Source organism: Myxine glutinosa, chromosome 7, assembly GCF_964187855.1.
Source record: "Myxine glutinosa chromosome 7, kmMyxGlut1.1, whole genome shotgun sequence".
NCBI classification, from domain to species: domain Eukaryota; kingdom Metazoa; phylum Chordata; class Myxini; order Myxiniformes; family Myxinidae; genus Myxine; species Myxine glutinosa.
The window spans coordinates 167,420,172-167,564,331 of record NC_136267.1 but is presented as its reverse complement, the minus strand read 5'-3'; the positions used below and the strand labels follow the sequence as shown (position 1 = coordinate 167,564,331).

The window sequence follows — 144,160 nt, the reverse complement described above, 5'->3', positions numbered from 1 at the left end:
CTTGACATATCACTTGCCTTCGATACGGTCTGGCACCCAGCTCTGCTCACCAAACTCACCTCCTATGGTATTCAGGGAAATCTCCACTCATGGCTTGTGGATTTCCTCTCTGGTCATAGGCAACGTGTGGCCCTGAATGGATTTCTCTCATCTTCCCTTCCTGTTCTGGCTGGAGTTCCCCAAGGTAGTGTTCTGGGCCCTGTGCTATTTCTGGTCTTCATCAATGACCTCTCCGACTCTCTGGAAAATCCTCTCTATCTCTTTGCTGATGACTCCACTATCTGCCACTCCATTCCTCATCCCTCAGATCGGCAGACTGCAGCCTCCTCACTCTCTGCAGACCTGGACAAAATCACAGACTGGTCAAACAAGTGGAACATGTCTTTCAATCCTGACAAATCTCACACTCTTACAATGTCTCTCCGAAAGGACCGACTGGACAACCCTCCCATCTACTTTCTCAACAATCCTCTCCAAGAAGTTCTGTCGCTCAAGCTTTTGGGTCTCACTATCTGCCATGATTTTTCTTGGGAAAACCACATTTCCAAGCTGGCCTCCAAAGCCAGTCGCCGACTGGGCATCCTCCGTTGTGCGAAGTCCTTCCTTGGCACACCTGAGCTCCTCACCACATACAAGGCTTTCATCCGCAGCTCAATAGAATACTGTTCCCCCCTCCGGGCTGGTGCTCCTGCCTCACACCTTGCTCGGCTTCACGCTGTTGAGGCCAAAGCTTTCAGAATCATTGGAATCTCCTGCGATGTAGTCAACTCCGAGGGCCTTTCACTCACTCACCGCAGGCAGGTTGGTGGTCTTTCTGTCTTCTACCGACTCCTCTCCGGCCTTGCTCCCCCAGCTCTCTCTGTGCTGTCCCCCCAATATTCCTTCAGGTCGCACAAGATCTGCCTGCAACCCTCTTATGGTTAAACTGCCAAAGTCTAGGCTCTCTGCTCACCTTCACTCTTTCATTCCCCTTTTCTCCCGCCTCTGGAACAAACTCCCCCACTCCCTTCAATCCCACTCCTCCCTCCAGGTCTTTAAAACAGCTGTTCACCACCATCTCTTATCTTCCCCCATCGAAAACCTTGATCTTTTCTACCCCCGGTAATTCACCCCAGAGTCCTTGCAGTGTTCATATGTTTTATTCCTCTCCAACCTCCCCCCAAGTCCTCCCGATGTCCCTGCTCTCAAATGTTGTTTGTGTCCTTCCCCCTCTCTCCCCATCTTGTCTGCCGCTCCCCTTGTTTTTTGTGTTTTGTGTGTCGGTTTTTTTTTTGTGTGATTAATGTTAGCTCTTTCACGAGCCTCGATCTTGTATACAAAAAAAAACAAAAAAAAAACCGACAATGTATTTTCCACACGGACAATTTATACTTGTTTCTTAATCCAATGTCATCCACTCACGTGAACTGCTTTTGTGTGTCCTAACGTTAGGCCCTGTATGTACATGGTTTGGTGATGCCCATGCATGTTTGAATTGCTTTCACGCACACGTGGATATATTCTTCATATTAATGTTGTTGGTCTTTGCTCACCTGTATTTGCTTGAGACCACCTGTGTTGAGGTACCTGCTTGCATTAATTCAGCTTTGGTATCTTTCAGATGTGACAACATGACAACGAATTCCTTGTCACTTGTGAAATTCCTTGTATCACCTCCAACTAAACAACCATAAAAATATTCCAAGTTCATTAAGGTGTCTAATAGTTGGTTCAAGTGGATGTGGGAAACCCTGTTTGCTTTTAAAGATGCTCCTTACTCCCAACTTTTTAGATTATGATAATTTAATAATTTTCACAAAGTCAAGTCTTCAACCCGAGTATCATTTACTCTCACAAGGTTTTAATGCGGGTCTTCAAAAAGAAGACATTATTGGTTTATTTAAACTTCAAAACAAACTAAATGATTATAACATTGAGGATATAATACAACTATTTTGTGATACACAGAAATCAAAACCGAAACCAAAACCCACATCAAAATCCACATCATACGGATGATATACCTTCACCCCAAGATTTAGACAAATCAAAAAAGAACCTCGTTATCTTTGATGATTGTGTTGATGAGAGAAACCAAATGGTTATGGAGAGCGACTGTACAAGAGGGAGACATTCTTCTTGTAATTGTATTTATCTCAGTCAATCATACTTTCAACTCCCTCGTCGCTCAACAAGAAACAATGCCAATACCTTTATTTTGTTCGTCAAATTCAATGGATATAAATAATTTTTGGAGAGACAATTGCTCTATGTTATGTAGTAAAAAAGAATTTGAGGAGAATATGAAACACACGATTGGAAAATAGAAATATATTGTTGTGAAGCAAGATCATATTTTAAATGATGTATTCTAATAAATAAATGAACACGCAAAAAAGAGCAAGAAGATTTAAGGCACATCAAGAGTTGGTTTCAAAAGTTGTGAAACAACAGGAAGAGATAATAAGAAACTGTGGCAGAAACTAACTGGTGAAGTAGCCTTTGAAAGAAAACAAGAGATTTCGATTGATTCGATTTTCGAAAACCAAAAATGATTTTGTCTGCAGTTCCTGCAATGGAATATACTCCAAAAAAACTCCAAATGTTAGATGATTTTAGTCAAATGACAGAGCAAGAACTTGGAGAATTAGAACATGATGACAAGTCAGGAGACGACGATGGTTCACGAGCGAGCGGTATTCAATGACAAAGGACAGACTATAACCGAAACAGGCCCGGACAGGCCAGGCCCAGAAATGTCAAAATGAAGGTTACTGACCTTGAAATGAGATAGAAAATAATGTATAAGCAGTTATGAGGTTAGTTAGCTACACAATACCGAAAATTCGGTTCGATTCCGACAACTTTGAAACTTTGACCTTTGTGACCTTCAAATGTCAAAGATTCTGAAATTTGTTGGAAAACTTGTATTTCATGTACTTACTTTCTTGTACTTACTATTTCATGAAATATTTCATGTTTCATTTTACTTACTATTTCTTACGATTTCATGTACTTACTTTTTCTTACTTACTTTCTTGTACTTACTTTTTCCACATGCGAAATTTACATTTATGTGTATTTAAATTATACAATGGACGACAAAATGTAAATGTTTCATGATATTTCTTATATTATATCACCTTTATCTATCAATATTGTTGAAATGAAGATCAAATAGCTGTATGTTGAAATATGTTGAAAAAGTCAAAACTACATGGGGTGTACTTACTTTTTCACGTGACTGTAGGTGTGAGGCAGGAACACCGTCCCAGAGGGGTGAACAGTATTCCATTGAGCTGCGGATGAAAACCTTGTATGTGGTGAAGAGCTCAGGTGTGCCAAGGAAGGACTTCGCACGACGGAGGATGCCCAGTCGGCGACTGGCTTTGGAGGCCAGCTTGGAAATGTGGTTTTCCCAAGAAAGATCATGGCAGATAGTGAGACCCACAAGCTTGAGTGACAGAACTTCTTGGAGAGGATTATTCAGAAAGTAGATGGGAGGGTTTTTCAGTCGGTCTTTTCGGAGAGACATAGTAAGAGTGTGAGATTTGTCAGGATTGAAAGACATGTTCCACTTGTTTGACCAGTCTTTGATTTTGTCCAGGTCTACAGAGAGTGAGGAGGCTGCAGACTGCCGATCTGAGGGATGAGGAATGGAGAGGCAGAGAGTGGTGTCATCAGCAAAGAGATAGAGAGGATTTTCCAGAGAGTCGGAGAGATCATTGATGAAGACCAGAAAAAGCAAAGGGCCCAGAACACTACCTTGGGGGACTCCAGCCAGAACAGGAAGGGGAGATGAGAGAAATCCATTCAGGGCCATACGTTGACTTCGACCAGAGAGGAAGTCCGCAAGCCATGCGTGGAGATTTCCATGGATACCATCGGAGGAGAGTTTGGTGAGCAGAGCGGGGTGCCAGACCGTATCGAAGGCACGTGATATGTTAAGGGAGACAGCTCTGATTTCCTGTTTCGCATTGAGGACCTCCAACCATTGTTGAGACAGCAGAAGCAACATGTCCAGAGTAGAATGAGCTGGTCTGAATCCAAATTGATGATCGGAGATCAAGCCATAGGAGAAGAGGAAGGATTTGATATCCGAAGCAATGATTGATTCCATGACTTTGCTGATAATTGGGAGAAGGCTGATTGGTCTGTAGTTGCAAGGATCTGTTTTTGTGCATTTTTTGTGTAAAGCGGTGATGTTTGCTGAATTCGAAGATGCTGGCAGATGACCTTGAGCAAAAGAGAGGGAGAAGAGAACGGAGAGAGGGTGAGATATAGCGGCAGAGCAGGATTTTAGGACCCGTGAGCTGATGCCGTCTGGTCCAGTTGCAGAATCAGAGTCGAGGTTTGACAGAAACTTCTCCACTTTGTCAGGAGAGAAGGACACAGATTCCATGGGTTTGGGACACAAGATTTTGAGGCAAACACAGAGTTGAGGCATTCAGCTTTGTCACGTGTGGTGTCAACTGTGTAGCCATTTGAGGTAAGGGAGGGGATGGAGGGGGAACAAAATTGAAAGAAACAAGAATACCAGAAACAGATTTGACCAGACGCTACCAGGATTTGGTGGAGGGAGACAGGTTTGACCTTCTTCCATGAATTTGATGATGATGAGCAATGCCATTCATATCGTTGCTTGGGCGTTGTTTTCACTGTGCTAAAATGGCAGCAGCCGCTGTTAGTCTTAGTTTGACTAAGATCTGTTCAGCCATCTGAGAAAAATGGCGACACAGACAAACATCCCTCTCATCGTATAGATGCGAGATTCGGACCGTCACCTAAAATGGCTCAAAGCTTCTAAAGGAAGCTGAAAATACTTGGAAACATACCTTAGAGAAAGGGATGTGCCTCTGCACAAGAGTTGGAGAACTTTCTGAACTCGTCCAAAAAGTTGATAGCTTGCAGATTTTAATCCCACAAACCGCCATGGCTGCGGACCAGTGGAAGGCCGGTGAACGTTGCGGGTAAATAACCTCCATGATCATCCCTGTCAATGAGGAAAGGTGATATCTGTGGCTTGTGAAAGCTTAAAATGATGATATTTACTATTCATCATGTTGGGAGGGGGTATAGTGGTACGGCCTGTGAATGCCTCTATGTATATATTTTTGGTTTCCAGGGCCAGGAGAAATTATACTCGATTTTTGCAAATATTGGTAAAAGGAAGTGTCCCTGTGGACATGTTATAATGTTATATGCACTGCTGCCACCAGCTTATACCAAGAAAGAAAATGATACGAACCCGACACCTCTCATCCACGTATATTCCAAAGATTCAGATTTGTATTTATGAACAACAATTCAGGTGAACCATTCTGAAATTGAAACTCTTTCTTCTAAATGCTGAAAATTGTTTAAAATACGATTTCAGTTTGATTTCACGCTGGTAACGACAGGCTGAAAGTGCCCTGAGAGCATGTCACTGAAAACCCACTGCGCATGCGTGAAAGACCTTGTTTAGTATTCATATGTCAAAAGTCCATGTTGCTTGTCATGAGGTGAGAGATATAAAATCACCCGTTCGTACAAATTCAAAGAAACAAGATTCCATTTGGTATCGCTCATCAATATTATGAGCGTGAAAGGTTGTCTGTTTGTTCTGAAACAGCGTCGCCATTTCTCAATGGATCTTCACCAAATTTGGCATGGGCGTTCCTATGAACCATAGAATCACTGATGAACCCAAAAATTCCACCGCCCAAACACTCACCCCCCCCCCCCCCCCCCGAGGACCAAATTTGACATTTCTGCACTGCCTCCAAATCAAAGCTATGTCATCCCAGGATACCCACATTCACTCAGAAACATGAGCCACTCCCCTTCCTCTCCTGCCTCCCCCCCTTCCCTCCTCCACCGCCTTCCCCCCTCCACCGCCTTCCCCCCTCTCCCTTGCCATTGTCTTCCTCCCCTCCCGCTTCCCCTTCTCTTTCGCCTTCCCCCATCCCCTCCCCCCCTTCCCTCCTCCTCCCTTCCCCCCTCACCCCTCCCCTTCTCTCCCTCCCCTCCCCCTCCCCCACCCGGCAATGCCGGGTACTTCTGCTAGTCTTATATATAACAGAGAAAATAGATCCACTCATCTTTCACCTGCCCTCCTTTTTGTCTTCACACACACACACATGGTTTATGTCCTGTTGGTCCATGAGGAGCAATTAAAGGGTGAAAGGACAGAGGTGGTGGGGATCGGGAAGCAGCCAACAGGAAAACATTTCTCTTCTTCAAAAACATATTCCACAGCATTTATTTGTGGTTACATAAAACTGTTACATCAAAATGTTGACCGTTGCCTTTTCCGACATTTCCGGAACGCTGCCCTTTCCATCCACATGTACAAACCGTGGCAGGTACACAAATCCACAGCATGTCCACAAAGAAAAAGACATTTGAAGTGAACCTACATTTGTTTATTCCAAACGAACGTGATAATCAAACAGCTTTAGCCCGTTGTCGAGCCAGAATGAGGCGTGCAGAATTGGGCCTTGTTCAGCAAAATGTGAGAAGGAAAAACAAAGATGAACGAATCAGTTCAAATGGAAGCCTTTCTCCAAGGTAGCCGCCAACAAACGTTCCCTCATAATGTCTTCAGAGGAGTAATCAGGCAGCTTGAAGTAATGACAGCACGTGGTTACAGAAGGGAAGCTTCCGTCGGAAGCATCAACCTGAACAAAAATACTAAATTATACATACATGTGCATGCACACACAAATCATGACAATAAATAAACATCGATAAACGTTTTCGCTCTGATCTGTTTTTTTGTATGCAGAATCGAGGCTCGTGGAAGAGCGAAGACATTGAACATGAAAACATGCAGACACATAAAACGTACAATGAAGGGAGCAGGAGACAAGAGGGGGAGAGAGAGGGAGGCACACAAGCACAACAACAGTGGAGAACAGGGACGTCGGGAGATCTGTGGAAGGGGAAGGCTGGCGGAGGAGGGAAGGGTACACCGTATAAAGCAAATTAACACTACTAGGAATTTCAGGAAAGAAGTTGGGGATTGAAAGAGGCGGATTATCGGGTGCTTTAACGGGGGTAGAAAAGATCAAGGTTTTGGATGGGGGAAGATAAGAGATGGTGGTGAACAGCTGTTTTGAAGACCTGGAGGGTGGAGTGGGATTGAAGAGAGTGGGGGAGTTTGTTCCAGAGGTGGGAGAAAAGAGGAATGAAGGAGTGAAGGTGAGCAGAGAGTCTTGATTTTGGCAGTTTCATCAGAAGAGGGCTGCTGGCAGATCTTGTGCGACCTGTAGGAATATTTGGGGGACAGAGCTGGGGGAGCAAGGCCGGAGAGGAGTCGGTAGAAGACAAAAAGACCAACCTGCCTGCGGTGAGTGAGTGAGAGGCCCTCGTAGTTAGCTTCATCGCGAGAGATTCCAATGATTCTGAAAGCTTTGGTTTCAACAGCGTGAAGCCGAGCTACGTGTGATGCAGGAGCACCAGCCCATAGGAGAGAACAGTATTCCATTGAGCCTCCCTGCGATTGAGCTGTTCCCCAAATTGATACAAAACTATGGCAGGTAGATCAGCTTAGGACGTATGCACACTTACCTTTGAGCCTGGGTTTGAATCCTGATCCAACTTCAAACTGCCACAATGGTGTTGGCACAGGTACAGGGCAAAACCAATGTACCTGCCATCCTTCGAGAGGACGTTAAACCGTGGGACCTCCCACCAGCGGTGAATGCTAAATATCAAACTTTGTCTTTTGCGAAGAACACGTGAGATCTCCAGCACCTTGAACAAATTCCAAATTCCTGTACCTTCAGTTACCATGATTACACATGGTTCATGAACGTTTGTCCACGGCCTAGTTCTTACACAATGGCGAGTGCAACACCATCCAAAGTAATGAACATCCCGACGTGCTGGATTCACCCAGCAAGTACAAGAGCTTGCACGTCAATTTCCAATTTAAAAAAGATAGGAAAGAAGATCCGGTGTCGCCAAAGCAGTCCCAGGACAAGGAATACACTGGGTGGTTTTCCATTGCCTTCCCAGTGGGAGACAATTTGGAATTTATTCAAGATGCTGGCACCTGATGGCCGACTCTTTTCAAAAGACACTATGGGAGTGCCCAGAACATGCAAGTGCCCAGAACAAATATACTGTTCACCTCAGGGTGACAGATCACCAAAACGAGCTTTAACTCCGAGGCGTTTACCCAATTGATGGCGGTACCTTTTGCATATCGGCCCTTATTGGCCGTCCGTGGTGCCGCCACCAAAGTGCGACCCACCACATCTCCACCTAGTGGTCTTCATGATACTCCATACCAGGCATCCATGAGTCACCACCTCGGACCCGCCAGAGGTCTCAAACCCCTCCAGGGTCCAGCGACACTGCCGGCCCGAGACACTCGCTCGGGCGGTGCCCCGATGGACCAGGGACACCACACTCCACCAGACCCCCGTGGGGCCCGAGTCATCCCACAAAACCGATGATCGGACTCCACGTCCCAATCCTGCTAGAGCAGCCCCCAGCTGGCTGGCATAAACCAATTTTGAAAGGGGCAAATTTTCCACGAGGCCGACCCCAATGACCTCTCCTGGTCCAAATTCTGCAGCCCGGGGACCAACTCCCACCAAGGCTGTTCCAAATCAAATTCCCATTTAAATTTCGCTTTAAAAATTTTGGCCTCACGTGCCCAACCGCAGATGCAGGTTAGAACCCCTTCTTCAGATCTTTCTGCCCCTCCCTGCAGCTGTTCTAAACTTGCTATGGGGATTACCTTTTCCGAGGCTCTATTTCCCGACTCCTCCATGTCCGAGTCCAGCTCGGGCCAAAACACCCCCCCCCCCCCCCCCCCAGCTGGGTATCCAATTTCAGAGCCTTCGGTGCCCAATCGTGGTTCGTGGTGAGGGCCCCATTGGTCACCATAATCTTATTCTGGGGATATTCGACGAACCATTATAGATGCCATTGTTATGTGAGCTATCGATTCCATTGCTATGTGAGTTATAGATTCCATTGTTATGTGGGTTATAGATTCCATTGCTATGTGAGTTATAGATTCCATTGTTATGTGAGTTATAGATTCCATTGTTATGTGAGTTATCAATTTCATTGTTATGTGAGTTATAGATTCCATTGTTATGTATTATATAATCCATTGTTATGTGAGTTATCGATTCCATTGTTATGTGAATTTTAGATTCCATTGTTATGTGAGTTATAGATTCCATTGTTATGTGAGTTATCAATTCCATTGTTATGTGAGTTATCGATTCCATTGTTATGTGAATTATAGATTCCATTGTTATGTGGTTTATAGATTCCATTGCTATGTGAGTTATAGATTCCATTGTTATGTGAGTTATCGATTCCATTGTTATGTGAATTATAGATTCCATTGCTATGTGAATTATAGATTCCATTGTTATGTGAGTTTTCAATTCCATTGTTGTGTGAGTTATCGATTCCATTGTTCTGTGAATTATAGATTCCATTGTTATGTAAATTGTAGATTCCATTGTTATGTGAGTTATAGATTCCATTGTTATGTAAATTGTAGATTCCATTGCTATGTGAATTATAGATTCCATTGTTATGTGAGTTTTCAATTCCATTGTTGTGTGAGTTATCGATTCCATTGTTATGTGAATTATAGATTCCATTGTTATGTGGTTTATAGATTCCATTGCTATGTGAGTTATAGATTCCATTGTTGTATGTGTTATAGATGCCTTTGTTATATGTGTTATAGATGCCTTTGTTATGTGAGTTATAGATTCCATTGTTATGTGAGTTATCGATTCCATTGTTATGTAAATTGTAGATTCCATTGTTATGTGGGTTATCGATTCCATTGCTATGTGAGTTATATATTCCATTGTTATGTGAGTTATCAATTCCATTGATATGTGAGTTATCGATTCCATTGTTATGTGAGTTATAGATTCCATTGTTTTATGTGTTATAGATGCCATTGTTATGTGAGTTATAGATTCCATTGATATGTGAGTTATAGATTCCATTGCTATGTGAGTTATAGATTCCATTGTTTTATGTGTTATAGATGCCATTGTTATGTGAGTTATATATTCCATTGTTATGTGAGTTATCAATTCCATTGTTATGTGGGTTATCAATTCCATTGTTATGTGAGTTATATATTCCATTGTTATGTGAGTTATCAATTCCATTCTTATGGGAATTGTAGATTCCATTGTTATGTGAGTTGTAGATTCCATTGCTATGTGAGTTATAGATTCCATTGTTATATGTGTTATAGATGCCATTGTTATGTGAGTTATAGATTCCATTGTTATGTGAGTTATCAATTCCATTGTTATGTGGGTTATCAATTCCATTGCTATGTGAGTTATATATTCCATTGTTATGTGAGTTATCAATTCCATTGTTATGGGGATTGTAGATTCCATTGTTATGTGAGTTATAGATTCCATTGTTATGTGAGTTATAGTTTCCATTGTTATATGTGTTATAGATGCCATTGTTATGTGAGTTATATATTCCATTGTTATGTGAGTTATCAATTCCATTGATATGTGAGTTATCGATTCCATTGTTATGTGAGTTATAGATTCCATTGCTATATGAGTTATAGATTCCATTGTTTTATGTGTTATAGATGCCATTGTTATGTGAGTTATAGGTTCCATTGTTATGTGAGTTATCAATTCCATTGTTATGTGGGTTATCAATTACATTGCTATGTGAGTTATATATTCCATTGTTATGTGAGTTATCAATTCCATTGTTATATGTGTTATAGATGCCATTGTTATGTGAGTTATAGATTCCATTGTTATGTGAGTTATAGTTTCCATTGTTATATGTGTTATAGATGCCATTGTTATGTGAGTTATCAATTCCATTGTTATGTGGGTTATCAATTCCATTGCTATGTGAGTTATATATTCCATTGTTATGTGAGTTATCAATTCCATTGTTATGGGGATTGTAGATTCCATTGTTATGTGAGTTGTAGATTCCATTGTTATGTGAGTTATAGTTTCCATTGTTATATGTGTTAGTAGTGTAATAATGTTGCTTCTGGGACACCTCCGTTTAACATGGGAAATCCCTATCTAATGTCATTTACCCCCTTGTCTTTTTCAAAAATCATAAACACCTCTATTTCTCCCACCCTCATCTTTATGAACCTTTTGTCTGTAGTACCTATCCTTAATGTTGTTCATTAGACCACTCAAACACTACAAATATTTGTTTTCTCTTATAGACCTATCATCCTTCTTCTACATATCATCTGGCAGATTAATCTTTGACCCACTCAAACATTGACCCATTCACTTCCATATTAATTCTTTCCCTCCCTCATTGCCCCTAAACACCTATATTTCTCTCACCCTGTTCTTTACGAACCTTCTAACCTTTTGACATGTTATCCTTATTCATTAGACCACTTAAACACCTGTGATCCTTCTGACCTCATGGACCTTTTAACCTTTTACTCTTAATATCATCTGGTGAATATAACCCACTCAAACAACGACCCTACAAATATTTGTTTATGCGTGGGAAATAATTTAATTCTCCTACAACTCTCTTCACCATCTAATATATTAACAAAAAATATGTTTGAGTTTGGTTCTTTATTAAGATATTTTAACTGAGCTAAGATAAAATGGTAAACCTCCCTCAATGTTCTTGCTTGAGCGCCTCCAGTGCCACATACCATTTTTTGGTAAGCTCCGCCCACTTTTTGGTAAACCACGCCCATTTTTACTAAGCCCCACCCACTTTTTGTTAAGCCACGCCCACTTTTTACTAAGCCCCGCCCACTTTTGCTAAGCTCCTCCCACTTTTGCTAAGTCCCACCCACTTTATAAACTCTTCAGCATTGTATCATTTCCAGGTAATACATTACATCATTTTCAGGGAATTTCCATCACATCATTTCCAGTTAAGACACGCCCAGGGAATTTCCACAGGAAGACACACCCAGTCCTTATAAAAGGCACCGACCACACAGGCTTTTTCAAACACGCTTTCTGCTTCACTTGAGAATGGACTACTATGCCGAAATGGAATGGGATAACTTTGCTATTCCATGGAGTCCTACTACCTGTGTAGAACTCAACCTTCAGATTGATGAACTGGACTCGAACCTCTTATCAATGGAGGTAAGTTTGTTTATTTATTTATTTATTTATTTAATTTTTTTTTTTTTTTTTTTAAGATGAGACTCGTGTAAGAGTTAACAAAGTTTATTTTAATATTCATAGAGCTTGATTTATACAAATAAAAAATATTGTATTAAATTAATACATTGTTATTTTCTTTCACAGGAAATTGTATCTGAGATACGAAATGAAAATTCTGCTTTTAACACAACTTGGGATGAAGTTATTTTTTTGTTTGAAGACATTTTGAACAACCAAGACCCCCAGAACGAGTTCTACCTTGATGACCCAGCCAAAGAGTTATACCTTGGAGATCCACAAAATCCTGAAAAAGAGTTTTACCATGATGATACTTGTTGTGAGTTATCAAAACAAAACCCACTGAACAAGTTCTACCTTGATGAGCCAGAATACAAGTCATACATTGGAGACCCACAAATTTCTGAAAATTGGGAAAGGAGAGTTCTCCCTGATGGTCCGCAGTTATACTATGTGAGACACATCATAGAAACCCTAAAAAATTGGGCAAGGAGAGTTCTCCCTGATGGTCCGCAGTTATACTATGTGAGACACATCATAGAAACCCTAAAAAATTGGGCAAGGAGAGTTCTCCCTGATGGTCCGCAGTTATACTATGTGAGACACATCATAGAAACCCTAAAAAATTGGGCAAGGAGAGTTCTCCCTGATGGTCCGCAGTTATACTATGTGAGACACATCATAGAAACCCTAAAAAATTGGGCAAGGAGAGTTCTCCCTGATGGTCCGCAGTTATACTATGTGAGACACATCATAGAAACCCTAAAAAATTGGGAAAGGGAAGTTTTCCCTGATGGTCCGCAGTTATACTATGTGAGACTTATCACGGAAACCCCCAATATTTCTGAAAATTGTGGTTTTACCTTGGGGACTTGGAAAGATGGTTATATTTTTGGAGACTCGGAATGGGGGTTTTGTTTTGATGACTCGGAATGTGATACCTATCTTGGAGGCTCAACAGGAATGTGGTTATACCTTGGGAACTTGGAAAGTTGGTTTTATTTTGGAGACTCTACCTGTGGGGTTCCTCTTGGAGACTCTTTGGATTCTAAAGCAATGAACAATGTTCTTTATTTAATGACGCTTGATTTAAGCAATATCAAGAAAGTTCGAGGAAGAAAATGCTGGAAAATTCTTTCTTCCCATTTCTACTTCTTCAAACTTAAAAGCCTTGAAAGACAGAATTGGAGGAAGAGGAAAAAAAAAAAAAGAAATACGTATTTAAAAAAGAAGAAAAGAAAGATTATGTTAGGGGTTGGGTGGGATTTTGAATGTGAGGGTTAGGGATGGGGTTGGGTTAGGGTTGGGATTTTGAATGTGAGGGTTAGGGTTGGGGTTGGGTTAGGGATGGGGTTGGGTTAGGGATGGGGTTGGGTTAGGGATGGGTTGGGTTAGGGTTGGGATTTTGAATGTGAGGGTTAGGGTTGGGGTTGGGTTAGGGATGGGATTGGGTTAGGGTTGGGATTTTGAATGTGAGGGTTAGGGATGGGTTGGGTTAGGGATGGGGTTGGGTTAGGGATGGGGTTGGGTTAGGGTTGGGGTTGGGTTAGGGATGGGGTTGGGTTAGGGATGGGGTTGGGTTATGGATGGGGTTGGGTTAGGGATGGGGTTGGGTTAGGGATGGGGTTGGGTTAGGGATGGGGTTGGGTTAGGGATGGGTTGGGTTAGGGATGGGTTTGGGTTAGGGATGGGGTTGGGTTAGGGCTTGGGTTGGGTTAGGGTTTGTATATTATTATGACTCACTCGCACATACACACACACACAAAAGTTAAGCCCCAACTAAAAAGTTGTGGGATTCTGTGTTTGGGGTTCACAGATTTAAAAACGTATCCCCATTATACACACACAAAAGTTAAGCCCCAACTAAAAAGTTGTGGGATTCTGTGTTTGGGGTTCACAGATTTAAAAACGTATCCCCATTATACACACACAAAAGTTAAGCCCCAACTAAAAAGTTGTGGGATTCTGTGTTTGGGGTTCACAGATTTAAAAACGTATCCCCATTATACACACACAAAAGTTAAGCCCCAACTAAAAAGTTGTGGGATTCTGTGTTTGGGGTTCACAGATTTAAAAACGTATCCCCATTATACACACACAAAAGTTAAGCCCCAACTAAAAAGTTGTGGGATTCTGTGTTTGGGGTTCACAGATTTAAAAACGTATCCCCATTATACACACACAAAAGTTAAGCCCCAACTAAAAAGTTGTGGGATTCTGTGTTTGGGGTTCACAGATTTAAAAACGTATCCCCATTACATTTTATTTATTTATTTATTATTTTCAAGGGTATTATCTGCTTACTTGTGTTTTTTGTAATTCTTGTGAGTAAAATGAACCCAAGATTTCTTCTCCATTTAAATCATATAATTTGTAGGTCCAAGGGACTGTATCCATTACATCAATGATTTTAAATAATTCACGAGTCCATTTTTGTGTATAACCTTTCTCAAAATGACTTTTCCATTTGTATATTCTTACAATATCACCAACTTTAAACTTGGGCTTTCTCAAATTAATCTCCTTTTCATATTCTAATTTTGTAAATGTTTCTGATGGTTTTGATTGTGTTGATGAATGAACTGTATTATTGTAATTATCTACAATATCCTGAATTAAATACACCCATTTTTGAGAACCGAGTTGTGTGAATTTTTTATATAATTTCTCTTTTAAAGTACGATTAAAACGCTCAATAACAACTGCCTTTCCTTCATTAAAGGTGCTGTATAATTTAATACCCTTCCCCTTAAGAAATTTCATGAATATTTTGTTATAGAACTCTGTTCCCTCATCAGTCCATAACTTCTTTGGTTTCCTTTTATCCCGATCAAATATTAGCTTAAAGGCTAACATTAAAGTATCACCCCTTTTATTTTTTAAAGGGACAACCCAGGCAAATCTACTCCTCAAATCAATAACGGTTAAAGCATACCTGTATCCCCTGTCATTATTCAATTCAATTAAATCAGCGGACCATATGTGGTCAGTGTATTTAGAATAAACCTTCCTTCTTTTAAACTTTGTGATTATAGGTTTGTGTAATTCTTCAGCCAAAAGCTCCTCAGTCTTGATGGCATCATTAGAGCCTAATAGTTTTTTGAGGAATAACCAAGACCAAGTTTCAATTTAGCATTTATCAAATTTCTCACAATAAACCTATCAACTTTCTCTCTCAACGTTGGATTTTGTATCAAAGACAAATTATACAACATTTCGCTGTCGGCTTTATGTTTTTCAGTCAACGTAGTGGTTTTCCCATAAGCAATATCATGCTTCATACACACTTCGTCAACCCTATTTGTAGGTTTAGACCAAGGTTTAGGATTGTCAGCCTCATCTAATCTTTTATCCAAGTTTGTTCCTGGACCACAGAAAGAATACCCTGGAAGGTGTAATTCCCCTGGAATTCCAGTTGTTGTAAATTTACTTCCTGACAGAAACTTTTGTATGTCTCCTCCTCTTTTAGGAGAGATGAATTGGCACTTTTTAGAGCCACATACTTGACATATTCCTTTTTGATAAACTCTATTATTTTTAGCTTTAACATAAGAGATATTTTTAGATTTAGTTTTCTTTTTACATTTGAGACAATAACTCATATTTATTTATCAGAAAAATTCCGACAGAGTATCAAAACCTTTTTGGTTTTCAACATATACATTTCAATCTTTATTTTTAAAACATAAAGAATCCTAAGGAATGCCTTCACTCTCTCCTCCATTTATTTACAAATAAAAACTAACTAAAGTCAATGACACCAACATCATCAATCACATAATCTTTTCCTTCTTCTTCTTCTTCTTCTTCACCACTTTCTCGTTTAAATCTCTGAAATTGAAGACATTGACGTTCTTATTTTTGAAACCATTATCTTCATAAGAGTTGTTAATTCTTTAATTTCCTCTTCGGTGCGTTGAGATTGATTTATTTGCTTTAATACACTCAATCTTTTATGAATCTCAGTGATTTCCATCTTTTTATATTTTTCCTCCCTCTCTCTTTGCTCCCTCTCCTCCTCCTCCATTTTCTCCCTCTCCTCCTTCTCCTTTTTCTCCCTTTTCTCCCTTTCCTCCTTCTCCCTTTTCTCCCTTTCCTCCTTCTCCTTTTTCTCCCTTTCCTCCTTCTCCTTTTTCTCCCTCTCCTCCTTCTCCTCCTTTTTCTCCCTCTCCTCCTTCTCCTCCCTCTCCCTTTCCTCCTTCTCCTTTTTCTCTCTTTCCTCCTTCTCTTCTTCAACTCCTTCCTCATCCCTTGCTACCCTTGAGTTTGAACCCCAAAGAATATTATACATATACTCATCTGGATTTTGAGATATTCTTGTATCTATAATTATTTTTCTCATAATAGGATACCAATAAGATTTGTTGACGATTTCTAAAAGAGTTTTATATTTCATAACTTTGAGAAGTTCATTTTTATTTAATATTTTAAACAAGTCTCTATTTGTGGGTTTAACAATATCAGTATAAGGCCAGTTTTTTATGACAAAATTCCCATGTATATGCTCCAAATCATAAGGTATGTAATACCGAGCACCCTTTTCTTGTAGGTATCCTTGAATACAAAAATTATAATTCTCTTGTAGTCTTCTTCCTGCCATTTATGTATCAGAAATATATGTGAGATTAATATTATGACAGGTAATACCACCCCATCTTCCCACTACCAAATCGGTTTGTATTCCTCGGCTTTCTATCCTTATCTCATTACCTTCCTTCTTTGTCATGCGAACCATCGCTATACTATCATATATTTTTATTTTCTTAAAATCACGTATTTGTTGTTTACTAATTGTACTTCCACATAAATCCTTATCTTCACCAAGTGGATAATATTCTTCTTTACGAGACTGATTTAAATCATGTAGGTCTTCTATGTTTATTGAAAAAGACCAATTATACCCTAAATCAGGCATATCATACCCCCATTTATTAATTCGCATATTAACTAAATGTCCTTCTTTATAAAATTTAATTGTAAGCAGGTAGTTAAATTCAATGAGGAAAGGTGTATGGTCAGTATAACCAGGTGTTGTGGTTGTAAATTTTACTTGTTTCACAAAACGTGCTGTTTTCTTTAAAGATATATATTGTGATAAATCACTGAATCTAATCAAGTCATTCGCATCTGTAGGGTTTGGATAATTGATTAATTTATAAGTATTCTTCATATTAATATTTTTACTTACACTATATTTTTGTCGTTCAGCCTGTGCCTTTGTATAATAATTTGATAAATCAATATCCTGAGAGGATTTTCCAAAGATAGAACCATCTTTTCCAACATAGGTCATTTATATTAGATAAAAAATGATATCATAAAAATTTTCATTATTGTTGAGTTGAAATAATACATATAAACATAATTGGCCACAACATTTAGAATTAATTTCTTGAACTTGGAATGTTTGATAAACACCATTCTGTAAGAATTGTATTACTTCAACAGGTGGTGGCATACCATAACTATCAAAATAATATTTATCCTGACTATTATGAATACAAACCCAATGAGAACCATTCTGTGTGTCTAAATTCATAATAATATTCTTTGTATTCTTATTTATATGTGTTAATTCATCTCTCATACAAATAACCACATTATCAATTTTTAGTGTTTTACAATACTTAGCTAGTTCTATATTTGACGTTGTATTCTTTCCAAATTGTTTAAACCATTTATCCATTTATTTATGAGAAAGATACAATCCATTACCCCGTTTAGTTAGTTTAACACCCGCTTGAGCGATAGAGGAAAGCATATCTCCAACCAACAATCTAGCTTTATCAGGTAGACTTTCAAGTTTTTGAGCAAAATCTACAATTACACCACTTCCACTAATTTGTTTCTCCAACTCCTTGTTATGTCTTTCCAATTCTTTTTGAGCTTTTAGTTGTGCCTTCCTTTCGTTAGCAGTTTTTACCGCTGCTGAAATACCACCAGTCAATGCTCCCGCCGCACTTAAACCAGCAAATAAAGGAATTAGAAACGGGAGAAATCCTCCTCTTGACTCGTCTATTGAATATTTCTTTAACATAGGTTTCGTCATTTTAATTTTAAGTGATCCAACATCATTTAGTGTTTTTACTTGTGTGTGTGTGAGTAAAACATCAATTCTTACAGCTCCTTTTCTTTGAATTGTATTAACATTAATAATACAAGGCTTTTGATTTTGAATACAAGATGTTAATTTATTAAGATTGATTTGATTAACATATACCCCAACCATTTATTTATGAGAAAAAACCTATGTGATATTAATCATAACACCATTATCTGTATTAATCTGTAATTCTGTTTCCTCCAAAAGCAAACAATATGCATTAACCTCTTCACTCTCCCCTCTTTCAATGTATAGAGAAGTATCCACTCGATTAGACTTTATAGTTTCCTTTTGAGAACTCAGGTCAATTGCGTAGATTGTATAAAGTTTTTGAAACGCAACCATATCCAAAATAGGATCATTATTACCATTACTTTCACACACCTTTTGGTAGGACTTGTAGGCTTCCGCATAATCATTTTTTTCCCAATCAATTTCCAATCTATCTCGCGGATAAAATGTGCCATCAAGAGAAACCCGAAGTTGTTTCACCTTTGCATTATCACTCAGGGCATTATTCTTATTAGTACCGTCCTCTCCATCTGGTTTTTTAAAAATGAGCCAGAGGTATCGTGGCTTTCCTTGAAGAACACCTAAATTCCAAGTGTAGGTAGTGTGTTCCAGTTTAACGTGTTGACATCTTCTTTTAAGGTATGATACATTTAGCGGTTTCTTTGAGTTAAGTCTTCTATTTAACATCTCTTCCGTTTTAAGATTAGGAGTATATTCACTGATATACCAACACAAATCATTAATAACAAATTTATTATTTTCTCCAAAAGCATTTACATCCCCAAAAAGCAATCTATTTACATTATCATTCCTTTGTAGTTGAAATCTAATTTTAAGCCCATACAAAACTTTATCATAATCACAAAATCCAAATATACCTTTCAGAGGTACTGCTACGGTAAAACTATTCTCAGCTTTTGCGTCATCATTATACATTGACTTCCTTTGACTATAACCAGGGTCTGCGTTTGTACCCGTTGACATATCAGGAATAAAACCCTCAACAGCTCCCTTACCCATTCTATCACTAAACGAATATAGTGTAAATTTCATCATTTCAGATGTAGCAGAGACATAATCAACCGCTTCAACCTCTTGTGTTCCAATATACAGGCGGACACTGTCAAACATTTTCCAGAAGAAATCATTTACGAGTGTAGCATTAGTATTATTCGCAGCCTTAGTGAATTTAAATTTACACAGCAAGAAACTATCAGCTATATTCAAGTAAGTTTGTTGATTATTTATTTCAAAACTTTTTGTTCCGTTTGAATTCCAGTCTGTTCCTGTTATAGCATTTACCTTAAAATAGTCTTCCTTTTTAGTGGAGTTTGAAATGATAATCGTATCATCCAAATCATAGATACTATCAATCGCTTCCATACTTGTATTTATATAGCATTAAAATTGTTGAAACCCTGACCCAAGTATTTTAATGATTTTTTGTCGTTCTTGTGAAGATAGTTGAGTTTTACCTTTTTTTATTTCTTTGATTGCTTGTAATTTATGAGACTCCTTTTGAGCATCTTTTATACTCTTTATAGCACCCGCAACGGAGCCCACGGCAGAAGCAGTTGAACCAATTAGGTCTTTATGTTTAAGGATGGTTGAACCAATACCCATTAGAGTATCAATTATCCCATCTCCTTTATTTCGAAATTGATGACCTACACCTCGTTGTCTCTTAGGTTTATAGTATCCTCTACCCACATACCTTGTATAGTCTGGTGAAAGGAACATGCCCTCCCCTGTAATTATTTTATATTTTCCCAACTCGTGTTTTCTCACAATAACCATTATTTATTTATTGAAAAACTTCACGTAGGTGAATTCTGATGGATATAATTTCATCATTAAAGGATATCATACGATTATCTTGGTCAGTTATCCTAAAATTTACTCTGTATATGGTTTTTCCTGACACAGGTAAATAGACAAGATTTTTTGGTTCCATATTAAATTTATAACCAATCGGGGTTGAGTATGCACTGAATGAAAATATTGTATTTGTTCTTATTCCATCGTTATAAGCACCATCAATCAAATCACAATGAATTAATACTGAATTTATACCAGAGGATATTTGGATAACATTATCACTGTAAAACGTCCCGTTATTTTCAATCTTTTTTGAAGAGAAACCCAATAGCTCTCTAAACGAATTTTCAATCGTGAAATCAACTTTATAATTATTTTTAAGTTTAATAGTTGATTTTGAAGTGTGTTTTTGAATATCTATTACAATATTTTTTGGTTCATCACCTTTTTCTTTCATAAGGCGAGAGACTTCTGAAGATATTTGAGAAATCTCGTAAGCTCCAGGTGAAACGGTTATAGTTTTATATCCACTTCCTGGATTATAACTAAACTTGTTGTTTTTCTCTGTGATATTAAAAAGGGTATTGTAAGTTTCCATTGACAACAAAGATGCCTCATATGAGGTAAGGGGGTCAAGTTGTAGTGGGTAAGGGAATGAAGCTGTGTAATCGCTCGTTGTGAAATTAAAACTAAGAATTGTGCTTCTCATCTTATTTAATATCTAATAAAATATCTTTGTATTGACATTTATTAATTATTTTCATGTTCATCAACTGATCTAAAATGGCTGAGGATTCATTAAAACAATTGTTGTTTCCAGCCTTCTTACTACCTAACAACAATAATAGCCTATTAACTAATTGTGATGGGTCATTTGGAAGAAAACTAACACCCGAACCAAGCTTACTTAAAGCATCAATAATATGTTTCTCCTTCTCATTCTTCTTACTTTTACCAGCAACAGAAACTCCATAATCAAGTGCATTTAGCAACTCAATATATACCCTATCTTCCTCTCTTTCCATATCAAGTGGTTCCTCAAAATATTTTGAACCGCTGAATCCGGGGTTTGTTAGAAGAAACATTAATCTTGGAGTTAATTTAACATTTGGTTGAGTAGAACTCAAGAACATCAATTCATCATTAAATATCAATACCTTTTCTTCCACAAGATGAAACACTGCTGGTTCTTCTGTTGGAATGAGACCTGCTCTGGTTTTTGAACCCGCCGAATATTCATTGTTTTGAAGAGCTTCCACAACATAATTAGGGGGTTGATTTACCTCCTCAAGTTTCCGAAATAATCCCTCGTCATCATATTCTAATTCACCAAGTTCTTGTTTTGTTATCTGACTAAAATCTTTGAGCATTTGAAGTTTTTTCGGAGTAAATTCTACCGTGGGAACTGTAGGGTGTTGAGTTTTCAAAAGTGGTTTAAAGAATTTCTCTTGTTTTCTTTCAAAGGCTTCTTCACCAGTTAGTTTCTGTCTCCGTTTCTTCTTTATCTCTTCCTGTTGTTTAACAACTTTTGAAACTAATTGTTGATGTTCCTTAAACTTTCTTTCTCTTTCTTCAGTATTCATTTTCTGTATTTATTTATTGAAAAATATCATTTAGTATCTCATCTTGTTTCACAACAATATATTTATATTTTCCAATCGTGTGTTTCATATAATTTTCAAATTCTTTTTTACTACATAACGTAGAGCAATTATCTCTCCAAAAATTATTTACATCTATTGAATTTAACTTAAATAAAATAAAAGTATTGGCATTGTTTCTTATTGAGCGTCGAGGGAGTTGAAAATATGATTGACTAAGATATATACAATTACAAGAAGAATGTCTCCCTCTTGTATAGTAGCTATCCATTACTGTTTGGTTTCTCTCATTAACACAATCATCAAAGATGACAAGGTTCTTTTTTGATTTATCTAAATCTTGAGGTGAAGGTATATCATCCGTATTATCACTGAGAATACAAGTTATGGGTTTCGATTTTGATTTCTGTGTATCACAAAATAATTGTATTATATCATCAATATTATAATCATTTAGTTTGTTTTGAAGTTTAAATAAACCGATAATGTCTTCCTTTTTAAGACCCGCATTAAAACCCTGTGAGAGTAGTTGATACTCGGGTTGAAAACTTGACTTTGTAAAAATTATTAAATTATCATAATCTAAAAAATTAGAACCAAGGAGCATCTTTAAAAGTAAACAGGTTTTTCCACATCCGCTTGAACCAACTATTAGACATCTCAATGAATTTGGAATGTTTTTATGGTTATTAAATTTTATCTTATTTTCCCAAACGGGTAAAAAATCATTCATTTATATATTTGGAAAACAAGTTATCCAACTTTTTTTGAGCTATTTGAGAAACTCTATATTTTATCCTGAGTTCGGGTTTAATTTCAAAATAATCCATTATTTTATTTATATAGTATCTTGTATTAACATTTCCATTAAAATTATTTTGAATAATAAATATCATTAAACCCTTATACATTTCCTCAATACAATTAGTCTCTTCCCTTGAAAGAAATGGTGTATTATCATCACAATACTTAACATTCATCTCTCTTATTAATCTTGTAAAGTAATTCATTTTTGGTTCTAATTTAAAAGAGTTATATATTTTTTTATATTTCTTATTATCATTAATTAAAATTAAATCACAGAAAATACATTGTTTATATGAATCCTCATCATTAAGCCCCACTCTATCACAAGCCGGACAATTCTCTAATTTATCATATGGAGAGTCTGGAAATTCTAAATATCCTTCAGAACTTATCATATTTATGTGGTAAATTTTTACTTAAACTAAACGCAAGTTTATTCATTAATAAATACAATGTTTCAAAGCACAAAAGACAAATTTCAATCAATCTCTACTTCGGTGGAAGATATAGAAAAATATGTCAAAGATGTTAAATTGAACAAAGATAAATATGGAAATTTTTGGGTAAAACCAGTTATGGAAAATAACATGAGCCCCTCTATTTCATTTAAAGGAAGAGCTCTAACTATACCTGGAAAGACATCCATTAAAGTAAATCTAACAAAAGTTTCTCCTCTACTCCTGGCAATTTATTCAAAGCTTGAAAAAGTGATTGACCACGATACTTTGAAAAAGAATGATAAGACCATTAATAATTCTAGAGGAGACATTTGTATTTTCTTTAATAATCCAAAGGGTGTAGATCTAAGTAAAATGAATGATGTTAATATTTCTGGTGAAATGTCATTTCGTTCTATGATAGTTAGAGATTATTTAAAGATAACTTTTGATATAAAAATTGTAGAGATTGAATCTGTTAATGAAAGAAAGTATATAGATATTGATGGGAATATTTTTCTTGCTAATTAAATATGAGTCAATACAGCAGTGAAGATTTTACTATTTCATTGAACTCAGACGATAGTGATGATAGTATTTCATTGAACTTGGACGATGGTGATGATAGTATTTCATTGAACACAGATGATAGTTATGATACTAATAGTTTGTGCTCAAATGATAGTTATGAGAGTAGCTTTATTGATGACTCTGAGTATGATTCTGAGTATTCATGTGATAGTTATGACTTAGATGATTCTGAGTGAAAAAGTGTTTTAGTTTAAGCACAGCGATATATATAAAACGGAGCTGTAAAGCTCAAAAGTGTTTTATTTTAAGCACAGTGATATATATAAAACACCACGTTTTCTCACGCTATAAATATGGTTTATTGTGATACTTGCGAGAAGGAAGTAAAATATTATAAACAACATATTCTCACCGCAAAACATACATACAACATTTTAAACAAACTTTCCCCTCTTCCACCTGAAACAAAACACTGTTCTACATGTAATAAAAATATCCTCAAGAAAGGCTTCAAAATACATCTTAAAACAAATCTACATTTATCAAATTTTATCACAACTAAAAACTCTGATGGAGCATTCAAAGGACATATTAAAATAAGAGTCTTTAACTTCAAACCTCCTGAACCAGAGTCTATAGTTGATGCTGTAGAAATAGTTAAACCTGCTGTTCAAACGTTGATTGAAAAAACACTAAAGGAAATGAAACCACTTAAATTTTATATGGGAGTAAAATTAGAAATGACAAAGGATGAAGGAGTTATAGATGCACCATACATGAGAACTGAGCCACACTTTATATCTTCATATCAAGATTTTAAAACATCAGGAGTCTATGATGAACTTATTAAACAAGAGCAAGATGTGGATAATTCAATCGTAGGAAGTGGATTCAATATAGGAAAAATTATTTACATAGACATTCATATTCTTAAATCAGATCCTCTAAAAGCTTCTTCTTACATTGATTTACCCAGTGTTATCAAAAATAGAAAAGCAGTTATCAATATCAAAAATAAAGACAATAAATGTTTTCTCTGGTCTATTTTAGCACACTTACATCCTCCACATTTTCATGATGAAAGAGTATCTCATTATAAAAAATATGAGAATACATTAAATACGAAAGATCTAAAGTTTCCGATGACTTTAAATGATATTCCTAAATTTGAAAAGATGAATAATTTATCAGTTAATGTTTATGGTCTAACAGAAACAAACAACATTCAGGTTTTAAAGCTTTCTGACAATTGTAAACAAACTCATATTAATCTTCTATATTTTAATTCAGACGAAAATTCACATTATACATACATCAAAGATATTGCTAAATTAATAAAACCACAAGTCTGTAAGAGAACAAATAAAATATATATTTGTTTGCGTTGTCTTAACTTCTTCAATTCACAAGAAAGATTAGATAAACATTCAAATTATTGTGGCGAACATAAATCAACGGTAATCAATATGCCTAAAGAAGGCTCAAAGATCACATTCAAAGATGAAAATAAAAAGATCAAACATCCATTTGTTATATATGCTGATTTTGAAAGTATTTTAGAAAAAATTGATACTGCTTCTCAAGATCCAAAAGAATCATACACAAATAAATATCAAAAACATACTCCTTGTGGTTTTTGTTATTATATCAAATCATCCGTTGGTGATAAATATAACAAGTTAGAGATGTATAGAGGCTCAAATACCCCAGAGGAGTTTGTGAAACGACTAGAAAAAGACTGTGTTCGATTAACCAAGATAATGAGAGAAACCAATAAACCAATGTCCTTAACAAGTAAAGAAAAAAGGGAATTTATAAAAAACAATGTCTGTCATATTTGTGAGGAGAAAATTGGTAAAGGTCTAAAGGTTAGAGACCATTGTCATCTCACTGGTAAATATAGAGGTCCGGCTCATCAAAGTTGTAATATTAATTATCAACTCCCCTCTTTCATTCCTGTCTTTCTTCATAACAACGCTCATTATGATACACATCTATTTATCAAGGAACTCTCAAAGACTTCTGGAAGTATCTCAGCAATTCCAAACACGGATCAGAAATACATTTCATTCACAAAAACAATTCACACATCTCCTATTACTCATATCAGATTTCTTGATACATTTAAATTCATGGCAAGTCCATTGGTTAACTTGGTTCAAAATCTAAAAGAGTTTCCATGTCTTTCAGAGTATTTTTTAGATAAAGATTTTCTAACACAAAAGGGAATTTACCCCTATGACTATATGGACTCATTTGAGAGATTCAATGAAACACAACTTCCTTCAAAAGAAAATTTCTATAACAAATTAAATAATAGTCATATATCTGATAAAGATTATGTACACGCACAAAATGTTTGGGAAAAATATAACATCAAGAATCTTGGCGAGTATCACGATTTGTGTCTCAAAACTGATGTGCTTTTATTGGCCGATGTATTTGAAGCCTTTAGATCTGTTTGTCGCACTGGATATGGATTGGATCCTGCTCACTACTACACAGCACCTGGATTGGCCTGGAGTGCGATGTTGAAAATGACAAAACAAGATTTGGATTTGATAACCGATGTTGATATGCTTTTGATGATTGAAAAGGCAAAAAGAGGTGGAATTTCACAAGTCTGCTCGAGTAGATACGCAAAAGCAAATAACAAATATCTTCCAAATTATGATCCAACGAAAGAGAGTTCTTACTTGATGTACTATGACGCGAACAACCTGTATGGCTGGGCAATGTCTCAGGCTCTTCCTTATGGAAAACTTAGATGGGTAAAGGAAAAAGACTACAAAAACGTTTTACAAGATGTATGTATCTCTACACAAAAAGAATTGGATGAAGAAAAAGTTGGTTATTATTTTGAAATTGATTTAAAATATCCAGAGGAACTCCATAACCTACACAAAGATCTCCCATTTGCTTGTGAGAAAGCAAGTCCAAAGAAAGAATGGTTGAGTGATTATCAACGATCGTTTGATATAGGTGAATCAACAGAAAAATTACTTACTACATTATATAACAAGAAAAATTATGTTCTACACCAAAGAAATTTGCGACAATATTTATCAAAAGGTCTAAGAGTAGAGAAGATCCATAGGGTTCTAAAGTTCAATCAAAGTCATTGGTTAAAGGGGTACATTGATTTTAATACACAAAGAAGAACAGAGTCAAAAACAGATTTTGAGAAAGACTTTTATAAATTGATGAATAATGCGGTCTTTGGTAAGACTATGGAGAATGTGAGGAAAAGACAAAATATCAGACTATCAACATCTTGGGAACAAGCATCAAAATTAATTAATAGACCGAGTTTTACTCGAGCTGAGGTCTTTACTGAGAACTTTTGTGCGATCCATTTGATTAAAGAGAGTATTGAAATGAACAAACCTATTTATATTGGAACAACAATTCTTGATTTATCAAAGTCATTAATGTATGATTACTTTTATAATAACTTGAGGAAGAAATATCAAAATGATGTTAATCTACTTTATATGGATACAGATAGTTTTATTTTGAAAATTAATACCAACGATGTTTATTCAGACATGAAAAGAGACATTAATATCTATGACACGAGTAATTACAGTCCAGAGAGTGAGTTGTTCTCTTCTAAAAATAAAAAGGTGATTGGAAAGTTCAAGGATGAATTAGGAGGAAATGTTATGAGTGAATTTGTGGGATTGAGGTCAAAGGCTTATGCTTATAAATACATTGTGAATAACGTTGAAAAGACTGATAAGAAGTTAAAAGGTGTAAAGAAAAATGTTATTAAAGAAACAATAAACTTTAAGGATTATTATAACTGTTTAACAACAAAGAAAGAAGAGTTTAGAAAGATTAATGGAATAAGAAGTTATAAACATCAATTATATTCAGAAGAGATAAATAAGAAAGCATTGGGGGCTTTTGATGATAAGAGGTTTATTTTAGAAAATGGAATTGATAGTCTCCCTTATGGTTATATAAGTATATAAGTGATAAGATATATATATAAGTGATAAGATATATATAAGTGATAAGATATATATAAGTGATAAGTTAAAAAGGGGGGGGGGTTGGGGATTTTAACGGGCTACCGCCGCCTTTTTTACTATTATATAAATGATAGAACCAAGTATCAACCAGACTAAAGAGTGGAGGTGTAATCAACCTTGGTATATAAATGGAAAACATAATGAATGTGAAAAATATCAAATAGGTATAATTGAAAAGGCAACTGGTAAAAAAGTTCACAAAACAAATAAGAGAATTAATTTAAATACCGGTGAATTGGGTAAAAAAGATGGAAATATTTTTGAGTGGACGGAAAACTTTGATGGTTGTCAGGAAAATATATACTTTAATTTAAAAATGGTATGTGGCACTGGAGGCGCTCAAGCAAGAACATTGAGGGAGGTTTACCATTTTATCTTAGCTCAGTTAAAATATCTTAATAAAGAACCAAACTCAAACATATTTTTTGTTAATATATTAGATGGTGAAGAGAGTTGTAGGAGAATTAAATTATTTCCCACGCATAAACAAATATTTGTAGGGTCGTTGTTTGAGTGGGTTATATTCACCAGATGATATTAAGAGTAAAAGGTTAAAAGGTCCATGAGGTCAGAAGGATCACAGGTGTTTAAGTGGTCTAATGAATAAGGATAACATGTCAAAAGGTTAGAAGGTTCGTAAAGAACAGGGTGAGAGAAATATAGGTGTTTAGGGGCAATGAGGGAGGGAAAGAATTAATATGGAAGTGAATGGGTCAATGTTTGAGTGGGTCAAAGATTAATCTGCCAGATGATATGTAGAAGAAGGATGATAGGTCTATAAGAGAAAACAAATATTTGTAGTGTTTGAGTGGTCTAATGAACAACATTAAGGATAGGTACTACAGACAAAAGGTTCATAAAGATGAGGGTGGGAGAAATAGAGGTGTTTATGATTTTTGAAAAAGACAAGGGGGTAAATGACATTAGATAGGGATTTCCCATGTTAAACGGAGGTGTCCCAGAAGCAACATTATTACACTACTTGTGTTATAGATGCCATTGTTAAGAAAATAAATCATTTTCAATTACCAATCAATAATTTGCCTTAAACCTTCTAAAACTAGATTTCATTGTCTTCAACTAGAAATTGTTAAATAAGGTAACTTAATAATGTACAGTTGCACATGGAACTTACTAGTTAGATATTTGTGAAACAATCACATAATGAACATGTGCATTTAATTGTGTAAGTGATTTTTCCTGCCTTAACTACTACTGGGAAGGCAATGGCAAACCACCCAATATAACCCTTGCTAAGAAACTGCTTCCACAGCACTGATGCTCTTATCGAGTAGGAATCGGAATCAGAATCCTCAGTTATTCAGTTGTTGGTGATTTAGATTCTGGAGTGACTATATTTGTGATGAATGTTAAGATCTAGACTTTATAAAAATCAGTCCCAAGAATGCGTACTGCTTATCGTGCGCTCGCCTCACAAGTGAAAGTATAGCATGGTTTGAATAACAGACAAGGTGAAGTCTTTGTTAATTTTCCTCACTACAAATATCTGTTTACTTCCCAGTATGTAGGATCCCAGTTGTTGCTTGATTGGAAGACTTGTGTTACACTTAAGGGTGGAGGAAAGGGGGGTTAGAGATTACCTTTGAAGAGATAGAACTGTATAGAATAGTATGGACCGTGTGCAAGCAGGAAGCAAATCTCGATGTAAGGATGTCGGGACCTGGTAGCTTAAGGATTTTGTTTGAATGTGCACGATACAAAGGTCATGCTTGTAATAAGATAGAGAGGGATTAAAGTTAGGGAAATGTGTGTTAAACCTCTTGTAAACATCCACTGGGCGTGCTGGGTGACATCTCTGTAGAACAGAGTTCACACCAGCCCAGAAAAACAAAGCAGAAAGCTATGGGATTCTGGCAGACAAGGAGAGAGGGGGCGGACTGAAGAGAACTGAGAAGGATTGGTGAGATTTGAGGAGGATTGGTGAGAACTGACGATTGGTGATAACTGAGGGGGATTGGTGAGATCTGAGGAGGATTGGTGAGATCTGAGGTGGATTGGTGAGATTTGAGGTGGATTGGTGAGATCTGAGGTGGATTGGTGAGATCTGAGGTGGATTGGTGAGAATTGAGGAGGATTGGTGAGAACTGCGGATAATTGAGCAGGCACAGTTCTTAAAGAATTGCGAGAAATCTGAGAGAGGAGGGGAGGGGGGGGGGGGGGCGGGGAGGGAGGAGGAGCCTCGAGGTGTGTGAGGGAGTAACCAATCAGTACACAGAGAAGCACTCGATTGAGTGAGGAGAATGAACAGTGAGAGAGAGAATGAACAGTGCGCTGTGGAGCTCGCATTTTTGGAGGGGAGAAGTGTGGAGTTCCAGGGAGATTGATCTAGCAAAGAAGGAGGAGTGATTTAAGGAGGTCATCCTGCCCACCTGCTTTGGCCCTGGAGCCGTTCTCATCTTCCCTCCCTTGCCAGTTAATCGTTCTGCTTCTTCACCTAGCCTTTTCGTCCTGCTGTCTTTGCATCACCTTTCACCTCATTATGCCCACCCCCCGCTGCCACCACAGATAAGTCAGCTGGTTGTGTCCCTCACACCAGCTGTGCTTGTAACTGTGGTAGTGTGCTTGTGAGAGGCGCCTTCCATTTTATTGGATTTATTTTACCTCCTTGTTCACCTCATTGCTTAGAGTTGTTATTAAATTCATTTTCTCTGGATGTGTTTTGGGAATAACCCCGTTTGGTTATAAAAGCTAGAAGGTCCTTGTGATTCTCCCCAGCCATGCGAGTGAGCTTATAGCGCAATAATTTGGAACACCTCGGAGTTATAACCCGTTTCGGTCAATCCATTCAAGGGGCGGTGTTAACCAGCCTGTGAACACGACAATATGTATGTGTATGCATGCACTGTATGTGTTGATGTATGTGTGTATGCATGCATGTATGCATGTATGTGTGTTTATATGTATGTATGTATGTATGCATGTATGTATGTATGTGTGTATGTATGTGTGTATGTATGTATGTGTATAATAGCTGCATTGCCTTTGAGTCTTCATTTGATGATGGACATTTAACCAGAGATCAAATCAGACTTTTTTTTAGCCTACTTTTCAGAATATCATTGAAGTGTCAAGATTACACAAATAAATGTTTGCTGCCTTCTTTCCACAGTGTCGCAAGCCAAATTTACACGTGGCCTTGAAGATATATTGTTACCAGAGGGGGAAGAAGCCACATTTAGTGTGGAGCTTATGAACCCCATGAAAGGCCATTGGCTGCTCAATGGTCAAAAAGAAATTGCCAGTGAAGGCCGCTTTAAGATAAAGCAAGACGGTGGAACACACTACCTGTCCATTAGCAAAGTAGAGAGGGAGGATGATCAGATGAAGGTGAAGTTTGTCTGTCGAACAGAAGAAAGTGCTGCGGATCTCCATGTTCAAGGTGCCTGCCCTCCATTTTTATGAGACATCAGTTGTTCATATATATTTTTTCTATGAATACAAATGTGATTGCTGTTTTAATCTGCTAAATAATTACATATTAAATATGCTTCTGCTCAAATGCATTGATAAAATGTGGAAACTTTGGATTTCAGTCTCAATTAAATGATTGCCACTCAAGTATCACATCTCCAAACTTTATACCATTTCGTTTTTCTCTAACCTGACTCGTGTTGAACTTTACCTACTTAATCTCATCCTATATGCAATGCCCCATATATCAAAGAATTCCCACGAATATGATCTGAACTTCCAACCCATGTAGGAAAATGTTCGGAGAACGCTTGGATTGGGAAGAGGGTCAGAGAGCGGTATTCAGGATTGCAAAGCAGATAGCGAAAGAGAGGTGTGATGTGATGGGGGTGAGTTGCTTGAAGGATGAAGTGGGACAAATTGTTGTGGACCCAGATGGAATTAAAGGAAGATGGAAAAGATATATGGAAATGCTGTTGAATACAGAGAATGAATGGGATGGCAACATAGAGAGTAACCCAGTTTTAGGACCGGCAGAGAAGATAACTGAGAAGGAAGTTGAGGAAGCGATAAAAGCAATAAAAACCACCTTTAGAGGCCATTTTCCCTGCAAAGCGGGGGTTGGCCTTTTTCGGGCACCGTGGTTGTTGTTGTTTTTTGTTGGTCCCCTTTTTGAAGCAATGTTTTACGGCCGGATGCCCTTCCTGCCGCCAACCCTGTTTGTCGCCTTTTACGACAAACGATACGAAGCGATAAAAGCAATGAAGAGTAGAAAAGCGGGAGGGCCGACGGGAGTTGTGGGAGATATGTTGAAGGCAGCAGGAAGTTGGGGTGTGAAGAGAATGACAGAGATCTGTAATCTGGTGGTGAAAGAAGGCCGCATTCCAGTGGATTTGGAACTGAGTACCCTCGTCCCTTTATACAAGGGGAAAGGTGACCCTCTGGAGTGTGGCTCGTACCGAGCGATAAAGTTATTGGAGCATGGAATTAAGGTATTGGAAAGGGTGTTGGAGAGGAGGATAAGGAAGAAGGTGAAGATCGACGAAATGCAGTTTGGATTTATGCCAGGAAGAGGAACGACAGACACGCTCTTTATTGTGAGGCAGTTGCAGGAGAAGTACATGGAGAAGAGGAAGAAGTTGTTTCTTGGGTTTGTTGATCTGGAGAAAGCATTCGATAGGGTTCCACGCGAAGTATTGACATGGGCATTGAGGAAGTTAGGAGTGGAGGAATGGTTGATCAGAGTAGTGATGGCAATGTACAAAAGAGCGCGCACAGCTGTAAGGATGAAGGACGGGAACAGTTGTGAGTTTGAGGTGAAGGTGGGAGTGCATCAGGGGTTGGTAATAAGTCCACTACTATTTGTCGCTGTGATGGAGGTGCTGGCTCAGAACGTAAAGGAGGGTTTACCGTGGGAGTTGTTGTATGCAGATGATCTGGTGTTGATTGCGGAAAGTATGGATGGACTGAAGGAAAAGATGAACAAGTGGAAGGAATGTATGGAAACAAAAGGTCTGAAGGTGAATATCGGAAAGACGAAGGTGATAGCAAGTGGTAAAGCATGTGGTGAGGTGGAAAGAACTGGGAAGTGGCCATGTGCTGTGTGCAGGAAGGGTGTCGGAGTGAACTCCATTCCATGTACAATGTGCGCTGAGTGGGTTCATCAAAAATGTAGTGGTCTGAGAGGGTCATTAACCAGTGTGGCAGCTACATTCAAATGTAAGGTGTGCACAGAGGGAACTGCAGATGGAGGAAATGTTGAGTTGGGTCTTGGAGACGGCGTGAAGCTGGAAGGTGTGAAAACATTTTTCTACCTCGGAGACATGCTGAATGGAGAAGGTGGATCAGACTCTGCAACGGTTGCTAGAGTGAGATGTGCATGGAAGAAGTTTCGGGAACTGAGTTGTGTGCTGATGAGGAGGGGAGTGTTGTTGAAGCTGAAGGGAAAGGTGTATGCTGCATGTGTGAGAAGTGTTATGATTTATGGGAGTGAGACATGGGTAATGAACGTAGTGCAGCAACGAAGGCTGGAAAGGGTGGAAATGCAAATGGTTCGGTGGATGTGTGGAGTATCGTTGAGAGAGGAAGACAAATGATTAATTGCGAAAGATGATGGGAACAGAGCCTGTGATTGATGCTGTGAAGAGGAACAGGTTGAGATAGTTTGGTCATGTGTTGAGGAAGGATGAAAGTGACTGGTTGAGAAGAGTTATGGAAATGAATGTAGAAGGAAGTAGAGGACGGGGAAGACCGTGAAAGACTTGGCTAAAGATGGTGGAAGAAGAAATGCGGGCAAGGGGGTTAACAAGGAGAGATGCAGAAAATAGGGCAAAATGGAGAAGATTGTCATGGGGACCGCAAGGCTAACCCCCGCTCAAGCAGGGAAAATGGCCTTAAAATGCATGTTGTTGTTGTTGTTGTTGTTGTTGTTTCAACTATCCAAAATAGAATCACTTTAAAAATTCTACTCGCTGGATCCGGATCTGGATCTTCACAAAAATCGAAGCAATTCCTCCTTGTCACACACACAACATGTCCAACAAGTTTCGTCCAAATTCATCCATAATTTTTTGCGATATCCTGCTATGTATCGTTTTCAGCCCCATCACTCAATGGTGAAGAATCACTTTAAAACTTAAATAAGTATCATATCCGAATTCATATTCAGATCTTCACCAAAATCGAATCGATTAGTCCTTGTCAGACACCCAACCGGTCCACCAAGTTTCGTCCAAATCCATCCAGAACTTTTTGAGATATCCTGCTATGTATCGTTTTTGGCCCGATCTCCCAATGGTGAAGAATTACGTAAAAAATTATTGTAGCCGGATCCGAATCCGGATCTTCACCAAAATCTAATCATTTCGTCCTTGTCACACATGCTCGCTCGCTGCCAAATTTCGTCCGAATCCGTCCACAACCCTTTGAGATATCTTGTTCACAATCGGACAGACAAACAGACAGAGAAACAGACAGACAGACAGACAGACAGGGGTGAAAACATAACCTCCATCCACCTTTGGTGGTGGAGGTAAACAGAAATGGTCATAACCTCCATCCACCAATGAAACCGATTCTCTGTAATATTAATTATTTATCAATAATAATCATTGGCATCCTTACCTGTTGCTCCTCTGATGCAGAAAAGGAGTTTTGTTGTTTTATGCAGATTTTGATCATTTTGATGCAAAGTGATGTTGAAATTCCAATATTGTCAACATTTTCACAATAGTTCAGATGAGTACACCTTAACGATTATAATATTTTGATGTTTTCAACGATTACTTTGTACTGATCCTTTTTTTACATCTTCTATTCTCTTTCCTCTACATGTTTTATGGCAATCCCAGCTGTGCCCCAGACGTTACAGCTTTTAGAAGACCACAAATCAGAGTTGACAGTCACAGCAGGAGAACCCGTGATCCTGATCTGTCAGACATCCACTCGTAATTGCTTTGCGAAGTGGTTACGTGACGGACAGGATCTGATAATTCGGCGGAAAATGGATGAAGATTTAATAGAGTTTGTCGACAATAAGAAGACAACTCCCCAAGATGACATTTCATCAGGAGAAATTCCAGATAGGAAAACGAGAACTGATGGGATTGCAGAAAAGAGAGAAGATGATGAGAATCTGGAACAGATGGACCATGGAAACAACATTGATGACAAGGTACCTGGTAAGACGGAAATGTTACGAAGCAAATGCATTCCAGAGAATGAGAAGGAAGAAAATTGGAATGAACCGAGGACCAATGAAATTGTGGAAGAGGAGGTGTAAACAGATGTAACGGGAATGGACATTCCAAAGAGAAACAACACAGTGGAAGGAATCCAGAAAGGTGAGAAAGAAGTGACAATGGATGAAGACGAGTTTTTGATGGACGCCCAAGACTGCATCCGACGACTAATCATTCAGAAATCACGACTGGAACATTCTGGAATCTACCAATGCTCCACAAGAGATGATGTCATTACTTTCAAGCTGGTTGTGGAAGGTTTGTTTGCAACTGTTCTACTAACAACTAGGAAGTTTTAGGTCTTGCTCTTTGTCATTTATCCACAAATCAGAACACGTAGAAAGTTGCTTTTGTTGCTCATGAACGATGTTATGAGCCCAGCGTTGTAGAATTGTGTAGTATCGTTATTTTCTTGAAGCTTGTGATTAGGAATGGTCGTTAATTTTCAAAGTGTCCCTTTGTTGTCCTAGTGGTATAAATTTTGTCTTTGTCTGCTCATTTAAGTGTTTTTTTATTTTGTATTGATGTTGTCTTTTTATCCTCAAAACCAGTTGAATCTGTGGCATACAAACTGTTTGAGCATCTGACGCATGGAAATGCCTGAATTATTCCAGTTCATCTGGATGTTAACTGATAAAAGGACTGACATAGGAGAGAATATTTGGGGTCTTCCTGCCTGGAATGTGAATTACAGGTAAATATGCATTCTATCCAGCTTTGAGAGGAAGACTGGGAGAGAATCATGAAATAAAATAAAAACTTTCTGTGGACAAATATTGCTGATGAAGGGTGCAAAACGTGACACTGAGGTTAATCAGACATGACATGACATCAGAAACTCACCCATTGGCTGTCTGGATCAGCTTGCAAACCGATGAGCTTCCTCACAATCATCAGCAAGGTCACGGAATCCACAATCGCAGTTGATGTGAAATCCTTCCTTTTCTCCAGGTGCCTCATCTCACACCATCAGTTCGGATTCAGAAATGGTCACTCTGCCTTGAACATGCTGCTCCTTCTCTCCCAACAATGGATGGAGGTCCTCAATATCAGACATGAGATCAGGGCTGTCTCTCTGGACATATTTCAAACTGTCTCTGGAAAGTCTCTCTGGAAAGCTGGAGCTTTCAACACAGTCCATCTACTTTCTCAACAAACCAAAGTCTTCAAGATCATTGGTGATTAATCTTGCAATGAAGCTGAGTCATCACTTCAGTAGTCTTGTATCCTTTCTGGTCTTGCACCCTCTGCCCTCTCCGCATGGTTTGTTCCCCTCTCCCAGGTATCTAAGGGATGGACGGGGTCCACCAGCAGCCTTCTCCTAGTGAAACTTCCAAAATACAGAATCACTGCTCACCTCCACTCATGTGTTCCTCTTTTTTCCACCTGTGAAACCAACTTCCACATTCTCTTCCATGTCATTCTTCCCTCCAGGTCTTCAAGACAGCTGTTCACCACCATCTCAAACCACCCCCGTCCAAAACCTTGATCTTTTCTACACCAATTAGAATTAAACCATCCCTTACCACTCCCAACATTTTGCTTCTGTATCCATCTTGTCCACCTCTTGCGATCTCCAATACGTTACATCATTACCTGCATCTCCTCTTTATCCATTCCCTTCTGCTCTTGGCATTTCCCTCCCTTCTCCTTCTGTTGTTCCTTTTGTTATGTTGCGTCCTGATCGTAATTGAAAATTTCCTTCCGGGGTGGTAATTTAATTGATAATTTAATTCTCTTCCTGGTATTGGCTATTTTGCTGAAGAACAATCCCACGCAGATGTATGCAGTGGTACGGTAGCTCTGATTCGCTCATGCCTATAGCAGGTGGAGTCTAGGCCACTGTTTAGATAGCAGAGCCTTGTTAAAATCTATATATTAAATAAATATGAATATATTGATAATATGAAAGTAATATAACATACAAAGATTATATCATTACATACCTCCTCTTTAAACTAACACTTACGTGTTGTTCAGCCCCTCCAGACAAGTTTACGTATGAAGGTGATGCTGATATCCAGCGAGACCTTCATTTGATTGCCGGAGAGCACCTGGAGCTCACCTGCCAGGTGTGTCGGCCTGGGGTTCCTGTAAAGTGGTTTCATGGTGGAGAGGAACTTTTGCCAGGAGATCGAGTTCAGCAGGAAGCAGATGGAACATGGCGACGCCTGTTGATCAATCGTGTGGATCTTGAGGACTCCGGTTCATATAGTTGCCTCACGAATGATGACCAACTGGACTTCTGTGTCACTGTATCTGGTAATTACGTTGGGGTTGGGCTGTGAAAATTTTTCTATAATAATAAAAGGCTGTGTGTGTGTACTCCCTATGATATAGAGCATGATTTTCAAATTTCAATAATTCAAATATTATTTTAAAATATTTCAAAAATATTTCAAATATTTTCAAATATTTCAAAATCTTGAAAAATTTTAAAATTTTAAAAAATCAAATCAAAAATTTTGAAAAATTTTTTTTTCTTTTTTCTTCTTCAAATATTTCAAATATTGATATTTCCAAAAATTGTGGATGGGGGACAAAACTTGGTGTATAAGTTGGTTAGGCGACAAAAACAAGTCTATTCGGTTTTGGTTCAGGCCCGAATGCAGATACGCCCTATCAGTGGGATACAAAGCGTAAACTGTTCAACCTGGCAGAGGTTGTTGTGCGTAGCATGGTGTGCCAGTTGTAGGACGAACAATGAGCTGGATAAATTTCTGGATGTTGATTTCTATTAAACGATGAAAGAGCTTAAAGTTGAGTTCCTTAACCTTGAGCTGGATGGAGTTCCTTAATAATTGAGTTCCTTGACTCTTGGCCTACACCAGCAAGAGCTGTTCCTTATTCGGCATGCTGGGAGTGTTTTCGGGGTTGGATGTTTTGCAAATTTTTGTCAGTGGCAAAATATTTCCAATAATTCCCAGAGAATGATGAGAATAGGAAAATAACATGCGCACTCTTATTTCTTTCATTATTCATAGACTTGCACAGTCTCCGATCATGCGTGCTGCATTAGGCCTTGCACGGTTTACAGCACAAACAATGGACGAGTTGCATCACATACCATACAACTTATCCAATTGTAAGTTGCATGCATGGATTATTTGTGCATCGATTTGCAAGTATTTTTTAAATCACATGACCTTAATCACATTAGCAAGTGCTAACACCTTCATATCAAGACCAATGAGTTAGACAGGGAGTCTGGAATATCTACCACATAAAACAAAATGTCAGTTTGTGTGTTTGTACAGATGTCTGTCCCCCTCCATAAGGGAAGGTTTTAAAGGTCAATATTTTAACACGAATGTGTGTTCACTACGGTCTATTTTTGAGGATAAAAGAAACTCGAAAAACATTTTCCATAAAAGAATTATTATGTCTTTTCTATTGGAATTGTAGACGGTGGCTTGCAAACTGAGCCTCAAGGGCGGTGTACAGAAGTGTTTTTTAAAATAATAAATACAAGGCCCAGGGAGGTGAAATTCGTTACACATGATGTGCAATGCGCGCAGAGTAAAACGTATTCATTTACATCCATATTATGCCCAATGAATAAAGGAGTTATAAGCATACCTGATACTAGGCTGAAGCTTCAGACTTTGGCAAGCTCATGAGATGGAAACACTCACCCAAGCTTTTTGTTTCCTATAGATCTGTTTACTTGACTTGAGACTTGAAAAGGAACATTCTGTGTGAATGATGTATCCATGTCCTTGCCATTGGTGTAATATTCTCTACAGCGCAGCCCACAAACGAATTTGCGAGATAAAAGTGACAACAATTATTTCGATAAAAGTGACAACGACAACGATAAAAGTGACAACGATTATTTCTATATCGCCATTGTGTTTCTATACAATTATATAATTATATTGTGTTATTATATAATTATATAATTAATATAATTATAATTAATAATTATAATTATAATTATAATTAATTATTATATAATTATAATTATTATTATATTATTAATTATTATATTAATTATTATATAATTATAATTATATGTGTTATAATTATATATATTATAATTATATAATTAATTATAAATAATATAATTATATAATTATAATAATTATATTATATAATTATATTAATTATATAATTAATACAATTATATTGTGAGTCATTATATGGCCATTGTGTTTCTGTTTGGCCATATATGGCCATTATATTCTATATTGTGCCATATTTCTATATGGCCAAGTGACAACGATTAAAGTGACAACGATTATTTCTATATGGCCATTTTCATCCATTTCTAGATAAAGGTTATACTTTATTTTGATGAATGAATTGTAATTTTGCTGTCAATCTCCAAGGTTTGGCAAGTGGTATCTCAATGTTGTCTGATATATATGATCTAGGAATGCAAGAAATAGGATTGGCAATGAGTACGGTACATTCTCTTTTGAGCAATGTCTCCTGTCAACCCCCATGAATCTTACATACTGTAAATACAAATATATAACCTTTCTTTCCCATGGATGCAGCACCTCCAGAGAAGTTTACTCGTACAGGTGGTGCCATTGTCCAAGGAGACCTAAATCTTATAGTTGGAGAGCGGCTGGAACTTAGCTGCCAGGTGTGCCGGCCTGAGGTTCCTGTAAAATGGTTTCATGGTGGAAAAGAACTTCTGCCAGGAGATCGAGTTCAGCAGGAAGAAGATGGGAAATGGCGACGCCTGGTGATCAATAGTGCGGATATTGAGGACTCCGGTTCATATGGTTGTCTCACGAAGGATGACCAACTGGACTTCTGCGTCACCGTGTCTGGTAATTACACTGGAGTTGGGCTGTGGCCATTTATATTGAAATGTTTATTGATGGAACTCGAATAAACGAGCCTTTGAGGAGTTTTGACGTGATTTTAGTCAGGACACAGGTACACAATGTGGAACAAATAGTGTTGGGGTAGAGTACATTCATGTTTTACCGTGCTTATGTCGTGCCTGACGAACTGGCTTGTGAATGACTTAGGCGAAAAACGTTTTTCTGGCTGACCGCACAGGAAAGTGGAAATATGAGGCCATTAAATAAGTCATAGACAGATACACAGTCACCCCCTCTATTTAAAAGGTACCATGGTATCTATCATGTCCACAAATGGATTTTAGTCGAGTATGATTAATACCCTGCACTGATTGGGCAATCCAATATATTTAACTAGCGAGCACCCCCTCTCTCCGGTTGGGAGTAGCCGTGTAGGCCCACCAAACATGGATGTGTAGCGGTTACCGCTGGGTGTACACAATCGCCTTGCACCTGCCAGGACGCAGCCAGGGCGCAATCGCCATGCCGGGCTCGTCCGGACGGGCCCGGACGCGCCTCTCCCAGGCATGCCCGAACTCGCTGTTCCCGGGCTCGCCCGAACCTCCCGGGCACGCCCGGTCTCGTCTTTCCCGGGCATGCCCGCTCTCGCCTTTCCAGGGCTCGCCCAGAGCGTCTGGGCATGCCCGGTCTCGCCTTTCCAGGGCTCGTCCAGGACGCCCGGGCATGCCCGCTCTCGACATGCCAGGCCTCGTCCAGCACGCCCGGGCAGGTCCAGACTCGCCTTTCCAGGACTCGCCTTTGACACCCGGGCATGCCCGGTCTTGCTTTTCCCGGGTAAACGCTCCGGCATAAATGTGTATATATATTGCTGCCCGATAAACGGGCGTTTCAGAGTACCCGAGTTTGATACGTGCAATAAAGCAACTAGGACGAATTTCCGTTTTTGGTCGCGTCAATTCGTTCGACTCGCGTTGGAGCACAGCTCCTTCATTGGTGACCCCGAACATGGATATGGCAGTGACTCTTAAGCTGCCTACCTTCTGGGAGGCTCACGCAGCTGTTTGGTTCGCCCAGGCGGACTCCCAGTTCGCCCTGCGAGGCATCACCGTGGACGGCGTTTCGACCACGTAAACGTGGACCTGGTGGGTCCCCTGCCCCCATCGCGGGGGTTCACCCACCTGCTCACCATGGTGGACAGGACCACCAGGTGGCCGGAGGCCGTGCCCCTCACCTCCACCACCACCGCCGACGTGGCGCAGGCGTTCATCGCCACCTGGGTCGCGCGCTTCGGCGCACCGGCGGACATCTCGTCCGACCGCGGCCCACAGTTCACGTCCGAACTTTGGGGCGCGGTTGCCCGTTCGTTGGGAGTCACTCTCCACCGCACCACGGCCTACCACCCCCAAGCCAACGGGTTGTGCGAGCGGTTTCACCGCTCCATGAAGGCCGCACTCATGGCCGGCCTTCAGGATGACGGTTGGGCCGATCGGCTGCCGTGGGTCCTTTTGGGCCTCCGCACAGCCCCCAAGGAGGTCCTCCGGGCGTCCGCCGCCGAGCTCTTCTACGGCCAGCCGCTCCACGTCCCGGGCGAGTTCGTGCCCGACGCTACCAGTCCCTGGTCCGCCGCACGCCAGCGCTCGGACCTCCAGGAGGCCGCCCGACGATTTGCCCCCGTGCCAACGTCCCGCCACGGTGGCCCCCAGTCCTACGTCCCCCCGGCGCTTCGCACAGCGGAGTACGTCTTTGTGCATCATGTCGCACACCGGGGGCCACTCTGGCCGCCGTACGACGGGCCCTTCCGGGTCCTGCGACGGGCGACAAGCCCTTCGTCGTCGACTTCGGCGGCCGGTCGGACTGGATTTCTGTGGACCGCCTCAAACCGGCGCACATGGACGTCGACCGACCACCACGGTTGGCCCTACCTCCGCGGCGAGGCCGCCCCCCGTCCACAGTTCCCCCCGCTCGCACACCCACCACCACATCGGACCCCCCCCCCCCACGACCCTCCAGGGGTCGCTTCGGCCGGGTCATCCGGACCCCCCTTAAATTGACCCTGCCGGTGCAGGTCGATTCTGGAGGGGCGTGTGTAGGGGTTACCGCTGGGTGTACACAATCGCCTTGCACCTGCCAGGACGCGGCCAGGGCGCAGTCGCCATGCCGGGCTCGTCCGGACGGGCCCGGACGCACCTCTCCCGGGCATGCCCGAACTCGCTGTTCCCGGGCTCGCCCGAACCTCCCGGGCACGCCCCATCTCGTCTTTCCCGGGCATGCCCCCTCTCGCCTTTCCAGGGCTCGCCCAGAGCGTCCGGGCATGCCCGCTCTCGCCTTTCCAGGGCTCGTCCAGGACGCCCGGGCATGCCCGCTCTCGACTTGCCAGGCCTCGTCCAGCACGCCCGGGCAGGTCCAGACTCGTCTTTCCAGGACTCGCCTTTGACACCCGGGCATGCCCGGTCTCGCTTTTCCCGGGCAAACGCTCCGGCATAAATGTGTATATATATTGCTGCCCGATAAACGGGCGTTTCAGAGTACCCGAGTTTGATACGTGCAATAAAGCAACTCGGACGAATTTCCGCCTTTGGTCGCGTCAATTCTTTCGACTCGCGTTGGAGCACAGCTCCTTCAGATGGATGATTTATGTATGAGAAGTCAAAGAAATGTAAAATTGGCAAGGATAGCACTGCGATCAATAATCTAAACACCAGGATGAGCCAGGAGGTGAGGAAACCGAGTGATATAATAATCACAAAGACACCGCACAGTAATCACCAATATTGTAATCACCGCTGTGGGAGGTGAGGAAACATGACGTGAGGCGACGCGATGTGAGGAAACGCGACGTGAGGCAAAACGATGTGAGGGAACATGACGTGAGGACACACGACGTGAGAGGAAACACGGCGTGAGAGGAAACACTGCGTGAGAGAAACACGGCGTGAGAGGAAACACGACGTGAGAGTTAACACGACGTGAGAGGAAACACGACGTGAGAGGAAACGCGACGTGAGAGGAAACGCGACGTGAGAGGAAACGCGACGTGAGAGGAAACGCGACGTGTGAGGAAAAGCGTGGGGAACGCGAAATGAGGGAAGCATGTGAAGGACCGTTGTTTGGTTTGTTTGTTGCCACAAAGACACGGTTAATGATGCTGGAAAAACAGTCACACCTAATTGGACATTGTCGCGACCAATTGACGAGTGAAGGAAAACCAGGCACACTCAATCGCTTTCCTTGTGAGAGCAAAAGCAATCGATCAAACACGGAGAGAGTTCTAAAGTCAGAATAAAATGGGAAAGTACATCATTGTTATTAAAGTTCTATTTTATGTTATGTTATTAAAGTTCTATATTATCGGCGTGATAATTCCTTCTAAGTATAGTCCTCGAGCGGCACGACTTATTGACCACACATTGGTTATTGAGGACGAGCATCAGGGTTGTTTTTCATCAATCTTTTCTTGAAAGGGAATGAACTTTTTGGGAGTTCTATTTTTATTGGATACGTTGAGTTTTATCGATTGTTGTATTTCTTGATTTTTTAAAATGACACCAGGTCATCTTTTTGAAAGAGTTGTTGCAATTGTGGTGTTACCTAATGAGGGGATATTGTTATCGTCACATTACAGCTGCACAATTCAACATTTTTCATTTTACATTGTTCAGTCTGTTCCATGGTAATTCTTGTTGTGAGAAAAATGAATCTATATTCCTCCTTGGATGCAGCACCTCCAGACAAGTTTACTTCTGAAGGCGATGCTGATGCGCAGCAAGACCTTCAATTGATTGCTGGAGAGCACATGGAACTTACCTGCCAGGTGTGTCGGCCTGATGTTCCCGTAAAATGGTTTCATGGTGGAAAGGAACTTCTTCCAGGAGATCGAGTTCAGCAGGAAGCAGATGGAAACTGGCGACGCCTGGTGATCAATAGTGCGGATATTGAGGACTCAGGTTCATATAGTTGCCTCACGAATGATGACCAACTGGACTTCTGCGTCACCGTGTCTGGTAATTACATTGGGGTTGGGCTGTGACAATTTATATATAATAATAAAATGCAGTGTGTGTGTCTCCTCCATAACTCCAAAACCATGAAACCTGGCGGCCCCAATCTTTGCATGCATATTTTCCGACATACAGTGAAGTGCAGAAATGAAAACTGGGTATTTGCGTGCGTTTAAACACCCCCTGTGAAGATAATTTACACTAAAATTAACACAAAAACTAGAAACAGGCTTATCTTTTGTCAGCCTGCATTCAGCTCGCTCAGCTCGGGTCTTAATCCCGCCATTTTGTCCACTCAGCTCAAATATGTCTCAGAATAGGTCAGTTACTGTACATTAAAGCTTCATACCTATGAGTCGCTGTATTCCTGTATACATTTTATTAAAGGCCTACCTTTGCTCGTACAATGTGACAGCCATTTACAAGAACAGCCACATCGACTGATTGCATGCCTTCATGTCTTCCAGTTTGTGAAAACGTTTAGATATAAAGTAATGATACTAAAATATGCAACTTAGTGTTTGTCTGTCTATCTGACCACAATACATTCGGTTGTTACTTGTCCAATCTCAACCAAATTTGACAGAAGATCGAAGGGTCACGCGACGGAGGTTGTAGCGACGTAATTTGGCAAAGGAGTTTGTCTGTCTATCTGACACTGAGTTTGTCTGAGTTTGTCTTTCACCTTGGCTGAAATCCATGCTAATGTGTATATCTGTGTTAAGATAGCTAACCGCGGCGTTTTTCCAAGACCGCTTCTGATAACAAAAGTAATAACAACACTTATGATAATAGCATCATATTGATGTTATTACAAAACAATATTAATACTAATAATATACACCCTCCCCAAGAGATTTTCCTCCTTGGACAAACGCCGTGTTAACACGTATAAATAGCTTATCTCACCTGTGGAGCCAACTTCCACATTCTCTTCAATCACACATAAAATAACCAATCTCACATAAAATAACCTTCCAAGAACCTTTATCACATAAAATCTTCAATTTTCATCCAATTGACCTGAAATTTTAAGAATTTGCATATTGTGTCACAGAATTGGTTCACTAATCAAAAGCTAGAAGCTGATTGTTTTTGTTTTTTTTTAGATCTAAAGCTCAAAAGTCAAGGCTGCATGAAATCATCAATTTTCATTTTGTGTTTTTTTAAACTGTTTTTGTTATTTTGAGCATATGGAAGAAGAAGAAGAAGAAGACGTCTGAATATCAACGGACGAGGATGGGCTGTGCATTTTCAGATGTTTTCTGGTTGACCTTGCAACAGCAATTATTGAGAATGATCATTAAGAGTGGTTTTTGATCAATCATTTCTTTGAAGGGAATTAAGTAGTTGAGAGTTCTGTTTTTATTGGATACTAGCAGAAGTAACCACGTTGCTCGGTGGAAAAATATTTTCCTTGAGCCTTGTTGATGGACATTGCAAAGCTGAATTGGCAGGAGCTGGAGGGGGCAATTTAAGTCTCTTCAATTCAAATTGGCTGTGTCCGTTGGGATGAAAGGTATCCGAGGTAGAAAGGCATCTTCACTTTTAAAATTGCTCTCAAAAGGAAAAGTCTCGACAAAACAACGCAATTCTCACAAACAATGCAAATTGCAATTGGGAGTAGGTGAACGGGTCATGACAAGGCCACACCTACAGTACAAAACGCCACAATAACTAAATAAATAAATAATGAGAATGTTATGACAGATTCTTCTTCTTTTTCTTTGACGTCACCAATTACTAATCCCACATTATTGTGGGGTTGGCCGGAGGGAAGTATTTGGCCCAAGTCTTTAACAAATACACATTAATAACCATTGTCTGCAGATGGGAGGCTTTGTCAAATAAATTGAAAAATCCGGACAGGGGAACACAAAATGGCAGAATAAACAACACCAATAGTCCAACAACGGTGTAGCCAGTCTGAGATCTGCTGTGCCCCTGTCATGTGACCAGATCCTCAGCCCTGATTAGTGGACGTTTGTGAGGGACATACATACATACACTGGACGGACAGATAAATTATGTTCCAGATGGCATTGCCTTACGGGCTATGCTGTAAATATATGGCTGCCGAACCACGTGACCGATGACATCATCAATTTATTTTTCTTGACCAATTTATCCCTAGATCACGCTCAATGAATTTTATACTGATTGGATCAAGCTTTCTACTTGTCAATGACGTCATAATGAAGGAACCTTTGACATCATCATTAACATATAGTTATTCCCCATGGGGAGTAATTTACAATGAGCCACCTTTAAAATTTTTCCATGAAGCGGTTTTGGAGATATAGAGGTGAATTTTTTTCGGTTTTTCCAAGATGGCGCCCATACCACGTGACCTATGACATCATAATTATTAATTCGGGTCGAGTCATCAAGTGGAATCAGCTCAGGTCAGTTAATCTGTGGGGGGCGCGATAAGCATATAATGCCTCAAGAACGTCGGTTTTCCTCCCTTTCAGTTTCGTGTTAAACAGCAGTAGCGACTGTTTAAAAAGGTAATCAAACGTGTTTGTGGTTTATAATATTTTTAACTTCCGGTAGGGTAGCCTCGCAAAACGCTATGATAAGCTATTTGTACATGTTAACACGGTGTTTATCCATGGATGAAAACCCCTTGGGGATAGGGACAAATTAAGTCGCGACAACCTCCGCCGTGTGACCCTTCGCCACCCTGGCAAGTTTGGTTGAGAAAGAAATAGCTTATTTTAGAATGATGACACCAGGTCATCTTTTTGAAAGAGTCGCTGCAATTGTGGTGTTTCATAATGAGGGGATATTGTTATCGTCACATTACAGCTGCACAATTAAACATTTTTCATTTTACATTGTTCAGTCTGTTCCATGGTAATTCTTGTTGTGAGAAAAATGAATCTATATTCCTCCTTGGATGCAGCACCTCCAGACAAGTTTATTTGTGAAGGCGATGCTGATGCGCAGCAAGACCTTAAATTGATTACTGGAGAGCACCTGGAGCTTACCTGCCAGGTGTGTCGGCCTGATGTTCCTGTAAAATGGTTTCATGGTGGAAAGGAACTTCTGTCAGGAGATCGAGTTCAGCAGTAAGCAGATGGAAAATGGCGATGTCTGGTGATCAATAGTGCGGATATTGAGGACTCAGGTTCATATATTTGCCTCACGAATGATGACCAACTGGACTTCTGCGTCACCGTGTCTGGTAACATTTTTCTACAATTCAGATGTTTATATGTCGGGCTTATATCTGTTGTAATAAGTTACAAATATGACAGGTATGATTGGAGATATTTTATTTTCTATTGAAATGCAATATATTAGGATACTTAGTTTAGCCTGAATTGTTTTAAGGATTTTTCCTGCAATTCAGAACTCTATATTTTGATTGTGTCTTGCAGAGAGTCATCTTTTTGGGGGATTTCTTTATAATTTGTTTTAAAGAGTTTGTTGCAATTCTTTAATTGAAAAATGAATTTTATTTGACGATATCAAGTTTACCAACTAATTGCGACTTGGCTAACTGATACATTTACTTTCTTTTACATAAACCAAACAACAGATAAATTCACATTTTTATGAAACTCATTCATATATCATGTGATTACTGAGGTTTATTCCCTAATTAACAGGTTTTGTGCAACACTAAATTTAAAAAGGGTATGTCCATAAGAATGCAAATAAAGTCTTCGATGAAAAGACCATTTGGCCCATTGACAGGTTTTGCGCAACACTTTTAAGGCTGAAACTGGAAGTTAAACGCTAACAATGATTGTTAAGGAAGCATAGCAATATTGTATATCCAAGGAAATCCACATTGAAATCTCAGATTGAAAACCAATTTGGCCCATTATAATAATTTGTCCAAAAATTTTCACTGGAAAGACCTTTTTTCTCTTTACAGGTTCTAAGGCTTGTAATAAAGCTGCCACATACGCATCTCATACACATGAACACACAGAGGAATACACGAGACACAACACAAGACTGTAATATGAGACAAAAATGGCCACTGAGCTTGAGGGAAGTGTCGTCACTTCCCAGGTTACTCTGGGTACCAGTGATGTCACAACAATGGCGCAACCTTTCGCACCACACCCGCAGAGCATTGCTAAGGAGGAATTTCCTCCTCTTCATGGATGCCAACCTATCAATGTTTGCCCCATGCTCGTATCCCTTCTAATGTATGCTAAACATCAAGCAACGAAGCAGCACATACCATTTTTCAAGTCTTTGGTATGACTCGGTCAGAGTTTGACCCACCGACCTCCCGGACTCAGGGCAAAAGTCATAACCATTACAACACCGACCATTCTTATACATTTGAGAATAAACTATATTGGAGTCCTTCCAAATTTTCCAATATCTGAGTCAAGCTAAAACTCGTGACAAGTTTTCTATTTTAGGGCCTTTTATTTTCTCTGTTTTGGCCTTGAACTTATTACGCAGCTATGTTTAGTTGGTTAAAGGTGCAGTGGCTGTCTTTTTTTATGCCGGTGACGAAGTCGCCGGAGGCATGATGTTTTCAGGTTGTCCGTCCGGCAGTCCGTCCGTCCGTCCGTCCGTCCGTCCGTCCATCCGTGATAGGTTTTCGTTACCATGACAACTTGAGAACGGCTGAAGGGATCTTAGTCAAACTTGGTGCAGGTATGTATAATGAGGTAAAGATGAACTGATTCGATTTTGAGGGTAATGAGGTCAAAGGCCAAAGGTCAGAGGTCATGTTAGGTAAAATTCCTGTTCCCGCGATAATTTGTGAACCAGTGATGCCATTCTGACCAAATTTGGTACAGTTATGTAGAATGATGTAAAGATTAACTGATTAGATTTTGGTGTCAAGAGGTCAAAGTCCGTAATAGGTCTATAACTTGAGAACGGCTAAAGTGATCTATTTCAAACTTGGTGCAGGTATGTATAATGATGTAAAGATTAAATGATTAGATTTTGGTATCCCTCGGTCAAAGGCCAAAGGTCATGTCAGGTAAAAATGTGATAACTTGTGAACAGCTGAAGGGGTTTAAATTAAAACTTGGTACAGGTATGTATAATGATGTAAGCAACATGAGCTGATTAAATTTTGGGGTCAAGAGGTAAAAGGTCAGAGGTCATGTCAGGTAGAAATGTGATAACTTGAGAACAGCTGAATGGATTTAAATCAAAGTTGGTATAAGTATTGTAATGATGTTTTAATGTGGGCGGAGGCATATCAGTCGACGTCGTGACGTAGAAGAGTGCCGTTCTCGTCTTTTATAACCTGCATTGCTTTAAATCAATGTTTGGTAGCTTCCAGGAAAAATGTGTGACGCACTCCCTTATTTTCTATGACCGCAGCCCCTCCAGAGAAGTTCGTGCATGAAGTGGATGCCCAGCAAGACATAATAAGTGTTCTCACTGGGGAGCACCTGGAGCTTAGTTGCCAGGTGTGCCGGCCTGAAATTCCTGTGAAATGGTTTCATGCTGGGAAGCAACTGCTACCTGGTGAGCAAGTTGAGCAACAAGCAGATGACAACTGGCGGCGCCTGATCATCACTGATGTGAAATGCGGAGACGCTGGCTCATACTGCTGTCTCACTCAACATGACCAATTCGACTTTTCAGTCACTGTTTCTGGTAAGCCTCACATTGCTAAATGGCAATGTGGTGCAAATGATAATTTAAGTGAACAAGTATTGTGAAGGAAAGCGTAAATCAGAATAAAAAGATTAATTACTCAGAATGGTAAGAAAGTTGAGCCTCCTACCATTTCTGATTCCTAACCGAAACCTTAGTTTCAAAGTACAATTTATTTTATACATATCTTTCTCATCAAACGGAAGATCTTCAGAAACGGTATTCATAAAATTTATGTTAATAAAAGAACAACACTGATATTAAATTACAAACACGTGGATGATAAACCCTTTGCTGTTTCAAACTCTTCACAGAGTCCCTCCACAGCTGTAAAGACATTTACACATTGTAAACAGAAGAGAATCCCAATGTCACACACCCCCTCAGCTGCCACCGTGAAAGGCTACGCACGAGCTTATCTTGTGTAGCCTGTCACGGTTGCTTTATTCATCTTTCTACAGCATGAAGAGCATGGGAGGAGTCAATTTATTTATTTAATCCCAGCCACCTGGGGTAATTGATTATGTGAGAGCTGATTGGTTATTCCCTCCATTGACATGCGAGATATGTGGGTGAGTCTTTGTTTTTCATTTATATGTTGACCGCTTGATGTTTGCACGTGGTTCATGCTTTGGAGCCTCGATGGCACGCGTTTCTGTCTGTGCTGTTGCTGATGATTTGTCAATAAGTGATGAAACTGGTCCAGCAGCTGAAGGGATGTGTAGCATTGCGTTTCTCTTGCGTGTACTATGTATAAATGTCCTTAGAGCTGTAGAGGGACTTTGGGAATAGTTTGAAACGGCAAAGGGCTTACCATGTGTAGCCTTTTATGCTTGCATTTATGCAGCTTTCTTAAGCTAGAGGAGCATGGGAGGAGTTGATATATATATATTGTTGCGGATCTCGGTTTCGGCACTCCCCTTACCGAGGGGGGTTTAATCCCCTCGTCTATCACACTGGCCGTCCGAGTCCTGGAGCTATGACGTCACTTCCGGTCAGTGCTGAATAGGGTAGTAGGCCAATTATTCCTATGACCTAATTACCAGCGCCTTCCGGTAAGCGAGGAAATGAGCCCCGCCCGAGCCGCGGCTGTAATGGACACGCCGAGCGAAGCGAGCCATGACTCAGGTCGTTAACAAAAGGACTAAACCCGACTATAGCGGTTGGCCAAATCGCGCCACAGGTACTCAATTGGAGACAGGACAAAAGCGATCGGGGGAAGAAGAAACCAAAGTAAAGGAATAACAGGTATTTATTAATTATGCACATGAAATGAAGAGGAAGCAAAAGAAGGGCATTTACAAGGAGAAGAAGAAGCAGGTACACAGGGCAGCCTTAAAACAGTCTTATATTATAACCCCAGACAAAACAAACAGACTCACACGAACAGGGAATGGCAGGAAGGAAGAGTAGGTCCAGGCCGATGGCAGGGCAGGAAGGTCCGGGCAAATGCACAGCGTCGAGGTTGGCTCCAGGCCACGCTCCGGTCCACGCTCCGGGCTTTAGGCGAGACCCGGCGGCAGCTGCACGTATATTTTCACGCGGTAGGGGCTTTCCGAAGCAGTTTGTCAAAGAGCTCCGCGCAGCTTCGTCTAGCCCTGGGGTGGGGAACCTCCGGCCTCCGGGCCGTATACGGCCCGCGAGACCGTTTGATCCGGCCCGCGAGGCAATTCATCTATCTATAACCCAAATTTTTTTTTTTTTTTTTTTTTTTTGTATACAAGATCGAGGCTCGTGAAAGAGCGAACATTAATCACACAGAAAGACAAACCGACACATAAAACATATAACATCGGGAGCAGTAGACAAGATGGGGAGAGAGGGGGAAGGACACAAACACAACATTTCAACTTCCTCAAGTTCAAATCAACTTCCTCAAGCTTAACTGTGATAAATCTGAAATAATCATCATTGGCCCAAAAACGCTCACAAAATCCACCCATAACTTTGCCCTCAACATCGACGGTATCCCAGTATCCACCTCCCCTCACATCCGGAATCTTGGCGTCATCTTTGACCAAACCCTTTCCTTCGACAAATACACTAAACAGATCACAAAGTCAGCCTTCTTTCACCTGAAAAACATTGCCCGTCGCCGCTCATCCCTCTCCTCCACGGCTGCAGAAACCCTCATCCACGCCTTCATCACCTCCCGTCTGGACTACTGCAATAGCCTCCTCTATGGTTCACCCTCAAAAATCACCAATAAACTCCAATACATTCAGAACTCCGCTGTCCGTCTACTCACCCATTCCCGGACCCGTGACCACATCACCCCCGTCCTTTACAAGCTTCACTGGCTCCCCATCCCCCAGAGAATCCAATACAAAATCCTCCTCTTGACATACAAAGCCCTCCATAACCTGGCCCCATCCTACCTGGCTGACCTCCTCTCCAGACACACTCCCACCCGCAACCTCCGCTCTGCTGGTACCAACCTCCTGACCCCCTCCATCCGGACCAAATTCAGATCCTGGGGGGACAGGGCCTTCTCCATCGCTGCTCCCACCCTCTGGAACTCACTACCTCACACCATCAGAGACTCCTCCTCACTCACCACATTCAAAACATCACTAAAGACCCACCTGTTCAACACTGCATTCAACATTCAACCCACAGCATTTAACCCCTGACTATCTCTTCTCCTTCTCCCTCCTTTTGCTTTAAATATATCCCTATTGATTCTTGTCTTTTTGCAATTGTTGTTTTCATGTATTGTTATGCATTATGTTTTCCACTCTGTCAAAGCGCCTTTGGGCTTCTGGAAAAGCGCTATACAAAATAAATGAATTATTATTATTATTATAACATTTGAGAGCAGGGACCGAGAGACATGGAGACATCGAGAGATCTGTGAGAGGGAAAGGGCTTTGGGGGGGGGGGGGGGGGGGGGTATGGGAAGGGGGGGGCATGGGAAGGGGGGTAGGAGAGGTATAAAACATATGGACACTGCCAGGACTTCCAGGAAAGAAGTTGGAATTTCAAACAAGGTGGATCTTGGGTGAATTAGCAGGGGTAGAAAAGATCAAGGTTTTGGATGGGGGAAGATAGATGGTGGTGAACAGCTGTTTTAAAAACCTGGAGGGAGGAGTGGGATTGAAGGGAGTGAGGGAGTTTGTTCCAGAGGCGGGGGAAAAGAGGAATGAAAGAGTGAAGGTGAGTAGACAGCCGAGATTTCGGCAGTTTAACCATCAGAGGGTTGCTGGCAGATCTTGTGCGACCTGTAGGAATATTTGGGGGACAGAGCACAGAGAGAGCTGGGGGTGCAAGGCCGGAGAGGAGTCGGAAGAAGACAGAAAGACCACCTACCTGCCTGCGGTGAGTGAGTGAAAGGCCCTCAGAGATAGCTTCATCGCGGGAGATTCCAATAATTCTGAAAGCTTTGGTTTCAACAGCGTGAAGCCGAGCTAGGTGTGAGGCAGGAGCACCGGCCCATAGGGGAGAACAGTATTCCATTGAGCTGCGGATGAAAGCCTTGTATGTGGTGAGGAGCTCAGGTGTGCCGAGGAAGGACTTCGCACGACGGAGGATGCCCAGTCGGCGACTGGCTTTGGAGGCCAGCTTGGAAATGTGGTTTTCCCAAGAAAGATCATGGCAGATAGTGAGACCCAAAAGCTTGAGCGACAGAACTTCTTGGAGAGGATTGTTGAGAAAGTAGATGGGAGGGTTGTCCAGTCGATCTTTTCGGAGAGACATAGTAAGAGTGTGAGATTTGTCCTCCCTTTGCTCGAGTTCTACAAACTGTATGTACGTGCTGAGGATTTTCCCATTCTGAGGAGACATGCACTGAAGTTTGCATCACTGTTTGGGACGACCTACAGCTGTGAGCAGTTCTTTTCAAAACTGACTCTTGCAAAGACTCGGTTTCGCTCAAGACTGACTGACCCAAACCTGCAAAACCAGCTGCGAGTAGCATCATCATCACTACCACCTGACACCAAACGCCTCGCCAAAGAGAAACAGTTCCAGCCATCGCATTAGGTGAGTCCGATATATGTATTCAATAATTTAGCATGGCCCTCGAAGGATGTTCTAAAAATCGAAATGGCCCTCGATAGGAAAAAGGTTCCCCACCCCTGGTCTAGCCAGACCCCACCAAGCGCCATCTCCAACTCAAGTCGACCCTGTAAAAAGGCTTGCGCTGGCGCTTATATTACGCCCTTCAAGATCAATGCGCGCTTCATAGAGCCACGCCCGTGATTGTATTTCATCAGCCCTGGTTGGCTGGTAAGGGCTCGCTGGCTCCACCTCTGATGGTGAGTTCACGTGCCACACCTTGTTCTTGTGTCCCGCCCCCTTTTTCCTCGGCTTGAGACCGCATGTTCAATGGCGGCTTGGGGCAAGCAATCAAATCAAGGCAAGGGGCAGCGAACGCTGCCCTACTGCTACTGCACTTTGAAGAGCGGGAGACATGATTGGGGAAATTGAAAGGGGCCTATCTTATTTGATTAATGCAACGCAGATTCAACTATTGGGAACAGATCCTTAAATGAAACACATAATAATGAAATAACTACAGAGAGGTCCTATGGTACTCTACGTGTTGTACATGGACTAACTAGGGTGCGATCTTTAATAAAGCCAAATAATGGGGATATTTACAGGGGATGATTTATAAGGGAACATTTACTAAAATTTACAAAGTGAAGGTTCTAAAAACCGTAACAATATATACATATATATGTTGTTATGTTTGTATGGGGTAGGCAGTGACTACCTTAGAACCAGGTAGATTTGTATAGATTTGTGTGCTCCGATTGTTGTGAGGAAGAAGAACCAACATAAGTAGGGATCCGGTAGACCGTGTGTTCGGATTAAGGTGTATCTCTGTCCCCATTACCAGGAGTGGGGTATGTTAACTAGCACAGGGATTATGGGTAAATTATCCCTTGTATGTCGATACCTCTGTAATTTATTCCTTTGTTCCTTTTGACAATACACCACAAATAAAGCTAGAATCGCACATTTGATGGCACTAATTAAAAAGCCTACCAGGAGCAGGACATCGAGCGCTATGGCTATTAACACCAACTTGGATAGCAACATCGAAGCAGGCAGGTCCGTGGGGGCATGCCCAGAAGGGCAGTGAGTGGTCAGGGTTTTGATTGACGGGAAGGACTGGTAGGAAGCAACTCGCTGATTGGCGAAGCATGACCGATGACGTCAGAGCATCGTGCACAAAGTAGTTGGAGCAGCGGACATTTTCCCTTCTCGTTTTGGATGCCTTAACGGACAGTCGTATTTGTTTATCTCTTTTGCGTCCCTTCTCGTGCTGGAGATGACAGCAAATGGTTGCAATTCTCTCTTGCGCATTCTCGCCCTGAACCTTGTATGAACTGTGGCATTGTGCTCTCGGCTCAAGGAAGCGATTGGACCAGCCATCTCCCTATATCTTGCTGGTGGACATGCAGAGGCAAAACCGCAGTTCGGGAACTGCAGTTTTCCGTGCGTAGGACGGGTGGACGAGCACGGTGTGGAGGAGTGGTTTGCACGCCTGCTGTTCGCTTCGTGCTGAGGCCTACTTCGCACCAGTGGGCGCGGCCTCATAAGACGAGGGCGGACTGAGGCCTACTCGCACCAACGGATGAGCGGACTTCCTGCCAAGAACGAAGCCGCGTCCAGACTGCGCGCCGGGGCCTGGAAGAGCTCAGACGAGACGAACCAGTCGAGTCGAGCGAAGTGCACCAATAACCACACACAGTTATTTTATATAATGTTCATTATTTTACCCTTCGTCGGTGTGCATGTCTGTTGTGGGGACGTCCCAATTTAGGAATTTAGTTTATCGTGCATTTTCTTTGTACCGGCATTTAATTAAATTTTAAATAAACCTGTTATTTTTGTACATTTTAAATCCGTTTGAGTTTGTTTATTGAAGGGTTTGGAGACTACCAGTGGGATCGACAAGGTAAGGCTCCCTCTTGCGTATTATCTGACGTTTGAACTGAACGCTTCGGAGTTAAAGCTCGCTTGGCCTTCCATGCTACCCTAAAGTGTTCACCAAGGGTAGTCACGCAACTATATATATATATATGTATATATATATATATATATATATATATATATATATATATATATATATATATATATATATATATATATATATATATATATTCGTGCAACGTCTGTCCTGTCCTGTGTTGTGTTGTCACTGAACTACTTTCTCAAACGTTTGTGAAATCGTACCAAACTTCTGGAATGCACATATCTCTCCCGTCGGTATGTCCTAAGGGTATTTGTTTTTGAAAAATGTTCCACAATTATTTTTTTTTGGGGGGGAAATTTTTTGGGAATTTTTTTTTTTTTCAACTTCAATTGTTTATAAAATGTGATATCACGTATATTACAAATCCATTTGTGCAAAATAATTGTTTGAATTATGACTGGTTTAAACCATGACAAAACGGCAACTCGGGTACAGTCATTTATCTATATATCTACACATCTGGGCAGTGTCTGTGTTCTCACTTAACGACTCCCTCAAACTTTTCCGTGGTTGTGAAGTGTTTTTAATAGCGTTGTGGTGGTTTTGAATCACGTGGTGGTGAGGTATTTTGAATTATGTGGTGGTGAGGTGTTTTTAAATGATGTGGTGGTGAGGTGTTTTTAAATCACATGGTGGTGAGGTGTTTTGAATTAATTGGTGGTGAGGTATTTATAATTACGTGGTGGTGAGGTGTTTTTAACTATGTGGTGGTGAGGTGTTTAGAATTAGTTGGTGATGAGGTGTTTTAAATTATGTGGTGGTGAGGTGTTTTGAATTACTTGGTGGTGAGGTGTTTTTAAATGACGTGGTGGTGAGGTGTTTTTAATTTTGTGGCCGTGAGGTGTTTTTATTACGTGTTTTATGGCTGTGCGGTGTTTTTATTACGTGTTTTATGGCTGTGAGGTGTTTTTATTACGTGTTTTATGGCTGTGAGGTGTTTTTACTTTCGTGGTGGTGAGGTGTTTTTATTACGTGTTTTATGGCTGTGAGGTGTTTTTATTACATGTTTTATGGCTGTGAGGTGTTTTTAATTTCGTGGTGGTGAGGTGTTTTTATTACGTGTTTTATGGCTGTGAAGTGTTTTTATTACGTGTTTTAAGGCTGTGAGGTGTTTTAATTTTGTGGTGGTGAGGTGTTTTTATTACATGTTTTATGGCTGTGAGGTGTTTTTATTTTCGTGGTGGTGAGGTGTTTTTATTACGTGTTTTATGGCTGTGAGGTGTTTTTATTATGTGTTTTATGGCTGTGAGGTGTTTTTATTTTCGTGGTGGTGAGGTGTTTTTATTTCGTGTTTTATGGCTGTGAGGTGTTTTTATTATGTGTTTTATGGCTGTGAGGTGTTTTATTATGTGTTTTATGGCTGTGAGGTGTTTTTATTACATGTTTTATGGCTGTGAGGTGTTTTTATTTTCGTGGTGGTGAGGTGTTTTTATTTCGTGTTTTATGGCTGTGAGGTGTTTTTATTACGTGTTTTATGGCTGTGAGGTGTTTTTATTACGTGTTTTATGGCTGTGAGGTGTTTTTAATTTTGTGGTGGTGAGGCATTTTTATTACGTTTTTTATGGCTGTGAGGTGTTTTTATTACGTGTTTTATGGCTGCGAGGTGTTTTTAATTTTGTGGTGGTGAGGCATTTTTATTACGTTTTTTATGGCTGTGAGGTGTTTTTAATTTTGTGGTGGTGAGGTGTTTTTATTACGTGTTTTATGGCTGTGAGGTGTTTTTATTACGTGTTTTATGGCTGTGAGGTGTTTTTAATTTTGTGGTGGTGAGGTGTTTTTATTACGTGTTTTATGGCTGTGAGGTGTTTTTATTACGTGTTTGATGGCTGTGAGGTGTTTTCAATTTCGTGGTGGTGAGGTGTTTTTAATTTCGTGGTGGTGAGGTGTTTTTATAACGTGGTTTATGGCTGTGAGGTGTTTTAAATTATTGGTGATGAGGTGTTTTGAATTACTTGGTGGTGAGGTATTTTGAATTATGTGGTGGTGAGTTGTTTTGAATTATGTGGTATTGAGGTGTTTTGAATTACTTGGTGGTGAGGTGTATTGAATTACGTGGTGGTGAGGTGTAATCGTCCCAAACTTCAGTCTGCACCTACCCGTCCCCTATGTATGTGCGGAGGGGTTCTTTCTTGAAAAAAAAAACATTCAACCTAAATCTTCAACCTAAATTGCCTATAAAAATGTAATATCACAAACACAACAAATACATTTGTGCAAAGTAATTGTTTGTATTAATATTATGATTGGTGAAAATCATGACAACACAGCACCTCAGGTACAGTCATTAGCCTCAGTTAAAATAAGCCCGTTCCTCGGTATCGACGCGAGCCGAGCTAGTATATATATATATATATATATATATATATATATATATATATATATATATATATATATATATATATATATATATATATATATATATATATATATATATATATATATATATATATGATATATATATATATATATATATATATATATATATATATATATATATATATATATATATATATATGTATATATATATATATATATATATATATATATATATATATATATATATATATATATATATATATATATATATATATACAGTATATATATATATATATATATATATACAGACTTGGCATTTAACATGGAATATTTTTTTTTTCTTGACTTGGGTTTACTTTCTGAACTCAGTATATCAATCTGGTGAGTTTCTTTTACCCTTCGGTGATGTCTTTGTTGAAAGAACCATGTCACTGATTGTCTTTCGCAGCAAGAAGTCAATAACAGGATTATATCACAGGTGGCATGACAAAATGTAAGGACAGGTACATTTGACGATTGGCTTCACAATCGGGTATATAAGGGTAGTTGCGTTCTGTATTAGTGGAAAATAACTGCTGCCCGTCTACAAAAGTTATTGCCGCTTCCTCTGGAGATGGTCCGTCAACTTGACAATGCTGTTTGTCATGGAGTGGTGGCTTTATGAAATTCTGGCATGAAACAGCGTGCTATTGCTCGGCAGTATGGCATCACTCAAGGTCAGGTGTCAAAGATCCTGAAACGAAATGCTCAGAGGGGTGTCCCTACTCCAATACCGAGGCCAGGACGTCCACGCAGAACCACAAGGAGAGATGATCGCCAGCTGCACCGGTTAGTCTGCAATGGCCGTACCAAGTCAGCTAATCGGCTTAGGGCTGAGTGGCAGCAACTGACAAATGTGCCTGTATCCAGAAGGCCAGTCAACCAACGACTGGTTCAAGCAGGCTATCGTGCTAGGCGTCCCCTGAGAAAGCCACGCCTGAACAGACAACACAGCCAGCGCCGATTGCAATGGGCCAGAGAGCACCGTCAATGGCAGCCAGGACACAGGAATCACGTGACCTTCAGTGATGAGTCTAGATTTCTGGTCTATCATCAAGATGGCTGCGTCCGTGTGTGCAGACAAGTGCATGAAGCCCACAACGAAGATTGTATAGTGCCAAGAGTCCAAGCTGAAGGTGGTGGGGTGACCGTTTGGGCTGCTTTTCATGCAAGAGGCAAAACTGACCTGGTTGTTTTGAATGGAAACCTGAACCAGTTCAAGTACAGGGTCATTCTGGAAGAAACATTGCTTCCATTTTCTCGTGCAGCCTTTCGAGGAAACTTTGTCTTCCAAGATGACAATGCACGGCCTCATCGTGCTTGCATGATCCAACACTTTCTTGCTGACCATGGTGTGGAGTATATGGAGTGGCCTGCCAAGTCCCCGGATATGAATCCGATGGAGAACTTGTGGGCAGATTTAACGCGTCAAATCGACAACTTGGACCAGCAGCCGACCTCTGTGCGTGAATTGCAGCAGACTATTGTCACTGCATGGCAAGCGATTCCTGTCCAAACCTTGGCAAATCTCGTGAACAGCATGCCTCGACGTGTACGTGCTCTCCTGAATGCTCGTGGGGGTTACACGAAGTACTGAACTGTAATTTTACTGTCCGTAATCCCAGTCATAATTTAACTTTTGTTTTTGTTAAAAAACAAGTACAAAAAGTTTTAATTAAAACAAAAGCCGCATCGATGTTACACAATGCCTAAATGCAGCTGTGCCTATAACGTCGATGTTATAGGCACAGGACATTCCTATTGATTCGGTTACTTGATGTTATTTTTGTGCAAAGTGAAAATATATCTCGGCAATTTCCCGTGTGTGGCGACGAATTTTTAATATATCTCGGCATTTTCCCGTCTGTTATTTCAGGCGGTGTATGACTGACCATGCCGCGATTTAAAAAAAAAATATCTAGGCAATTTCCCGTGTGTGGCGACACGTGAACGAAGCTATGCTCCTCTCTCCACATTATTGTGATGACGTATAAATTAAATATTTCATCGTGACGATTGTCATCAAATGGACGAATTTTTAATATATCTCGGCATTTTCCCGTCTGTTATTTCAGGCGGTGTATGACTGACCATGCCGCGATTTTAAATATATTGTTGCGGATATGGGATTTGGCCTCCATCCATATCCGCTTGTAAATATTCCCCTATTTCCCCAATACTCCCCAACTATCCCCAATCCCCCATTCCCTAGTCCCATTGTCTGTAAACAACACTCTGTAGAGCCGACCTTCCCCTATTTCCCCCCTTAAATGTCGCATCCAGGTCCACCGCATCTCACGTAGACAACTATAGGACATCTTGCTAGTTATTCTTAGTCTATGTCAGTTAAGGACTCGTTTCCATTAATTCTGACTCTTCGTTGCACCAGAATGTGATTATGTGGCACCTGTTAGGAAGTTTAGGACCTCCCAATACCTCCCCGCATCTCTTCCTCATGGAACTGAAACAGCAACACCAACGACAACAACAGCGGGGGCGGCGCGGCAGCGGCGCGGGGAGTGCGCATCCTCACTCCGGCTTGGTTAGCCGCCATTGACCACGTGCTCCGACGGGGTTACCACACAGGGGCTGACTGTCAGCTCCTCGTCAAGGGCGGAGCCCGGTAACCCCCCCCCCCGCACCCAATAAGAAGCGGCGGACCGATTCCATCTGGGGCGGAGCTAACGAGCCGAGGGCGTGTCACTCCCCGCTGGATATACGCAGCGACTTACCGGAGGTGATGTCAGATGCGGCTCAGCTACGACGACAAAAGGACGCCACCTCCTAGCGCTGAAGGATACCTCCCGCCTCTCTGGACCGGACCGGGTCGATTCTGCTCCTGAGCTCAAGGTGCACCTTGAGCTATCAACTGCCTGCCCTTACTTGCCATCGATCCCTGTGTGAGTCAGTCTTGTCCCGTTTGTCTGTTGTCTGTCGGGGCTAAGATAAGACCGTGTATAAGTGCCCACCTTTCTGTGCTGTCCCTCTTGTGCCGTGTAATCTAAACGTTCCGCATATCCAATATTATATCCTCCTCCGGAGGTCTTGAGAACTGTACCCCTGGTGTCGTGTCATTTATCCCAGCCGTTGTGTCCTTTTCCTCCATTGATATAGCATAGCGCGACTTAGTCAACGTTCGAGTATAATCGGGTAAACTGTGCAGACGCGGTCATACCAAACCGCTCGGTAAACCAACATCTAAAACCGCGTCTGTAACAATTGGTGTCGGGAAGTGGGATTCGATCCGGAGCGCGCTTCATGCGCTCAAAATTAGTAACGGCGAAATTTGATTTTGTTTTAAAATAATAAAAACCCGAATTTTGAAAGTCGCGCTATGGCAGACCAAGACGGCTGGGTTCCGGTAGAGGAGAGTGAGGCAGGGTCGATCCAGGACCAAATTGAGGGACATGAGGAGAGCGAAGCAGTGAGGGTAGCAGGGTCGCAAAATGGCGTCGTCGCGCACGAGGTTACGGGCGCGCAAAATGGCGCCTCGCACATTGCTGCGGCGGCCGCACCCGCTGCACAAGTGGGAGGGATGGCCCAAATGCAGGCCCTCATGGAGCAATTTATGGCGTAAATGCAGGCGTCCCTCAAACTGCAGAGTGAGCAAATTGAGGGACAAATGGGAGACCAAATTGGAGGTTTGAAAAACAGTATAGAGGCTCAGAGTGAGCAAATGGGGGTAATGAGGGACGAAGCGAGGGGTACCGGTGAGGGATTAGAAAAGAAATTTGAGGGATTAGACAATAAATTTGAGGGGTTAGACAATGGGATAGAAGGGGTGAAACATGGGTTAACGGGGGTAGAAAACAGAATGGCCGCTCAAGAGAATCAAATGGAAGGGATGCAAAAGGGGTTAGAGGGGTTAGAAAACAGAATGGAAGGCAAATTGAGGGACATGAGGGACCAAGCGGAAAGGGAAGTTAAACAAATGGGGCAGCAGATAGAGGGGGTCAGAATGGGGGTAGAAACTAAACTGGATGCTCACAGGGAGGAAATGGAGCAGATGAGGGTGGCATCTGGGCAGGAGATGCAAGTGATGGGAGAAGAGATCAGAAGAGGTGTGAGTGAGGAGGTCGGAGGAGTGCGCGAGGAGGTGAGGCACTGTAAGGAGCGCATGGAGAAGGAGGTGAGAAAGGGGACTGTAAAATTGCAAGGTGGTATAGAGGAGTTGACGCTAGGAGTAGAACAACTGACAGTGGGACAAAAGGAGTTGGGGGACCAGGTAAAGAAGAACACAGCGGTAATAGAGGGTTTAAAATCGACACAGAAGGAGATGAAAAAGGACGTAGGGGTAATTAAAAAAGAGTGTCAGACGGTACATGAGGACCTGACGAGGAAAATGGACAAGGTGGTAGAGGTGATGGAGGTTAAAGAGCGGGAGGTGCGGGAGCACATAGAAAAAAATAAAGTGGAGTTAGAGGAAGAACTTAAAGGGGCGCACGAGGAGATGAAGGAGGTGAAGCAGAAATTAGAAGAAGTGGAAGAAGGGGTGAGCGAAATTAAGAAGCGACGGAGAGAGGATAAGAAAGAGATAAAAGAGGAAGTAAAAGAATTGGTCCAAAGTCTGTGTTCGGATCGTGATGATGTGCTCATTAACCGGATGAGGGATTCGCAGGTGATGGAGGAGAAGCGAAGAGAAAGAGGACCCGGTGTAAGTGGTGACCAATATGGTCGTGCGTATGATGCGCCAGGTGATTTAATAAGCTTGGGGGTCGAGATAGACCCGGATGTTCGTGAGAGGCCAAGAGTGAGGTGTATGGCTGGTCCGGAGGGTATGGAACGAGAGGTGAGAGGTGTGGGTGAGCAAGGTTGTGGTGGTATGGAATGGGTAGCGGGTTGCGGAAGTGTGACCCATGCATCGACACCAACAGGGGTAGTTGTTAGAGGGACAGGGGAGGCACGAGAGCCCCTTGGGGGTAATGTACTGTGGGGGCCCGGCCGGTTCGGCCCCGTGCTGACCCCGCAAGGGGCGACGCACGGGGTCCGGCAGGCGGGCAACGACTCACATACGAGGTGGTCCCACAAGGTTCCACTTGCGCCGTATGACGGTGGGTAAGGGTGGCATCCCTGCCACCCTTCCCATGGTGGGGCAAATGCGCAATAGTTTATGGGGTTGATGGCAGTGAAAACTAGCCCGGGTGGGTTAGGATATATCGTGTGTAGGGATCTAGCGAAGATGACATTAGGTGACGTTAAGGTTTAGATAGTGACTGATACCTGTAGTGGGGACGCAGGTAGTTTAGTGTGGATGATAATGACGAGGGAGAGCAATAGTTTAAAGGGACGACGGGGAAGCGCAAGTTTCAGAGGGGAGTAGTTAGCTGAGATGATGCTGTGTGAGAACTGGACAGGTGTGTGGAGCAGCGTATGAGTGGTGAGTGTTGTGGATCAGCGCGAATGCGCTTGGGGAGAGAAGGGTGCAGGCGGCACCAAGTATGAGAGTACAGGTGTGCAAGTACAGGTGTGTGGAATACATGGAGTAAGTGGTACGGAGTGGTGTGCATGGTGCGAAGGTGTGAATGGGGGAAGAGTGGACCCCCATCACGAATACCCGGGGCGGGTAGTGTAAGTGTTAGGTAGAGGGTATAGGTAAATTGCGGTTGGATATTGGCATCTGTGGTGCGGGTGACAGAATGGTAATTGGATGGGTGCATTAGTGTTGTGGAAATGGCTGGGCGTGTAGCCTGTTAGTGTGTGTAGTTGGTTTGGGCACTCCACCACTGTGAGGATGTCGGCCAGGTGAGGCCGCAGGTGGGCTCTGGGAGCCGGTAGTCGTGGATGGGGCCCGAGGATCCAGAGGACGGACCCGGGTAGCCCAGTGCCAGAGAGGGCACCGAGTGGGGAGAGCGCCAGAGGGCCTTCCCCAGGTAGATAGGTTAGGTGAGGAGCTAGGTAAGCTCGGGTGGCAACTACAGTGGTGGAGGTGTGCAGGTGGGTAGACCTGCTGGGAGAGCTACACGCCACAGCCCAGAAATTGTGCGAGGGCACCGGGAGATGAATCGGGGGAGTGAGACCCCAAATTGAGGGGCACCACAGTTTGGTCAATGGGAATTGGTTTTTAGAACCCAGAATGTAAGTGGCCAATGGATTGGCAGGGAAGACCCCGGGTAATGTAAAGTTGTTAAAGTCATTTCGGAAATAGTTAGGATTGATGAACCTGTCGCACCATACGCAGCCACTTACCTGAGGTGATAATGATGACTCCACACCTGTGTTTCTTTGTTGTGTTGCAGGAAATGAGAATTGCTGTTGGATTTGTGAGACGCATCACGACGTGGATGAGACATTGGGGTGATTCCATCTCTCCCTCCTTAGGAGGGACTGATGATGAATTGGTGATGGCAAATTTTGATGTTGAGTTGGAGATGGCAAATTGTGATGAGAGTTGGAAATGGCAAATTTGATTGGATAGGAGGGAGAGAAGACGAATTTGGTTTATGGGAGGAACGGGGAAGACAGTAGGGACGTTTGTTGATTTGTAAAGTAGATGTTTATGGGTAGTGTTGTGTTTTGTGGATACAGTAAGGGGTAAGGGAGGGGCAATGTAGGTTACCTGGTGGGGGGGGGGGGGGGGTGTACGGTAGGAACGTACCTGTCTCACCTGGTTCCCATGTGCCCCCAGTGTGCATCACCTGGTATTGCGTGCACTTTTGCGCCCTTACCACCTTACTCACTTGTCTTCTTCTTTTGTCTCCCACCTCCGAGGATCTGGCTTTGGGGCAGAGAGAGAGGAGAGAGAGGTGCTGGCTCTGCAGTTGTGGGCCTGCACTTTCGCTGCTTGCTGCCGGGATCGATATACCATATGGACCGCAATTTTTGTGGCCGCCCACCATGGACCGCAGTCTTTTGCGGCCAAGCACCACCCATTGATGGACCTATGGGTCAACGTGGCACCTATGCCATACACGTGAACCACTTTTAGTTGGCCCCCCTGACGGCCACAATATAGAAATGGATGCGGTTGGCGCCTTTCTTTATTTTTGAAAGAAGCAAGAAGGCAAGACCAGCGGCAGAACATCGGCCGGCTGCGACACCACCGGTTATTATTGAACACTGTATTGGTGCACCGGATGGTGCTGACTGTGAATGATGGGGTGGTGCTTTTGGGTGCTTGAATGGGGTGCTCTGCACATTATTAAAGGCCGTAAGGCCACAGGGCACTCGTGGGTTGGTGTATCGATGCTGGCATGCGTGCTCTCTCTATGCATAACATCTGCATGTGTTCCTCCAAAAACAGGTCCTGGATCGTAGTGTAAATATCAGCGTAGTCACGTGTAAATAATGCTCCCTACCGGCTGTATGTTTAGTTTGAGGATTCTTTCTGCGATTCGGTTATCCTGTGGGTGTGTTTCTGTGAGGAGAAGGGTGCAACGTCGCAGGGGGACATATTTACTCATTTGTGAACATCTGTAAAACTGTCGCACTCAGGGTTGAGTTAATAGTAGAGGGAACTACATCTGAGTGCCACACTAACGTAGGTAAAGATTTATCGGGTCGGGAAGCCCCGAGGTAGAGAAGGGTGCAATGTTGCGGATATGGGATTTGGCCTCCATCCATATCCGCTTGTAAATATTCCCCTATTTCCCCAATACTCCCCAACTATCCCCAATCCCCCATTCCCTAGTCCCATTGTCTGTAAACAACACTCTGTAGAGCCGACCTTCCCCTATTTCCCCCCTTAAATGTCGCATCCAGGTCCACCGCATCTCACGTAGACAACTATAGGACATCTTGCTAGTTATTCTTAGTCTATGTCAGTTAAGGACTCGTTTCCATTAATTCTGACTCTTCGTTGCACCAGAATGTGATTATATGGCACCTGTTAGGAAGTTTAGGACCTCCCAATACCTCCCCGCATCTCTTCCTCATGGAACTGAAACAGCAACACCAACGACAACAACAGCGGGGGCGGCGCGGCAGCGGCGCGGGGAGTGCGCGTCCTCACTCCGGCTTGGTTAGCCGCCATTGACCACGTGCTCCGACGGGGTTACCACACAGGGGCTGACTGTCAGCTCCTCGTCAAGGGCGGAGCCCGGTAACCCCCCCCCCCGCACCCAATAAGAAGCGGCGGACCGATTCCATCTGGGGCGGAGCTAACGAGCCGAGGGCGTGTCACTCCCCGCTGGATATACGCAGCGACTTACCGGAGGTGACGTCAGATGCGGCTCAGCTACGACGACAAGAGGACGCCACCTCCTAGCGCTGAAGGATACCTCCCGCCTCTCTGGACCGGACCGGGTCGATTCTGCTCCTGAGCTCAAGGTGCACCTTGAGCTATCAACTGCCTGCCCTTACTTGCCATCGATCCCTGTGTGAGTCAGTCTTGTCCCGTTTGTCTGTTGTCTGTCGGGGCTAAGATAAGACCGTGTATAAGTGCCCACCTTTCTGTGCTGTCCCTCTTGTGCCGTGTAATCTAAACGTTCCGCATATCCAATATTATATCCTCCTCCGGAGGTCTTGAGAACTGTACCCCTGGTGTCGTGTCATTTATCCCAGCCGTTGTGTCCTTTTCCTCCATTGATTTAGCATAGCACGACTTAGTCAACGTTCGAGTATAATCGGGTAAACTGTGCAGACGCGGTCATACCAAACCGCTCGGTAAACCAACATCTAAAACCGCGTCTGTAACAATATATATCTCGGCAATTTCCCGTATGTGGCGACATGTGAACGAAGTTATGCTCCTCTCTCCACATTATTGTGACGACGTATAAATTAAATATTTAATCGTGATGATTGTCATCAAATGGACGAATTTTTAATATATCTCGGCATTTTCCCGTCTGTTATTTCGGGCGGTGTATGACTGACCATGCCGCGATTTAAACAAAATATATATATCTCGGCATTTTCCCGTCTGTTATTTCGGGCGGTGTATGACTGACCATGCCGCGATCTAAAAAATATATATCTCAATGGACTTGAAGTTACAGGCCTTTGAGAATTCATTTCGTTCTATAAAGGGCAACTTCCATCGGATTTTCTTCCCGTTTTTTTTCAATCGAGTCTAAAACTATGTTAGCGACTGAAAAATGAAATGATATATCGAATTTGATTTGAAATAAAACTGTGTGAGAGAGGAAGACACCACGGGCCTACAAAACAGGCCTCAAAGCTATGCGAGTTAATAAAATGGTGGATATTTGTTTATATGAAGCCTCTCCCACAATGGGTGGAGCTATGGTTCCCAGAATGGGTGGAGCTTTGAGGTTTTGTCTTCCCTGCAAGAACAAGAACAAGAAGAACAACAACAACAACAGCAGAGGGCACTCTATTAGCAGCGTCTGCGACGCGGCTAAAAATTTGGCTAATGTGCCAAATAAAGAGATACTTCTGGAAAACGTCCAGAAGTTTAACACAGTACTGTCCGTGAATTGAGTTCGATATCAGTTTACATCACTTTCAAGGATCAATTTATTTGCTTCTAAATGTCAAATGTGGTTTTTGTTTCTTTTAAAGGTCACATTAACAAAATCTAGAATAATTTCAACATAATTCCAATGAACTTTTGGTTCTAAGTCATCTTGAAAAGTAAGTTCACCCCCGCAAAAAAAATATTCCATATTAAATGCCAAGTCTGTATATATACATATATGCTTAGCATTTATAATGATGCTCTGTTATATGCACCAACACTCTGTTATGAGTATGAAAATTAAGATGAAAAATAAAATAATTTTCAGGTTCACTATCATGCTTTCCTTTTTTGGCTTACAAAAGCAGTTTTCTTTTTTGGCTTACAATATCAAAAGCAGTTTTCAAAGTAGCAGAAGCTAAAGCCCCCAAAATTTTTTTGTGACGAAGTACTTGTGAAAATGAAAGACAGTGGAGACAATTTTCACAACTATTACAATCCAATGTGTGACAGTTGCCAGTGCCTCAGAGACTTGACACCCATTTATATTTTACATTATAATTACCTAAATCGTTTTTATCCCACCCTTTTTTTCTTTTACCCTTTCACAGAACCACCTCAGGTGGAGTTCCTTATACCACTGCACGACATCACGGTACAGGAAGGTGAACAAGTGACATTGAGCTGCACCTTGTCACAACTGGATGCTAATGTGTGCTGGCTATACGCTGGGAATCCCATCAACTGTGACAGCCGAGTGGACATCGCCTGTTCTGGTCCTCAACATATGCTCACCATACATGAAACGACAGTGAACGACACTGGGGAGATTACAGTCATGTGTGATGGTGTAGATAGCCATGCATACCTCCGCATTGAAGGTACGGGGGACTAAAAAAAATTAGTGTTTACTGCCTACAGAGAATAGTTTGGAATGTCATATTCAAAATGAAGACACCACTAACCTGCGTAACTGTCGAGTAGGCAGGGCTCAGGTACGACATTACAACCACCAATTGTTTAAACCTGGGAGGTCTTGGTTGAAGAAGACTTGGTGTATGAAACGTCAGACATGAGCTTTGCCTGTATGCTGGACAGCCATATATAGATTGTGGTACCTTCATTTTAAACAAACGATTTGTTTACCTACAATTCAACTGTTTGCATTTGTCACAAATTACTTACAATTACAATTGTGGAAACAAGGAATTGTGCAAAAACAAACATCTTAACAGCCCACCCTTGAGTTGTCAACGGCCACACACACAATAATTATGTGATGTAGTGGCTTACCGAGTATTTTATGGTCTCGCTAATGGCAGAGGTGTACACGCAGTTATTGGGAACAGAAACCGAATAATATTGATCGATAAAGGAAAGAGAGCCAACATTACGGCTAAATTCATGCAAGTTGAATTTTGACGTCAGATTGGGAGAGTTGATAAATTGGATACTTGCATTGCTTTAGATTAGACTGTCTAGTAAGTATGTAGAGCTATAACTTCCGCAGAAGAAGGCAGGAATGATGCATCATTCCTGCCAATACTTTGCATTGGCAGGAATGATGATCTGGGTGGCAGTCAGGCAGTTCGTTCTTTGTGGATTATGCGGTTTATATATACTAGGACGTGCCCGTACGTACGTGCTTGCCCGTACGTGCTTGCCCGTACGTGCGTGCAAAAAAACAACTTTGAAACCACGTGGCAGTAACGACCACAGAACCCCCCCCCCCCCCCCTCTATTTACATGAAATGGTTTGGTCCATTCGCAAAGCCAGTAACGACCACAGAACCCCCCCCCCTCTATTTACATGAAATGGTTTGGTCCATTCGCAAAGGCAAAGCGAACGGCTTGCGAGTACGGTGACCATACCTTGGGAACCACTTGTCCGATTAATTTCAAACCTTGAAAAGGCACATCCTCGGGTCCCCAGCAATATACCTGGCAAGTTTAAAGTATATCGGACCCGTGGTTGTCGAGAAACAGCGGTCACAGACAAACATACACACAGAGATTAGTGGAATTATAGATAGATATATAATATATATATATATATATATATATATATATATATATATATATATATATATATATATATATATATATATATATATATATATATGTATATATATATATATATATATATATATATATGTGCCGGGACGAGGACTTAGAACTTGGGACTCAGAGAACTCAGAGGACTCAGGGTAAAGGAGCAACGGATATATTTATTAGAACTCGATTACACAAGCTTGCGGAGAAGCAAAATGTCGCAGAAGGCTCACATGGAATGACCAACACTACTACAAGATGCTCTGAAATAATTCAATTAGAACTTGCTTTATATAAGGAATATCGGGGTTGGGTTTAGCTCATAAGATACAGAGACAGAATGGGCTCATTGGCCCTCCCACCATAGTCCCATCCTGTTGTTCAGTTAGTTAAAGGAAGTAAAGGAAGTATTAAAGGCCATTCATGGGTAAGCACAGATAAGGAGAAGGTCAGTAATATGTGACAACATGTTTACAACTTTCTGTATAGAAACTTGGGTTTGGGAAAGTACAAAGGGAGTGGACACTCATAAATGTGTCAAATGCAGGATATTGGCAAAGACACTGGAGGAGGCTGAGAGATAACAGCTGCAACCAAGGCCAGGAAGGGGAACAAGAGATTATGCCCACACAGGCCAAGAGCTCACAGGCACAGAACTCCTTATTAGGATATTACACATCCTCAATGCACAAGAAAGAACTAAGTATTATAAAAGAGTACAGAAATCAGTCAAAGCAAAACATATAATTGGTTATACTTGGTAATTGGTAAAGCAGCAAGGATCAACAAAGGGGGAGGGGCATTACAGCTCCCAGCATACCGCCCTTTTGGATCTAAGATACAAAGTTATCTACGAGCCAATCAAAGGCCTTTATTTCAAAACAAAGCAGAACCAAATCAAATCAGAAAAGTCATTCAACATATCACGCGAAGGCAGCCCAGCGAGCATGTCCCGTACTCAAAGCACCACACAGTACCCAGCAGGATGATTCGCGTCTGTATGTGAGTATGCAATATAAGTCCGTAAAAGTAGAGTGATCGAACGGCAATGATCACATGGCAGTGGCGGTACCAATGGCCAAATGATCAAATGGAACATCCTCCAATAGAGGTGAGATAGACAGTGTAAAAGATTCTCTAAACATACCACGCGGATGCAGCCCAGTGAGCATGTCTCGTACCCCAGGCACCACACCGTACTCAGCAGGATGACCCACGGGCAAGTGGGTGTAAGTGGGTGTATGTGGGTGTATGTGGGTGTATGATGTAAGTCAGGTGTAGATGGGTGTATGAGGTGAGACCGTAGAGGCATGAAGATCGAATAGCGCGTCAAATCCCCAACGAAGACCTCTGGTTCCACCGGGGTCCACAACCAGGAAGATCTCTGACCCACCCTTTGTCCACAGAGGTGCAGCCGGACTCCCCTCTGACTGGAGCTCGCCCAGGCTTCCCCAGGTGAAATCCTTGGAGATCTTCAGCGCTCAATCGATATTCATGTTCATGAGGTCTCTTACATGCTGGTGATCTGGGGAAGACACAACATCGTCAGTATCAGGTGGCTTAAACCTATGGCCATAAAACAAAGCATAACGATCCAAAGGAGGGAGGGCAACTTCCTTTGGGTCAAAGTCGAGGTCGTCCGAGGCGATGCTGCTTCCACCGCCGTTACCCTTGGACGAATCATCGAGACAGTCGGAGTCGGAACTCAGAGTATCTCCGAGGTAAAGCTTCTCACCATCCAGGCTTGGGTCTGCAGTCGGGTCCAGATCCAGGCCTGGGTCAGTGACGGTTGACTCACTGTGAGCTGGTGAGACATAAAGGTGAGCCCGGGAAACATAAAGAGGCAAAGCCTGCATTGTGACATAAACATCAGTCGGGGTCCGTGGCAAATGGCCCACATCATCATCAGTAACCTCGTTCTCAGGTGGCGTAGGCCTGCGGCGTCGGTGGCCAGCAACAGTCATAGCCTTACACATCGAGAAGAAACGAGCAGAGTCCCTTAGGAACTCGTTGGCATCAGCATGCGACATGTTGGGGTCCAGAGTAATCGGCCTCCTGGCAGCCTGAAATGCTCTGAGGTCCTCAATTGTGTAATCGACATCATTATCAGTAATATCAACAATGGAAGAACAATCTTCGGAAGCGGAGATCTCATTGTCGCGGCCCAGAGACTCGTTCGGGTCGTTGTTCCAGGATCCGCGATCTGCAGTCACTTTGGCGGCCGGTGTGTCGTCGGAGCCCGCAGCCAGCTTATCGATCAACACCATGGCCTTTTCTGTTGTCGTCTTCAGTGTCCATCCTGTGGTAAACTTTCTCACACACGCAAGGACTAAAGCCTTGATTATTATACAACAGACCACGATTCCAAGGACTATTGCCAGGGCGGTCAATATCCACTTTACTATCGTACCTGTCCATCCTTTAAACCAGTCAGTAAGCCACTGGTGGGAGGCTTCCCGATCCATTCGATCCCTTGTCAATATATGAGCACTCTCTCTTAACCTTATAATAGCAGCACTGACTCCTTGTGAAGGGTCAGGAATAAAAGTACAACATTTACCCTCAATTATCCCACATACCCCTCCTCGTTCTGCCAATAGCATATCTAACGCAACCCTATTTTGCATAACCATTGTACGCAGGTGGACAACCGTGTCCAACATTTCATCGTGTGCTGTAGCGGTGTCGTTGGCCACCTTTTCTAAAATTAACGCAATCTTGTCAATGCGGTAACTACTCATGGTCGTTCCAGCCCATGGGAAGAAGAAACCAACGGCTTTCTCCCAATCGGCGCCGTGTAAGGTGGTGGTGCCGTCGTCGTGCCAATAGGTGCTTCGTGGTGTCCTTATGAGTGCTGGGGTTTTATACAAGTGTTGTCGCATTTCCATTTCTGGGAAAACTGATCCTAAATAGCAAGTTCCTCCCCAATTATCAGGTAAATACGGGTAAGCTTTGTTTCCGCATACAAACATGGTCCCGTGCGGAGCCACTAAATGGGTGGTCATGCAAGTGCGAAGGTCTGGGATAGTGTTCGTCCCGTTTTCCCCTTCCCATGCCAACTGGAGGTATGTGAGGTTATGTAAGGGCGAACTTGTAACATTTACTAGCAGCGTGTGCTTCCCACTCCTAGGGTCCGCGAGAAGGGTATCACTACACACGGATTTGCCTACCATTACTTGGCCCTTTCCTTCTAAGCAGAGGGCCCCCCTTGCCGGCTTGACCCAAACCGGCGCCGGACGTTCCTCAAAGTGTCGAGGCTGGATGGGGGGAGAGTACTGGAAAACTCGTTTACACGCGGTTCCGTCAGAACCTTGGCTTGTCAGGGTCGTACTAATGCATTTGGTGTCTAGTGGCTTTGAGCACAAATCATTAAGTGATAGGGGTAACACTACCATTGGTATGCCTGCCGTGCTGGTGCGGGGAAGGTGCATACACATCCAACACTGTGTCCTATTCTGTACTGTGGCCATGTGCCGTGCGACCTTCCAGTATGTGTTCTCCTGTGGCTTCCTTCTTACTTCCTGGGCAGGCGGGGTTTTAATAACGTAGGTGGCACAACTAGGCCGTAAGTAGGGTTCAGTTCTATTTGGGATTAGCGTGCGAGGGGGCCATATTCCACATTCGAGTATCATGGTTGTATCCGGGCCAATGGGGGTATAATGCAATAAGAGGGTAGTATTCTCAATGCCTTTGCCCCATTGGTATCCGAGGGCACGTCGACCGCTTATGTTCCCTGTGTATGTTCCATTTTCCACTTGCCTGACCTTAGTCAGGACTAGGCGTGGTCTTGTCATGCGTGCCTGTGGTGTCTTATTGTGTACTACTATAGCTTCCCCCCATCTTACAGATAGCCACTTAAAGTTTGTTTCCAAGTTACAGCAATTCACCGCTATTTGGTCTCCCCAGCGAGCCGTTATATACTTGACGGGGTGGAGGGGAAATGTTGCGTAGTTGTCAGGTCCTGGGTATTTGGGGAGATCCTTTCTCGGTAGCTCGAAACGCAAGAGCCTATCCTTGGCAGGGGGTTTTCGGCAATTACCCAGAATTCCCATCACTGCGAACATCATCACCGCCCTTAGGAGACTGTAGTGCCCTAGACGGTGCATTGTCTTCAGCGGTGTCGGGTGCGGTGTCTTGTGTGGCTTGTGGTGCGGGAATGGACAACTTACAGTGAGTGGCGTGGATCCACGAAGGTTTACCCTCGCAGAAGACTGCCGTCGGTGTGACCAGTAGCACCTGGAATGGTCCCTTCCACCGTGGCTCCAAGGCAGCCTTGCGGGTGAAGTGCTTTACAAGCACCCAGTCGCCGGCCTGGAAGTCGTGGATGGCGTGGCCTATTGGTTCAGGCAGCGCCTCTCGTACTCGAGCATGGATGCTGCGTGCCACATTGGACAAGCCTATGCAAAATCTCAAAAGCATGTCATCCATTACTGGCAAAGCAAGGGTGGACATGTCCGTTGGTGCTGACACGGGCAAGCTCATAGGGCGTCCCATTAATATTTCGTGGGGAGAAAGGCCCGTCATGCGACCCGGGGTGGAACGGATGCTCATCAATGCAAGCGGAAGAGCCTCCGGCCACCTCAAGCCCGTGTCTGCGCAAACTTTCGCTAGTTTGTTCTTTAAAGTCTTATTCGTTCGTTCCACAAGTCCCGATGACTGTGGGTGGTAAACGCAATGGAAGGACTGTTTGACGCCCAATGCCTTCAAAATGCCCTTGACCACTTGCGCCGTGAAATGGCCCCCTTGATCTGACGAAATTATCTGGGGGATGCCAAATCTGCACATAAAATCCCGCACGAGGCGCTTCGCTACTGTCGGGGCATCGGACTTGACGCATGGGTACGCTTCGACCCATTTGGTGAACGTATCTACGATTACCAGCACATAGCGAAACGACATGCTTGGTTCCAATTCTGTAAAATCGAACTCGATAGTTGCGAACGGCCCACTTGGCGGGGGCCGTCCCCCGTCATGCGCATGTCTCGGTGGCGCCCCTCTATTGTGTTGCTGGCAAACCACACACGATCGACACACTTCGGACACAACTCGTGCCAGTCCTGGTGCCGCCCAAGTGTAGTCTATCTGGCCCATCACCCCCCTCTGGCACACATGACCATTTTGATGTGCCATGCGTGCCAGCCAAGGCAGTAAGGCCTGAGGTGCTATAGGTTTTTCATCAAGGGTCCACATTTCCCCTGGCCCAGGGCGCATCGCGCCTCGTTTGAGCCAGACTTCGTGTTCGGCCGTTGGCGCAGCGTTTTGTAAGTTTATGATATCGTCCTTAGTCGGTGTGGCGGGTGGTCCCACAGTCGGTATGTCAACAATCTGTGCGGATGTCTTTTGTGCTCGTGTCACCATCGGCATATTGCGTTCTACCTGTTGGTTGGCGGCCTTTCCTGCCGCCTCGTCCGCCCTTGCATTGCCCCGGGCAACGTCAGTGTCCGCCTTTTGGTGGCCACGGCATTTAATTACCGCAATAGCGCGGGGAAGTAAAATGCTTCGGAGGAGCCCTTCTACCAACGCGCCATTTTTTATCACTGACCCGGCAGATGTGAGAAAACCTCGCATCTTCCATATGGCTCCTTTATCGTGGACTACGCCGTGCGCGTAGGCCGAATCTGTGTAAATATTGACGGCAAGGCCTTCCGCCAAGCTGCACGCTCTGGTCAGGGCGCACAGCTCCGCCTGCTGTGCGGAAAATGTAGGTGGAAGACGCCCGCTTTCTACCGTTTCGCTATCCGAGCACACAGCGTACCCGGACAACAGGGACCCGTCCCATGCACGCCTAGCTGATCCATCGACATAATATGTACAGTCGGGGTATTCTAAGGGATGGTCCTTTAAATCCGATCGCACCGTGGAGACTAGCTGCACGACGTCGGCGCACACATGGGGTTCACGCTCCTCTGGGGTGGGCATCAGTGAGGCTGGGTTGAGTGTCGTGCAACGCTCGATCGTGATGTTGGCTGCAGTGATCAGTGCGGATTCATATTGCATTAATCTAGTGTTAGACAAATGCTGTGTGCTTCGCTGTAACAACAGTGAAGTGACGCAATGTGGTACCCGTAACGTTACTGGGTGTCCCATAACGATGTCCGCTGTCCTTTCTACTGCGTACCTGGCCGCCGCCACGGCTTGCAGGCACACCGGAAACCCTCGTTCGACCGGGTCTAACTTTTTACTAAAGTAGGCTACCGGTCGCTCCTTATCCCCATGGGTCTGTGTCAAAACTGACTGGGCGAAACCTCTCACGGCGTGAGTGTAAAGGGTAAATGGTTTCGCGTAATCCGGAAGTCCTAATGACGGTGCCGTGATCAACGCCCGCTTCAGCCCGTCAAAACATCGCTTCAATTCATCTGTCCATACCAAATAATCCAGGGCGGTTGCTTTGGTCGCCTCATACAGTGGCTTAGCTAGCAGCGCAAAATCAAGTATCCAAGTGCGGCAGTATCCCGTCATACCTAGAAAGCGCAGCATTTCTTGTTGCGTGCGAGGGCGAGGCAACGTCGTGATAGCGGTCACCCGTGCAGCATCCAATTCTCGTTTCCCGTGCGAGATGGCGTGTCCCAAGTAAGTTACAACTTTCCGCACAAATTGAAGTTTTGGTCTGCCTACTTTGTGGCCTTTGGCCGCCAAGGCCTTTAATAGGGCCATGGAATCTATTTCGCACGCCTCCTTAGAAGGGGAGCAAATCAGCAAATCGTCAACGTATTGCAACAACACTGACCCTCCCGTTAATTCCACATCCGCCAGGTCGCGGTGCAGCGCCCGGGAAAACAGAGTGGGGCTATCTGAAAACCCCTGAGGTAGTACTGTCCAAGTATACTGGCGCCCCCTATGGGTGAAAGCGAATAAGTATTGTGACTCAGCCGCGATGGGCACAGAGAAAAACGCAGAACAAAGGTCGATAACTGTGAAGTATGATGCGTCCGGCGGGATTGACATCATGAGGGTTTCTCCATTTGGAACTAGTGGGTGTATGCCTTGTATTACCTTGTTCACCTCCCTCAAATCCTGTACAAACCTCCATTTGTCCTTTGTCGGCTTCTTTACCGGCAAAATTGGTGTATTACATGGGCTGTTAGTTTCCACAATAATTTTCTGTTCCACTAGGGATTGAATTACTGGTGCTATGCCTACGTCGGCCTCAGGTCGTAGCTTATACTGTTTTACGTTTGGCAAGCGCATCCCTGGCTGCACTGATATCACTAGAGGTTCGGCGTCTCGCATCCGCCCAACCTCGCCATCTCTCTGAGGCCATAAATTGTCTGGCAGCTCCGCTAGGAGGTAATCCGACTCGCCCGGGTCCGTTAGCACTGCCCTCACAGGATAGGTGCCTTTGGGGGGCAACTCTGCCTCTTCGAACACTCCGTCCCTCCGTTCTGTCTTAATGTCAATTGAGAACCCTTCACCGTTTTCGAGCCGTTTCAAAGTCCAGCGGCCCCTCTTACACCGATAACCATGTAAGGGAACTTCTCGTAACCGTCCCACCATCCAACCTACACTTTCCGGTGGCCACCCTTTGGCAGTAGTGAGGGTAACATGGGCGACCGCTCCTTCGGGGTATTGGGTCAACGCATGCTGACTCGGGGTTAGGACTGCCTCAATTCCTATTCCCTCACGCCCGATCCATATCCGTGATAAGTGTAGAGGCGTGCATTTGCCCAGCTTTTCCTTAACCCTTTCCCGATAGTTCTCGTCCTCACCCGTTGCATCATAGTACGCAGTGCAATGGGGTGGATTATCCTTTAAGTCCTTTCTCGAAATTTGGTGCAGTTGCATCCAATCTCGCAGCACTGAACTGTCCAAACACACATTATCTATGATATATGTCCAAGTAGATAAAGCCCCTGGATCCAAGCGCCACCAATACGCGGTGGGGCCGGGACGAGCCAGAGCCGCCATCAACAAGTCGCGTTTAGACTCTGCGACGTCTACGAAAACTCCCTCCTCTGTACATGAGATTTGACAGCCCAACCGGCACAGTAAGTCCCGTCCCAACAGATTTGTCGGGGCGGTAGTGGTCATCAAGAAAGCGTGTTTAGCCTCCAGCGGGCCGCATGTTACTCGCACTTCCTCCGAAATAGGAAGTGTTTGGGGTAAGCCTGAAACGCCCAGTATTTGAACGTTCCTTGCCGTGGGGCGCAAAGATGGCAATTCCCTCTTGTTAATTGTGCTGCGAGTCGCTCCCGTATCGCCGAGAAATTCTAATTGTTTTCCCTCCACATCCAACGTCAAAATCGGTTCCTCTGCTGGTGTCATGGTCAAGAGAGGGCACTCCTTGGGCGACCCGCCAGCGTCCCGTCAATAGGCCCCTCTATTGTACTGCGGTGGACTATTGTACTGGGGTGGAAACCCCTTGCGAGCACTTGGGCAATCACGTCTCCAGTGTCCCATTTGCTTGCAATAATGGCACGGCTCCTGGGGAACCGACGGTGCGGAGGGCATAGGTCGTCCTACTACAGCGCCTCTTCCTCCCTGCCGGCGTTCTGGCGGCCCCCACTGGGACTGGTTCACTGGTTGCCATTGCGGCGGACCCCGAGGCGGGGCCCAGGTTCCCCTCGGTCCAGTTTGCATCCCACTATTGGGGGGTGGCCCAGGGGTTTGGAGAAGGGGTCTTGGTGGGTACCAGTTTTGGGAAGGGGGCCCTTGCCCAGTCCAAGTTTGAGGGTTTTGAGGAAGAGGGGGAAGAGGGGGTGGTATTGTCCATTGTTGTTTTACCTCGTCCATATTAATTATTCCAAAGTCTTCGTCCGTACAACCATCGCAGTGGCGGGTTTCGTGGTGGATCCACTCTCCGTTAGGGAATTGGCCCCTATAGAAAGGCGGACACCCCCTCCCTGGGTCCTCATCATAACCCCGGACAGGCCCCCACTTCTGGCACTGTTCGCGTATTTGGCTCTGACTCTGATCCCCTTTTGCATTTTGATTAAATTGAGCCCGTTTCTCCTGAACAAACATTTGCAATATTTCCTCCTTAATATCCTTTTTCTCCTCTAAGGAGGAGCCTGGGCATTGCTCCAGCTTGTCGCATAATTCGTTGGTTGTCATTCCCTTCCAGCCAAAGAGGACGGACTGTACCTGTTTCTTTAATATCGGCCGAAGCCCCTCGATTAAATATTGATTTACCAATGGTTGGGGTAGCCCTCCCAGCTGCATCGGACCCAGTCCTCCCCAGCGCGCGATGGCCTTTTCCAATCTTTCCCGGTAATCTCCAATTTGTTCTCCTGGTTTTTGTTTTATGGCCCCGATTTTTCCCCAATCGGGACCCCCTGCCGGCAACAGTGCCTCCCCAATGGCATCCAGCAGCCGGACCTTCAGTGCCTCCCATTGCGCTAGTGTTATCTGGCCCTGTCCTGCTGCCCTTGGGTTGACCGGCGGCCAATGTGCTCTGACTCTAGCCTTTTCCCATACTTTGGGTGGGAGCACAGATGCTCCCATATGAGTTATGTCTCGGTAGTCGCACTCGCCAGCTAAAAACCAATTTGACATGGTTGGCACTATCTGCCGTGGGTCCTCGATAAGCAAATGTTGAACCCTTTCCCGCATTACCGTTAAAGAGGATTCTTTCCATGGTACCCTTTCTCGAACCCCCTGACCTTGAGCATTGACTCCAATAGTTTGTACGGGGCACAATTTTTCTCCCTTTATTTCCTGACATTCCAATGGGGCGGTTGGTGAGGTCTCTATCCCAGTGCAACCTAACAGCGAGGGGTGTAGCCCATCCTGACCTATCGGTGGTGGGAACCCTGCGATGTCGGTCCCGTTATCTATCCCGTTAGCCCCGAGCTGTGCAAACAGGTTTCCCTGGCTTGAATGGTTCTGGGGGGTAACGGCCATTATGCCATGGGGTATCAAACCCTGGGGTAACTGGGGCGCGATGGTAGCGGGGTTGTAGGGAGGTGGTGGCGGGAGCGCAGAAAGGATAGGTGGTGCCTGAAACCCCGGGACAGGGCCTAGGTCTGGGGCTGGGGAGGGTAGATGGGTCACTACCTCCCCTCCCGCGGGGTCTGGGTTTTCAACGAGCGGCATCAGTCGCGCGTTGGCCTGCCTCTCTATTTCCTTAAGCGCTTCATCCTGCGTTTTATTTGCCTGCTTCCTCAGACCCTTGAGTTTTGTTACCTCAGCAGCCAAGCTGGCCTGTTTCGATTTAGCATGTCGCTTCATCGCTTCTTCCTTCCACCAGCCAAAGACTTTCCAATAGTCCGGCGGGAAGTGCTTCGTGGTCTGTTCAAACTTTTCTAATGCCTCATACAACACATCCAATTTTTCCAACGCAAAAGACCCTTCTTCGGGCCACGGTTCACCTAAGTCCTTAGTCAGCGCAACCCATGACTTCCCTGGTCTCGCAGCAGCATAGCCATACCTCCGAAACATGAAAAATGCTGGGGTATTTCTAAGCGGTTCACCTGCCTTTACAGTCTTATTACCCATCCTGTTACCCATCCTAGGAAAATTTAGTTTACCGACGTGGCCTTGTACTCGTGAGGATCGCCCGCCTCGCGGTACGGCCGTCTACCTAATTCTTGAGAGGCGCGCAGCCTTGTACTCGTGAGGATCGCCCGCCTCGTGGTACGGCTGTCTACCTACCTACTCCGTAGCCTTATATCCGTGAGGTTCGCCCGCCTCGCGTGATATGGCTGTCTATCCTTTCAATCTTACTTGAAATTCCGACGTCTCCCGGGTAGGCCTCGGATCGGGACGCCGCCCTTATCTTTACCCTTACAACCCAGAGATCTATCACCCCTTACCCTTTGGTACCCAACGTGGGGCACTATCCTCTTACGTAACGTTACCCTGACGAGTCCATAAACAGTCAGTTGCTCCGGGACCCAAGCGGTCCGTAATTAAATTTAGGTTCGTGGAACAGGTATGAACAGGGAACAGAACAAACGGCACCCGAGCAAGAGAGTGGTTCACAATTTGGGCTGACCCCAGGCTATAAAGGAAAAACAAAAGAAAACCACTGCTCACCTGACCCGGATCAATTGCCAGCGCTGGTCTCACCACTCACTTGCCTGGGACCGCGTCCCGGACTGCTCGACTGATCCCACTGCTGCCACCATTTTCCGGGACGAGGACTTAGAACTTGGGACTCAGAGAACTCAGAGGACTCAGGGTAAAGGAGCAACGGATATATTTATTAGAACTCGATTACACAAGCTTGCGGAGAAGAACTCGATCGGGGGATCTCGCGAGATCTTGGAGACGGCGGCAGCGATTCTCGAAGCTCCACACGGTCTCCACGTTTTTCGAAGTTAAGTCTGTTCACAATTGTATTTTGTCGAAACTGTATTTATCCTTCGTTGTGTGAAGTTATTGTGTGCAACTTTGGTTGTTTCTCGGTGTTTATCTTTCATAAATTGATCGTCTGTTTGCCGTGTCGCGAGCAAGGCCTTTGCCGCGTCGCGAACGATTTGAAATCGAAGTTAAGTGATTGTTCCCATTTGTATTTTCGTTAAAACTGTATTTATTTATGGTGTTGTACGTATAGTGTCCCGACGAAGATTTTTCGGTGCAAATCTTTCATACCTGTATTGAAAACCGTGTTAATTCGTGTCGTGTCTTGAGGCTTGTACAGTGTGCACTGTACAACCTTGAGGCTTTGTTTTTCTCTTTTCTCTCAGTGGTCCATCGTTTGTGATCCAATAACTTTCGTTCTCTGTATTCCCAGTCTTTTCACCCATAGCCTACTTCCTTGTGTAAATTTCAACTCAAAAAAAACAAACAAAAAAAAACAAACAACATTTCCTTCTCTGTTCTCATTCGTTTATTTCTTCTTATTCGTTCGTTCGTTCTTCGACCACGTGTTTCTCCCCCATTTCCCCAGATAGTTTTCACTCATTAACCTTCAATGTTTACACTTTCCCCTCAAGTTATGTATTCCGTCATATTTTATAACACCTTTTTCTTCCTCTTCTTTAAAAGGCTGCTTTCGACTTGCTCACCAAATCAATTCATCCCAAAAAAAATATCCATCTCCTATAGTGCCTTTTTTCTACATTCCCTAAACTCTCCTGCACTCCATCCTCCATCCAGCGTCCTTAAACGTATTTTTAACTCGAAGGTCACAAGAAACTCATTTTGCAATAAATGTTCGTTTCCCATAAATCGTACACTTTCAAAAATCCAATCTCACCCCTCCCCTCCAAATCTTCCCCATAACCCCTCCCCTCCAAATCTTCCCCATCACCCCTCCCCTCCAAATCTTCCCCATCACCCATCCCTTTCAAATCTCCCCCCTTGCCCCCTCCCTCCTAAACTGCCCCCTCACCCCTCCCCGCCAAGATGCCCCCTCGCCCCTCCCCTCCTAGACTCCTGCCTCACCCCTCCCCTCCAAATCTCCCCCATATCCCATCCCTTTCAAATCCCTCCCCTTGTCCCTTCCCTCCCAAACTCCCCCCTCACCCCTCCCCTTCAAATCTCCCCACCCTCATTGCTTCTCAATTTCCCCCCTCTCACTCCCCCTCCTCAAAGCGTCCTCCCCGCTTCTTCCCCCTTCAAACTCTCACCTCCATCTCCCCCAACCTTCTGCCTCGCTCTTCCCCCTCCTCAAATAACACCTCATTGTGGCTCACCCAATCACCATCAAACCTTTTGTCCGCCCCATCCTTCCCTTTCTCCGAGCTATTCTGAAATCTCTGACACACCTTCAACAGCTCTCCCTACCTCTTCCACCTCTTCCACATCTTACCCTACCCCTCCTCCCCCCTGTTCTGTATCTGATGCTCCCCCTTCCTCTTCATTAACGGTATGGACCTCAAACATCCGGGGCCTTCGTTCAAACTTAACTGATCTCTCCATACAGGTTGCTTCTGTCAAACCAGACGTGATCTGCTTAACAGAAACTTTCCTCCTTTATGATGTCTCTGATTCCATAGTATCTCTCCCGGGCTACTCCCTCCTCCGGTATGATAGACCTGAGCCTCGTCCTGGAGGCGGGGTTGCTATCTTTATCAAAAACTCTCTTCCTCACTCGCCCTGCACTGCACTCTCTCCACCTCACCCCCAGGAATACCTCTGGCTACGGCTTCCCCTTCGCTCCCACCTCTTGTTCATATGTGTGTTGTACCGTCCACCAAACAGTGATGACTCCATCTACATCTCGCTGTCTGATGATATGGACCAACTTCTATCTACTCATCCCAACTCTCTCTTCCTCATATGTGGTGATTTCAACTGTCATCATGCCAGTTGGCTGGGTGTGGGTACCTCTCTCACCAGCCATGGCTCCTCAGCAAAGGACTTCTGCGACTCACTGGGACTGACACAATCTGTCAATTTCCCGACCTGGATCTCAGTCAACGGAACATCTTCTCTTCTGGACTTGGTTATGACTAACTTCCCTGAAAATGTCTGCTGCTCTTCTTCTGCTCCGATCGGATCATCTGATCATGTCCTTGTTAAAGTGGACATCTCTCTGACCATCCTCAGGGAGCCTGCTCAGCGTCGACGAGTCTGGCATTTCACTCAGGCCAACTGGCACGGTCTTCAAGCAGCCATCAATCATCTGGACTGGTCTCCCATCTCTACCACCTCTGACATCAACTCATCCTGGGAATTCTTCCAAAGTAAATTGCTCTCTCTCATGCACAGATTTATCCCATCTCGTCTTCAGTTGTCATACCCTTCCTCCCGTCCATGGTACACGGAATCTTGTGGTGAGGCTGTTGCCCAGAAACAACTTGCCTTCGTCTCCTGGAAAGCAAATCCAACGGAAGGAAATCTCATTTCCTTTCACAAAGCCCGAAACAAGTGTGTGTCCACCCTCAGGAGAGCCAGGAAACAATATCTCTCCGTTCTCAAGACCGAACTCTCTTATCTGTCTCCCTCTTCCAAATCCTGGTGGCGTCTGGTCAAATCCGTTTCTGGTGTTTGTTCCCCCTCCATCCCCTCCCTTACCTCAAACGGCTACACAGCTGACTCCGCACGTGAAAAAGCTGAATGCCTCAACTCTGTGTTTGCCTCTAAATCTTGTGTCCCAAACCCATCCCTCTCTGTACCCACCATACCCAGTCGTACCCTGCTGCTCCTGGACTCCGTGTCCTTTCCTCCTGACAAGGTGGAAAAGTTTCTGTCAACCCTCGACTCTGATTCTGCAACTGGACCCGACGGCATCAGCCCACGGGTCCTAAAATCCTGCTCTGCTGCTCTATCTCACCCTCTCTCTGTTCTCTTCACCCTCTCTTTTGCTCAAGGTCAACTGCCATCTGCTTGGAAATCAGCCAACATCACCGCTTTGCACAAAAAAGGTGCAAAAACAGACCCTAGCAACTACAGACCAATCAGCCTTCTCCCAATTATCAGCAAAGTCATGGAATCCATCATTGCTTCGGATATGAAATCTTTCCTCTTCTCCAATGGCTTGATCTCTGATCATCAATTTGGTTTCAGACCAGGTCACTCTACTCTGGACATGCTGCTTCTGCTGTCTCAACAATGGATGGAGGTCCTCAATGCCAAACAGGAAATTAGAGCTGTCTCCCTCGACATATCACGTGCCTTCGACACGGTCTGGCACCCCGCTCTGCTCACCAAACTCTCCTCCTTTGGTATCCATGGAAATCTCCACGCATGGCTGGCGGACTTCCTCTCTAGTCGTCGTCAACGTGTGGCCCTGAATGGGTTTCTCTCATCTCCTCTTCCTGTTCAGGCTGGAGTTCCCCAAGGCAGTGTTCTGGGCCCCGTGCTTTTTCTGGTCTTCATCAATGATCTCTCTGACTCTCTCGAAAATCCTCTCTATCTCTTTGCTGATGACTCCACTCTCTGCCGCTCCATTCCTCTTCCCTCAGATCGGCAGTCTGCTGCCTCCTCACTCTCTGAAGACCTGGACAAAATCACAGACTGGTCAAACAAGTGGAACATGTCTTTCAATCCTGACAAATCTCACACTCTTACTATGTCTCTCCGAAAAGATCGACTGGACAACCCTCCCATCTACTTTCTCAACAATCCTCTCCAAGAAGTTCTGTCGCTCAAGATTTTGGGTCTCACTATCTGCCATGATCTTTCTTGGGAAAACCACATTTCCAAGCTGGCCTCCAAGGCCAGTCGCCGACTGGGCATCCTCCGTCGTGCGAAGTCCTTCCTCGGCACACCTGAGCTCCTCACCACATACAAGGCTTTCATCCGCAGCTCGATGGAATACTGTTCTCCCCTTTGGGCCGGTGCTCCTGCCTCACACCTAGCTCGGCTTCACGCTGTTGAAACCAGAGCTTTCAGAGTTATTGGAATCTCCCGCGATGAAGCTATCTCTGAGGGCCTTTCACTCACTCACCGCAGGCAGGTGGGTGGTCTTTCTGTCTTCTACCGACTCCTCTCCGGCCTTGCACCCCCAGCTCTCTCTGTGCTCTGTCCCCCAAATATTCCTACAGGTCGCACAAGATCTGCCAGCAACCCTCTGATGGTTAAACTGCCGAAATCTCGGCTCTCTGCTCACCTTCACTCTTTCATTCCTCTTTTCTCCCGCCTCTGGAACAAACTCCCTCACTCCCTTCAATCCCACTCCTCCCTCCAGGTCTTTAAAACAGCTGTTCACCACCATCTCTTATCTTCCCCCATCCAAAACCTTGATCTTTTCTACCCCCGCTAATTCACCCCAGATCCACCTTGTTTGAAATTCCAACTTCTTTCCTGGAAGTCCTGGCAGTGTCCATATGTTTTATACCTCTCCCACCGCCCCCTTCCCATGCCCCCCCCCCCCAAAGCCCTCACCCTCTCTCAGATCTCTCGATGGCTCCATGTCTCTCGGTCCCTGCTCTCAAATGTTGTGTTTGTGTCCTTCCCCCTCTCTCCCCATCTTGTCTACCGCTCCCGATGTTATATGTTTTATGTGTCGGTTTGTCTTTCGGTGTGATTAATGTTCGCTCTTTCACGAGCCTCGATATTGTATACAAAAAAAGAAAAAAAAAAAAGAAAAAAAAAAAAAAAAAAAAAAAGGAAAATGTCGCAGAAGGCTCACATGGAATGACCAACACTACTACAAGATGCTCTGAAATAATTCAATTAGAACTTGCTTTATATAAGGAATATCGGGGTTGGGTTTAGCTCATAAGATACAGAGACAGAATGGGCTCATTGGCCCTCCCACCATAGTCCCATCCTGTTGTTCAGTTAGTTAAAGGAAGTAAAGGAAGTATTAAAGGCCATTCATGGGTAAGCACAGATAAGGAGAAGGTCAGTAATATGTGACAACATGTTTACAACTTTCTGTATAGAAACTTGGGTTTGGGAAAGTACAAAGGGAGTGGACACTCATAAATGTGTCAAATGCAGGATATTGGCAAAGACACTGGAGGAGGCTGAGAGATAACAGCTGCAACCAAGGCCAGGAAGGGGAACAAGAGATTATGCCCACACAGGCCAAGAGCTCACAGGCACAGAACTCCTTATTAGGATATTACACATCCTCAATGCACAAGAAAGAACTAAGTATTATAAAAGAGTACAGAAATCAGTCAAAGCAAAACATATAATTGGTTATACTTGGTAATTGGTTAAAGCAGCAAGGATCAACAAAGGGGGAGGGGCATTACAGCTCCCAGCATATGTATTATATATATATATATATATATGTATATATATATATATATATATATATATATGTTATATATATATATATATATATATATATATATATATATATATATATATATAAATATATATATATATATATATATGTATATATATATATATATATATGTATATATATATGTATATATATATATATATATGTATATATATATATATATATATATATATATATATATGTATATATGTATATATATATATATATATATATATATATATATATATATATATATATATATATACGGTATATATATATATATATATATATATATATATATATATATATATATATATCTATATATATAAAGTAGAGTTGGCCTCTATCTATGATCTCTAAGATCTCGAGAACCCGTGGACGGATTTGCGAGCGGAAAGTACTGTTCGACTCGGGATGGTCCCAGGAATGTCACAGAGACATAAACATTTAAAAAATTCGGGTTTTAAAATTAGCGTATTATTAGCACTAGCAGAAGAGAGAGGGATTCGAAGGGAGGGAGCGCAGCGCTTCTAGCGCTTCTGACTACAGCACACCTTAAAATTAAAAAAACTTCGGGTCTACAATCTCTAAGATCTCGAGAACCCGTGGACGGATTTGCGAGCGGAAAGTACTGTTCGACTCGGGATGGTCCCAGGAATGTCACGGAGACATAAACATTTAAAAAATTTCGGGTTTTAAAATTAGCGTTCCCTCCCCTCCTCTTCCCCCTCCCCTCCTCCTCCCACTCCCGTGCAAAGCCGGGTACCTCTGCTAGTATATATATATATATATATATAAAATATATATATATATATAAAATATATATATTGTTACCGGTACGCGGTTAAGGATGTTATATTTGCCGAGCGGAGGCTCCGCGACCGAACAGTTGTTCCCCGACTAAACCCGATTCACCCAATCGTTGGCCGTATCGCGCCACCGCTATTCAATCGGGAAAAGACTAAGACGACGAATGCAAAGAAGAAGAAGAAGACGTACAGAAGAGTAACGGGGTTTATTATTATTTACACACACATAAGCAAAAAGAGCAGTCACGTTTATTTACAGGGGACATGAGATGCAGGTGACACAGTGAAAATTACTAGCTTACACAGACTTAGTTACTACCCAGGACAGCACGAACAAAACAAACTCACGTAGGCAAAATGGGGAACTTGCAGGCAGGAATGGCTGGAAAGGATGAGCAGGTGTGATCACAGGGCACAGCAAGCAGGTTCACTCCGGGCGGGAAGCGGGGAGCCGGCAGCTCCTTGTATACCGCTTTACAGCGCACACCGTCAGGGCTTCACGCGGCTGGTTGAAACGGGGCTGCACTCCTCTGTTGTATCTCTCGTGTAGCTTGTTTCGTAAAAGCTCCTCGGCTTCTCTTGGACCCTTTCTTTTGTCGTGTCCCTCTCCACGCAGCTCAGCTCGTATTTTTCTTCCTCTCACTTCCCTTCCAGCGCGGGTCTCTCCACGCAGCTCAGCTCAGCCTTTCTCTCACTTCTCTCCAGCTCATCTGCGATCTCAGCTCCCTTCTCGCATACGGTTAGCGCCGGTCTGACACGCCCTCTTCGGTTTCGGTACCGCCCTCTCCCCCGTGCTCTGTTTCGTGACCTTGTATGGTAATCCCACGGGCTTGTCTCCTTGTTTGGGCATCGCGCCGACGGCACGCCCCTCGTGGCGAGCCACGGGCTTGTTTCCTTATTTGGGCATGGGGCTGCACAGCCCCACCCTTCATGGCGCGCCCTGGGCTTGCCTCTCCCTGGCGACCCCGCCCCTCCTGTTCAAACAGAGCACGGAGCACATTTTCACTATAGCAGCGAATTGAGAGGGCATGCACCCCATGCTTGTGAACTGCTTTACCCACAGATGGAGAGTTTGGCTGGGAAATGGAATTATTGAAGGGGAGCTATTCTCAATTGATTCGGTGCAATGGAGTGTCATTCTAATGGAAGACAAGGCCTTACTCTAAAACACATAATAAGATATAAGCTACTGAACAAGGGTTTTATCGTGTCCTGCAATGTGGTGTTTATGGAATTAACTACCAAGACGCCCTTTTTACCTTTATACAACTCTGGAGGCAGGAGGGGCCATATCCAACCAAGGTTACACAACAATTTACCACTACAATACACACAATCAAAAAAATGCCATCCTCATATCCGCAACACTGCACCCTCCTCCTCTTAGGCACGTCCCGGGCCTATAACTTTAATTTAGTGTGACACGTAGGTGTAGTTCCCTCTACTTTTAACCTGACCCTGAGTGCGACAGTTTTAAAACATAGATAAATATGTCCCGCTGCTCCATTGCACCCTGCCTAACAGACTCACGCCCACAGTTAACCGAATTGCGGAATGGTCTTCAAACTATACACTGACGGTGGGGAGCATTATTTACAATTGACGCTACTTTTATTTACAAGACTAACCCAGGACCTGTAATTGTTCTTTCTGGGGGGGAGACAGTCTGCTCTGCATCAATGCACCATGAAAGCACCCTAACGCACCAACACACCCTCAAGCACCAATCGGTGCAGTCATCACTGTTCATCAATGTTCATGAATAAAAATAACCAAACAACCCCTAACCCTGCAGGTGGTCTCTTGCTCTTCGGCTCCCTCTGCTGGCTATTATTATTTCTTCCAGTTGTTGTCTTTTTCTCTCATTTTCTTACTGGCGGCCTATTTGCAATAAAGTGTGCCCAACGTGTCCATGTTTATTTATTTTATTTATGGCCCACAGGGCCGACTAGTGTGGTTCACCTGTGGGGCATGGGTGCCCTGTGGCCAAGGTCCGCCAGCAAGATTTCGGGCCTTCATGGCCGGTTCCAGCAGAGGGGCCATGCCCCAACCCATGGGGTCCATCAGTGGTGTTCGGCCACTGACATATGGTCCATAATGTGGTGCATCGATGCAGACAGCTGGTTCTGGGAGTTCCGGGCACACAATGGCCGACTCACGCACGCTCCCCTCGGCGCCCAATGGCGCACAGGTCATGTGGGAGACAAAAGGGGGAAGACAAATGAGCGAGGGGTAAGGTCACAAAGGTACACATCAAACAAGGCAATGCAGGGCGAAATGCGTACGGAGAGCGAAGTGAGAAAGCTCGTCCCTACCGTACGTCACCCCCCCTGTCACCTACACTACCCTTGCCCTTACCCCATATTTACAAAATCTACACATTTACAAATTCGTCACTACTGTCACGTCTTCCCCATATTTCTTCTACACCAAATTCGTCTCCACAATCCCTCTAGCCAAAATTTGCCATCAACAAATTCATCATCAATCCTCATAAGGAGGAAGAGATGGAACATCAAGCACAATGTCACACCCATGTCATGATGCGTGTCACATTCCAAACATTTGCACAGTAAAATAACAAAACTTGGCATGGTGTGGAGTACCTGTCACCTCAGGTGAGTGCATGTAGATGGTGCAAGGAGATTCTTCATCCTAACTATCCTCTAAATGACTTTAACACACTTTACACTACCCGGGGTCTCTCCCTGCCAATCCATTGGCCAACTTACACTATGGGTTCTAAAAACCAATTCCCATTGACCAATCTGTGGTGCTTCTCAATTTGGGGTCTCACTCCCCCGATTCATCTCCCGGTGCCCTTGCACAATTTCTGGGCTGAGACGTGTAGCTCTCCCAGCAGGTCTACCCTCCTGCACACCTCCACCACTGTAGTTGCCACCCGAGCTTACCTGCTCCTTAACCTAACCTATCTACTGGGGAAGGCCCCTCCTGGCTCTGTCACCCCTTGGTGCCCTCTGGCACTGGGCTACCCGGGTCCGTCCTCCGGATCCTCGGGCCCCATTCACAACTACCGGCTCCCAGAGCCCACCTGCGGCCTCACCTGGCCGACATCCTCACAGTGGTGGAGTGCCCAAACCAACTACACACACTAACAGGCTACACGCCCAGCCATTTCCACAACACTAATGCACCCATCCAAATACCATTCTCTCACCCGCACCACAGATGCCAATATCCAACCACAATTTACCTATACCCTCTACCTAACACTTACACTACCCGCCCCGGGTATCCGTGATGGGGGTCCACTCTTCCCCCATTCACACCTTCGCACCATCCACTCCACTCCACAATTTCCACCATACTCACTCCACGACCATCCATTCCAATACTCCATATATTCCAGACCATTTATTCCACACACCTGTTCCTCATTCACCTGTCGTTGCACACCTGCGCACTCTTACCTGGTGCCACCTGCACCCTCCTCCTCTTCCTGGACCATTTGGTCAGCACCACACCCATCACCATCACTCCCTCATACACTGCTCCATACACCTGTTCAGTTGCACACCTGTGCAATCACACTACTACTCACAATCACAATCAGTTACTCATACCCTGCTCAATACACTTTCGATCCTCACACACACGGCATCATCTCATCTAACTACTCCCCTCTGAAACTTGCGCTTCCCAGTCGCCCCTTTAATCTATTGCGCTCCCTCGTCATTATCATCCACACTAATCTACCTGCATCCCCACTACAGGTATCAGTCACTACCTAACCTTAACGTTACCTAATGTCAATCTCTAGGGCCCTACACATTATCCAAACCCTCCCTCGGTGAGCTTACACTGCCATAAACCCCATAAACTAGTGCTCCTTTGACACCCCGTTGTGAGGGATGACAGTGTTGCCATCCCACCACATCGGGGAGGTCCCACTATCAATTTTGCTCGTCCAAATTCCAACCAATCAAAAATTTTCTATTTACTGCCAATTCTACTCACTATTATAAATTTCGTATCAAATCACTATCACCATCATCACAGTCCGCTATATCCTAGCCTCGGTGCGTCATGACATCATTTGAAGCCGAGTAATGAATTCGGGTGGTTTGGTTGCCTGCAGGTTGAATCCGTCTGGCTTTCGGTTCAAGGGAGGTGGTTTGGTCGGGCCGAGATTCCACGCACCATCTCGGCGCGGTACCTTACGGTCCTGGGCCCGATGGCTCAATCTCCCCCGTTCGGAACCCCGTCCCCATGAGGGGGCACCGTTCCGCTTCCTCCCACTCGCCCTTGAACCGGACCGGTCGCCTCGCCCGCCAAGGCCCGGACTCGACCGTGCGGAGCGGGGCCAAGCCCGAATCGGCAACGACGCTTCGAAGAGAAACGACGCAGCTTCGATCCGCGCCGGGCCCTGCATCCAACAAAGCACACCGCGCCCCGAGTGCTCGCATCGGCTATCCGTCGCCCTAACCGCTAACCCGGTTACCGTCGATGCTTCACCTGCATGCTCGCACGCATACGCTACCCCTTTCACCCTCACCAAACCCGGCGTTCCAACGCCGTCCGTACATTCCACCAACGTACTCCCTGTTACACACCACACCTCTCGCGCACACTCACCGTTCGCACACTCTTTTAACACACCTCGCGCACCATCTTGCGCACTCTCCCTTGGTACGTACTCCGTACCACTCACCACCATGGGCGTGCACCCTTGCATCCACCCACTAACGCGCTCACATGGGCTCTCCCACACCCGTGCCATGACCAACTCAGGTGTGCTTCCTCGCACCCCTCAACCATTCCAAGCGTGCATTCTCGCACCCGCTCCACCACCAACTCACTCCTCGTGTCACACTCCGTACACCCCGACGTGCATTCTCGCTCGCACTCGGTTTCACTCCCACACTTTATAACACGCCCACTCGCCGACGCACACTTTTTTTTCACACGCGTGCCATTTCCACTCACACGGGACCCTTCACCAACGCCCGGGTGCCATATCGATCCCAAGCGTGCGAAAATTCTTTTGTCTCCAAACATCCTCTTACAAAATCTCCCCGCACAATACACAGCACGTCTCACCTTCGGGGTTCTTCTTCCTCCCTGCACCAAAACCTGCACACTCTTTATTTGGTTAGTGAGCACACCATTATGAGTTGAGCACCGACCTTGTACATTTTCCATTTCTCCCTGCAATTCCCGGGCTACCTCCGTCATCTCTTCAATTTTAATTCCCAGCACTTTTTCTTTATTCACCTCGACGACCGCTGGCTTTAATAAAACACCCTCCTCTACCTCAGCGGTCGCCGGCTGCTCCAAACCCCGTGTCGCGATTTCTACCCCGGTCCAGTTACCCGTGCTTTTCTCAACTTCGTTCACCCAGTGCTTCTTGACCCGCGTTACCTCGTCGTGCACCCTTGGGACCCCGCCCGACTCGCGCCTCATGTCCTCCATCATTTTTTTATTATCCCTTTTTGCCTCTGCTATCCGTTTTTCCACTTCACACCTGGATTCCTCCCTCAATTTTTCCAGATCACACCCGGATTCGTCTGACATGGCGTCCCTCTTCCAATTATACATTGACTCTTCCATAGAGGCCCTCATTTGTGCCAGAAAATGCACCCAGTTCATCGGCGCCACGGGCGCGACCGCTGCGGTCACGTGCGCGGCGCCATTTGGTGCTGCTGCAACCTCGTGCGCAAAGGCGCCATTTTGCGCGCCCGTAACCTCGTGCGCGAGAGCGCCATTTTGCGCGTCTGAAACCTCCGCAACCACATTGCCATTTTTCTCCTCCTCTCTTTCCTCCACATACATTTCCCCGAGGTCCTGGGTCGATTCTACCCCGTTTATCTCTCCCACCGACATCCCGTCGCCTTGACCAGCCATGGCGCGATTTCAAAATTCGGGTTTTTCTTTAAAAATAAAACAATTTCCAGCAGCTCGTAATTTTGAGCGCATTAAGCGCGCTTCGGGTCCGATCCGACACTCCTGACACCAATTGTTACTGCCAATAACACAATTGGTGTTCCAAAATTTGGGCTAAATAAATTTAGTCCTAGGTTCGAATCCCACCTCCTGACTACCAATTGTTACGGTCCGCGGATAAGGATGTTGTTTGCCGAGCGAAGGCACCGCGGCCGAACAGTTGTTCCCCGAATAAACGCGATTCACCCAAACGTTGGCCGTATCGCGCCACAGATATTCAATGTGGAAAAGACTAAGACGACGAATGCAAAGAAGAAGAAGAAGACGTACAGAAGAGTAACGGGGTTTATTATTATTTACACACACATAAGCAAAAAGAGCAGTCACGTTTATTTACAGGGGACATGAGACGCAGGTGACACAGTGAAAATTACTAGCTTATACAGACTTAGTTACTACCCAGGACAGCACGAACAAAACAAACTCACTTAGGCAAAATGGGGAACTTGCAGGCAGGAATGGCTGGAAAGGATGAGCAGGTGGGATCACAGGGCACAAGCAAGCAGGTCCACTCCGGGCGGGAAGCGGGGAGCCGGCAGCTCCTTGTAATCCGCTTTACAGCGCACGCCGGCAGCTCCTGGTATTCGGCTTTACAGCGCACACCGTCAGGGCTTCACGCGGCTGGTTGAAACGGGGCTGCACTCCTCTGTTGTATGTCTCATGTAGCTTGTTTCGTAAAAGCTCTTCGGCTTTCTCTTGGACCCTTTCTTTTGTCGTGTCCCTCTCCACGCAGCTCAGCTCGTATTTTTCTTCCTCTCACTTCCCTTCCAGTGCGGGTCTCTCCACGCAGCTCAGCTCAGCCTTTCTCTCACTTCTCTCCAGCTCATCTGCGATCTCAGCTCCCTTCTCGCATACCGTTAGCGCCGGTCTGACACGCCCTCTTCGGTTTCGGTAACGCCCTCTCCCCCGTGCTCTGTTTCGTGACCTTGTATGGTAATCCCACGGGCTTGTCTCCTTGTTTGGGCATCGCGCCGACGGCACGCCCCTCGTGGTGAGCCACGGGCTTGTTTCCTTATTTGGGCATGGGGCTGCACAGCCCCGCCCTTCGTGGCGCGCCCTGGGCTTGCCTCTCCCTGGCGACCCCGCCCCTCCTGTTCAAACAGAGCACGGAGCACATTTTCACTATAGCAGCGAATTGAGAGGGCGTGCACCCCATGCTTGTGAACTGCTTTACCCACAGATGGAGAGTTTGGCTGGGAAATGGAATTATTGAAGGGGAGCTATTCTCAATTGATTCGGTGCAATGGAGTGTCATTCTAATGGAAGACAAGGCCTTACTCTAAAACACATAATAAGATATAAGCTACTGAACAAGGGTTTTATCGTGTCCTGCAATGTGGTGTTTATGGAATTAACTACCGAGACGCCCTTTTTACCTTTATACAACTCTGGAGGCAGGAGGGGCCATATCCAACCAAGGTTACACAACAATTTACCACTACAATACACACAATCAAAAAAATGCCATCCTCATATCCGCAACAATATTATATTATATATTATATAAATTAATATATTATATAAATTATATATTTATATTATATTTATATATTATATATTATATATTATACATTATTTATATATTATATATTATATTTATATATTATATAAATTTATATATTATATAAATTATATATTTATATTATATATTATATTATATATTATATTATATTTATTCATATATTATATATTTATATATCTATCTATAATTCCAGTAATCTCTGTGTGTATGTGTGTGTGTGTGTCTGTGTGTCTGTGTGTCTGTGGCCGCTGTTTCTCGACAACTACCGATACCGGTCCGATATACTTGAAACTTGCCAGGTATATTGCTGGGGACCCGAGGATGTGCCTTTTCAAGGTTTGAAATTAATCGGACAAGTGGTTCCCAAGGTATGGTCACCGTACTCTCAAGCCGTTCGCTTTGGCTTTACGAATGGACCAAACCATTTCATGTAAATAGAGGGTGGGGTTCTGTGGTCGTTACTGGCTTTGCGAATGGACCAAACCATTTCATGTAAATAGAGGGGGGGGGGGGGTTCTGTGGTCGTTACTGCCACGTGGTTTCAAAGTTGTTTTTTTGCACGCACGTATGGGCAAGTTGTGTGATTATGTCTGAAAGGGGGAAACGTAACCACAGCACGAATAATGCTGAATGATACCTCATTTAAAAGGACTGAACCCAAAAGGGTAAAATTATTAAATAAATCTCCCACCACCCCCCCCTCCCCTCCCTTCCGATGCCTCCTCCTCCCCCCCCCCCCCCCAAGTCCTCTTCCTCCCACATATCTCCCGATGTCCCTGTTCTCTTCTGTTGTACTTGTGTGCTTCCCTCTCTCTCCCCATCTTGTCTCCCGCTCCCTTTATCTTATGTTTTATGTGTCAGTTTGTCTTTTTGTGATTAATGTTAGCTCTTACACGAGCCTCGATCTTGTATACAAAAATTTTTTTTAAAAAGAAGACTAAAAAAGGAATGAAGGAACTGTTCCCTCTTCTCCCCCCCGCCCCCACCCCTACTCCCGAAATTAAATTAACAACGAAACATCTTAAAAAAAAAAATTCACAATGTCGTAAGATGATTATATATTTACCGGCAATCAGATCAAAAATATGTGATGGACATACAAACATACATTACATTTTGAAGTTAGCTAAATTATCTCACCACCTGGATGGAAATAATAATGGCTCGAATAATTTTTGCCCATCGACGTCATGAATCATCATTTCGAGTCTCCAAATGATCCGTTGAGCCGTTTCAGAGGAGTCGGGAAAAACGAAAATATGTTAATGGGCCCACTGCTTGACTGACTGAAGGATATTTTTCTGGTTTTAATAGCTCATCTCTACTTCGTGATCATATGCGAGCTAAAACGAGGGGTGATAAGAGAGAAAAAGGAGGGTACGAGTGTTGGAATACAGGAGGGAAATGACGTTTGAAAGAGGTAGGTCAAGGAGGAAGTGGACATGGAGAATGTGGGATATTTAATCTATATTAAGCAAGTATTTAAGTAACATAATTGATTCATTCACAAAATCTAACCAGCTGTCCGATGTGCTTTGCAGAAGCACCGGTGACGTTTGAACGACGCCTGGAACCCATAGCAGCCAAGGAGGGAGACACGGTACATCTCCGCGTCCAATTGAGCCGTCCTGGAAACCATGTGATCTGGACCAGGAACGGGAGCCCGGTGTTGCCAATGGAGCACCTCTCAATGGAAATTGATGGCCGGGAGGTCTGCCTCAATATTCGTCAGCTAATTTTTGAAGATCGTGGTATCTATGCGTGTGAGACAAATCACGACCACACACGTGCCAGACTCAGTGTGGAACGTAAGTTTCCATTGGTAACTTAGTTTGCTAAATGAAAGTTAGTTCCCTGTCTCTTCATTGACAAAGTTTAGCAACACGTGCCTTGATTGTTCCTACTGAGCTCACATTTTCTGACATTTCCACCATATCTTTGTTTGTTTATTTCCTCTTCTTATCCTGGTAAATCCCCAAAAATCTTATTACGTCATTGTTGATGAAAGCAGTACTGTAATTTGAGTTATTCAAAATCTGTAATTTCAAGATCATTGGAATCTCTTGTAATGAAGTTGAGTCTATGGATCTTCTTCTCCGAAACTACAAATACAATTTTGCTGAAACTTGACCACAACCTTCATCACCTGTGATCTACTAAAGTTGGTTCACGGCATAAAATGGGAGGTTTTAAGGGGGTGTAACGGGGCTCTTGACCCCCCAAAATAGGTATTTTCTTTCTTCTGCGAAACTACACACAATTTTGATGAAGCTTGACCACATCAATCATTCAAGTTTGTTCACGATATTTAAAAAAATCATGGATTTGCCCCCCAAAATAGGTATTTACCTTCTTCTCCATTACATATTTTGTGGGTCATCCTTGCCTACCAATGGTTCCCTGGTTCTAACAGGTAAGCCCAGGGGCATTGGCACTATTTTTATTTTTGTCAGGAATGCATTCCCCTTTAATCATTAAGCCAATGGGATTCTGCGGCATGTGATGAGGGGTTGCTTGCCCCACCCCTTCCTCACTCCCCCCCCCCTCTCATAGCTCCTCTCATCCTCCCCCCTCCACCTCCAACCCTCCTCTTTCCCCCTCCTCTCACTTTCTCCCTCCCAGAATGTATAGAGATGTGTGGTGAGGCATCGCTCCCACCCCCTTCCTTGCTCTCCCCCCTTCCTTGTTCTCCCCCCTTCCTTGCTCTCCCCCCTTCCTTGTTCTCCCCCCTTCCTGGCTCTCTCCTCTCTCGCCTCACCCCCCTCCTGTCTCTCTCCCTCCCCAACCCCCTCCTCTCACACCTCTCTCTCTCCCCACTCTCTATCCCCTCCCTCCCTTTCTCCACTCCCCTCTCCCCTCTCTCTCTTCTCTCTCTCCCCTTCCTCTCTCCCCATCCCCCTTCCTCTCTCCCCATCCTCCTCCCTCTCTCCCCCACCCTCCTCCAGGCTCTGTTCCTCCCCAACCCCCTCCTCTCTCCTCTCTCTCTCTCCTCTCTCTCTCCCCTCTCTCTCTCCTCTCTCTCTCCTCTCTCTCTCCCTACTCTCTCTCTCTATCTCCCTACTCTCTCTCTCTCTCTCTCTCTCTCTCTCCTACTCTCTCTCTCTCCCTACTCTCTCTCTCTCTCCCTACTCTCTCTCTCTCTCTCCCTACTCTCTCTCCCCCCTACTCTCTCTCTCCCTACTCTCTCTCTCCCTACTCTCTCTCTCTCTCTCTCCCTACTCTCTCTCTCTCCCTACTCTCTCTCTCTCTCTCCTCTCTCTCTCCTCTCTCTCTCTCCTCTCTCTCTCTCTCCTCTCTCCTCTCTCTCTCTCCTCTCTCTCTCCCCTCTCTCTCTCCTCTCTCTCTCCTCTCTCTCTCCCTACTCTCTCCCTACTCTCTCTCTCTATCTCCCTACTCTCTCTCTCCCTACTCTCTCTCTCTCCCTACTCTCTCTCTCTCTCCCTACTCTCTCTCTCCCTCCCTACTCTCTCTCTCCCTACTCTCTCTCTCTCTCTCCCTACTCTCTCTCTCTCTCTCCCTACTCTCTCTCTCTCCCTACTCTCTGTACCCTCCCTCTCTCCTTTCTCTCTCCCCCTCCCTCTCTCTCTCGCTCCCACCCCCCTCCTTACACCTCTCCGTCCAGGAGTGTATAGCGACGTGTGGTGAGGCGTCTCTCCCCCCCACCCTTTCTTAGTATTCCCATCAGTGAAGCAACAGGTGGTATTTTGTCGTAAGAAATATACCTGAAAGTTCAATCTTTGATTACTCACTTCAGTGCTATATGTCTTGCAGCCCTCCTGATCCTTCTCGTAAAACCACTTGCACCACTGGAGATTTGTGAGCATGGCACAGCTTGTTTCCACCTCAAGCTCTCACATGCTGACGTGGCTGGTCATTGGTTAAAAAATGGCAGGCTATTGGAGCCAAGTAATACCTGCCTCATAGCCATGAGTGAAACTACGCATAGCCTTGCACTTTCAGACATCAGGCAATCGGATTCTGGCAGCATTATGTTCACCACCGAGATGTTGCAAACTTCGGCATACCTCACTGTGCTCGGTGAGATTACTCCTCTTAAATCTGACTTGCACAGTCTCCTCTCATCTTACTATAATTCACCAAATGTCCGTCCGTCTCTGTCCGTCCGTCCGTTCCCAGGTACCGCAAAAACGGCTGACCCGACCGCAACAAAATTTTGGGTGGGTAATCCTGGGACCCCCTGGAGTAAAATAGGCTATATTGTTTTTTCCAATTTCAGCTTTGGTCTCCAGCATTTTCAGGTTTGGACTCCTGCCTAACGTTATCATCCTGGGTACCGCAAAAACGGCTGCACCGATCGCAACGATACACCTCCATGCCCGTGGATTCCCACGGGTGACCCCACTAGTTATGAACAAAATGTGCTCTTTGGTTTGATTGTTTTAATCAAAAGTTTGTTATATTGGTATTCTTCTTCTCTGCCAACCACCACCCCCCCCCCCCCCCCCTCTCCCCCTCGTGCCGGTCCATACCTATCCCCTACTCCTCTAATATAATTAGCAATGCTCCCTAACTCTCTACAGTTCAGGTTTTAGAGAATGGCACGTTATTGTGGTGTTGTTAAGACATAAAACTAAAACTAGAACTGCACTTTACAACTGCTGGCAGTGATGACCGATCCTTCTCCGCCTTCCCGCTTTCATACAACCCCACTTTCATTGTACATGCTTTGATACAACCCCCCTTGGTGGATACAACCCCGATACACACACACACACACCTCCTGCCCCTCTCCACCCACCCACCCACACACACACACATGCACATCCCGCCCCCCCTCCACCCACACACACACACATATCCACACTTCCCCCCCCCCCCCCAACACACACACACACACATATTCCCCCTTCCACACACACACACACATCCCCCCCCCCCCCACACACACACATATCCATACACACACACACACACACACACACACACACACACACACACACACATCCCCCCCCCCCCCCACACACACACACATGCCCACATACACACACACACACACACACACACACACACACATACACATACACATACATCCCTCCCCCCCCCCCCACACACACACACACACCTCCCCACATACACACACACACACACACACACACACACACACACAACATCTCCACATACACACATACCCTCCCCCCCACCCCCCCCCACAGACACACACACACACACACCCACACTTTATAACAACCCCGCTTTCACATTAGTATTATTTTTCTCCATCAATTTATCCCTTTGATGCTCAAGAAATTTCATCCTGATGGGATGAAGTTTTGTACTTGTCAAATTATGACGTCATAATGGAGGCACATATGTCAAGGCTTATTCTCAATGGATAGTTCTTTACAATGAGATATGTCTCGATCATTTCCATGCAGCGCTTTTGGAGATATATCAGTGTAAATTTTTTTCACCTTTTCCAAGATGGCGGCCGTACTACGAGACCTGTGACGTCATAATTATCCTTAAAAAAAATTATTCATGCCCACTGCCCAGGCGCACCTGTGGTGAAAATTTCCTGTCAATCTGTGCAATGACTGCAGAAAAAGCGATTTTTATAAAAATAAACCTGAAAATCCCAGAGCCAGAATTATTGATGTGGCCTGGGAAGGCCAAGCGAGAGTGTTTCTTCTTCTTCACCCAATGACACCTTGTGGCTTCTCTGTGTGGATTGCGATCGGGTCAAAAAAGTCAGAATTTTGCCAAATCTGTTTTAGTCGTTTATTAATCCATTGTCCTTCTCAGCCATTGACAAATCAGAAATTAGAATTTTTTTTGAGGTTCAAATTACCCGTGAGATCGTGTCGAACGATGCCTGCATGTCTGTACTTGTGATAAATAATTAATTGCCCAAACTCGAGGACTCTTCTTCTTCATGCAATAACAACTTCTAGCTTCCAGACCGTACATCCAATCATCTTGAAATTTTTCACACTTGTTACTCTTCATGACCTCTACTATAGTATGAAGTTTCACGTCGATCAATGAAGCAGTTCAAGAGATATAAAAATGTTTTATATTTTCGTTTAATTAACGATATCTGCCAAACCACGTGACCTATCGCAAATTCCAAAAGGTAATTTTAGTAGACTGATATGCTGAACAAATCTGTGAAGGTTCCCCTCGATTGGATCAAAAATGAGGGAGGAGCTAGGTTTTAAAGGTGTATGCTTAAAAACGTCATAACTCTGAAACCATGTGACGCATGACGTCATGCTCGGTGACGTTTTTGTTTGTCATGGGTATGCGATTCTGCCTGCAAAGTTAGGCCTCAATCTGTTCAGGCATTTTGGAGAAAATGGGATTTTAGTGTTTTTTCAGGCTTTTCACTCAAAATAATATGGCGACCGAACCACATGACCTGTGTTGTCATAATTACGATTAAAATATTCTACAGACCGAGTCCCTCCTATGGTGAAAATTTGCTCTCAATCAGTCCAATTATTGCAGAGAAAATGGTTCTTTAAAGGAAATAAGTCATTAAAATGGCAGTAGCACATTGAGTCACATGGCCTGGTAAGAAAAAAATGTTGCGATTCTTCTTCTTTCAACAATAAAGACTTCTAGCTTCGAGACTGTACAACCAATCATGTTGAAATTTTACACACTTGTTCCGCTTGATGAGATCTACAATGCATTAAAAACTCAAGTCGATCAATGCAGTGGTTCAAGAGTTAGAAGTTTTTAAGGACTTTCCCTTCAATTATTTATTGCGGCCAAACCATGTGACTTACCAAAACGTCTCAAGTATTACTTAAACTTCCTACTATGACGAACATTTGTGTAAAGTTTCCACTCGATATCTTCACAAATTATGGAGAAGATAGCATTTATAGTTTATGCTTAAAAACTTCATAACTCTGAAATCATGTGATGCATGACGTCATGATCACTGAACTTTTTGTTCGTCATTGGTATGCGATTATGCATGCCAAGTTTGGGCTCGATCTGTTCAGCCGTTGTGGAGAAAAAGCGGTTTTCGTGTTTTTCACGAAAAACAATATGGCGGCCAAACCATGTGACATATGACTTCGAAATTTTTTGCATTCTGAGTTTTATTTAACTATGGATCTGGGGAAAAAATATCATTTTTGTGGGAGCAAAGATGTGTTTGACAAATTCTAACCTCTTAACATTAGCATTTTTGATATACCAAATAAACATGTTTTATGGTCCCATTGCAGAGTTATTTAGAATGAGCCATTACTCAAATTTTTCCATTGAGCTGTTTCGGAGATATAGAGGGGCAAAGCTGAAGGTGTTTTACAAGATGGTGCCCATACCACGTGACCTATGACGTCATAATTAGCATTGAAAAGTTATACGTGCCTAGCCAATCATTTGATGAAAATTTCCTGTCAATCTGACCAGTGGTTGCTGAGAAACTTAATTTTAAAGTTTTCGGAGGTGCAAAATAGGGTGGAAGAATAATAATAAGAAAAACGATCGCAGAAATAAAAGGTATTCCCATACAATATAATTGTATGGGAAACCTAATTAAAAACTTCCTTTTTGCCTTTGATGGCACAGTCTGCAGTTCCTGTTTAACCATCATAACGCTTAAATAACTGGCAATTATAGAGCCTGGTGGTGGCTTAGTGGTTAGGGTGCCGGCTTGGGATCCTAGGATCCTGGGTTCGAATCCTGGCCAATTGCTGAATTAACACCAGGGGGGTTGACTCAGCCTGTCATCCTTCTGTGGTCGGCAAATTGAGCACCAGCTTGCTGAGATGAATGATCATGGTGTGTACCCCAGTTTAGAATAGGTACACTGTACCCTGCGCATGGCAAGAGCGTGAACCAAGGGTTGGCGTCAGGAAGGGCATCCAGCCATAAAAACATTGCCTCAAACAGGGAACCATGATTGTCATGGGGCCCGCAAGGCTAACCCCTGCTCTAGGGGGGAAAATGGCCTTAAAACGATCATTCATTCATTTCATTCATAGAGATTTTAGTTAATTTCTCTGCGATGGTGCAACATATTTTTGTGACCCAGAAAAATCTGGGGGAAGTGGACACAAAGGGAAGAGGGTACAAGACTATAAATGAGGTGCTGGAGCATAAATAGGCCACCGACCTGTCTGTAATGCGGGAGTAATAGGACGCAATGGTGTCCATGGCGTCGAGGCGAGTAAAGTGTGAAGCAGGAGCACCAGGCCAAAAGTGAGAGCAATACTCTATCGAGAAACGGATAAAGACCTTGTGCGTTGTTCGAAGTTTTAATTTGCCAAGAAAAGACTTGGCACAATGGAGGATGCGTAGTTGGTGGCTGCTTTCAAGACCAACTTCAATAGATATGTGATTTGCCAAAGAAAGATCATAGCCCATGTTGATTGAGACCCAAAGGTATGGAGTGTCTGAACTGCTCTTAGTGGTGTCTCAAGGAAGGAGACGGGAGGAAAGTTGCACGTAGACAATGATAAATGAATAGTAAAGAGATGGATTCAAGTAAGTAAAATGGGATGGCTGGGGCCTCTACTTGCCCCTAATGTGCACCGACAACCAGGAGCTTAATGTACATGTATTGCATGTAGGATGACAACAGTACAAATCACGCATCAGTGTACCTTTACATAAATTACAAGGACATTAATAGACAATTGACAAACACACAAGCTAAATGGGATTTGTACCCGCATTCTTTGCATCATGAGCTTGGGCTTCAGATGGAACACAGATAGGCCTACCTGAATGGGAACAGAGCATAGAAGGGGCACCCTAAAACAGGCTGACCCTAAAGGTTTTTTGTTTTTAATTAAAACTTTGCCTCTCACATTATTATTAAACTCAACACACATATAATTGTTTATGAGAATTGAGAATAAAACATTTTCATCTCAAATGCAACATACTGATTATGTCCTCTGGTGTGCTATGTCCTAGAGCCACCAGTTCATATTTTGCGTCCATTGCAAAACTTAGAAGTGCCTGAGAAAAGTCGTGTACTTCTGGAGTGTGAAGTCTCCAAAGAATTGGTTGACGTGGATTGGTTTAAGGTATGACATTCACCTATTGGTCTAGTTACCTCTGCCACCGAAGGGGGATGGAGGTTATATATTTATTCACCCACGTTTGTTACTTGCAAAAATAGAAGATTTATCAAGTATATTGTTTGGTCACATGTGTTATTCTATCTGTTTCTCTGTCTGTCTATTTGTCTGTCTGTTTGTTTGTCTGTTTGTCTGTATGTCAATCGCCTGAAGGTCACAATTTCAAGCCGATCTTCACGAAACTTCACCAAATGGTAGAGTTGGTCATAAGGAAGAAGCCTATTGATTTTGAGGTCAAAAGGTCAATATCGGCCAAAGGTCAAATTTCTAAAATCCTCAATTTTCATCTGATTGACTTGAAATTTTGAGCAGTATTTGCACATTTGGTCATTAGATTCAACCACCAATTATATTTCGTGGGGCACACCTACCGTATAAATGATTTCTCTTAATATGAATCGCAAAGACATCAGTAGACAATGGACAATCCCTGGGCTTGTGTAGCCCGTGGTTCAAACAAGAGCTCTAAACAGGCCAATCCATTCACGTGCTAAATAATCCGAGGATGGATTGTGGGCAATATTGCCCGGTGAAGTTTAGGGATGTGTGCTGTGCACAGGGTGATGAAAAACTCCATCATGGAGAGAAATTCCGACTCCTTATACAAGGCCAGCGGCACTGCGTTCTGCTACCTCGTTGTGAGTACACAGATGCTGGGACATACAAGTGTCGTGTCGGAGAATTTGAGACATCTGCGCAGCTCATTGTGCGCGGTAAGTATACGGTTATGTACCTGTTGATGTTGAATCTTTCTCAACTTTTTTTACACATCCTCAAAAATAAAATTCATTACCTGGTGATAAATACTGTACTTAATTGATGTTAAATGTTGTTTTTGCTTTCCATGGTTTTGTTTCCAGTATAATATGTGCATTTTTTTATCAGGGGTTGTTAATAATTTTGTTGCTTGTGAGAGTAGAGGAACCTTGGGGTGCATTAGGACAATGATTGCATTGAGACAACTCCTCCAGTAGCTAGTCCTGGCCAATGATATTGAGTGGCAACATGTTGACCACCTACTTACATCAAAACTTTCTAAATGCCAATATGTTTTTGTTTTTTTGTATACAGAATCGAGGCTCGTGTAAGAGCTAACACATTGAACATGAAATCATGCACAGACACATAAAACATACATTGAAGGGAGCGGGAGACAAGAGGGGGAGATAGAGGGAAGCACACAAGCACAACAGTAGAGAACAGGGACGTCAGTAGATCTGTGGAAAGGGGAGGGCTGGGGAAGGAGGGAGCGGTACATGGTATAAAGCAAATGAACACTATTAGGAATTTCGGGAAAGAAGATGGTGATGGAAAGAGGCGGATCTGGGGTGTTTTAACGGGGGTAGAAAAGATCAAGGTTTTAGATGGGGTTTTGGATCAAGGTTTTGGATAAGAGATTGTGGTGAACAGCTGTATTAAAGACCTGGAGGGAGGAGAGGGATTGAAGAGAGTCAGGAAGATCGTTCCAGAGGCGGGAGAAAAGAGAGTGAAGATGAGCAGAGAGTCTTGATTTTGGCAGTTTCACCAGAAGAGGGTTGCTGGCAGATCTTGAGTCCTGCAGGAATATTTGTGGGACAGAGCACAGAAGGAGCAGGGGGAGCAAGGCTGGAGAGGAGTCGGTAGAGGACAGAAAGACCACCAAACCTGCCTGCGGTGAAAGAGAGATTGAAATGCAGGACCTCAGAATCAGCTTCATCACGGGAGATTCCAATGATTCTGAATGTTTTGGTTTCAACCACGTGAAGACGAGCTAGGTGTGAGGCAGGAGCACGAGCCCAGAGGGAAGAGCAGTATTCCAATGAGCTGCAGATGAAAGCTTTGTATGTGGTGAAGAGCTCAGAAGTGCCCAGAAAAGACCACACGACATAGGATGCCCAGTCGGCGACTGGCTTTGGGGGCCAGCTTGGAAATGTGGTTTTCCCAGGAAAGATCATGGCAGATAGTGAGACCCAAAAGCTTGAGTGACAGAACTTCTTGGAGAGAATTGTTCAGAAAGTAGATGGGAGGGTTATCCAGATGGTCTTTTCGGAGAGACAAAGTGAGGGTGTGAGATTTGTCAGGATTGAAAGACATGTTCCGCTTGTTTGACCAGTTTGTGATTTTGTCCAGGTCTGCAGAGAGTGAAGAGGCTGCTGCCTGCCGTTCTGAGGGTTGAGATATGGAGCGACAGAGAGTGGAGTCATCAGCAAAGAGATGGAGATGATTTTCCAGAGAGTCGGAGAGATCATTAATGAAGATCAGAAAAAGTACAGGGCCCAGCACACTGCCTTGAGGACCTCCAGCCTGAACAGGAAGGGGAGATGAGAGAAATCCATTCAGGGCCACACGTTAACTGCGACCAGAGAGGACGTCTGCAGGCCATGCGTGGAGGTTTCCATGGATACCATAGGAGGAGAGTTTGGTGAGCAGAGCGGTGTGCCAGACCATATTGAAGGTACTTGATATGTCAAGGGAGACAGCTCTGATTTCCTGTTTGGCATTGAGGACCTCCATCCATTGTTGATACAGCAGAAGCAACATGTCCAGAGTAGAATGACCTGGTCTGAATCCAAATTGATGATCCGAGATCAAGCCATTGGAGAAGAGGAAGGATTTGATGTCAGAAGCGATAATGGATTCCATGATCTTGCTAATTATTGGGGGCAGGCTGATTGGTCTGTAGTTGCAAGGATCTGTTTTTGCACCTTTTTGTGTAAAGCGGTGATGTTGGCTGATTTTGAAGCAGATGGCAGATGACCTTGAGCAAAAGAGAGGGTGATGAGAACAGAGAGAGGGTGAGGTAGAGCGGCAGAGCAGGATTTTAGGACCCGTGGGCTGATGCCGTCTGGTCCAGTTGCCGAATCATAGTCGAGATTTGACAGAAACTTCTCCACCTTGTCAGGAGAGAAGGACACAGAGTCCAGAAACAGCTGTGTCGACTGGGTAAGGTGGGTTCAGAGAGAGATGGGTTTGGGACACAAGACTTTGAGGCAAACACAGAGTTGAGTCTTTTGGCTTTGTCATGTGCGGTGTCAGCTGTGTAGCTGTTTGAGGTAAGTGAGGGGATGGAGGGGGAACAAACACCGGAAACAGATTTGACCAGACGCCACCAGGATTTGGAGGAGGGAGACAGGTTTGAGAGTTCAGTCTTGAGAGTTGAGAGATATTGTTTCCTGGCTCTCCTGAGGGTAGACACACACTTGTTCCGAGCTTTGTGAAAGGAATGGAAATTGCCTTCAGTTGGATTAGCCTTCCAAGAGGCGAAGGCAAATTGTTTCAGGGCAACTGCCTCACCACAAGATTCAGTGTACCATGGATGGGAGGAAGGGTATGACAACTGAAGAGGAGATGGGATAAATCTGTGCATGATAGAGAGCAGTTTACTTTGGAAGAATTCCGAAGAAGAGTTGATGCCAGAGGCAGTCGAGATGGGAGACCAGTCCAGATGATTAATGAATGCTTGAAGACCATGCCAGTCGGCCTGAGTGAAATGCCAGACTCGTTGACGCTGAGGAGGCCCTCTCAGAATGGCCAGAGTGATGTCCACTTTAACGAGGAAATGATCAGATGAACCGATTGGAGCAGAAAAAGATCAGCAGCCATTTGTAGGAAAGTTTGTCATAACCAAGTCTACAAGAGAAGATACTCCGTTGACTGAGATCCGGGTTGGGAAATTGACAGATTGTGTCAGTCCCAGTTGGTCGCAGAAGTCCTTTGCTGAGGTGTGGTGGCTGGAGGTACCCTCACCCAGCCAGCCGGCATGATAAAAGTTGAAGTCGCCACTTATGAGGAAGAGAGAGTTGGGATGAGTGGATAGAAGTTGGTCCGTGTTGTCAGACAGCGAGATGTAAATGGAGTCATCACCGTTTGGAGGACGGTACAGAACACATATGAACAAAAGGTGGGAGCGGAGGGGAAGCCGTAGCCAGAGGTATTCCTGGGGGTGGGTGGAGAGAGGGCAGTGCAAGGACTGCGAGGAAGAGAGTTTTTGACAAAGATAGCAACCCCACCACCAGGTCGACGCTCAGGTCTATCATACTCAGGAGCGCTCAGGAGGGATTAACCAGGAAGAGATTTTAAGGAATTAGAGACATCTTGAAAAAGGAAAGTTTCTGTTAAGCAGATTAAGTCTGGTTTAAATTTAATATCATTTCATATCAGTAACATCACTAACAATATTTAATTTAATATCAGTTTTCATTTAATATCAGTAACAATACATTTCCATTTGATACCATTGGCAAAGAATTGGCTCGAGGAGATATCACAATGCACCCCAGTTTCTCCTGCATGCATGATAGCCTATAAAACTGGGGAGATCATTGTCCTTAAAGTGAAGTTATAACATGAATGAGGCCAAGTATGGCTTCTGACACAACAGCTGTCTATACAACTTAACACGGAGTTTGTCCAAGGCTGAAAATGCCCTACCCCGAGTCCCGTATTCCAAATCACCGAGCATGTGAATTGGCTTTGGATCATCATGCTGAAGTCAGAGTAGTTCCTCTGGACATCTTAAAGGCTTTTGACAAAGTGTGGCAGAAGAGTTTCATCCACAAGCTAAAATCATATGGTATTTCATCTTGATGCCAAGAAAACCAATGCCGCCAAGATCATTGGAATATCCCGTGATGAAACTGAGTCTATGGGCCTACTACTTTCACATTGCAAACAGGTCGGTGGTCTCTCGTCTTCTACCACATCCTTTCTGATCTTGCACCTACTACTTTTTCCGTGCCATTTCCCCTCTACCACCCACTCCACCTTCCCCCCATTTCTGCAGGGCTGACAAGACCCTCCAGGTCTTCGAGGCAGCTGTTCTCCACCATCTCAGATCACTCCCCATCCACAAATATTGGGGACGCCTCTTTGTAGTGGTTGTACCCTGACTTGCGGGCTCTATCTTCCCCCTTTCTTCCCTGCTGCCCGGATTTGTCAGGGCAGCGCGGTCACTGTGAGAGTGCCGATCAGTCTCCATGGATCGCTTCTTCTTGTCTCTTCTTTCTCTCTCTTTCTTTATTTCTTTCTTTCTCTCTCTATAACTCTGTCGTGTCCCTGCTTCATGAAGGTGGAGGTACCATCCTGGATGTGGGGGATCTTTGGGTCACTCCTGCAAGATTGATCGGCTATCTCCGTGCTGCGGGCTTGTTCGAGAGAACTGTCTGGGGCTATACAATAACAACAACAATAGCAACTCCCCATCCAAAACCATGATCTTTTTCGCTCCCCATTAACCCTCCCCAAACCCACCTCTTTTCCAGGTTTCCTGCTTTTCCTTCCTGAGAATTTGTGGCTACATGCATATTGTCCAACCCCTGTTTTGTCCTCTTGCCCTCATTTTCCCTCCATTCCCTATTTCTCCAAGTTTCCTTCTGTTTTGTTCCCCATCCCCACTATTGGTGTGTCATCCCTCTCCCCCACTCTCTTTCTACTGTTCCTTTTGTTCTGTTAAGCCCTGATCCGTTACTATGTTCTCACTCTTCCAAGAGCCTCGACATTGTATATAAAAAAGTGTTCCCACACAGAATCAATATCAGGTGCTGTGAAGATGATGGCCCAATCCTCTTGTGAGAGGGCAGATTGAATACCCTGCCAGTTGTTTTTTGCAAACCGCCAATATCCTGCATTGTCGAGGTTATTCACTCATAATCAGGGAGATATAGGTCTTGACAACAAATTGGTCAAAAGAGACAATAGGAGCAGAAGAGGAACAACAAAGATTGGATGGAAAGTTAGTCATTACTTGGTCCAATAGGGAGGATGTACCACTAGGATAAATCCGGAATGGCAAGTTTACAGATTGGGTCATACCAACGGAGTCGCAGAAGGCCTTTGCTGAAATATCATGGCTGTCTGTTATCGAACCAACACTCAGCCAGATGATATGGCGGTGACCATTGAAATAGTCACAGATGAGAAACAGAGAGTTCAGTTGGGTGATTAGGAATTGATATAGAGTCATCGTCATTGGGTGGCCAGTAAACCGAACAGACCAACATAAGGTAGTTTCAGCAGTCTGACGTTGGAAGTGAAAAATGTTGTAAGTGAACGACGTAAGTGAACAACGTTGTAAGTCAACGACGTAAGTGAACAACATTGTAAGTGAATGACATAAGTGAACAACGTCTAAGTGAAGAAAGCTGTAAATGAACAACGTTGTAAGTGAACGACGTAAATGAACAACGTTTAAGTGAACGACGTAAGTGAACAACGTTTAAGTGAACGACGTAAGTGAACAACGTTTAAGTGAAGAAAGCTATAAATGAACAACATTGTAAGTGAACGACGTAAGTGAACAACGCTGTAAGTGAACGACGTAAGTAAGTTGTAAGTGAGAAACGTTGTAAATGAACAAAGTTTGAAGTTAACAATGCTGTAAATGAAGAGTGCTGTAAATGAACAACATTGTAAGTGAAGAGCGCTGTAAATGAACAACATTGTAAGGGAATAACGTTGTAAGTGAAGAATGCTGTAAATGAATGACATTGCAAGTGAATGATGTAAGTGAACAACATTGTAAGTGAACAACGTTGTAAATGAACAACGTTGCAAATGAACAACGTTGTAAAGGAACAACGTTGTAAGTGAACAATGTTGTAAATGAGCAATGTTGTAAATGAACAACGTCATAAGTGAACAACGCTGTAAATGAACAACATTGAAAGTGAAAAATATTGTAAATGAACAATGTTGTAAATGAACAATGTTGTAAATGAACAACGTCATAAGTGAACAACACTGTAAATGAACAATGTTGTAAATGAACAATGTTGTAAATCAACAACGTCATAAGTGAACAACGCTGTAAATGAAGAGCGCTGTAAATGAACAACATTGTAAATGAACAATGTTGTAAATGAACAACGTCATAAGTGAACAACGCTGTAAATGAACAACATTGTAAGTGAACAACATTGTAAATGAAGAATGTTGTAAATGAACAATGTTGTAAATGAACAATGTCAAAAGTGAACAACGCTGTAAATGAACAATGTAAATGAACAATGTTGTAAATGAACAATGTCATAAGTGAACAATGCTGTAAATGAACAATGTTGCAAGTGAACAATGTTGTAAATTAACAACATTCTAAGTGAACAACATTGTAAATGAACAATGTTGTAAATGAACAATGTTGTAAATGAACAATGTTGTAAATGAACGTCATAAGTGAACAATGCTGTAAATGAACAATGTTGTAAGTGAACAACATTGTAAGTGAGCAACGTTGTAAATGAACAACGTTGTAAATGAACAACGTTGGAAGCGAACAACGCTGTAAATGAAGAGCACTGTAAATGAACAACATTGTAAATGAACAACATTGTAAGTGAACAACATTGTAAATGAACAATGTTGTAAATGAACAATGTTGTAAATGAACAACATCATAAGTGAACAACACTGTAAATGAACAATGTTGTAAATGAACAATGTTGTAAATGAACAACGTCATAAGTGAACAACGCTGTAAATGAACAACATTGTAAGTGAACAACATTGTAAATGAACAATGTTGTAAATGAACAACGTCATAAGTGAACAACGCTGTAAATGAACAACATTGTAAATGAACAACATTGTAAATGAACAATGTTGTAAATGAACAACGTTGGAAGTGAACAACGCTGTAAATAAAGAGCGCTGTAAATGAACAACGTTGGAAGTGAATAACGTTATTGTACGAAACAAACTGAAAGCGAATATACTGGATACTTTAATATCGTTTATCATTGTTGATAGTATCAATGTTTCTGCCATTAAACTGGCCTTTGTTTGTTTTGTGTTTTTTAAAATAAACTGAACTGAAACTTCTACGACAGTACAAGTGTAACACGTGATTAAATCTATATAAATAAAAAATTACTCTGCGTTTGGAAATTTCTTTGTCCCAATATAATTTCTGACATAATATTCTGTATTTACAGCAAGGGATGTGAGTATTGTGCGTGGGTTAGAACCAGTTGATATCGCTGAGGGGGAATCTGTGACCTTTTCCTGTGAAATATCCGACGATGACGTCAAAGTGACATGGTTCCAGAACGACAAGCGAGTGAAGACTCGGGAGGGAGTCCGAATTCGACACCAGGGTACGTGGGCGTACCTTGCCTTCTTGCAGCTGCAATGCTACTATTTGGAGGAGCCAGGAGGGTATCGTTTTCCATGTATTAGATGAGTGCAGCTATTTACGCACATGTATCTAAGTGTTCTTATGTTCATCCTCTGTCAACTTCACTTTCATGAACATTCCTGTTATGAAACAATTTTTTGGCATTATGATATTTTTCAGAAAGAGAACCTACAGAAAGAGCAAAAGAGATGAGCTAGTGGCATGTGATATGTGTATGAGATCATGGAATATGACATACAGTCATGTGAAAAAGTAAGTACAACCCATGTACAGTTTGACTTTTGCAACATATTTAAACATACAGCTATTTGATCTTCATTTCAACAATATTGATCGATAAAGGTGATATAATATAACAAATATCATGAAACATTTACATTTTGTCGTCCATTGTATAATTTAAATAAACATAAATGCAAATTTCGCGTGTGGAAAAAGTAAGTACACCCCTACATTTATCACGACTTCAAATACCTAAAATTAGAATCAGGTGAACCAGCTCAAGTGCAAATGATTAGAACATCGTTAGTGAGGATCTTGGAGGAACCTGTTTTATTTAAACCTCAGACATTTAGTTTGGTTTGCTCTTTGTTGTTGAAGTGTGTGGAGTCACCATGCGTAGATCAAAAGAGCTCTCTGAGGCCTTCAGAAAGAAGGTTATAGATGCCTACGAGTCTGGGAAGGGATTTAAAAAGATCTCCAAACAATTTGAAATCAATCATTCGACTGTCTGGAAGATCATCTACAAGTGGAGAAGATTCCAAACAACTGCCAACTTGTTCAGGCCAGGCCGCCCCAGCAAGTTCAGCCCGAGAGCAGATCGCAAGATGCTGAAAGAAGTCTCGAAGAACCCCAGAATGTCATCACGGGACCTACAGGTAGCTCTTGCCACTGCTGATGTCAAAGTGCACGAGTCTTCCATTAGAAAGAGGCTGACAACATTTGATCTACATGGAAGGTGTGCCAGGAGGAAACCTTTGCTGTCCAGAAAGAACATCAGGGCAAGACTAAAGTTTGCCAATGAACACCGAGGCAAAGACCAGCACTTCTGGAACAATGTGGTCTGGACAGATGAGTCAAAGGTAGAGCTATTTGGCCACAATACCAGAAGACATGTTTGGCGAAAACCAAAGACAGCATTTGACCACAAGAACCTGATACCAACAGTAAAGTATGGTGGTGGAAATATTATGGTTTGGGGGCAGCTTCGCTGCATCAGGGCCTGGGCAGCTCACCATCATAGAATCCACTATGAATTCTTCATTGTACCAGAGGGTGCCTGAGGATAATGTGAGGCCATCTGTCGGAGAGTTGAAGCTCAACCGAAGGTGGACCTTGCAACATGAGAATGACCCTACACATACCAGTAAATTCACCAAGGAATGGCTGAAAAGAAAGAAATGGAGGGATCTGAAATGGCCAAGTCAAAGCCCGGATCTAAATCCCATCGAGATGTGGGGGGATTTGAAACGAGCTGTGCATGCAACAAACGCCTCAAACATCGCACAGCTGAAAGAATTCTGCATGGAGGAGTGGGCAAAAATTTCTCCCAGTCGATGTCAGAGCCTGGTAGACAGTTATAAGGAACGCCTACTTGAGGTTGTTTCTGCCATAGGGGGCAATACCACCTATTAGAGCCAAGGGTGTACTTACTTTTCCACATGCGAAATTTGCATTTATGTTTATTTAAATTATACAATGGACGACAAAATGTAAATGTTTCATGATATTTGTTATATTATATCACCTTTATCGATCAATATTGTTGAAATGAAGATCAAATAGCTGTATGTTTAAATATGTTGAAAAAGTCTAAACTTTACATGGGGTGTACTTACTTTTTCACGTGACTGTACATATGTACAAGCTAGTGGCATGATTACGAGTTACTGGCATGTGACATCTAACATGTAGACCTAATGACATTTGATATGCGCATGAGCAATTGACATGCGTGTGAGCTAATGACACGTGACATGATTATGAGCTAATGACATGTGATATGTGTACAAGGTATTTACATATGGCAAGAGCACGAGCTAATGACACGTGAAATGATTACAAGCTATTGACGTCTGATATTATGAGGAGCTAATGACATGTGACCTGATTATAAGCTAATGACATGTGACATGTGTACAAGCTAATTACAGATGGCATGTGCACGAGATAATGGCACATATGATTACAAGCTAATGGCATGTCACATGATTATAACCTAATGACAACTGAGCTAGTGACATGTATCATGTAATGAGCTAATGACATGTGACATGTGTATGAACTAGTGACATTTGTATGAGCTAATGACATGTGTATGAGCCAGTGCCATGTGTATGACCTAATGGCATGTGACAAGTGTATACACTAGTGGCATGTATATGACCTAATGACATGTGACATGTATATGAGCTAATGACATGTGACATGTGTATGAACTCGTGACATGTGTATGGGCTAGTGGCATGTGTATGAGCTAATGACATGGGTATGAGCGAGTGATATGTGACATGTATGAGCTAGGGACACGTGGCATGTGTATGCACTAATGGCATATGACATGTATGAGCTAATGACATGTGACATGTATGAGCTAGAGAGATGTGACATGTGTATGAGCTAATGGCATGTGACATATGTATGCTATAGTGCCATGTGTATGTGCTAATGACATGTGGCATGTGTATGAGCTAAGGACACGTGGCATATCTATGCCATAGTGTCATGTGTATGTGCTAATGACATGTGTATGATCTAATGACATGTGTATGATCTAATGACATGTGGCATATGTATGCTATAGTGTCATGTGTATGTGCTAATGACATGTGGCATGTGTATGAGCTAAGGACACGTGGCATATGTATGCTATAGTGACATGTGTATGGGCTAATAACATGTGACATGTGTATGAGCTAATGACATATGACATGTGTATGATCTAATGACATGTGGCATATGTATGCTATAGTGTCATGTGTATGTGCTAATGACATGTGGCATGTGCATGAGCTAAGGACATGTGGCATATGTATGATATAGTGACATGTGTATGGGCTAATAACATGTGACATGTGTATGAGCTAATGACATGTGGCATGTGTATGAGCTAAGGACATATGACATGTGATCTGTATAATTATATTTTTTCTGTGTGATATTTGTCGTTGATAAGTATCAAAGTTATTACCCATGTTGTGTGATGCTGCATCCCTTAGCCAAAAGATCAGATGAACAGTAACCAATACATCCTCATATTGTTGTTCAGAAAGGCAACATGACTTTTCAATTTTCTATGTTAACACCTCTCTTTGAGTAATGATGTGCACATTCTGGACATTATCTATTCAGTGACAAATCAGAAAAACTAACGACATGGGACAGGTTCGCTTTTGATATTGCGCTCTGCCATTAGTTATCAAGGCCTTTTGAAAATTATGGACATATGAACACAAAAATGGAAAATTCTCTTCAATCTCATTCCTCCCTTCAGGTCTTCAAGACAGCTGTTCACCACCATCTCAGATCGTTCATGATCTTAAACCATAATGCTTTCTATCCTCGTTAATCACGGCCAATCATCCCCCTTAACCCCACACAAACCCCTCCTACATCCAAATTTCCAGCTTTTCCCTCCATGGAGTTTTCTTCCATATCCATCTTGTCTACCCCATGCATCATCTTGCTCACCCCATGTATCCTCTCCTGCCCCCCATTCCTCCCTACACACATTGTTTGTCCAAGTCTCCCTCTATCTTGGCCTTCAACTCTGCTGTTCATGTTTCCCTCATCTCTCAACATACCTTTTGTATTCATCTCTACTGTTCCTTTTGCATCCTATTACGTCCTGATCCGTTCAGTGTACTAGTTCTTCCATGAGCCTCGACTATGTAGACAACGACAACAAATCTGAATTTGGATAAGAGTCAATTAACTTAATTTCACGTCTCTCTTTGATGTCTTTCTCAACCTCACCAATAACCTTTGCTATGCTTTTGTTCAAATTTATGATCTTGGATCCCTATGCCCCATGCAAGTGTTTAGTGCACATTAAATTGTTCCTTCTCCTGGTTTTCTTGAAGTTAGTATCAACGGATGTGTTCCTCCTCAGGTACCTTGCACACCTTGACATTTTACTCAGTGACGGCAGAAGACGCAGGAGAAATCACATTCGTTGCGGAGAATGCTACGTTTTCCACCTGGCTGACAGTCAGAGGTAAATGCTACTTGAGCTTGTCATTGATAAGAGGTCCTAGAGAACTGAAAATTAACAAACAATTGGGGGACAGAAAGAAATGTGATGACACTCTCGTCATCTTCACCCACAACCACTTGCTGTTATTTACAAGACAACATAACATTTACAGTCGTGGCCAAAAATATTGGCACCCTTGCACTTTTTTCAAATAACGCACCATTTCTTCCAGAAAATTGTTGATATTAAAAATATTTTGGTATCCACATATGTATTTCTTTGGTTTGCAGTGGAACAAAACAAAAAAAGCTGAAAAATACTGAATCTTAGCTTATTCCACACAGAAATCCTAAAATGGCCTGGACAATATTATTGGCACCTTTTAGAAGTTGTTCGAAATAATTAGATTTCAAGCAGGTGCTTCTCCTTTACTTTGGAGTTGAACTCACCTGTGGTGAGTTGCAGGTGCCTGCAACATAAAAATCATTCATTAAATCAGTTTGAATAAAGAAAAGGAGTCATTCTGCTGTTTTGTGTCACTTTGTGTACCGCAATGAGCATGGAGAAAAGAAAGAAAACTAGAGAATTGTCTGAGGTCAGACACAATATTGTAGCCAAGCATGGACAATCTCAAGGCTACAAGTCCATCTCCAGAGACCTTGATGTTCCTGTGTCCACTGTACGCAATGTTATCAGGAAGTTTACGGTCCATGGCACTGTAGCCAACCTCTGTGGACGTGACCGCAAGAGAAAGCTTGATCGAAGATTGCAGCGAAGGATTGTTTGAATGGTGGAGAAAGCACCTCAATCAACTGCCAAACTGATTCAAGCTCACCTTCAGACACATGGTACGACAGTTTCAACTCGCCCCATCCATCACCAACCCAATGAAAGGGTAGGAGATCTCTTCTGTGGTAGGAGACCCAGGCGGACCCCACTGCTGAGAGGGAGACATAAGAAAGCCCAACTGGAGTTTTCCAAAACACACCTGGACAAGCCAAAATCCTTCTGGGAAAATGTCCTGTGGACAGATGAGACCAAATTAGAGATTTTTTGTAAACCACATCATCTCTATGTTTACAGAAAACAAAATGAAGCCTTCAAAGAATAGAACACCTTCCCTAAAGTCAAACATGGAGGAGGTTGAGTGATGTTTTGGGGTTGCTGTGCTGCGTCTGGAATTGGGTGCCTTGAATGTGTGCATGGCATCATGAAATCAGGAGATTACCAAGGTATTTTGTAATGCAATGTTCAACCTAGTGTCAGAAAGCTAGGTCTCCATCAGAGGTCATGGGTCTTGCATCAGGACAATGACCCCAAACACACTTCAAAAAGCACCCAGGAATGGTTCAAGACAAAACGCTGGACTGTTCTGAAGTGGCCAGCAATGAGTGCAGATCTAAATCCCATTGAACACCTGTGGGGAGATCTGAAAACAGCAGTTGGGAGAAGGCACCCTTCAAATCTGGGAGAACTGGAGCAGTTTGCATAATAAGAGTGGGCCAAACTCCCAGTAGAGACGTGTCGGAAGCTCATTCATGGCTAAAGGAAGTGTTTGACTGCAGTTATTTTGTCCAAAGGCCGTGATACCAAATATGAAGTCTGGGGTGTCAATAATTTTGTCAATGCCATTTCTTTTTATTTTCTGATTTAAAAGGATATATTAAGTTCTGAATCAAAAACAAAGGTTCTGAAATATTAACCGTGAAATAATGAATTGTGGAGACCAAATACTTTTGTTAATTTCAAATTATGTTTCGAGAAAATTGTGAGTTATTTGAAAAAAGTGCAAGGGTGCCAATATTTTTGGCCACGACTGTATCATATATTTCTGTCATGATGACCAATTGATTTCAAAACACTTTCAGACATGGAGTAAATGGTGATTGTAAAAATGATATTCGTTGTAAAAACGTTATACTCGTTTTCAAACCACCGTCTACAATTCCAATAGAAGAGACATAACTCTTTTATGGAAAATGTTTTTCGTGTTTGGTTTATCCTCAAAATAGATCGTAGTGAACACACATTCGTGTTAAAATATTGGCCTTTAAAAACTACCCTTATGAAGGGGAACAGACATCTGTACAAACACACAAACTCACGTGTTTTATATGGTACATTGGTACATAGACGGTTATTATATAATGGTAAAAGTAATTTAAAAAACTAGAACGAAGTCGATGGAGTGCCATCACAAATCTCCACTCTTCCTACCTAAAGCAAAGTTGAAAGAAGGCAAAAAGTTCCATCAGGAATGATCCAATAATCACATCTTGAGATTTTTTAACCCCCATTTTTACCCCTGTGACCCTAAGTACACACCCCCTGGGGCAAATGGGGCATGAACCCGGGGTCTAATAAAAAAAAAATTGTTACATATTTAATGCGTCTCCCAATGTTGATTGCATATACAAAGTTTTATTTAAAAATGTTTACAAATGTGCCCGTAATTGCATTTTTGGTGTTTGACCTTTTCACTCTGCCCCAAAGGGCAGTGCCAAAAATGATACTGCTCTTGCACCTTCGTGCTATGTGGTGATCATAACGACCACGTTTGGTGAATTTCTGCGAAAACATTTAGGAGGAGATCGACGGACAAAGCCGTTTACAATGTCCCCCCGTTTTTTTTTCAAAAAGCCGACATGGGAATAACTGTAATTTTGAAACCAGGGCATAAGTGGCAGTAAATTGGCATTCAATGATTTTTTCTTTTAGCCCAGCGGCATAGTAAAAAATACGAAACCAATTGTTCAAATTGTTCTAAAAGCACCAAAATTGGCACACATGTAGATTAATATATTCTAAACATTTTTGGATATGGAGGCATTCAAGATTAGCCGCCAAATTCAAAAATGGCCGCCAAATGTGCTACGGGGAGAATCTTGAATGCCTCCATATCCAAAAATGTTTAGAATATATTAATCTACATGTGTGCCAATTTTGGTGCTTTTAGAACAATTTGAACAATTGGTCTGCTATGCCGCAGGACTAGCCCAGCGGCATAGTAAAAAATACGAAACCAATTGTTCAAATTGTTCTAAAAGCACCAAAATTGGCACACATGTAGATTAATACATTCTGAACAATTTTGGATATGGAGGCATTCAAGATTCTCCCCGTAGCACATTTGGCGGCCATTTTTTAATTTGGCGGCTAATCTTGAATGCCTCCATATCCAAAAATGTTTAGAATATATTAATCTACATGTGTGCCAATTTTGGTGCTTTTAGAACAATTTGAACAATTGGTCTGCTATGCCGCAGGACTATTTCGAGAAAGTATACAAATACTGAAATTTGTACATATATATATATATATATATATATATATATATATATATATATATATATATATATATAGATAGATATATATATATATATATATATATATATATATCTATCTTACTATAATTCACCAAATGTCTGTCCATCTGTCTGTCTGTCCGTCCATCTGCCTGTCCGTCCGTCCGTTCGAAGGTACCGCAAAAACGGCTGAATCGATCGCAACGATATTTTGGGTGGGTAATGCTGGGATCTGGAGTAAAATAGGCCATATTGTTTTTCTAATTTCAGGTTTGGCCTCCAGCATTTTCAGGTTTGGACTTCCGCATAACGTTATTTTCCCAGGTGCCGCACAAATGGCTGCACCGATCGGACTCGGTGACCTCGGACAAATACCTTTTATAAGGACATGGGTTGAATCCCTGCTTTAGAGAATGCCAACCTCCTCCTTGCCATCACAGTTGTCTCTCCAACTCACAATCCCACGAGATATGCGCAAAGGACGACCCAAAACCAATTATCTTCTTTTTGATTCGTATATAAACATCATTAAAAGTAAATAATGACCTCGGCCAAAGTTCATACGACGTGAGTTTAATCTCTGCATGAGAGAATTCCACATAGCTATTTGGGTGGCGTATGCACTAACAGGTCGCTGTCTCCATCGAACTTGCCAAGGCCATAACACCTACCAGCTCAAAATCCTTTAACTGTTGACTTGGTAGTTTTTACAATGAAGGAAACATTAACAATGTTGTTAAAATTTTATTTTGTGATTAATTTGTGATTGGAGTTATGTTGTTTGGAATGAAAAAAGAGATATTGAGTTCAAGTAAATGATGACATGCCGTGATGGTTTCTACTTTCTAAACGTGAACTTCGCGGATCGCCATATGCAGATTCGCCACGGACCCACGATCGATGTTTTTATACGTGAACGTACCCGTTTGTTTGCGAACGGGTATGTTTTTCATGGAAGTCCTTCACGAACTTGCTGTCCATGTCTGACGTGCGACTGAGGGTGCTACAGGAATGTGAAATTTATTGGTTTCATGCTTTAGCATTCGCCGTATCTGCATTGCCTGTTTGCTTCCCGCCTCCCACCCTTGCGTAGCATGGGTATCTCACGAGTATGTATGAATATTTCATTCCTTCATTCAATATGTTTGGGTATGACGCTTTTCATTCTTAAATCCAGAAAAATTCTCTACATTTACATAATTTTGTGATTATTTTACACACTCACTTAAGTCTCTGTCTCTTGATTGTGCAGAACCGCCAGCACATTTCACCAAACAACTTCGAGACAAAATGGCATTGGAGGGTCGCCGTGCTGTGTTTGAGTGCCGCGTTTCTCGCGCAAATGCTGCTGTGCAATGGTTCTGTGATGAAACAGAGATACACACCGGAGACCGTTTCGAAGTGCGCAGCATCGATGTCATTCACACACTTGTCATACATCCCGTCACGATAGAAGACGAGGGCAGCTACACATGTGAGACAGATGGTGATTGCACAGAGGCAAGGCTCCTCGTGGAACCTGCTGATTGAGGAGCGATACCCAGATGCTTTGTGGACATGCTTAGCCAAACTGCATTATGCTTGGCTTCAAATCAACATGAAACTCCCTGGGCCTGGCTTCGCTTCAAATCAACATGTCACTCTCTGGGCCTGGCTTGGCTTCAAAGCAACATGTCACTCTCTGGGCCTGGCTTCGCTTAAAATCAACATGTCACTCTCTGGGCCTGGCTTGGCTTCAAATCAATATATCACTCTCTGGGCCTGGCTTGGCTTCAAATCAACATCTCACTCTCTGGGCCTGGCGTGGCTTCAAATCAGCACGCAACTCTGGGCCTGGCTTGGGCGTGGCTTCAAATTAAACCGGCCTCGCCTCGCCAGTGCTAATTTGGTGCCTGACGAGACTTGTGCGTCCAACATCCTCGGGAGAGAGAGAAAAAAACATCTAAGTTCTTACCAACCAAATTGTGCAATATCTCTACCTGCTCCGATGTTGGGCCCTCTTCAGAGCGTGTCATCATGTCCCACACTCCCTCTGGCCAATCACATTTCCCCAAAATTCCCCCTCTTTCCGGCTGTACTGGCAAGCATGTGAATCCACTTCCTCCGGTGACCTCTACTACACGACTGCATTTGGCTACGATGGCTCCGCCCCTTACAGTGCGAGGGCTGTCGGACAAGATGAGCAGCCTAACTGCCAACATAGGCCCACGGGTGTCTACGAGGGTGCAACCCACCATCAATCACTCGGTCCCCTGCGAGGACCACGACTCCACAAGCCTCAGCTGGCCAATGGGTTGAGTACCTGCTGCTAACTCTGCCATCACCACTGTCTCGGACCTGGGAGGCACGGTCACAGTGCGTGGCACCTCTGGCCACGTCCCCTGCACCTCCTGGTCATCCCCCATTCCCACCAACTGCAGCCTCTCAGTGCCCAACTACATATGACCATGCCCAAAGTCGAGTTGGCAGTCGTGTTCCACCAGGAAACTCAATCCCAGCCGAGCATGGCCCCGTACGCTCAGCTCATTCTAGTTTCCCGCACACTCTATTGCGACAGGCCCAGGCATAGGTGATGGTCCTCTTTCTGGCACCTGTGGACCCACTGGGGGCCCCCACCTGTCTGGACTGTGAAGCCTGTTAGGAGGAGGTGGCTCAGGTGGTTGCCGACAATCCCTCTGCCGGTGCCCCCTTCTCCCACATCTAAAACAAGTCCCCATGAACGGACCGCTCTGGTACCCAGGCGGAGCATCCCTTACTCCCGGACCATCCTGATGAAAATCAGGCCGTCCTGATGGCAAACCTGGACCAGACTGCCGTGACTCACCCCCTGCAAATTTACCCCCTGTCAAACCTGACAGCTGGCGGCTGATCCCGCTTAACATTCGGCCTATGACCATATCCTCCGGCTTCTCTTCCTGGTCCCGCACCTCCGCCTGCCGTACCGTCACAGGTGCCCTCTCTGATGCGCGGTTCGACCTCCTCAAAAAGGTCAGTCTCGCCGCGCATTCCACTGCTCGGTGCACCGTGGCCGGGTCCTGCAACTCCACCAGAATCCGGACCTCGGGGTCAGGAAGAGCCGCCATAAATTTCTCTATCGCCAGCTTATCCCACGCTTGTGCGGGTAGGTCCCGGTATGCAATCCTCACAGATTGGTAAATATCCTGGGCCATCTCCTGCAACGTCTCGTTTGGTTTCTGCCTACGATGCAGCAGCTGTGCCCTGACCAGGTCGCACCTCGCACTTGTCCCATACCTGTGGTTCAAGGCATCACAGTTGCCCTTACTGGTCAATATTCCCTCTGGGACTACGATTAGCACGTCTGCGGCTGACCCCCTCAGGGTTGCCACCAGATTCCCCATGCGCTCCCGCTCTCCCCAACCATTGAGCTGAGACACACATTCAAATTGTGTCAGGAAAGCCTCCAAACTCCCCGACCCATCAAAAATGCACAAGGGGGATTGCCTTTCCAGAGACTCTACTCCCCGATTCCCCTCTGTCCAAATCCAGCCCGAGGCCAAAACACCCCCCAACTGGGTAATCGGTTTCGGAGTCTCTGGTGCCCAAATGTGGTTTGTGGGGAGGGTCCCTTGGGTCACCTTAATCTCGTCCTGGAGATCCTTAACGGACCGACTCACCTCTTCCCCTCAGACTGTTTGACCCGAGCAACCTCTCCTTTGATGGTATTGTCCCAGGCCTCCAGTCGCTCCTTCATCAAATCACTCAGCCTGTCATCAGTCAATTGCGGCCCCCACGGGCCTTTAACAACAAACACCCACGCCTGCTCCGTTACACGGGCTTCCAACCCTTTTACCTCCTCGGCCAATTCGACCCCTTGTTGTTTGAGGAGTCCCCATTCCTCTACCTGTTGCCGCATTCTGGCATCCACCCGGCCGCGATGGCCTTCCAGATCTCCATTTACTTTATCAATTCTGGTATTTGTGGCGCCAATTCTATCCTCCAATTTCCCCCCCATTCGGACAGCCTGGGTCATGCCCTCTTCTATTTTCGATGTCAATTCTTCCCTCTTTAGCTCGAACTCTATCCCCATGGACTTTTCCATTTCACCGAATTTAGTTTCTACTTTGCCCTCAAATTCACCCAGTCCATCCGTAATTTGATTTTGCATTTTCCCCTCAATGTTATCAATTCGTTCCCCCAGTTATTGTTATTTCCTCTATTTTATCAAATTTGTTTTCCATCCTATCCAACTGTTCCTTTAATTCCCCCCTCAATCCATCAATTTTATCACTCTGGGCATTCAATTCCCCCTTCAACCCATCAATTTTCTTTCCCATTCCTTGACTGTGTCCTTCCAATCGATCACTCATTCCCTTCATTCCTTCCATATATTCATTCCCCTGGGACTCCATTTTATTGGTCATCTCTCCCATAAAATCCCTATTTCATTCCATCCATTTTGTTATTTAATCGCTCATTCTGAGCATTCATTCCCTCAAATTTATCATTCATTTCCCTCATTTCATTCCTTTGGGAATACATTTTTTCACTCATTCCCTTAATCTCCCTGAATAATCGATCCCAAATCTGGTCGGGTATCGCGGCCGCTCCAATTGTTCCCGGCTCCCCGGGAGGGGAGGAGGATGGGTTGGTGCTCAGGACGGGGGAGGTTCCAAGACTAACCTCCAATTCCCCTACCTCCAGTTCACCTTCTGAGCTGACAGAAGCCTCGCAACGCACCTCCATTTCACCGACCTCCGACATCCGCTTTGAGGAAAGTCGTTTCCCGCGCGCGTATTTATTTTTACCTCACAAATAAAATTTACATTTTCCGAAGACGCGATATCGCGCTTCGTGTGCCGAATCGACGATGCAAATTTATCCGCCTCGACACGATGAACAAATTTCGGTTCCAAATGCTGGGCGGGATTTTTCACCCAGCCGGCGTCGACTCGCTACCTCCGGACAAAAAAATTGTCCGCGAGGTTCGAATCCCAACTGCCTGACAAACATTTGTCGTGCGGCCGCCTCTGATGAAAATCAGGTGGTCACGGAAGCCGATCGCGAAGGCCTCAGCTCTCGAGGCGAAAACTCAATGGCGGACTCGAAGATAGAAAGCTATACACAATTGTGCAGGGTGGAGGGGCGGCGCAAGACCCCTGCAGTCCAACCTGTTCTCAGGGCGTCTCCAATGCTGCTGCATATTAAATAAATCATACGGAAAACTGCGTTCAAGTATAATTATACAGAAAATACAATGATTTATTAACGGTTCCGAGCACAAAGAAATGCCGCGCTATGCTATGATGCTCTAAACCCCCTATATGGAGTACTCCCACTCGACAGACTTATTAAACAAACAAAACGAAACGAACAAGGAGGGTGTGTGTGTTTGTGGTGCGTTCTTAGCTTTGCTCACTCGGGAGCATGGCGTGGAGATGGTTCAGGCATCGAACAGCTAGGCCCCGACACGTGGACGGGAAGGGGGTCTCCCCGACGCGACTCGCTCGCCGGCCCCGGTCCTCTCGCACCCAAACTCTCAAACGCTCGCGCCTCGCCCCGTCCGAAGGACCACGGTTCCAGCCGCTGTCGTCTCTGCTCGGCGCTTTGGAGATCGTGGGTGGTCGGCGATGGAACGCGCGAGGCCATGAACGCGGCAACCAACGGGCGAACGTCGGCACAACAGCTGTCCACGCAAGCACGCGATCGCGATCCGATAGTGGCATGACGCCATGACGTCGACACGTCCCAAATGCGGACACCGAAGTCCTCCCGGAAACGCGCAACGACCATCGCACAAAGTGGACATTTTGGTGAGAGTTTAGTTTTAATGGAAAAGGAAAAAAGAACGAGTCGAACGACGGAACCTTCTCGGTACTTGAACACATGAAGGACAAGAGAGGAACTTTTACACAGGAGAAGGTCATTTATCCCATCAAGTCTATGTCATGTCAACACCACATCAATTTAATATTCAACATTGGACAGAGAACTCGATGGATAAATATCGGGAAAATTACATGAAGAAACTGTCCCTCTAAAACTCACCTCTTTGAAGATGTCACCCCGTACATGGTGGTAAATGGGGTGAAAGATGGTAATTGATAAGAGTACGAGCAAAAACAGCGCGATGAGACGAGACACAACCTTCATGTTTCACTTCTCACGAACAATGGAAGGAACAGCAATTGTGGGTTCAATTATGACGCTGAGAACAATTGTAACCATAGAGACAGAGAGGACAACGGATAACTCCATCGGAAGTTTAATTACAAATAGCTATAAACATTAAAATAAGATAACTCGCAATTAAAACAATTAACATTTACGAGATGAACACTTTTATTTTTAAACAGTAATTTTAATTTCAGTGTTTTAATTTTCAGAAATATCCTTCAATTGAACGAATGAGGCAAAAAATTTCATTCCGATTTATGTTTCATTCTGTCATCCCTTCATCCCCATGGCAACAGATGTCAATTGATCAGGTTTGCATTGCTGATGTTTTTTCAACATGTAACTCATGTATCAACATGTAACTCCCTGGGCCTGGCTTGGCTTCAAATCAACATGTAACTCCCTGGGTCTGGCTTGGCTTCAAATCAACATGTAACTCCCTGGGTCTGGCTTGGCTTCAAATCAACATGTAACTCCCTGGGTCTGGCTTCGCTTCAAATCAACATGTAACTCCCTGGGTCTGGCTTCGCTTCAAATCAACATGTAACTCATGTATCAACATGTAACTCCCTGGGCCTGGCTTGGCTTCAAATCAACATGTAACTCCCTGGGTCTGGCTTGGCTTCAAATCAACATGTCACTCACTGGGTCTGGCCTGGCTTCAAATCAACATGTAACTCACTGGGTCTGGCTCGGCTTCAAATCAACATGGAACTCCCTGGGCCTGGCTTGGTTTCAAATCAACATGTAACTCCCTGGGCGTGGCTTGACTTCAAATCAACATGTACCTCCCTGGGTCTGGCTTGGCTTCAAATCAACATGTAACTTCCTGGGTCTGGCTTGGCTTCAAATCAACATGTACCTCCCTGGGTCTGGCTTGGCTTCAAATCAACATGTCACTCCCTGGGTCTGGCTTGGCTTCAAATCAACATGTACCTCCCTGGGTCTGGCTTGGCTTCAAATCAACATGTCACTCACTGGGCCTGGCTTGGTTTCAAATCAAAATGTAACTCTCTGGGCCAGGCTTGGCTTCAAATCAACATGTAACTCCCTGGGTCTGGCTTGGTTTCAAATCAACATGTACCTCCCTGGGTCTGGCTTGGCTTCAAATCAACATGTAACTCCCTGGGACTGGCTTGGCTTCAAATCAACATGTCACTCACTGGGCCTGGCCTGGCTTCAAATCAACATGTAACTTCCTGGGTCTGGCTTGGCTTCAACTCAACATGTCACTCTCTGGGCGTGGCTTGGTTTCAAATCAACATGTAACTCCCTGGATCTGGCCTGGCTTCAAATCAACATGTAACTCCCTGGGTCTGTCTTGGCTTCAAATCAACATGTCACTCACTGGGCCTGGCCTGGCTTCAAATCAACATGTAACTCCCTGGGTCTGGCTTGGCTTCCAATCAACATGTCACTCACTGGGCCTGGCCTGGCTTCAAATCAACATGTAACTCCCTGGGTCTGGCCTGGCTTCAAATCAACATGTAACTCCCTGGGTCTGGCCTGGCTTCAAATCAACATGTCACTCTCTGGGCGTGGCTTGGCTTCAAATCAACATGTCACTCTCTGGGCGTGGCTTGGCTTCAAATCAACATGTCACTCACTGGGCCTGGCCTGGCTTCAAATCAACATGTAACTCCCTGGGTCTGGCTTGGCTTCAAATCAACATGTCACTCATGTATCAACATGTAACTCCCTGGGCCTGGCTTGGCTTCAAATCAACATGTAACTCCCTGGGTCTGGCTTGGCTTCACATCAACATGTAAATCCCTGGGTCTGGCTTGGCTTCAAATCAACATGTAACTCCCTGGGTCTGGCTTGGCTTCAAATCAACATGTAACTCCCTGGGTCTAGCTTGGCTTCAAATCAACATGAAACTCACTGGGTCTGGCTCGGCTTCAAATCAACATGTAACTCACTGGGTCTGGCCTGGCTTCAAATCAACATGTAACTCACTGGGTCTGGCCTGGCTTCAAATCAACATGTAACTCACTGGGTCTGGCTCGGCTTCAAATCAACATGTAACTCCCTGGGCCTGGCTTGGTTTCAAATCAACATGTAACTCCCTGGGCGTGGCTTGGCTTCAAATCAACATGTCACTCTCTGGGCGTGGCTTGGCTTCAAATCAACATGTCACTCACTGGGCCTGGCCTGGCTTCAAATCAACATGTAACTCCCTGGGTCTGGCTTGGCTTCAAATCAACATGTCACTCATGTATCAACATGTAACTCCCTGGGCCTGGCTTGGCTTCAAATCAACATGTAACTCCCTGGGTCTGGCTTGGCTTCAAATCAACATGTAACTCCCTGGGTCTGGCTTGGCTTCAAATCAACATGTCACTCACTGGGCCTGGCCTGGCTTCAAATCAACATGTAACTCCCTGGGTCTGGCTTGGCTTCAAATCAACATGTAACTCCCTGGGTCTGGCTTGGCTTCAAATCAACATGTAACTCCCTGGGTCTGGCTTGGCTTCAAATCAACATGTCACTCACTGGGTCTGGCCTGGCTTCAAATCAACATGTAACTCCCTGGGCGTGGCTTGGCTTCAAATCAACATGTAACTCCTTGGGTCTGGCCTGGCTTCAAATCAACATGTAACTCACTGGGTCTGGCTCGGCTTCAAATCAACATGTAACTCCCTGGGCCTGGCTTGGTTTCAAATCAACATGTAACTCCCTGGGCGTGGCTTGGCTTCAAATCAACATGTCACTCACTGGGCCTGGCTTGGTTTCAAATCAACATGTAACTCCCTGGGTCTGGCTTGGCTTCAAATCAACATGTCACTCACTGGGCCTGGCTTGGTTTCAAATCAAAATGTAACTCTCTGGGCCTGGCTTGGCTTCAAATCAACATGTAACTCCCTGGGTCTGGCTTGGGTTCAAATCAACATGTACCTCCCTGGGTCTGGCTTGGCTTCAAATCAACATGTAACTCCCTGGGCCTGGCTTGGTTTCAAATCAACATGTAACTCCCTGGGACTGGCTTGGCTTCAAATCAACATGTCACTCACTGGGCCTGGCCTGGCTTCAAATCAACATGTCACTCTCTGGGCGTGGCTTGGCTTCAAATCAACATGTAACTCCCTGGGCCTGGCCTGGCTTCAAATCAACATGTCACTCTCTGGGCGTGGCTTGGCTTCAAATCAACATGTAACTCCCTGGGCCTGGCTTGGCTTCAAATCAACATGTCACTCTCTTGGCATGGCTTGACTTCAAATCAACATGTCACTCTCTGGGCGTGGCTTGGTTCAAATCAACATGAAACACCCTGGGTCTGGCTTGGCTTCAAATCAACATGTCACTATCATCTGGGCCTGGCTTGGCTTCAAATCAACACATCACTCTGGGCCTGGCTTGGCTTCAAATCAACACGTAACTCTGGGCTGGGCTTGGCTTCAAATCAACACGTAACTCTGGGCTGGGCTTGGCTTCAAATCAACACGTAACTCTGCACCTGGCTTGGCTTCAAATCAACACATAACTCTGGGCTGGGCTTGGCTTCAAATCAACATGCAACTGAACATGTAACATGTAACTGCAATGTAATGTTATGTAATGTAATTACATGTGACATGTAACTCAACATGTAAATTTCTGTGTCGACCCTCAGGAGTGCCAGGAAGCACTATCTCTCCACACTCAAGAATGAACTCTCAAACCTGTCTCCTTCCTCCAAATCCTGGTGGTGCCTGGTCAAATCCGTTTCTGGTGTTTGTTGCCCTTCCATCCCCTCCCATACCTCAAATGGCTACACAGTTGACACCACACGTGACAAAGCCGAATGCCTTAACTCTGTGTTTGCTTCAAAATCTTGTGTCCCAAACCCATCTCTGTTCCCACCTTACCCAGTCGAACCCAACTGCTCCTGGACTCTGTGTCCTTCTCTCCTGACAAGGTGGGGAAGTTTTTGTCAAACCTCGACTATGATTCTGCAACTGGACCAGACGGCATCAGCCCACAGGTCCTAAAATTCTGCTCTTATGCTCTGGCTCACCCTCTCTCTGTTCTTTTCACCCCCTCTTTTGCTCAAGGTCATCTGCCAGCATCTTGGAAATCAGCAAACATTACTGCTTTCCACAAAAAAGGTGCAAAAACAGATCCTTGCAACTCCAGACCAATCAGCCTGCTCCCAATTATCAGCAAAGTCATGGAATCCATCATTGCTTCAGATATCAAATCCTTCCTCTTCTCCAATGGCTTGATTTCCGATCATCAATTTGGATTCAGACCAGCTCATTCTACTCTGGACATGTTGCTTCTGCTGTCTCAACAATGGATGGAGGTCCTCAATGCCAAACAGGAAATCAGAGCTGTCTCCCTTGACATATCACATGCCTTCGATACGGTCTGGCACCCAGCTCTGCTCACCAAACTCCCCTCCTATGGTATCCATGGAAATCTCCTCGCATGGCTTGTGGACTTCCTCTCTGGTCGTAGTCAACGTGTGGCCCTGAATGGATTTCTTTCATCTCCCCTTCCTGTTCTGGCTGGAGTTCCCCAAGGTAGTGTTCTGGGCCCTGTGCTATTTCTGGTCTTCATCAATGATCTCTCCGACTCTCTGGAAAATCCTCTCTATCTCTTTGCTGATGACTCCACTCTCTGCCGCTCCATACCTCATCCCTCAGATCGGCAGTCTGCAGCCTCCTCACTCTCTGCAGACCTGGACAAAATCACAGTCTGGTCAAACAAGTGGAACATGTCTTTCAATCCTGACAAATCTCACACTCTTTCTATGTCTCTCCGAAAAGTCCGACTGGAAAACCCTCCCATCCACTTCCTCAACAATCCTCTCCAAGAAGTTCTGTCGCTCCAGCTTTTGGGTCTCACTATCTGCCATGATCTTTCTTGGGAAAACCACATTTCCAAGCTGGCCTCCAAAGCCAGTGGCCGACTGGGCATCCTCCGTCGTGCGAAGTCCTTCCTTGGCACACCTGCGCTCCTCACCACCAACAAGGCTTTCATCCGCAGCTCAATGGAATACTGTTCCCCCCTCTGGGCCGGTGCTCCTGCCTCACACCTGGCTCGGGTTCACGCTGTTGAAACCAAAGCTTTCAGAATCATTGGAATCTCCCGAATAACAGGCGAACTATCTCCGGAATCATGGCCAAATTGCAAATTCGTGCCTCGAGTTTGGATTCCTGCACGAAGCAGGAATTGAAAATCAAATCGGAGAAGTGAAAATCCACCTGATGAGCAAGCAGATAAGCCGCGAAAATCCACCTGAAGATAAGCCGTGGTTGAAGCCGGATGATTGATACCTGGTAATCAGGGAGCCAGTACGTGAAGCGATTGTGCATGGACGTGCAATGGCGACGGTGAATGAATGCGATGAGCAGGGATATTGGGCTTGAGATAACGACTTTGCTAAATTACCACACAATTACAACTTTCCATTCGAGTCTGCGGAGGTTTAAAGTTGGAGAGGATATTTAAGAGCAGGTCGTAACGAATACGCAATTAACGTGACCAATGGGGTAAATTAACGATCTCACTTAAAGAAGTAACAAGCAAAGTGCAATTGACTGATGTGCAAGATCGGGCTTGGGGGATTAGGTCGTCAAGTTTGAATGCGTTCTGGCATGACGCCATGACGTCGACACGTCCCAAATGCGGACACCGAAGACCTCCCGGAAACGCGCAACGACCATCGCACAAAGTGGACATTTTTGTGAGAGTTTGGTTTTAATGGAAAGGGAAAAAGAACGAGTCGAACGACGGAACCTTCTCGGTACTTGAACACATGAAGGACAAGAGAGGAACTTTTACACAGGAGAAGGTCATTTGTCCCATCAAGTCTGTGTCATATCAACACCACATCAATTTAATATTCAACATTGGACGGAGAACTCGATGGATAAATATCGGGAAAATTACATGAAGAAACTGTCCCTTTAAAACTCACCTCTTTGATGATGTCACCCCGTACATGGTGGTAAATGGGGTGAAAGATGGTAATTGATAAGAGTACGAGCAAAAACAGCGCGATGAGATGAGACACAACCTTCATGTTTCACTTCTCACGAACAATGGAAGGAGCAGCGATTGTGGGTTCAATTCTGACACTGAGAACAATTGTAACCATGGAGACAGAGAGGACAACGGATAACTCGATCGGAACAGTTTAATTACAAATAACTAGAAACATTAAAATAAGATAACTCGCAATTAAAACAATTAACATTTACGAGATGAACACTTTTATTTATAAACAGTAATTTTAATTTCAATGTTTTAATTTTCAGAAATATCCTTCAATTGAACGAATGAGGCAAAAAATTTCATTCCTATTTATGTTTCATTCTGTCATCCCATCATCCCCATGGCAACATATGTTAATTGATCAGGTTTGGCATTGCTGATGTTTTTTCAACATGTAACTCATGTATCAACATGTAACTCCCTAGGCCTGGCTTGGCTTCAAATCAACATGTAACTCCCTGGGCCTGGCTTTGCTTCAAATCAACATGTAACTCCCTGGGTCTGGCTTGGCTTCAAATCAACATGTCACTCTCTGGGCGTGGCTTGGGATGGCTTAAAATCAACACGTAACTCTGGGCCTGGCTTGGCTTCAAATCAACACGTAACTCTGGGCCGGGCTTGGCTTCAAATCAACATGTAACCCAACATGTAACATGTAACTGCAATGTAATGCAATGTAACTGCAATGTAATGTAATGTAATGTAATTACATGTGACATGTAACATGTAACTCAACATGTAACTTTGTGTGTCTACCCTCAGGAGTGCCAGGAAGCACTATCTCTCCACACTCAAGAATGAACTCTCAAACCTGTCTCTTTCCTCCAAATCTTGGTGGCGTCTGGTCAAATCCGTTTCTGGTGTTTGTTCCCCTTCCATCCCCTCCCATCCCTCAAATGGCCACACAATTGACACCACACGTGACAAAGCCGAATGCCTCAACTCTGTGTTTGCTTCAAAATCTTGTGTCCCAAACCCATCTCTGTTCCCACATCACCCAGTCGAACCCAACTGCTCCTGGACTCTGTTGTCTGTGTCCTTCTCTCCTGACAATGTGGAGAAGTTTTTGTCAAACCTCGACTATGATTCTGCAACTGGACCAGACGGCATCAGCCCACGGGTCCTAAAATTCTGCTCTGCCGCTCTATCTCACCGTCGCTCTGTGCTTTTCACCCTCTCTTTTGCTCAAGGTCATCTGCCAGCATCTTGGAAATCAGCAAACATTCCCGCTTTACACAAAAATGGTGCAAAAACAGATCCTTGCAACTCCAGACCAATCAGCCTGCTCCCAATTATCAGCAAATTCATGGAATCCATCACTGCTTCGGATATCAAATCCTTCCTCTTCTCCAATGGCTTGATCTCTGATCATCAATTTGGATTCAGACCAGGTCATTCTACTCTGGACATGTTGCATCTGCTGTCTCAACAATGGATGGAGGTCCTCAATGCCAAACAGGAAATTAGAGTTGTCTCCCTTGACATATCACGTGCCTTCGATACGGTCTGGCACACAGCTCTGCTCACCAAACTCTCCTCCTATGGTATCCATGGAAATCTCCTTGCATGACTTGCGGACTTCCTCTCTGGTCGTAGTCAACGTGTGGCCCTGAATGGATTTCTCTCATCTCCCCTTCCTGTTCTGGCTGGAGTTCCCCAAGGTAGTGTTCTGGGCCCTGTGCTATTTCTGGTCTTCATCAATGATCTCTCCGCCCCGGTGTGTACCCCTGGTTAGAATAGGTACACCATATCCCTGCGTGTCGGAAGAGGCGACTAAAAGGGTTGGCGTCAGGAAGGGCATCCGGCCATAAAAACATTGCCTCAAAAAGAGAACCATGACAATTACAACTACATATGGGCAGGGTACAGCCCGAAGTACCCCGTGGGGGACCCCACTCCCGCTCTTCAAAACTCAAGGTGGGGAACCCGATTGATGCAAGGGTGGAAATCACTCCATTTATGACGACAAAAAGTCTGATGCCCGATGTGGAGATCGGTTTCTGAGGTTTGGGACTTGGAATGTAGGGACAATGCCAGGGAGATCAGAAGTGGTAGAAGTATTGCTCAGAAAAAGCGTGGACATATGTTGTGTGCAGGAGACGAGATGGAAGGGAAGTGGTGTGAGAATGGTGAAGGGTAGGCAGGGACAGAAATACAAGTTTGTGTGGCAAGGGTGCCCAGAGGGCGTGAATGGTGTTGGTGTCCTGTTTTCTGAGGAGTTTGTAGACAGTGTGGTGAGTGTGACGAGAGTGAGTGAAAGGTTGATGATGGTGAAAATGATGATTGGAAAGCTCTTGGTGAACGTCATCTCGGGATATGCTCTGCAGGTTGGCCAGAGCGATGAAGAGAAGGACAAGTTCTGGTGTGCAATAGAGAAGCTGATGGAAACGTGAAAGATAAGGAAGTTGTTGTGGTTGGGGGAGACCTAAATGGACATGTGGGAAGGAGTATGCACGGTTTTGAGGGAGTTCAAGGGGGTTACGGATATGGTGTGAGAAATGGAGAAGGTGAAAGGATTTTGGAGTTTGCTGATGGAGCTGATTTGTTGATTTGTAATACTCAGTTCCAGAAAGAGGATAATAAGCTTGTTACATACACGTCAGGTGGGTCGACGACAACCATTGACTACCTGATGGTGCGTAGGCGAGATAGGGGGCGCCTCCGGGACACAAAGGTGATCCCGGGGGAGGAGGCTGTTTGACAGCACCACTTGGTTGTCTGCGACATAAGGTTGAAAGGTGCGAGGAGAGCTCGGCGGGTGAAGATAAGGTGAAGCACCTTATCAACAAGGGGGTCGGACTTGCTAGTGCGAACCGCTCGTTTGAGATAGGCGGGCCCCGGCTCAGTGAGCCAGCTGGGTAAAGATTGGATACTACCCGAGCTTCTAGGGTGGTGGAACAGTCTTTCGTGAGGAGTCTGGTTGGTGGCGGTACATAGGAGAGCCCGGATCGAGTTTAGAGCTGCAGGTAGCGACCACGCCCATTTATCGAGGCCTCGGCCGAGGGTCCGGAGGCTTAGCATGACGGCCCTCCATATAATCCCATTAAAGCATTCGATCTGCCCATTCACCTGGGGCCGGTACGGGGTGGTGTAGCTCGAAGCGACATTATTCTGGAGCAAGTAGCCCCTCACCTCCTGAGACAGGAACACTGCACCGGCGCACCCCGATCGGTATGCACGTAGGACGGATACCCAAACATAGAAAACAAATTCTGCAGGCACCGGATAACTGTGGCAGCCGACATATCCCCACACGTATAAGCAAAGGGGAATCGTGAATACTCATCAACGATAGTGAGCAGCTAACGAGAGTTACTCGACACTGGCAGCGGCCCTCTGAAGTCCATCGCCAAGCGCTCCCATGGTCTAGTAGCCCTAACCAGCGTCCCCATAGGAGGGTTGTAAAAACGCGGTTTGAGCTCCGCACAGATAGTGCAATCATGGCAGATCCGGCGGATGTCCTCAATCGAGTACGGCAGATTACCACTGCGCACAAAATGCGCGAAACGCGCCACCCCAGGATGACACATAGTGCCGTGCAAAACGCTCAGTCCCTCCAAAGTTACAAGCCCCGCGCAAGTGGCCGGCCTCGATAAGGCGTCGGCGACCAGATTATCCTTCCCCGGGCGGTATTTGATGGTGTAGCAGAAGTCGGCGAGTTTGATACGCCAACGGGTGATTTTCTCATTCTTAATGCGCTGAGCATGTAAGGTGTCGTACATAAATGCAACGCTTTGTTGGTCCGTGACGATTTGGAAACACCGCCCAAGCAGGTACGGCCACCATCGCCGAATTGATTCGACGATCGCGTACGCTTCCTTTTCGACAGACGAATGCCTCCGCTCAGCGGAGGTGAGAGTCCGCGAAAAGAAAGCCAAAGGGCGTCCCCCTTGGGAGAGAGTCGCCGCTATCGCATGATCCGAGGCATCACTTTCCAAGACGAAAGAGGCACTCTCGTCAATCGTCGCTACAGCGGCGCCAGCGATGTCGGCTTTAAGGCCCTCGAAGGCCGCCATGGCGGCCGGGCCCATGGGGAACGTGTCGCAGGCCACGAGGGGGCGGAGCTTCGCAGAGAAATTTTGCACCCACTTTGAATAGTGGGCGAACAGCCCAAGAGCGCATTTCAGCGAAGCCCGATCGCTAGGCGGAGCCATATCGAGCAAAGGTCGCAGACGCTCCTTATCCGGAGAGACAGAGCCATGGGTCACGGTGTACCCCAAAAGATCTACCGTGCGTAGAGAGTAACGACACTTAGCCGCATTCATGGTTAGGCGATATTTCCGCGCGACCTCGAGGAAGCGCTTCAGATTAGCGTCGTGATGCTCCTGGTCATACCCACAAACAGTAAGATTGTCCAGATAGACAAAGACATCGGTCAAGTTCTCCTTCGCAACGAGGTCATCCATAGCCCTCTGAAAACAAGTGACCCCGTTAGTTACCCCAAAAGGGAGTCGAGTGAACTGGTACACCCGCTGACCCGATTCAAAGGCTGTAAAGACGCGATCAGCCCTAGAGATGGGGACCTGATGATACGCACTACGCAGATCGAGAGTGCTATAAACAGAATACAGGGCCACCTGGCGTACCAGGGCATCCATCCCCGGTAAGGGGTAGGCATCCAGCTGTGTAAAACGATTAATCGTCTGTGAGTAGTCGATTACCATGCACCGGCGGTGGGCCTCACTTCGCACCACTAAGACTTGGGCCCGCCACGGTGACCTACTGGGTTCTATAATACCGTCCTTTAAGAGCTGGGCCGTTTCTTCCGCAATGAATTGCGCGTCTGCGCGAGAGTAGCGCCGCGATTTTACGGCTACAGGGGTACAATCAGTGGTCAGGTTGGGGAACAGCGAGAGAGGCTCCATGTCCATCTGAGCGAGGGCGCACACAGCAAGCGTGTCCGACCCACCGAAGTCTATTTCCAAACGTCCATGTCGCTTAAGGAAATCAAGTCCTAACAGAACGTCGGCACATAAAGCAGGTAATACCATGAGATACACATCCGGGAACGTGCGTCCCTTTATCACAAGTTTCAATCGACATGCCCCTTTTGTGCTCAACCGAAGTCCTTGGGAGGCCATGAAGATCCGTCGTGTTGTCCCGAGAACCGGCCACCCATGTTGATGCACTTGTCGTTGATCGATAAAACTATCCGTAGACCCCGTGTCAATCAAAGCTTGCGCAAAAACGCCCGCGACCTTGAGCGGAATGATGGCCTGCGCAAGGCCGGCAGACCCGGCAGGTATTGTACCGGCCGGGCGAGAAGATCGCGCCTCGCGAGTGGATCCCACTCCGGCTGCAATCTTCCGGGCATCGTCGGCAGGTTGGGCCTCAGCAGGAGCATATAAATCGTAATACCCACTGTCAGAGGACGTTCCCACGCCGGCTGCAGTTTGCCGGTCATTCGGGCAGCCCGTGGAGGATCCTCGTGACAAGCGCATAATTGGCTCATCTGCAGTTTCATATGCCGGAGTGAGTGTATGTAAGTCGTAAGAGCCGCCGCCAGATGGCGCTCGAGTCACGTGAGAAGGATCACTGCCATCTGCAGTTTCATATGCCAGAGTGAGTGCATGTAATTCGTAAGAGCCGCCGTCAGATGGCGCTCGAGTCACGTGCTGCGTTTGCCGCACATCAAGAGGAGTTTCCAAAGCAGGAGCATGTCGCTTGTTTGAAGGAGGCGTTCGAACGCCAGTCAAGGTCGGTCGCTCCGCGGCCGGTCGCGTTTGCGCCATTTGTTTCGGCGGCCCAGTGTATCTCACCAAGGTCGTGCGTGCAGCCAGAGGCCCGCGCGAAGGAGGACTGCTCATCAAAGCCGAGTGAGGCGCCCCGTCCGGTGCTCGATCCGTTGGCTCAGCGATAAGCCCATTCAAGGTCGCGCGGGTGCGCGTGCCCCGTGCGGCCTTCCTGCAGACCTTTGCAAAATGGCCCTTGGTGGAGCACAGATGGCATATGGCCTCCCGAGCCGGGCATTCAGATCGAGGGTGCTGCCGATTCCCACAAAAATAACATTTTGCGTACCGGTCAGGCCGTGGCCGGGCAGCGGCAGCAGCAGTTAGGCCGGAAGCGGAGTCCGCTTCAGGAGCACCCAGAGTCTCGGCCGTGGTGGTCGGGTCCTCGCCCATATCCTCGGCGGTAACCCTCTCCGGTCGCGCGAGTTGAGAAGTCCCCGCCACGACCCGTGGGTGGTCATAAGCGGTGGATTGTTCACGGGCATCTGTAAAGACGCGTGCCAGCCGTAGTGCCTCCATAAATGTCAGCTCCGCGGTCTCCAAGAGTCGGAGCCTCAAGACTCCAGAATTAATTCCGGAGACGAATGAATCTCGGAGAAGGTCATCCTGGACTTGCTCATGGGTCCGAACCTCTTGGACGCAGTCCGCCAATAGGTAACGCAGCTCCTGCGCGTAGCGATCGATCGATTCCGATGGTTGTTGTCGCCGCTGGGAGAGTTGATGCCGGCCGTGCACGGCACTCCGTGTCTTTACGTATAGTCGCTTTAGCTCAGCCAGAGCCGTAGCGTACGTCTCAAATTGAGCAATGCTCCGGTAAACGCTGTGATGGACCTTCGACTGTAACATGTACAGCTTCACCGCAGCGGTGGGCTCTGTTTCGTGAGCGGCAAAGTAATTCTCCAGCGTTTTGAGCCAGTGGGTGAACTCGGATCCCGACCCCTCAGCTTGAGCGTCGGCACCGAGAATCGGTACCATGATCATCTTGTGTTCAGTCATTTCGTCGATCTAAATGATATTAAATGTCGTGAAAATCAAGCACAGACACGACTTGTCCCTTGGGTAGGTTTAATATCATTTAGATCTGAAGTAACATCCAGTAAAAATACATTCATGCAACAGACATTAGAATCAGAGTATTACATGGGCAATGTCCGATATCAATAGGTAAAACAAATCAAGTGCAGCATATAGGGGCGTACATACCATTCAAACTACAGGACTATGTCACAGTAAGTGCCGCTGGAGTGTCCGTGCGCCCCGGTTGTCCCGGGTCTTATAGACGCCCCTTTTAGTGGGATAAGCGAGCACTCCCTGGGTTCACCTTCGGAATAATTTCACTACAGATGGATCATTTAACATCGCTGGTGCAGATCAGTTACGTCCTAAAGATTTCAGATATGCCTTGAGATCACCAAATTTCAAAACAGCACTTATCAAGTTCTTCATGGAGGAGTGGAAACTTAACAATTATGCAGCTATCATAAAACAAAAAAAAGTTGTTGTTGCACATGAAAATCAGTGTCTTCAGTATACAGCTGCGCTAACAGGAAATGTAAACACAATGAGGTACCAGACTACATATGCTCACATGTGGAGGCAGATACTAGCCTGGTGTACCATCTCAGCATAGTGTCAGAAGCATCACCAGGACAGAATGTCGTTGGCCGTGCAACAGACACTGATATCATGGTTATCCTCCTCTATCATGCCAGACAACTAAAGGTCAATGTGTGGATGGACCTTGGACATTCTGGTGATAACACTAGAAGGTACGCCCATATCGCTGCACTAGCAAACCACATTGGTCCAGTACTTTGCAAGGCATTGCCAGGATATCATGGTTATCCTCCTCTATCATGCCAGACAACTAAAGGTCAATGTGTGGATGGACCTTGGACATTCTGGTGATAACACTAGAAGGTACGCCCATATCACTGCACTCGCAAACCACATTGGTCCAGTACTTTGCAAGGCATTGCCAGGATATCATGCTCTGACAGGATGTGATCACACATCACCCTTCTTTAGGAAGGGAAAGGTGAATCCACTGAAGAAAGCTGAAAAGAGTCCTCTCCATCTTGAAGGCTCAGGTAGTATCGGAGAGAACACCACCTTTGTTGATGATGACAGCCTTGTTGAACAATATGTCTGTTCACTCTATGGTCAGGGAACATTATTATCTGTGAATGAGGCAAGGTTGAGAATTTTCCTGCAGAAATACAAACCGACCAATCCAGACAGTCCATTGGAGAAAATAAAAGGAATTGATGCAGGCATGCTTCCACCCTGCAAAGATGTTCTGGTACAAAAATTGGCACGGTGCAACTATGTGGCATATCTCTGGAAACATGCACATCTAAGAGATCCACTAGAGAATATTCAACCCACAGATCATGGCTGGAAGGAGGTTAATGGACTCTTCCTACCAGTATGGTTTACTGGCAGTCAAATGCCAACTATACTTTCTGAGACCATTGAACCAGAAGATATTGCAGATGGAGATGAGGATGGTGAAGACAATGACAGTATTACTGATGCTGATTCAGATGATAACGATGACAGTGATGATGAAGATGGAAATGACGGATTTTGACCAAATACGGTCAACATTTTGGTAAAAAGAGGCCAACATGGCAAAAGCGTGTCATGTATTATTAAAATGTCTGTATCTTCCCTAAAAGTTAATCATTTTCAAATCTGATTTCACATTTGCAATCTCCATGATGTAAGGTATTTTTTGATATATAATATAAGGAATGAATAGATGTTTATATTTTTCCTACGGGTCATAAACATAATTAATTTTCAGAAAAATATGAAAAAAATCAAAATTTTTACTCCAAAATTAACATTATCACAAAAACGACATCAGCTATCTCCGTTTTGACTTCAAATCTGTATTCTATATGTAAAGCGCTTTCATTTGATATATTACACAATCATTTTTGGTAAATATTATATTTTTCAGAAAGAAAAGTGGATTTTGGCCAAATATGGTCAAAATTTGGGTCAAAAAAGACCAAAATGTCAATTTTGTCTTCTTTGGGGTTAATAAGACTGCTTTTTTTTGGAATCAGCACCTTTTTTTTACATATAAAATGGTTGTCAAACCATATTTACCTAAAATTCTGATTAAAGCCATCTATCTCTTAGGTATCTCTGTCTCCTTCCTCCAAATCCTGGTGGCATCTGGTCAAATCCGTTTCTGGTGTTTGTTGCCCTTCCATCCCCTCCCATACCTCAAATGGCTACACAGTTGACACCACTTGTGACAAAGCCGAATGCCTCAACTCTGTGTTTGCTGCAAAATCCTGTGTCCCAAACCCATCTCTGTTCCCACCTTACCCAGTCGAACTTTACATGGGGTGTACTTACTTTTTCACGTGACTGTATATATATATACGGGCCAACACCCCATGTGAAGTTTTGACTTTTTCAACATATTTCAACATACAGCTATTTGATCTTCATTTCAACAATATTGATAGATAAAGGTGATATAATATAACAAATATCATGAAACATTTACATTTTGTAGTCCATTGTATAATTTAAATAAACATAAATGCAAGTTTCGCATGTGGAAAAAGTAAGTACACCCCTACATTTATCACTACTTCAAATATGGGAGCCATTGGTAATCAGGGAGCCATTGTTAAGTACGTGAAGCGATTGTGCATGGACGTGCCATGGCGACGGTGAATGAATGCGATGAGCAGGGATATTGGGCTTGAGATAACGACTTTGCAAAATTACCGCACAATTACAACTTTCCATTCGAGTCTGCGGAGGTTTAAAGTTGGAGAGGATATTTAAGGCTGGTTAAATTTTTTTTCCTGTTTATCCGCCCGCCCCATAAAAGTCGTCCGCCCCTAATTTTTTTTTTTTCTCGATAAGTCAGTAAAATCCGTTCCCGCTCAGTGGAACAGGTTCGAATTTTGTATGTGCTCACGTACTGTCTGAGCCAAGTTACATGTGCGCGACAGTTTGACAGAAAATGCCGTTCGTTGTTTGCCAAATTCGGCGAACGTCCAGTGTTCTAAAGGCCTGGGTTGGTGTCAAAGTGCCAGAAAATATCACTCTAGACGAACTGTATTATGAGCTCATGTCGGGAACGCTTGATGATAAGAAATATAACCGTGTTAATGTACGCTGTTGTTGTTGAATATATATTGTGTACGTGTTTCCCCCTCACTCGCCATTTACGTGGACCGCAAGGTTTTGCTTCTGATAAATGGGGTGTGCGCTTCCTTATTTTATTCATAAAGAATGGTGGGAAATGTTGGACTCCAGTTCTGTTCTAAACTAAAATCTGTCGATATATACACAAAGAATTAAGTTAAGCACCCCCCCGTTTTTTTACAACCTCGCACATTACAAGTTTGTTGTCGTCAAAACAGTGTAATATACCCATGATATTGCTATATTTTCTGGAGAAGTGATATTATGGTCACATAAAAACATAACAATCATGCCGTTTTCAATATTTTATTCTGAATAATTTAAGGTGAAATTTTTTGGGAATTTTAGGCATATTTTCACCTCAATTTAAGTATGGAGCTATAGGTCCATCACGGACAGTGTGGATGACGTTTATGTTTTCTAACGTACAGTCATTGTTCTGAGAAGACCTCTAGCGATCTTTGCGTCAATAACGTGTGTAGGACCCACGTGATCGGATCACTGACTCAACCCTACGTCTCATAGACCCTGTAAGCCGTCGTATGCGTTGCTGTGGCAGGTTGTTCCATTCCCGATGTAATGCACGTTCCAATTCATCCAGATTGGCTATTGGAGGGACCATCTTCGCAATTTGTCGTCCCAACATGTCCCAAACGTGCTCGAGGGGGTTCAGGTCAGGACTGTACGCAGGCCAGGGGATGGTTGTCACAGCACCTTGCTCCATCCGATCACGTGGGTCCTACACACGTTATTGACGCAAAGATCGCTAGAGGTCTTCTCAGAACAATGACTGTACGTTAGAAAACATAAACGTCATCCACACTGTCCGTGATGGACCTATAGCTCCATACTTAAATTGAGGTGAAAATATGCCTAAAATTCCCAAAAAATTTCACCTTAAATTATTCAGAATAAAATATTGAAAACGGCATGATTGTTATGTTTTTATGTGACCATAATATCACTTCTCCAGAAAATATAGCAATATCATGGGTATATTACACTGTTTTGACGACAACAAACTTGTAATGTGCGAGGTTGTAAAAAAACGGGGGGGTGCTTAACTTAATTCTTTGTGTATATCTGTACTGGGATCCCAGATTTGTATTTCTAGTTTTCATTCCCGGGTGGTTCAAAATTCGAAACCAAATCCAGATTTGGAAAAAACAGAATTTCAGTACAAAACACTGAATTTGATCTGAGACTGATGAATACTTGCAATTATTAGTTGTGAAAGGAAGTGTGTGTGTAGGGGGGTGGGGGGGAGTGTGTGCTCATTTTTTCAATGTACAATTTTTGTTGTTTGAACCTTGATGTTTGTGGCTCGGCTGATAGGTAAACAGTATAGTAGACAATATACAAGTATATTTTATCGTGATTTTTCTTTTTCAGGTGTACCAATGGAAGACACCAATGGAGTGGTAAGCATCTCAGTGGGAGATAAAAAGACTATGACCCATGTTGCAGCTAGAGATTCAACATTGGCAGATGTCATCAATACCCTTGGAAATTTAATTGAGTTCGATGTCATCAATACCAGACGTCATCAATACCCTTAGCAGATGTCATCAATACCCTTGGAAATTTCATTGTCATCAATACCGGCCAGCTTAACAGGACAAGGGGATTAACCCCCCCCCCCCTTGCTAACGGGAGTGCCGTCCCCTGGATCCGTAACAATTGGTGTTGAGGAGTTGGGATTTGGACCCGAACCCAATTTTTAACATCAGAAAAAAAAATTTGGTCAAAATTTTGAGCGGCCGAAATTTTTATTCAGATCCAAAATTTTTATTAAGATCCAAAATTTAAAATCGTGCCATGGATGATCAAGGCGATCGGGTGCCGGTAGGGGAGATAGAGGAAGGGGTAGAGTCGACCCAGGACCCCAGGGAGGAGATGGGGGAGATAGAGGAGGAGGATAATGAAGGTGTGGTAGAGGGGGTTGCAGGAGCACAAAATGGCGCCTCGCACATGGCGACAGGGGCTGCGCTCGCTGCACAAATGGGAGGGATGAATATTATATCCCTTAGGGATATTTTGGGGCCGTTTGGTTCAAATTCTTCCAAAAGCACAAAATTTGGCCCAGATGTTGCCCATGCCATACTCTTTCGATTTTTGACGGGCGCCCAGACGGGCACCCCCCCCCCCGGGGGCCCCATATTGGCGAAATACTAAATGGCCGCCACCCGGATTAGAGGAAAATCAGTTAAATAACCAAAAGGGTTGGAATCACGTATGATACCACTTTTCAGGGGTTTTCGAGGTCGACGAATCCAATTATGATGTTATTTTGATGATTCGAGGTCAAGGTCAACCCTCAAGGTCATCTTAAAGGTCATTTTTGAGTCAAACAGGTCGGTTTTTGAGTTTTTTGTCAGGATTTACGCGAGGTTCACCATTTTATGTTTCTGGGATGGGTAATCGAACTCTGACCTTATTTTTGACAATTAGAGGAAATATTTACATGTCTATTTCCTAATTTTCAGGCATATGCAGTTCATCAGTCTAATTACAAAGGTACGGATTTTGATGTTTTATGAACTGTATGCCATATCCTTGTGTTTAATTTTTGTGCGATCATGATCCGGGTTCATGTATACATGATTGTATACATGTCATAAATATGACGTCATAGGTCATGTGACCTGGCGGCCATATTGGATTTTATGAAAACCTTAAAAATGGATCCCTGCCTTCATTTTTCGATCGATTCATTTTGAACTTTGACCACTTATAGTACGCCATGTGATTGGATGCATATCCTAATTATGACGTCATAGGTCAGGTGACATGGCGGGATGGACCGATATGGTCCCCGGATCATACCGCCCTTGGCGCCCGTCAAAAATCGAAAGAGTATGGCATGGGCAACATCTGCGCCAAATTTGATGCTTTTGGAAGAATTTGAACCAAAATATCCCTAAGGGCCCTGACTATACCTCATTGCACAGCTGCAGGCAGCGGTACAAATGAGTATGGGAAGCCAAATTGAGCAATTGGGAAGCCAAATTGGTGGATTAAAAAGTGGATCAGAAAACCAAATTGGGGGATTGAGAGACGGGTTGAGTAATTTGGAAGATAGAATGGGGGAGCGATTGGAAAGCCAAATTGTGGGCCTAGAAGTCAAATTTGGGGGATTAGAAAACCAAATTGGGGAATTGAGAAATGACATGGGAAGCCAAATTGGGGGGCTAGAAGGCAAATTAGGGGGCCAATTGGAGGACGTGGGTAGCCAAATTGGGGAAATGAAGGACGGGTTAACGGGATTGGAAAATAGGATGGCCACCCAGGAGAACCAAATGGAAGGGGTGAAGAATGGGTTAGAGGGGTTAGAAAACAATATGAAAGGCAAATTAAGGGAAATAGGGGAGCAATCCGCCCGGGAAATCAAACGAATGGGGGAGCGGATAGAGGAGGTAAAAATCGGGCTAGAAACCAAATTGGACACCCACAAGGGGGAGCGGGAACAGATGAGGGTGGCATCCACCAAGGAAATAGGAGAGATGGGGGAGGATATAAGGCGCGGGGTGAGCGAAGAGGTCACGGGAGTACGCGACGAGTTAAAGCGGGGCGAGGAGCGCAGGGAGAAAGAGGTGAGGAACAGCACAGCTAGGTTACAGGGGGGCATAGAAGATCTGACGCGAGGAGTAGAGCAGCTGACAGTGGGACAAAAGGAGTTAGGGGAGCAGGTAGAAAAGAACACAGCCGTAATAGGGGGGCTGTAGGCGACACAGAAGGAGATAAAGAAAGAACTAATAGCGATGAAGAAGGAATGTCAGACGGTACATGAGGGACTGACGAAGAGGTTAGAGGAGGTG

General features: G+C 44.1%; 1 protein-coding gene across 1 annotated transcript; it reads left to right on the top strand.

The window, feature by feature from the left end:
- The first annotated feature begins 46,501 nt into the window (after positions 1 to 46,501).
- LOC144893027 (obscurin-like protein 1) lies at positions 46,502 to 119,883 on the top strand. Its single transcript, XM_078782524.1, has 10 exons — positions 46,502 to 46,618; positions 48,745 to 49,023; positions 67,334 to 67,603; positions 95,178 to 95,444; positions 97,408 to 97,674; positions 102,538 to 102,650; positions 103,264 to 103,417; positions 110,612 to 110,773; positions 114,926 to 115,030; positions 119,567 to 119,883. Exons 3-10 carry the CDS (start codon positions 67,510 to 67,512, stop codon positions 119,842 to 119,844), a joined length of 1,440 nt encoding a protein of 479 aa, XP_078638650.1. The 5' UTR covers positions 46,502 to 46,618; positions 48,745 to 49,023; positions 67,334 to 67,509; the 3' UTR covers positions 119,845 to 119,883.
- Positions 119,884 to 144,160: the final 24,277 nt, after the last annotated feature.

Excerpts from the sequence above, each read along its gene's own strand:
- LOC144893027 (XM_078782524.1), top strand. The coding sequence starts at position 67,510 with ATGCTCACCATACATGAAACGACAGTGAACGACACTGGGGAGATTACA. Across the intron at positions 95,445-97,407 it reads TGCCAGACTCAGTGTGGAAC|CCCTCCTGATCCTTCTCGTA; the intron begins GTAAGTTTCCAT and ends TATGTCTTGCAG. Across the intron at positions 103,418-110,611 it reads TGCGCAGCTCATTGTGCGCG|CAAGGGATGTGAGTATTGTG; the intron begins GTAAGTATACGG and ends CTGTATTTACAG.